Genomic DNA, 115,793 nt, shown 5'->3' with positions numbered 1-115,793 from the left:
GATCCCTGGTATTTGTCTTGGAAATAGTAGACATGAAGAGCCTTTATTTGGTTTACTATTCCATATGCTTTGTCTCATATAATGCATGTCAACTTATAGATGTCTTTTGTCGTCTGCAGTGCCTGGTTCTATTTATTTTAATGGCTCAAATTCTATCCATTTACTTGATGATTCGAATTATGCTGAATGGAAAGAAAATGTTGTGTTCACATTGGGGTATATGAATCTGGACATGGCTTTGAGGCGACCTGAGCCACCACCTCTTACACCAGAAAGTACACATAATGAAATAGTGTATTTTGACAAGTGGGATCGTTCTAACTGACTAAGCTTGTTGCTTTTGCAATCAAGGGTCGCTAAGAACATATGTGGTGCTATCCCACCTTGTAGATCGGTGAGAGAGTTCTTGGATGCAGTTGAAGCTCAGTTTGTCAGTTCTCATAAAGCTAGAGCCAGTACCCTAATGTCAAAGTTAATATTTATGAAATATCAAGGAAGGGGTAACATTCGCCAGCATATGTTAGAAATGAGGAACATTGCTTCTCAATTGAATGACATGAAGTTGACTATTTCTGAATCATTATTGGTATTCTTTACTTTGACCTCTTTACCAGCTGAATACACTCCTTTTAAGATCAGTTACAACACACATAATATTGAATAGACATTCAATGAATTGATGTCTAAGTGTGTTGAAGAGGAGGAAAGAATGAATGGTGAGAAGTTGCAAAGTGCACATATGGTTTCTCACTCTGGGGCTGGTAAAGTTGGCATAAAGAAAAGTTTAATGAAAATGAGTGCTAAGAAGAAGTTATCAAGTCAACCTGCTTCTCAAACTGCCCAGACTAACTTAGCTCCTATAAATTGTTTCTTTTGCAAGAAAAAGGGGCATAAGAAGTCAGACTGCATCAAGTATAAGAATTGGTTAGAGAAGAAAGGTAACATGTCATTTGTTTCACTTGAAAGTAATATGTTACATGTTCCTATTAATAGCTGGTGGATTGACTCTGGTGCTACTGTGCATATTGCCAATAATTTACAGGACTTTCTGAGCAAAAGGGAACCAACACTACATGAGAGGAGCATTTTCTCAGGAAACAAAATGCACTCACATGTGAAAGTTGTAGGAGAATGCCAGATTAGGCTTGATACTGGCTTTGTTTTGGATCTTCATGATGTTTTCTTTGTTCCATCATATAGTAGAAACTTAATTTCTGTATAAGACTGGACAAATTTGATTTCTATTTAAAGTTTGAAAATTCAAAAATGTTGATTTATAAAGATCTTGTTGAAATTGGTTCTGCTATTTTGTGTGATGGTTTATACAAGTTGAATGTGAAGATCCAATCTCCTGAATCGTTGGTTTCTAGTCATAATATAATTGGCAATAAGCGTAGTACCATAAAGGATGATTCATACATACTATGGCACCGCCGTTTGGGTCATATCTCTGAAAAGAGAATAAGGAGACTCTTAAATGAAGGAATCTTACGATCTCTTGATTTTACAGATAACGACATATGTGTTGATTGCATAAAAGCAAAGCAAACTAACATATATAAAGAAGGTGCCGAGCGATGTACTGAAAGATTAGGAATTGTTCACACAGATGTTTGTGGACCTTTCTGTCCTTGTTATACAGGCGAAAAGTATTTTGTCACCTTTATAGATGACTATTCTCGGTATTTGTATCTCTACTTAATCTTTGAAAAATCTGATGTGTGTCAAGTTTTCAAAGACTATAAGAAAGAAGTAGAGAAACAAACCGGTGAGGTTATCAAGATAGTCAGATCAGATAGAGGTGGTGAATATTATGGTAGGTTCACTGAGATGGGACAAAGGGAGGGACCATTAGCGCGATTTCTAAAGGAAGAAGGCATTGTGCCTCAATACACTATGCCAGGCAGCGCCTACCAAAATTGTGTTGCTGAAAGAAGAAATCGTACGCTTAAAGAAATGGTTCGAGCTATGTTAAATTACTCTACTCTCCCTCTAACCTTGTGGGGTGAAGCTCTCAAGACAGCAGTGCATATACAAAATAGAGTTCCTACTAAGGCTGTTCCCACAACTCCTTACGAGTTATGGACAGGTAGGTAACCTTCACTTTCTTATATGCACATATGGGGATGTCCTACTGAAGCCAAAATTGTATAACCCCTGCATAAAAGCCTTTGATCTTAGAACAACCAGTGGTTTCTTTATTGGTTATCCAGAAAGATCGAAAGGCTATAGGTTTTATTGTCCATCTCATACACCACATATTGTGGAAACAGATGAAGCTAAGTTTCTGGAAGATGACTCATTTGGGTTAGATGCATTACAAAACCTCAATTTTGAGAAAATACAGGATACTGAAAGTAGATCTGATAAAGAAAATATAAATGTGTATGATTATGTTGTCTCCCAGGATGACATGAATGCAAATCATACAGGCAATGCATCAGATCCAGATGATTTAAGTGTAGATCATACTGATGAACACGAACAGGATATAGACATACAAATTGAAAATGATCAATTACCTGTTCGTAGATCTACAAGGGCCAGGAGATCTGCCATATCATCAGACTATGTGGTATACCTACAAGAGCCTAGTGATTTCATAGATGTTGATGATGATCCTTTCACATTCATTGAAGCCGTTGAAAGCAAACAATATAGGCACTGGATTAATGCCATGAAAGAAGAGCTTGACTCTATGGCTAAAAACCAGAGGTGGAGCCTTGTGTCGTTGCCTGAAGGAGTAAAACTCGTAGGATGTAAATGAGTCTATAAGACTAAGAGGGACTCTAAAGGCAACATAGAGAGATACAAGGCAAGATTGGTTGCTAAAGGATTCACACAAATGAAGGACATTGACTATAATGAGACATATTCACCTGTCTCTACTAAAGAGTCAATGAGGATTGTCCTTGCACTTGTAGATCATTTTGACTTAGAGCTACATCAGATGGATGTAAAAACAACTGTCTTGAATGGTGATTTGGATAAAGAGGTATATATGGATCAACCTCAAGGGTTTTCTGAGAGTGGTAAAGATCATTTGGTTTGCAAGCTTAATAAAGCGATTTATGGACTTAAACAGGCCTCACGTCAATGGTACATTAAGTTTTCCGAAGACATTACGACTTTTGGGTTTACAGAAAACATCATTGATCGATGTGTGTATCTTAAGACATGTGGGAGTAAGTTCATAATTTTGACTTTATATGTGGATGACATTTTGCTTGCTTCAAATGATCTTCAATTGCTAACAGAAACCAAACATTTTCTCGCATCTCATTTTGAGATGAAGGACATGGGTGAGGCTTCATTTGTTCTTGGTATTAAGATTCGTCGAGACAGATCTAAATGTGTTTTAAGTCTCTCTCAATCAGCATACATCAATAAAGTTCTTAAAAGATATGGGATGGAGAATTGTTCTCATATTTCGGCAACCATAGCTAAAGGGGATAAATTGAGCCTAAATGATTGTCCAAAGGACGAATTTGAAAAGACACAAATGATCAACATTCCATATGCATCTGCGGTTGGCAGCTTGCAGTATGCGCAAATTTGTACTAGGCCTGACATTTCCTTTGCTGTTGGCATGCTTGGTAGATTTCAGTCTAATCCAGACATGGCACATTGGAAGGTCATAAAGAGAGTCATGTGATACTTGCAAGGGACAAAAGATTACATGTTGACATATCGCAAGGTGAACCATTTAGAAGTGATTGGCTATTCTGATGCCGATCTTAGAGGATGTACCGATAGTAGAAAGTCTACTACTGGTTTTGTTTTCCTTCTATCAGGAGGTGTCATCTCATGGAGGAGCAAAAAGCAGACTGTGACTGCTGCTCACACCATGGAAGCAAAATTCATTGCATTATATGAGACTACATCACAGGCAATTTGGATAAAGAACTTCATTTCACAGCTCAAGATAGTGGAATCCATTGATAGACCACTTAAGGTTCACTGTGATAATGAAGCTGCAGTGTCTTTTTCCAACAACAACAAAAGTACTACTTCTTGTAAGCATATGAAACTTAAGTATTTTGTTGTTAAGGAAATAACAGAGAATCAACTAGTGTGTATTCAACACATTGAAACTACAGATATGGTTGCTGATCCTCTTACTAAAGCGCTAGCATCTGGTATGTTCTTTGAACATGTTAAGAGGATGAGTTTGTGTAGTTCAATGTAAACACACTATTATGCAAACATTTATGAATGTGATCACATACAGTTTGTTGATTCTCATTAAGTTTGTTGTCTATTTATTTTGTATTCTCATTTGTTTGTTGAGAAGTTTTGTAAGACAACAAGGTGGGACCTTGGAATGGATTTTAAGGCTGATCCATTCATTTTGTTTACCCTTGATATCGACTTGGACTAGTGGGAGATTGTTGGGATTTCCCCATCTGGATAGTCCTGCGTCGATACGGGTCTATATCCATTTCGGACCCTTAAGTATAAATACTTGTGTCTTGTGATGGTGTGAGACACATTCAGTTTTTACCGTCTGGGTAATCGGTCCCCTTAGCCATACGTGAATTGCCTGTCCCCATCACTGGGCTGCTATGGCTGAGGAGAGAAACTCATTGCCGCAGCCGCCGCCGCCGCTACCTCCGCAGGGGAACGACTCTATGGGGACTGTAGCCGTTCTTCCTACAGCCGCCGACATTCAGTCGGCGGTCGTCTCTACAGGTTCTACTTCCGCCCTATTTGAAACACATGAATCATGAATGCTTCTTTCGAATTTCTGCATTTTCGTTTGTGCGCTATCTAGATTTCTAGCAAAGCTCCAACATATCTCTCTCGCTCTCTCTCTTAGAAGGCACTGATGGACTGGTTTGTAGGCATCGATGCAAACCGTTTCTAAAGCGTTATAGCAATGGTTTGCATAGTTTTTAGCAACGGTTTTAGCTGTCATTAAAACATGTTTTGTTGTTGTGACTGCTCTGGACTTACTACAATCAGTAAGATGAGCCCAAAAGTTACATTTGCTTCACTTTCATTGGGCAGATGGTCAAGGGCCAACACAGAGTTAAAGAAACTATCTTTCATTTGAAAGAAGTTAATACTGTTGTTGCTTGCCAACCTGGGAGTCCTCGCATGTGAAACAATTAGTGGTGAAAGAGAAGTACCGATGTTAATCAACATGCTGGTAGCTCTCCAATGTGGAGAAGAGAAATTGAATCGTGGAGTGCAGTGAGGGATATGATTGAATGGAAAGCGCTCAATGGAGAGAAAGTGAGATTCTGGTGGAACCTGTATCAACTGTGACTGTTAAGTGTGAGAAAAGACGTGTTTTTTTTCAAAAAAGAGAAAAAGCGATAAATAAAATTGGTGTTTTAAAATTAAAAAAAACATGTTTTTAATGTGCTTTTTCACATTTTTCCCTTTTTTATTTTTTGATTTTTTTAATGCCAAAGTTTTTTTTTCATTTTATATTTTTTATTTGTTCCACATCTACTTATTTTTTTGATGTTTGTGTTACTTGTTTCCCACTTATTTTATTTATCTTTTTTTTTAAATTACCATATGTTTTTTATTTTATCAAGATCGTTGTATTATATAAAAAAAAACCTTGCTGTTTGAATTTTCGAAACGTGTGACTATGATTCAAACAGGCTTGAACCCTCTCAAACACTTTATTATATTCAAAAGGAGAAGATTGGGTTGAGAAATCGACTCGGATTTGGAATGAGAAATGACACATCATATTTGATTTGGATTCAGATTTGGTATTAAATAAATATCATCCAATCAAATTCATACATTTGGTTCTTCAATTCTTAACATATCTTAATGTGATTCGGATTTCATTGTGTATTTAAAATTAGGATACAGATTCAGATGTGGATTTAAAAGTCTGATTTGGGTATGGTCATGGTATTGTTTATTTGCATCTGCATCCAAATTAGAAGCAGAATATGTGAATATAATCAATCAAATATAGGAAAAAATGCATTCAATTTGAATCTCATCCATTAACATCCCTATGTAAAACGTGTCATTATCCATTCTTTCTTTCTACAGCATGCACCCTTAGAAGTTGTTTGGCAACAATAAGATATTGTTACTGTCTAATGAATATATATCAAAAAATAGGGCAGATTCATTGAACATTGTAACAAGTGTAACATGAATCTATAATATTTTTTACAAGTGTAATATGAATCTATAATATTTTCTAGGAGACCTTCATCGGACAATTAAAAGTTAGAATAACCAAGGGTTAATTTGGAATCAAGTTCTACGTTTGTTTTTCTATTTTTTGGATGGTAGGACATTTATTTGTGTGTGCATGAGAGAGAGAGAGAAATGGAAAGTTGAATGTAGAACTTGATCACTCTTGCAAAGTTGAATCCAACACAACCATGGATACCAAATATACGGTTGCACTTTAATTTTAATTATATCATTGCTCAAATCTCTCTCTCTCTCTCCTATGGTTGCTATTGTATAGTTCTTCCTGCTTTTGTTTTTGCGGTATGTTTTTTTGCGGATTGTTTTTGTATTTAGGAAACCTATTGTCTCCAAATTTTATTATATATTCCCATTTTATCAGGTATCTCTTTTCTTTTTTTTTTTTCTCTCTCTCTCTCTATATATATATATATATATATATATATATATATATATATATTCTGACATTATTCGGTTAGAAATGAATTAAAATATAAAAGGTTGCACGGTGCACCTAGTTCCTTTACTGACATCTGCCTCCCACAATAGACAGCCATGATGCCACAGCTTCCACCGCGTTGTTCCATAAATTGGCACACAGGAAACTTCAAAGAGCGCGCATCTGGAACGGTCTCTTTAGGGCAACCTTTGAGCGTTGCAGTTTCAGATCTGCTTTTACATTTCTTTATTGGGTCTTCACTGTCTGTCTCAGACTTGAACCCATGCTGTATCACTATAGCTATATATAAATTCACAAGTTAGGGAGAGAGAGTGTGTTTGACTAAAAATGTTTTTTTCTTTTTTGGTTCTTAAATGGCATCAAAACCTTTAAAATATCACTAAAGCTGGCAATTGCTAGGGTTCATGCAAGAAAGTCTGTTTTGTATTTTATGGTTTAAGATACTTGTGGTTGGTACATATAAATTTTGAGTAATTGACGAGTCTGTGGAACGTAGTGTTCATGTTATTAATGAATCTCTAAGTTAGCTCGTGTTCTATATTCGTATACTACCAATAAATTCTCTTCAGTAGGTCCACATATTACTAAGTGAACTGACCAAGTACCTAACTTTTGATTTGACAATTAGCTGCTTTTGATCTGTCTATGGCTAGTAATATGTCATGTCAATTTATTTCCTCCTTTAAAGAAAGGAAGTACCTGTACGCTCAGTTATATGTCAATTTCGAAGGTTTGGATTCAGATTCGAGTTTTAAACTGCTCGGTTCTTTAGATTTGAAGCTCTGAATTCCATTCCTCTGAAAACTGCCAGTAAGGAAATTCAGATCCAACTACCGATAAGATTCATTTCTGGCATGTAACTTCATTATCTAAGCTGCATACGAGTCATATCTGACTGAGATCTGATATGGATCAGACCAATTTGCATGTGAACGTCAGATCTTGTGCAAGTCGAGCCCGAATTTGGTTTCCAAAACTGGGTCCAAATTCAATTCTCAATCTGAATCCAATCGTATGGTATCTCATTGAATTGAATACAAACACGGATCTGACCTGCATAATAACTTTACCTTCCAATAACTGTTACCTCGATCTACTACCCAACAAGAGAATCTAAGCCCTCACATTCGATTTCCCTCATAAAAAATTTATGACAAATCTAATACCTTTCTCGGCCTTTTGTTCAAGCAACAATAGAAGAAAAGACAAATTATCATGAGTGTGAGAAATTATTTTGAATTATCCCTCATTTTGTTCTTCTCTTGAAGTAGGCAAAATTAAAAAAAGAAAGACTCATAGATTTTGAGCAATTCTCAAATTAATGCTCAACTCTTAAAAGCGGACATAACATCACAAAAATGACTCTTTCAATTAAACAAAAGCGGAACATGGAATTAAAGTTTTTAAATTTTGATTAAGGTAGAAATATCATTTATCAAAATTTTTATATAAAAGAAGTGAAATTTTTCAAAATTTCTATGTAATTTTTTTTTAACAAATTGAGGTGGAGTCAGGGTCTAAGCGAACCCTACCTTGGCTCTACGCCTGAAACTAGACGCCCTCCCCATTTAATTGATGAAAGACACTTCTACTCTTTAAGAAAAGTTATTTTTGTAATTAGTATTTTATATCAGTAGAAAACTATTTGAAATTTTATTTCACGAGTTGAGACACCCATTTTTTAACTTTTGAAAAATAATTAGAATCGATTCATTATTTGCTTAAATGTTGAACTTAAAACAAAAAAAAAATAAATTCTCTAATACAATTTTGACCAGTGATCTACAACAACAGACGAAAGGCCATTAAACATTGAGTACAAAAGACGTTGGACTTTTTAATTGACACTGCAGGTAGAGCACGATCTACAAAGTTTTTCGAGGTCAGCACCATGACTCGGTAATGTGAATGTTTTTGTTAGCAAGGACAAAGCTAGATTTTTTTTTTTTTTTTTTGCATGAAGCATTAAGTATATACTTAATACTTAGTTCTATTCAATTGGCCCAAGGTTTTTTCAAAACTGAGGTTTCATAGTGAGCTTCATGGGCCATACTAATTTACTACTGAAACATACAAAATTTTCATGTTGAAATAATTTGAAGATCAACAAATTCAACCAATTCGCGTTGAAAGAACGTATTTACTACTGAAACATATCAAGCATTTAATGGAGGGAGCATTCGAATTCTTGTCAGGCTGAAATTCATAAAAGAAGAAGTAAAGGTGAGAAGATGAACTGAGAAGCGGGAAATGGAGGAGGAAGCGCCGAAGGCTGTAATTGATGGTGAGGGAGGAAGGCAGATAGGGACGCCAGGATCTCGACGACGGAGCTGGCAACTTCTTAAAGGAATGGCCACGATGACAGCAACGGACGGTGAGACAGTCGCCACCTTTTGAGTTGACACGTCGCTACGTGTTGCTTAACTCATCCCTGCTCCATAATTTTTCACCCTGCATCGGTTCGGACGCCATGAAAGGACGAAGGGCCCTTGTGGTCGAAGCGTTCTCTCTCTCTCTGCTCCGTCTATGGACCCCTTGGGATTTGTTATTCTTTTCTCTCTCTAATCTCTTTCAATGAATCCACGGCCCCCTCTGGCGTTTACTCTGTCCTTTTATCTCTTGAGTGTCTTCTCCCTCGTTTCTCCTCCTTTAGACCTTTTTGGCCTTTTACGCTGGTTTCTCAGTTGTCTGACTTCCCCTCACAGTCCCTTTTCTCTCCTGCTTTGGCCTTTACTTTATTGAGTAGACACTCTTGTCTTGGCCTTGCCTCTCACTCGCTGGTATCGAGAAGCGGGCAGGCCATAAACACAGTGACTGCTCCATGCACCAGTGGGGCTCTGCGCCGGCCGGATTTTATGCCGTTGATGCCTGACGGTAAGATTTAAAAGGGCTGTCATAACCCACAGTCCACAGCAAGTGGGGATCACGTGGCTCCATTCCTTTTTGGCTTCTCCTTCGGTTTCCTTCTTCTCTCTGTTTTTTAATGCTTCTTACACCGTGACCAGAATTTGGAGCCATTGGAGCTACCAAGGTAGGAAACCGTGCAGATCATTCCCTTCATTCCGGCTTCTCCATCCTTCCTCAAAAGTATATTTAGACGTTTTGATGAAGATGTTATTGCATTAGAGTTGGAGCTCGAATTTCATGAGCCAAGTTCATTGATGATACGAACTTTGCATTGTTATGAATGATCCGACTAATGATTGGTAGAAGCTTAATTCATAGTTTGATTTTTATGATTATTAACGAGATGCAGATCTCCTTAAAGGCAAAGGACCGGAATATAGAAGACATCCATGACATGTACTGAACCAGGTTCGGACATGCCCACTTCCACAAACTAAGCCAAAGAACTGTTCAGACACAACCATCCCCACTTGATGGCATTATATCCTCCGGTCATCATCATATCCTGACACCACATGGGAAGATTTCATCTCTCTCTTTCTATATATATATATATATATATATATATATATATTCCGATCTGCTTAGAGTCTAATTAATTTGCATCTGCATGCGGATGCATGTGAACTTGAGGATTGAAGAAGTTAGGTCCACTTGACTATATTGTAAATGTGAATGTCAGAGCTTAAAGTAAGTCAAACTTGAGTTTATATTCAAAAATTAAGTAAAAACCCCAACCCAGAATCAAATTCAATTATGAATCATATCCAATTAATTAAGCCAAAACTTAAGCTCGGTCTGAACAAGTCCGAACCCCACAAATTTTCTTGTACTAACGTCCTCCCTATTGTACAAGCTGGTCCGCACTCTGCACCACGTTTCTCTCCCCCTCCACAAATCACTCTGCACTCTCTCTCTATCTCATACAAATTCGTCTGCACTCTGCATCACCTCCGTCCCTCTCTCTCTCTCTCTCTCTCTCTCTTTGTCTCACAGATCAAATTGGTCTCCACTCTGCACAAGCTCTCTCTTTCTAGAAACTAGTCTGTACCCTTCTCTCTCCCTCTCTTTCTCTCTGTTCCCCCGAGAAGAAAGGGAGAAGAAAAAGGAGGAGGGGGAGAGCAGAAACAATGGTGCCCAGAACCTCAGCCGACGATGACAACTTAGAGTCGGAACCAGTGGTGGCGGAGCTGGAGGGTGTCCTCCTCAGGGACGCCGACACCTTCCCTTACTTCATGCTCATGGCCTTCGAAGCCTCAGGCCTCCTCCGCTTCACCCTCCTCCTCCTCTCCTGGCCGTTCTCCCGCGCACTCTCCGCCCTCGGCTTCCCCGGCGCCGCTCTCCGCCTGGTCGCCTTCGTGGCGCTGGCGGGGCTCCGCCGCTCCGAGGTCGAGCTCGTCTCCAGGGCCGTCCTGCCGAAGTTCTTCATGGACGACCTCGACGTGGAGGCGTGGCGGGCGTTCGCGGGAGGAGGCCGGAGGTTGGTGGTGGTGACGCGGTGTCCGGCGGTCATGGTGGAGTGGTTCGCGAGGGAGCACCTCCGGGCGTACGCCGTGGTGGGGGCGGAAATCGTGGTGAACAGCTTCGGCCGTGCCACCGGCCTCGTGCATCCCGCCGTCGCCGGCGACATCGAAGATCGAGTCAAGTGCGCCGACGTCTGGCTCGGCGGTACGCCGTCCGACCAGCTACTGGTCTCCCCATGCAAGGTAGCCTCCTTTCCTTTCCACCTCGAATGCTCTCAAACAACAACCATATCTCTCGTCTCTTCTTAGTTCTTCCATTGTTAAAGCTAAAATTTTAACTTTACCTTGTTTTTTTTTGAGATCCAATATTGATTGAATTCTTTAAACTTGAATCTATGATTTTTAATAAGCAGCATAGATTTAAAATTTATGTGTTTGAAATCATCAAAGAAACTGAGGCTTTTTATAGAGTCTCGGATCTGAAATTCAAAACTACCAAACACGATCTTAATTATATCTTAGTTAGATCTGAAGTTCTCAAAAGCAAACCTTAGTTTTACTTTAAATTCATACTTGCCTTCTCTCACAAACATTAAGCTTTCATTTCATGCAAGATGAACATGTATCTGCATATTCAAGTTCATAAACATTATATAATCGATCCGACATTTTAAAATGTACCTGCCGTGATCTTCTCGGAATTGGACCATTTGATTTTACTCGCTACAAGTTATTGAGCTGTTGAATTGAGATTTTCGATATAATTAAAGCAATTGAACTGAGCAAATTATTATGTACAATTACAATTAAACATTTGGTTCCTAACATTTCAGAATAAGAGTGTGTTACTGCTACGGCCCCGATTTGAGAACAATTTGTTCCAAGTATATTAGTTTTAGGTGTGCAATGGCGGCTTTGTTCGCCCCGTTCCTGGGACACCGGGAACTGGACGTCCAGGTCTGGTCGTTCTGCGGAACAGTTAAACAAACACACATAAATTATCTGCTCCTTTAAATAAAGTTGTGTTTGATGACTTTTAGATCCAAGACTGCATAAAAGATGTGTTTTGGATTGATAAAAACCAGATCGGAGTTTGGAATGGGATATGAATATGAGATCTTTAGATCACCGTGGATCTCATGTCCATGGTCAAAAGAAATATAACCTAAAAAATGTACCTTTGTTGTCGTAGATCCGACCCATTTACGATCTTACATTTTTCATTTTTCAGAATAAATTTTCACTTCTTTTAATCATATTTGGTGCCTCACTAGACTCATGTTCTCAGCAAATTCCGTTTTTTCGAAATGCATAAAAGCAAATTTAATTTCAATCGACAAACTTTAACTTCGAAGTCTGTTTTTTACGCAAGAATGGATTTGTGCAAGGCGATAGGAGATGAACGAATTTATAAGTTGCCGATAAGTTGGGGGTTAAATTGTTCAAAACCTCATTTTAAAGAACATCACCTTCTCTGAAAATTATCCCGTGTTTGAACCGATTACACATTGGTATCAACTTTTTTATATGTTTCTTCACTGTTTATGTTGTCCGTACTAGAAAAGACGTGAATTTTTGGAGAATATCATAGCTCTCAATGATCATAAAGAGGAACTTTTGGCTTTATTTATTTAATTGCTTTGAATGGTTGTAAGAAAGAAGTGGCATTTAAAACTTGTAAGGCACTTTAATTGTGCTCGATTCAATTTCGATCTGACCTCTAATTTATTGACGGTCTTAAAGTCGAATCGTTCGGGTGCAGCCAGCATCCTTTCCTTTTTTTTTTTCTTTTTGAATATTTAACTATTTTCTTATATCTGATTATTTCTTAAAAAATAAAATAATAATAATATAAACTGTTTCCCCACTCACCACAAATTGGGTGCGAGATCGTTTTTAACTATGCTCAAAGTTTGTACGGTTTATCCTACTGCCTTGGAAAAAATTTCCCATGCATTTTTATTTAAAATGGGAAAAATTTTCCACACAAAAAAGTGGGATATCTTTAGGTTTATTTTTTTCCCAAGAAAAATTCTCCACCATACAATGTTAATTTTACCGTGTATTTTTCTTCAGGTGCATCAAACGAGGCCTTAGTGGTTGTTCGTGGGTGTTATATGAGTCAGTCTCACAAGAGTCGGGTCACTTTCTTTTTTTTTTTTCTTTTTTTTATTTGTCAATTGAAAATTGGTTAGTTATATATTTAATGCCTCATGAAAAAAAGTTATATATAAAAGTTTCAAATTTATTAATCAATATTGAGTATTTCATGAAAAAAATTCAAAATAACATAATAAAGACTGAGGCTGAGCCATTGACACATGGGCCATGTATGGATCACCAGACCTAGCCTTGCCAGACCAGAACTGGACCCAGAGAGTGGCTGTTGTTGGGGCGGAACGTGTACCCGCTTCGGGGACGTACCCCTACTCAGTTCTGGGACATCAGGACTTGTCCCCTTCCTTGCCAAAGTCAACTGCAACGCCTTTCTTTTCTTTGTATGTGTCAGGCATGCAGACGCACACAAGTGTAACCATATTTTAAATTATATTAATCTATTTTCTTGTTTTCTAATAACTTAGTGAATATTAATGTAATTTTACTGTTCATAAACTTAATGTTGGAACAATTTGTTATTGTTTCATTGCCAAGAAGGCAGGATTTCATTAATATCCAACTTAAATTATATTAGAAATGAGTTCTTTTAGCTTGAAGGCTATAGCATATGTGATCATGCTAGAGGCCCGTAAAAACGTAGGTCTCTAGTTCAATTTTCATAACTACTATGCTCTTACATCTTAAAATAAAGTTAGAGGGCCGTAAAAACGTAGGTCTCTAGTTCAATTTAGCACTTCGGTATTTAAGTTGCGGATGCACCCTGTCGTCATTGGTGTCGATGCAGCTCTAGGGTGTGCCTTGTCATCATTGATGCTGGTGCAGCTCTAGAGTGCATCATCTCATCACTGATGTCGACGCAGCTTCATACCGTAGAGACTAGAAATGAGCGGCTTTTAAGCCTTGTTTTGGGTGGTAAGAATGAACCTTATGCTCACCCGGAATAAATTCTACAGTAGTTTATTTGTCAACACTTTTAAGCTTAGTCAGCCCACTTAAATTGAACACATTTGGTTTTCATTGACAATTTTTTTTTGGGGTGTGTAAATTAAGCTCATATAGCCAGTTTGAAACAAGAACTTTATCTAGCTATATACCTTTAAATGTTAGATCTATAAGAAATCATCTTAACCATTAATTTTTTTAAGATTGATAGATGAAAGAAAAAAAATGAGCATATATATATATATATATATATGTGTGTGTGTGTGAGAGAGAGAGAGAGAGAGAGAATGCGTACAAAATTAGATCTGGACCTGATCTTTTCTACAACTAAAACATGAACCTGCGGGGCAGGGGTTGCAATCGCTCTTGGATGTGGGAGCAAGTTTAGAGGTGTTAACCAATACAAGTCCAGATCCAACAGTAACTTAGATTCGAAATCTATATAGTATCTTAGATTTGAAATTCGTACCTGTACCGCCTGAATCCTTTAGATTTCAAGATTTTAATGGGTTTGCTCAGATGTAAGATCCAACCCACTACGGTCTCGGGCCTTAAATGCGAGCTTGACTGAGTCATATTCATATTGCAATAAAGTTCTGATCTCCATGTGAAGTAATGTGGACAAAATAATCAAATCTCAAAATTTCGCCTAAGGGCGTGTTTGCTGTCCTTGGAAAGCTGATCCAAAATCTCTTTTTATCATATAGTAAACAATCACTACTAAATTTTACCACTGTGTGAAAATAAAGATCTGGGATGCATTATGAACCTCATATTTAAGGTCGAATGTTGAGGAGGTGTGAGGAACAGACATGTTCTGGCCAAATCCGTTCCAACCAGTACACCAAGTCTTGGCCGCGACGGTACAAGGGGAGCCTTTATTGGGGCCGTAAGATGAGGGGAGGGAGGGCGGTCCGTATGACTGACTCGTGGTCGGCCATGTGGGCTTGCAGGGTAGTCCCTCTCCACAAGGTCCTCGAGAGTTCTCTCTCTCTCTAACAGCAGGTTTCATTATGTGGGTAGGGGCTGACAGACTGAGACACTGACCCACGGATGGGTTCAGTCTCTTTCCTCATTACATCAAACAGGTTCATTTAAGAAAAACATGACCTGCCATCAATTTCTAGACCCTTCTTTTGCTGGGTTCAACTAATAAGATCCTTTTAATTGTCTTAAAAACTATAAATCTGTTTTAGTCAATTTATTTGGTAAGAAATGATCTTGAATCACGTTATTCTGTCATGTTATTTGGTTCTTAAACTGCTCCAATATGTGACATCTCAACAGGTAAAGTTATTGCTTATATTCTAAAACTGTTGAGTTTCTTATTAACAATACATCAAGATAGTGTTAGCATATAATATGTAAATCACCTTAGTCTTTATATATATATATGTATATATATAGTAACCATATACAATAACTTTTACTTGAAGCAAAAGTAATTGACTGGATCTGACACTTTCTATATGGACCTGAATCTTGTGGCCAACAGGGACAGAATTGTGCACACTTGGCTCGAGCTCACTCGGACCAGCCTTTCCAGCCACCACCTGTTGTGTTCCATGATGGCCGGCTTGTGCCCCGGCCGACGCCGTCTACCGCTCTTCTCATCCTCCTCTGGTTCCCCCTCGGCGTGTTGCTCGCCCTGGTACGCATTGTGGTCGGGATCAGCCTACCAATGTCCCTAATCCCCTATGCCATACCCATCCTCGGCGGCAAGCTTACGGTCCGGGGCAACCTGCCACCACCGGTGAGCGACAATGCCGGTGGCAACGGTGTACTCTTTGTGTGCACCCACCGGACCCTGTTGGACCCACTTGCACTGGCCATAGTCCTGCAACGCAGGCTAACTGCAGTCACGTACTCTCTATCCCGTCTATCTGAGCTCCTTTCGCCCATACCAACCGTTCGATTAACCCGAGATCGTCGAGTAGACGCGAACCGAATCCGTCATGAGCTCGAGAAAGGAGACCTTGTTGTGTGTCCGGAAGGTACCACATGCCGGGAACCATACCTACTAAGGTTCAGCGCACTCTTTGCTGAGCTCACCGACCGGATCGTCCCGGTCGGCATTAACTACCGGGTCGGTTTCTTCCACGCTACCACGGCTCGGGGGTACAAGGCGATGGATCCGATATTCTTTATGATGAACCCGAGGCCGGCCTACGAGGTGGCCTTTCTTGATCAGTTGCCGGCCAAGCTCACTTGCGCCGGGGGAAAGAGCCCTTACGAAGTTGCAAACTACACCCAGAGCATACTGGGTTCGGCCATGGGGTACAAGTGCACCATGTTGACGCGCCGGGAAAAATATCAAGTTCTCGCCGGAAATGATGGATCGGTGTCATATAGTTCATATTGGGAACATATTCTTAAGATAGTCCGGCAAAAGTCCTGGTTATGGGCGCAAATCCATTGGTGTGGAACATTTTCTTTTCCAAGCGGCATAAAGGATTGGAAAAATGAAATAGTTGTTGCGGATTAAGAAAGAATTTGTATCTTAATGCATGTAATTTGATTTGTTGTTGGTTATTAGAACCCAATTTGCATTTGGGGATTGTAATAACAAGAATATTTCTAGTGAAACATCTTCACAACAACTTGAAAGATAGTTCACTAGTTCGCTTTCCAGTGTTTTTGGATTTATTAACATGCACTTTCACTTTTTTCTTTGCTCACTAAAACAATCCATTTTTGCATTGATACAAATTCGTTCTCCCCCTTATTTATTGTATGGGAATGATAATGTAAACATGATAAAGAGTGATTTCCTTGAAGACAAATTATTCGATCGCAAATCCATTTTTGTCTCATTTTACATCTCATTTGTTAATGAATTCTCATGTTGTTGGCTTTTTTTCTCTCTCTTCATTTTTTTTGCTGCAAAAAATCTATGAGAGTATATTGTGTACATTTAAATTTTATAATTAGTTATTAACGATATGTATTAATTTCAAAAGTCAACATAGATCCGTCTGTCTCTCTCTCTCTAGTACTATCAATTATATAGATCTTAATTAATAAACTTGGGTTATTGTTTGGCTGATATATTTTGCAAAATTTGGGCCCCTCTACGAAATATTTCAAAATGCTTCGTGTATTTGACTGCCAGTGCAACTATTTAATCAACACCACCACACCACCAACCCTCGTTTAAAAGCGATGCCATTGACTATACTATAGTATGCATTTAATTTAAGGTCGTATTAGCAGTGATTAATTTTTAATTTTTAGCTATTTGACAATATTAAGCAATATATATATATATATAATAAAATGGGTAGGCAAGGTACTTGCAGGGGCTCCAATCCCAATACAGCCTTCAAAAGCATATCTTTTAATGCAAATGAATCGATCCATGACATATATTTCACTTTAAAATTTCCTTGAATTAAAGCCAGTGGAAGAAGGACACAACATTGCTATCACAAGCCACATATATAACGTCTCATTATGAGCTTTTCACATATAGATAATAAGACACTACAACATCACCATACAAGTTAAGACGGTGCGTACAGTGCTTTATTTAAGTATAAGGAGTATCGGACCGAAGCCGCTTTATTCATAGCGACAAGACCGTCTTATAAAAAAGCTCAGCTGCAATACGCAGGGCCACTGCCACAGTAGCCATATTGGCTGCAGCAGAAGGTGGGGTTTATCGTGGTGCAGTTCACGCGGTCGTCACCCAGTGGACCGCAGCAGGGCCCGTTCTCGCATTGAGCCTCTGCAACAGGCATGACCATTGCCCCTACAAGCAACACCATGATCATGATCGGCACCGCCGCACTGCCGCCGCTTCTTCCCTTCCCTCCTTCCATATCTGATATCTATAATCTCACTGCTCCTGAGTAATGCTACCTTGGCTCACCTATTTATATTGGAGTTAAAAGGACAACAAGCCTTTGGTTTTCCACCCATGGAGTACGGATATGGTCCGTCATCTATATGCTATGCACTCACTCACATATAGGAGGTTGAACTTAAAATATTACAATTATTTTTTACTATTCCGACTTAGCCTCTCCGAAAATATTATTTTTTTACTTCTTAATAGAGGTTTTACTAATTTCATCAAACATCAAAGTCATTAATGTCTTTGCCTTTGAACGAGAGCGGAGCTTTCAGGGGCAGGCTAAACGGTCCAACGAACTTATTCGAGTAGGGCCAAACTAAATCAAAATCTAAAAAATGTATTAGGCAACTAAAATTTTCAAATTTTTTTAATGTAAAGTTAGCTGGGGTGGGGCCACGGCCTAGGCGCGCCGTTCTAACTGCTCCACAGGATCATATTCATTTTATTTTACAAAAGCACTCTCTCTTTCTTTCTCTTCTGTTTTCTTTGTGACTACTCGTCGCCCATCCTACTAGAGCAATCCGAGTATCGTCATATTCAATCTTTTCTACAATGCCCATAGACGAAGTGTTTCGTTCCAGATCAATTCTCTGCTCGATCCACCCCTTCGGTAAAAAATCATAATTCACAGGAGGAATTCCTCCAAGGTCCAGTACTCAAAGTGAAATGTCTAAGTGCTCTCCTGCTTTATCTCATTTGATAATGAATTCTCATGTTGTCGGCTTTTTATCTCTCTCTTCATTTCTTGCCAAAAAAAAATCTAATTTCAAAACTCAACATAGATCTCACTCTCGCTCTCTCTCTCTCTCTAGTACTATCAATTTATATAGATCTTGGCTGATATATTGCAAAACTTGGCCCCCTCTACGGAAATATTTCAAAATGCTTCGTGTATATGACGACCAGATCAACTATTCAATCAAAGGAATGCCTTTGAATGTGAGCCGCGGGCTTCAACTAACTATATATATATATATAATGATTTATTTCGAACAAGTATAAACCTTCAATTTATTAGCATTCAGATGTACAACAATATTTTAGTCATCAATGATGTCAAGACTGCCACGCTTCCGACTGATATGTAATAATGCTTTCACAATGTCAACACCACCACGCATTATTTAAAAGCCATAGCATTGACTACAGTAAGCAATATAATATAAAATGGTGTCGTGGTATGTTTAGTAATGAGGTCGTATTAGCAGTCATGATTTTCTTTTTTTTTTTTTACCCATTTGACAACATTAAGCAATATAAAACTTTTATATACTTAAGCCTTATATATCCATATACACATGTATATATAGATATAATATATATATATACATGTCAGGTAATTACTAGATCCTCATGTGTCATATTTGATATGAATTGTTTAAGTTGTTGATTTTTTAAAAAAAATCCAATTATAGAGATTAAATTAAAAAAATAGAAATCAAAGTGTATTTTTAAGAGATTGAAATGCCTCTCAATTGAAGTTTTTTTTTTCTTTTGAAGAGTATTATGAACATTTTAAAATCAATAACAAAAGAAATTCCTCCTACTAAAGTTTATATATATATATATAAATGAATGATGATTCTGACTATCTAAAGTAATTTAGCCACCTAATCAAATGTTCATATAATATGGTTGAAAGAAAAACATGAAGAAAAAAAGTAGAAACAGATACTATAGACAAAAGTAGTCATCACATTTTTTTTCTCTTAACCATCTATTGATTAACCATCTATTGAATGGTTATAATTAGGTTGTTGAGTGAATTTAGAAAGTTAAGAGTCACCATTCAATTTTTCTAATTAGATAGCTGATATATACGAGCTTTTGTTTACGTGAACCAAATTTTATGCAGATTTGAAATTCACAACGGGAGCTTTTTGGGCATATGAATTGTGAAATGCAATCAACACATATTAAAATCTTAAGCTTTTGTTCTTGTATTCTTAAAAAAATATCAATAGTACAAGACAACTTGCGGAAGTACACGTATGGGATGACATATATATATATATATATATATATATATATATATATATATATATATATATATATATATATGTTGATGACATGATCTTGTTGAAGCCACAATTATCACTGTCCACGGTCGAAGGAGCACCATGGGGGCAAGAATAAACCTAATTTTCTACCACTACGAAATTAATCCGTGAAGAACATTTTAATTAGGTTTTGTTACATTCTAGACGGCAGGAGATCACCAGGTCATATGTTTGCTTTCAAACATGCTGGGGCCTTTTCATCAAGGGCAGAGTCACAAACTTTTTGTTGCCGGGGTTGAAGTATAATTTCAAAATTTTAACAGGAGCCGAAATATATTTTTTCAAAATTTTTATATACGTTAATCTAATTTTTTGAAGTTTTTAAAATTTAAAAGGGGGCCAAAGCCTCCCCTGTGCATCTACGCTTGGGCTTTTGGGACGGGGCTAAACATACAACCTATGTTTGGGGTCAAAGAACTTAAAAAAAAAATTATTATGTGTGATGCCACTTCTAAGTACAATTATGTAGGACTCAAGCTTGATTTTTCAGATTGTTAAATTAGTGGCAGTTAAATAGAGTTTAGCTAGAAAACCCGAAAATTTAGGTTGACTGTAGGCACTAGCGGAACCACAAATTTTTTTTGGTGGGGGCATCCATTCAATAAGTTTAATTTTTTTTTAGCATTTATATGTATAACAATCAAATATATCAAAACATTAACATATATATTAAACTAATTTTGTGAAGCTGGTGTAGGCAACTGCCCACATCAGCCACCATGTAGCTACGCCACTGGCTGTAGAGCTGTTGAATGAGCCAAGTAGCCAGGGTCGCCATGCGTAACTGAGCCAAAAAGTTTGAGAGTTTTGGAACGTGTACCAGATCGCGTTCAGATTGTAATCAGCTTCAATTTGTAGGCAGAAATTGGCCGGAGAATGGCCTGATCTCACTGAACTAGCACAAGGAGCAGCGGCCAGGTTCATTTTCCGGTGTCAAGTGTCTGTCAGAGACGGAGGCAAGGGGTTAGCAGGGGCCATGGCCCCCCAAGATTATGAAAGATAAGTTTTACATGTCAGAATTTTAGTTTTGTTCTCTATTAGAATGTGAACAGTTACTGGGTTCTTCATGTCAAACATATGATAAAAGGTTGTTTGGCTAATGGAATGGTTACATATAGTTGGATTAACCTACTCCATTTTTAGAGCAGATTCAGAAATCAGTATTCCATGAATCTACCTTCAAACAATCTATACGAGTATGCGGTCATGAGAATTCGCCCTAGTCCAAGAACGTCTCGTGAACGTCAAACTTGTCCATTGTTGGTTCAAGTAAAAATGACAAAATATGTGTTTGAAATTGAATTTCCGACCAAACTGTTTTGAAAAGAAAAAAAAATGGATGTGAAAAAAAAATTAATTTCTGATTAGGAAATCAAATCGGATTTTATCAGATTGTGAAATTGGATTCCGGATTCATAAATAGTTTTTTTTTTTTTTCATTAATTTTGAGTCTGAAAAACGAATATGGTTAAGAGTACTTCCGATTCAAATCTAATCTTTTGTTTATTGTTTATGGCCAAGAAGATTGGGGTCCTTTGTTTAACAAGTGTGCATATGGATGCAGATTTCTTTCTATCATTTTTTATATTTGATGACGCAAATTTAGAGAAAACTGCTAATCTCTTGTTCTAGAAGAACATGATAAGAATAACAAAGAGGGCCCTTCAACAGGGGGACTTAAGAAATTAGGTAAGCTTTTCAATTTTATTTGAGCAGTACATAATTGGATCTGATCTTCTAGGCCTCGTAAGTCTAAGATTTGAATATTAATGCAATGTTATTAAAGTCGGTCGACCGGCAAAAAGAATTAGTTGAATGGAATCGACATTAGAATACTTTGTAGATCAGATCAAATTTATTTAGCTTATGAAAATGTGCCATGTGTCTCTATTGAATTACCAAACGTTAGTTGTTCAAATTTGGAAAGCTGGATTGATTCAAATGGTCTGATCCAGATTGATTCATAGTGACTTTTATGATGAGAGAGAAAGAGAGAGGACTTATTTTTTTAATTTTAATCGCAGTTAAAAAAATGTAGAAAATATGGCAAAAATAGATGCTAAAAATCAAGAGTAAATAATAATAATTGTACAACATTTAATTGGTTCTGTTGATAATGGCCTTTTGTCCAAAATGGTTGCTTTCATTCTTTAAATCACTCCACATTTGGCATAAGTATGGGTGGCAGAGCCAGGATTTTTTTTAGGGGCGGGCCAAACTGTCTGCAGGTCCGGCTAGGAGAAGCGACAGATAGGGCCAAACTAAAAAAAAATTATTTTTTCAATATAAATTTTTTTTCCTGCGCTCACCCGAGCCATGGCCCAAGCGACCACCCCTTTGTCCGCCCCTGGGTATGGGTACAGATACGAGTACGACAGGGTAACTTTAAAAACTATATATATATATATATATATATATATATATATATATATATATATATATATATATATATATGTTGCCTTATATTATACAGACCCAGTTAGACTAATTTTTGAGGTTGAGAGGCCTTTATCTTGTAATTTTACTTGGTTTGTAAGATGACTAACAAGAATTATAGAAACTGAAAGCATTAATCTTTGCAATAAAATGACCCTTGCCAATGAAAGTAACTTTTTTACTTGAGCATTTTTATTATGTCAACATAGGATTCTATTAGCTTGCTCATTTATTAACTTTTAAAAACGTTGAGCTGTGATTTATTATTTGTATGAAGGTTTGGGGTTCCGTTACCAAAGAAATTATAAAGTTTTTCAAAAAAACCCACGTGCAACCCTTTCGTTTACCCAGCATTGAAACTGAAAAATCAATGAAAATTATGTCTGCGGTCAAAAATAAAATATGCGGCAATATATTGCAAACGTGTGCATGTGCATAAGTTAGGAGGAAATTGCGTGGAAAGCATCTTTTCAGCGTGCTGACCCTCTTTTGTTCATCGCCACCTTTTCCTCTTCTTTCCCAATTACTTAGAAAATGACTTTTGTTTGTTTGGAGTCATTATTGAATCACATCATTCTTACCTCCACTGCCCTGAAATTAACTATAATATGAGGGATTTTAAGGATATTTCCGTTTGAAGGGCCATTTTTTGCTCAATCTCTAAGGGGGCCTCTACAAGGTTTTAAGCTAACAAATTTGATCTCAATATTCTGAAACATATCATAGATATAAAGCAGTCGAACCATGGATCCATTTTTCTTGAAAATTTTCTTCAAAACACAATTTAAAACATTTTACTGATTGGCATCGATGCCCCCAAGACGGGGCGAGGTGCAAACACCAACCAACCACAGACTCGAAGCGGTTAACCAGCACTCTTCGTGACCGCATGCATCTTTTTTTTTTACCAAAGTTATGGAAATGTTTAAAAGGTTGAGATTTGCATTTTCTAAGATAATAAAGTGCAACTTCAACTTGGCGTCGGCCCGGGCCACCGCTGGGCGAGGCCCAGGTCAACCTGGCCCGACCCCATTCGGCCCGTAAAAATTTAGAGATAAAATTATGAGAATTTAGAGAAGCTGACCGTCATTTGTTATTAATATGGAGGCTGATGCCCATCATCTTTGGAACTCTTTTTTTTTTTATAGTTCTCAATAAATTGGCATTCCTTCACCCTTTTCGCAAAGAACAAGAAACCCTTGATATGTTTTTTTTTTATTATCGATTTTTCACAAATTTCAAACCGATTGGAAATTATGAGAAAAAAAGTGGAACCTCAAGCCTTTTGCCTTTACGAAAAAGAAAAAAAAAGAAAAAGAAAACTTTTCCTTTTTTTTTTTTAATTCAGAGATTGACAATGGACGTTGTTGGTAAAGGCAGTGGAAAGCAGGGGAACGTGGGCATCTGCTTTTTGGGCGTCTCCTCATCAAGCTTTTTTATCTTTTCCTCAACTTTATTTAATTATTTTTTTTGGAAAAAAAAATTATAATGACTCATGTGGCCACGCCCTCGTTGAGATTCCCTCGGTCAGCTTTGGGAATAATTAATAAATAAAATAATAAAATAAAAATCAAAGCGGACGGACCGACCGCTCTCCTTTGAATCGGCGATTTTGTATGTCGCTCGCCGAGTTTAGTGGTTTCAGTTTTTTCTTTTAAGCTTTTTACCAAAATTACGATAATAGACCCATGAACCATTTTCAGGAGAGAAACAGAGATTGCGAAAAATTTCAACCGAGGAACAAAACTTTTGGCCTGAATGCAAAGACGTGCTTAATACTTTGATATAAATTCATTGAACTGCATGATATTTTCGTTTGGGAAAAATAGCAAGTGATTTTCCCCCCTGCCACTGAGAGTGTCTGCTGATATATAATAAAATAATAACAGAATAATTTTTCAACCATTTAATTAAGTTTAAATCGTAAGAACAATATACAAGACTGCAACCTGATTTCTAAAGCTACACTGTAACATAAGGTCTTCTACCACAATAGCTTCTATAAGGGCGTGTTTGAATCGCGAAATTGCGGATCCATGAGATATTTGGTCACGAAACATTTTGATTGGCTCTGACTTTAGCGACACCTTTTCTTGTGTTTGCCCGCAACTATGTATACCTTATGAAGTAGAGGTTAGGTTGTCAATAATTGTACCATCTTGTGTCACTAGAGAAGACACACAAAATTTGGACATGCAAGATGCACAAAATTTTTATAAATTTTAAGTCCAAAGCAATCAAACGCCTCCTGAACTGATTCCCGCTACACTGGTAATACTTTCACTCCACCTTACCGGAAGTGAAAGCTCCAAATGAGTCGATCAATGTTGTCAAAGTCGCGTGGGCGTCGGGCCTAGTCCCATAAGAATCTGGGTTGGGGTTGGCCCGACACTTGAAAACCTGACTCTGGTTCGACCTCACACTCAAAACCCAAGCCCGAGCCTAGCTCAGGCATTGCTTGATTAAATTATAAAATATATATTTTTAATATATAAATGTTAAAAATCATAACAAAATATTACACTTATATATAAAAAATATTAAAAATATATTAAACATTGTTACTGTGTTCACCGAGGATTATCAGGTGCGGTCCGACCGGATGCTCACCCTTCGGCCGATTCCATCCAAATAACAAGAAACTAAAAACTGTCGGATCCGGGTCGAGAGATACAGGACTGGAATTGGATGCCGTACCTTACAAAAGCCATTGCCAACAGGCAACAACAAGAGAACACAGGGTACAATATTTATACGCTGGATCCATTGATGCTGTCGGGTAAAGACACCATTTTTTAAAAGAGGGTCCGGATCCAAATTGTTCAGTTGCGCTTGGATCTTGTCCCATGATATGCGGCGGTGCCAATGCACAACTTGAGTGAATTATTATATTATATAACAAAAATTACTCTTTTTAATATATTCAAGAGGAATATTCGGCTTTTTCGAGCATCGTTTTCAGCGCCGGAATTCAGCCTATTTTACAAAATGGTGCTTCAATGATTGTCATCTCTCCAATAGAGGGAGGGGTACCTGAATGACAGACAGAATCCTTATAAGAAGGCCAGGGGTGCTATTTTGCAAAATGTCTATAGAAAAGTTCGTTTATGTTAAACGATAGAAAGATGGGGACCCTTCTGGAGAAAATCAGAAAAGATGAAGGGGGTAAAGAAAGATCGAAAAGCAGAACAGGGGCAGGATCGTCAGTACGAAAAGTCAAAGCTCACCTCCCGTCACGTCTCCTCGCCGAGGAGACCCAGCGAGATCGGCGTGCAGTTCGAAACTCCCAACCGGCTCGGCTAGCCGCCGTTAAGCCATTTTTCTTTTTCGGCCATGAGGGCCAACCAGATTAAGACACGTAGATTTTCCGTCATCTGTAACACACGGCTTGGTTCAGAAAGTGCGGGGGGAAAAGGGCGTCGTTCGACGCGCTAAAGTCGCGCACGCGTCTTCGCCGTTTGAAGCTTCCTCCACCCTCCCCACTCTCCTTGTAGAGAGAGAGATCGCGCCTTTTCTTCTCCTCCTCCTCCATCTCCTCCTTGCTTTTGTCTTCATAAACAGATCCCCTTTTCTCGTCCCTGTCCTAAGGCCCTTTTCTCTCTCTCTCTCTCTGGGGGAGAGCGCCGTTCGTGTTTCATCTCCGGTTCTGGTGAATTCGTGGAGATGGTGTGGTGATTGACTGAAATTTCAGGGTTTACAGGAGCACAGGGGTTTCGATTTTGGAGATTTCTGGTAATTTTAGCAATTTTGGGTTGCTTGCTTTCTGGTAAGGGTTTTGTTTGGGGGATTTTGTTCGATCGCTTGGGTTCTTGCTTCTGGGGCGGGTTTTCTTCTCCGAAAGTCCCATTTTTGGGGGTTTCTTGAGTCTGGTGGTTGTCGTTGGGAGAGATCTAGTGGTTTTTGAGACGAAAAGAGGGGCTTTAGATGTCTTCCCCGAACCCCTCGTACTGGTGCTACCGATGCAACCGATTTGTTAGGGTGGAGAACAGGGAGAACGTTATCTGCCCGGACTGTGATGGAGGGTTCGTTGAGGAAGTCGACAGTCCTGGCCGGAGGCGCCGATTGCCTCCCGCCGCGATGTACATGCTCGGCGGTCGCCCAGGCAGCGGTACCAGTAGTGCATCTGGGTCGCCTGGACGATCGTCCCCGGGGAATCCGGATCGGGGTTCGGGCTTTAGGAGGAGGAACAGAAGCGGCAGGGAGAGGTCGCCTTTTAATCCAGTGATCGTCCTCCGCGGCCCAGCTGAAGCCGCAGAGGGCGCCACGGTCCCCGCAGCAGAGAGGGGCAGTTTCGAGCTTTATTACGACGACGGCGCGGGATCCGGGCTGCGCCCTCTCCCTGCAAGCATGTCGGATTTTCTGATGGGTTCGGGGTTCGATCGCCTTCTGGACCAGCTTGCTCAGATTGAGGCGAACGGCGTCGGCCGGTGCGAGCACCCGCCTGCTTCCAAGAGCGCGGTGGAGTCGATGCCCACGATCAAGATCGTTGCTAGCCACATCACTACAGATTCTCACTGTGCTGTCTGCAAGGATCCGTTTGAGCTCGACTCAGAGGCTCGGGAGATGCCATGCAAGCATATCTACCACGCAGATTGCATCCTCCCATGGCTCTCCCTGCGCAATTCTTGTCCTGTTTGCCGTCACGAGCTGCCGACGGATGCTCAGACGCCCGTAAGGAGCGCCCTTGGGACCAGCGATGCCCCGGAGGAGGAGGACACGGTGGGATTGACGATTTGGAGGCTCCCAGGTGGTGGATTCGCTGTGGGTAGGTTTTCTGGCAGCCGGCGTGCTGGGGAGCATGAGCTTCCGATGGTATACACGGAAATGGATGGGGATTTTAATTCAGGTGCCGCCCCAAGGCGGATACCGTGGGTTACTGCACGAAGGAGCAGGACGAGGCCGAACACTGGGATTGGACGTGCCATCAGAAACTTCTTCTCCTTCTTCGGCAGGCTCCGATCTTCCCCTTCTTCTTCTTCGTCGCGATCACCAAGTTCGGAATCTGGTAGTTCAAGCCGGAGGGACCGCAATCGGTCGCAGAATTCGGTATTCTCGAGGCCCTCAAGGCAGCGAGGGGCATGGGCGTTCGAATATGGCAATGGCGCTTCAAGGTGGTAGGGTCAATAGAGAATGGAAAGACTTCCTTCATAGTCGATGGTGGTAACGATGGTGGCAATGGTGATGAACATGGTGGTTATGTGGTTGAAGGTAGTAAGTCTAGATATTTGATCTTCTTTTATTTGTTGAGAATTGTAAGAGCCATTACTAGTATATGCATAATCTTTTGTCCACGGACTGTAAATATACAAGCATGGTGCAGATGGAGTATGGGATAACCTAAATTATAACAGATGAGCAGTTATGCTAAACGCGAAATTCTTGAAGCGAAAGAGGAGAAGCAGCAAGGATGGTTCTTTCCTTTTCCTGGCAGAGAAGGAAAAGGTAATTTTGGCTGTGATTAAGCGTCTCTGTGTATGATTACAGGCCCTCTCTTGTACCATGTTCTTTTGCAAAAAATTACATGGCTAATCATTCATTAATTTTTACATGCTCTTTGAGCATGCTTTTCCAAATCTTCTCTTAAGTTCCTCTGTGTTTCGGTGCGGATGGTGGTTGTTCTCTTTTGGCCGGTAGACCCAACTTGGATCTTTCTTAGGCGATAAGCTTGAGAAAAATTGCGTTCTTTCCACGCCACACGGATCTCTCTCTCTTTTTCTCGTGTGGTTGGGAGAGAAAAACCAGAAAACCTAGAGCGGCATCTGCCTCGTGGTTTTTGGGTCCAAAGGGCCCCCATGCTAGCAGGTAGTAACGCGAGACACGGCACATGCGTTGTGTATGAAAAGGACTAGAGAAGAGGGAGCGGGCAGCATGCATGCCGCAGGCTGCGCCTTTTAGCATATGCATTGCGTTCATTGAATCTTAGCTATTGGGATCATGCCAAGGAGGGAGGCAAGGCCACGCAGCTGACCCATCCTGTATTAATTTCCGTTGTCCCTCATTAATTTCAGTTGGCGCCATGTATGAATCTATCTCCTACCCCTTTTTGGTTGCGGACCTTGCCCGAGGACCAAGTCCTCGAAAAGTAAGACGACAAACAGTTGAACACTGTTCTTACTGCGGATATTACCTGCTCAAGTTGCTAGGCTTCACTGTTCAGCTTGAACAACATTTAACTGCGGGATCTCATTTCTGCAGTTTTCCTTCATTAAGCCCATGAGAGGGACTTGAACTTGGGCCATAAAACTAGGGGACCAAGTGTTTCTTGGGTGCATTCCTTGAATAGATATTTACAATGAAGAAGCGACTCCAAGTCCTAGAGAGTAAATACCATGAACAGGCTTTGCCTGAGGTGTGCATGCTGTTGCTTTCTGATACATGCTGACAGTAGCTAACAAAATTTTAATATTTTATGACCTGCTTCTGATACATGCTGATGGTAGCCAGCAAAAGTTCTTTTGCTTGTGGCCTAAAAACCTACTTCTGATAAATGCTGATAATAGCAAACAAAATTTCGTATAGCTTGTGTCCTGAAACCTGCATCTGACAATAGGATATCAGCATTAAGCTGCATTCTATCTATCCATCATTATACTCGATGACCAACCGTAAACAGGTGGAGGTCACCCAGAAAAGAAAAACCATCGTAGGAAAATGTTGCATTGAGATGATGGCTTTGGCTTCTGCTCTCTCTCTCTCTCTCTCTCTGCCCATGGAGATCAGTCAAAGCCAACTGTTCCCTCTCTGAACTTGAACAGGAATAAGTCTTTTTTTAGCGTTTAGGCAACCCTAGCGCAGCATGTTTGTCTTTATTGCAGGGGAAAAGGAAGGAGGGGAGAGATGATGCAGGTCAGGAAAGTTCTTGCAAGCCTGCAGCAAGCCCCATGTCTTTGTCCTTCCCCCCTCCATTTCTGCTTGTCTGTTTCCGAGAAACCGGTGGCTGGACCTGCTTGGCCGTGAGCTTCATGGCTCACCAAACCACGCGTGGGGAAGGGACCAAGCGTTCCCGCCTGACTGTGTCCGGTGGGGCCTGGTGCCCGCCATGGGCCCAGACACGCCATGGCGCTGTAGCAGTCTTTGGCTCCCATCCAGGGGAGACAGGGACCTCGTTGCGTAGCCATCAGGTTTCCAGACAGAGATGTGATATAGAGAAGATCTGCGGCTGAAATTCTGGGACCGGTTGCAGTCCTTTCACTGCCCTTTTCTTGGGGAGCTTTACCATTTGGGTTGGGGAACGGGATTGGGCCCTCCCCATCCTAAAATGCATGGAGAAAAGTAAATTCTTGTTGGTGAAAAAAGTTGTTATTCTTTATTTTTATTTAGAAGCTGCCGAATAATGCATCTCTGGTTGAGGTCGGGCCCGGGTTGATTCTGACTAGATTGGCACCTAGAAAAATTAACTGCAGATCGATTTGAATTTGATTTCTTTCTTTTCTCTCAAAAAATTACTGTAGTATTATAATATTAGTTTCTCGTTATGCTGAAACTGATGAGATTCCACAAGTCATACAATCTACAGCAATATATCTTTTGTTTCTGTTTTAGAACCTTTTCTTCTGATCTTCTGTATCTTTTCAATATTCAGTTCTGTGGTAAAGCTATTCAAAGTTTAAATCAGATTCTTTTCGCTGGACTGAGGCTGATCTCGTGAATCTTTTTGGAAAACCAGAGGCAGAAGATTCTGACTACCTTGTCTGCCCCCACAGTCCTCCTATGCTGGAATGAGAGGTAGCGGCATGAGCAGCTTCATCTTACTACTGTCAGGTCTTGTTGGTTATGATATCTGATATGTCAGCTGTTGAATTGCATCCATAAAGAGTTCAACCATGGAATTGGACCGGGGGAACAACTCTTTATCTGTTCAGAAATGTGACTTGGGAGATTACATGATCTACTTACCCTGGTTGGGGGAGCTTGACTTCCTTGATTTTCTTCCGTGTCTCTGTCAAATTGGCCCATTTGGCCAAATTGACTTTGTCGTTGTTCTTTGCTGCTGAATTCTTAGCTTCTAGACTCGGGTGCAAACAGCTGTGCTTCGACATCAGTTAGGTTCAGATATGGCGCTTGACCTGAGACAATTGCTTGACAAATTGATTTTGAATTCATTTTCCTCATCTGTGTGTGTGTGTGTGTGTGTATGTGAGAGAGAGAGAGAGAGATTTGTGGTTGGTGAGTCCATGAAAGGTGCTTTCCTCTGTAGTTTCGCTTGTGTTTATACTAGAAAAGAAGTTTCTTTAAGCACGAAATCTAACTTCAAAACCAGAGGCTTAAGAGAGGGAGAGATCTGTCGCTGTCTTGTAGGTCAAACGGACACATTCACCACCTCCCGTAGTGCCTCTTCTTTTTAATAAAGCTGGATTATGACTTTTTTTTCTCTTACGGCAAACTGGTCTCATTTGTTTTCTTATTCAACAGAGGGCTTCTGCTCATCTTCCTTAACATGTAAGCTTCCGTTGGATGAATCATTTAAATTTTCTATTTCTTCATGGTTACCCACTAAAGAAAGGGCCTTCTGTTAGATGAATCTTTTAAATTTTCTATCTTCTCATGGTTACCAACTAACAGAGGAGCCTTCATCACAAGCGACCATGAGTTCGACACGTTAAATTAGTGCAACCAAGTCTCTCACTCTAAAGAGTGGTTTTCTTGTTATTGAAAAAAAAAAAGAAAGAAGAAAAAACTGATTGCATACTGCTGGTAAGTGAATAGACTTGTTTGTGTGTTGGATTTCGATATTAGACAGAACTTTTTTCAGATATGGTAAAAATCTAAGATCCAATTTAAAAATTGGATCTGATTTTGATTTAAAAAATGACATTCAGTCCGGTTCATATTCAAGTTCAATCACTTCAAATGAACATCCTGCATCCAATATTTGTGCATTTCAAAAGTCAGATTTTAAATTATAATAATGCGGTTAGCGTTCAGTTGTGTATCTACAAGTCAAATCTGGGATCGGTTGTGAATTTAAAAGTTGGGTCCTAGACAAATTTAGATTGAATTTAAAATTCAGATATGGTATAGACTTTTCTTCGTTTGCATTCAAAAGATACAACAGACGTGTGTGTTCATATATCGGATTTATAAAAAGTTCACATCACAGTCAGATCTTTAATATATAATAATGAGGTTAGTGTTCGGTTGTGTACTAACAAGTAGAATCTGAGATTGGTTGTGAATTTAAAAGTTTGGATCCCTAACAGATTTAGATTGAATTTGAAATTCAGATTCAAGTATGGTGTAGACTTTTCTTCGTTCGCATTCGAATCCAAATATATGAGCATCTGATGAACAAGATATCATAAACGGTATACTCAATCCGAATTCGATGCATCGACATTCCTAGCGATGTTCAATACGAAAGCTTGATAATGAATGTTTACATGTGCTTGACCAAAATTTCTGTTGGAAGCTTCTTAATTGGGGGACCTGAGTTTGATCCAATGTTTTCTAAAAGTATACAGCCTCATTTTGTTTGATGTTGATCAAAGTTTAGAGTGGATCTATATTCATAAAGGAAAAGAGTGGAGAGAGAAAGTGGTCCATATGACTGATTGGATCTAGAAGACTTACTGAATGCAATCAAAAGATCTCAAAGCCTTCTGTTTGATAAACAGAAGGAGGGCTCTGTTTGACCACCATTAATGGGATTCAAACCTCAGTTGAGCTAAGGCTTGACTTGGTGAAGGGTGGATGCATTAAAAGCTCAGATAACAAAACCCTCAAGCCAAATTGGACCCATCTGTCAAACCTACTACCTTGCTATTTCCCACTCATTTTATAAGGGTGTAGTTGAATATCTGTTTGAAGATATTTCTTCTTTCTTTCTTTCTTAAACGAGGGTTGGAGCTGAAACCAATGGGCTAGGGCCCCGGCGCCCTTGGTTTTTTCAAAGAAATAGAAATGAATATCTGAAGATTGCCCACATTGCCTTCCTTTTAAAAATTTTAAGAAAGCTGAAGAAATGTCATCTCGGGTTGGCCTCTGATTCAGGCCAACTCCGGCTGCATATTTAAAGAGTTTCGAAGGACATAGCGTAGTTGATCGAGCTGGTTGATGCGTACACACCATTTCATCGGCTTGAGTCCTTGGATACGGAACCACAAATAGTGGTACTGCCACTACTCATCCCCAAAAACAAGCCTTGAACCTTAATAGCATAGAGCTAAGCGGAAAGCTTCTGTTTCTCAGGTCTCACCCGCTGCATTTGGAGCTGATCATGATAAAAAAGGTCAAAGTGCCTTTGTAAAAGGTTCTTATGTAAAGTACAAAAAATGATGAGGATGACAATGCTGTAGCAGCCGCCGGCGCCGGCGGCCGACGTTGCTGGTTGGGTCAATAACTGGTCAAAGGCGGTATGCATTAAATCCTTGCGCTAAGTCAAAAGTACGCAGACGCCTTGAAGATGAAAGAGCTAAACCCGGGGATTTCATTTGATGCTGGAGTAGTGCGAATTCATTGAATCACAAAACAAAGAAGAGAATAATTAAAAAATTGATTGAGATCATCAGGGCTGCACACTAGCTGTTTCAAGCTCGAGATTGGCCAGGTCAAGCTCGACTGGATAAAAAAAAACTCGAGCTCGGCTTGAACTCAAGTCGAGCTTCTTGTGGCAAGCTTGAGCTTGGCCAGGTCAAGCTCGACTGGATAAAAAAAACTCGAGCTCGGCTTCACTATACAAAATTGAGTTCGAAATCAACTCGTTTAATCTTTTTAACTCTTTTAGGTGCTGCATCGTTTAACGTTAACTTGGGTAAGCATTAACTCGATTAACTGGTGTAAACGTTAATAAACATACTTTAAACAAAAATGGTTTTAAATGGCAAAAAATAAACATACTTTAAATAGAAATGGTTTTAAGTGGCAAAACCACATAATAAGATGCAAAAAGGAAACCCATAAACAAGAACAGCATAATTCAAATTTCAAGTACGAGAAACCAACAAGAAATTAGTCAGAAGACAAGACGCTAAAGTTATAGGTAAACCAACATAATCAAGATGCATTAATATAGGCATTCCTAGGTCTATATTGAAACATATAGTTAATATTTAGGCATTGCTCAACCCATGCTTTGGTTACTCTTGGTGAGGGCTCCAGGAACAACTGAAGCTCATACCGACAGGTCGGGTCCAATTTTCCATTTCTTTTATCCAATATTTTAAAACATAGGCATGTCTATCTTTCCAAATTAGCCATCATTTGCTGTCAAAAGTTTTCATATATAAACAAGTGTTCAGATGAAGCTTTGCCCAAAACAATCTGAAGCTCTATTCTTAAGTAAAAAACGGTGAGTTGAGTTCAAGCTTGGCTACCCCAGCTTGACTTGTGCTCCAACAGCCCTATGTAAATTGTGATTTAGATTTACATTAATAACATTCAAGAGCTAGGTAACCCGCCACTTATTTCAGCTCCCATCTAGCAGTCAAAGAAAGTAAGTTTGTCATGTTTGGAAATTGTGAATTTCTAAAACTGTTAATTGTGAAGCATTTGAGATCGTGAAGTCTAAAACGTTCTTTGAACATATAAAGTCCAATTATCCAAGTCAATCTATGAATCTAACTAGATTTGGTTGAAAAGGTATTTGGAGATGCAATCTAGATGACTCAATAGGTCGAGAAGGAAATCATGGGAAGAAAAAATATCGAGAGACAAAATCTAGTTGGCTCAACAGATTGCAAATGAAATCATTACTCAGTCGGTCATGTTGCCTAGAAAACATGAGTTAATTGAGGAAGCTGCTGGGTGCTTTCAACAAGAAAGAGGGAAGTCAATCTGATGACCTTGGAGTGCCTCATAAATCCAGCAAAAAAATCTCAAATACTAATGTTAAAAAATTTGTTGATGACCATCATGGAAATCTTGTAACCAGCTCTCCTAAAATGGAGAGGATTGAGTTGAAACTCCACTATATTACGAACAAGCTTGTCACATGGTATGGCATGGTGGAAGTACCTTTCTGTAATTATTTTTTTCTAAACTCTATGTTAGTCTAAGCTCTAGATTGTGTAGAGGAATCACTATATAAATGGGTTGTTCAAGAAAATGGGAACTTTATTACCAGAGTGTCTTATGGTCATGTGTACTGTCCTGTCATTTCGATATTTTGATAGCGGTAACTCTGATGGATGGCCATTTATTACAATGGTGGTGTCTCCTAGAAAGTTAACCTGCTAGTCTTCAAAGAAGAGAAGCTCCACTCTTTTGTTTGACTGGTGTTTTGGACTCTTAATATGCATTCTCTCATAAAATACTTAGAATTTTTTTATTTGATACAGTACTTTACCACATGTAGAAGACTTGAAGTGTATTGGATAAGTAAAAATTTAGACTGATAACTGTGTGTCTTTTCACTTGTGAAATTTGGGAAACATACCTACCAAAATGTTCCTTCCCCCCAACATTGTTTTCATTTGGACTCCTGATTTGCCATGTTGCAACATGGAATCTTCAAAGGAGAATTGCAAAAACAAGCTAACAGATCAGACAAAAACTTAATAGCTTTTCTTTATTTAGTCAAAGCACAGACAGATAAATTAAATTTTGGGTGTATGAATTTCTTTTTTCTATTTTGGTAGCCTTATTGTTGTGTGAATTTCTTATAAAATTTTATAGTTTGTCGCTTCAGTGTCAAATAAAAGAATTGGGAAAAGGAAAAACAAAAAGAAAAACTGAATATACTGCTCAACATATTCAATAAGATGCCAATGAATTTATATCGGGTATGCTTTTATTGAAAAATTGCAACAAGTTTTATCCTCACTGAACTTCTTATTCGCTTTTAGAATCTCACAATGTATGGCTGTATTCCCAAGTTCTTCAAAATATTCCTTCAATATTTAACAGCTCCTTATATATCCTCTATTTTTCCTGCTCCTTCTTGCAGCTAAGGCATTCATTTCTGAGGAAGGTGATGTCCCAAAGGATCAACATGACAAAACAGAACTTAATTGTTCAAGACAGTTCTTCTTCAATAGCAACCTCAGGCAGCACAACATCCACAGTGTCAGTAGAGATCTGCAGGTCCCATTTTCTTAGTGCATCTGATCTGAAATCTGGTGCAGTGACCACAAAAACTGCTTGCAGTCTCTGCAATGGGTTATGCTGCAAACCCTAGGAAGAACCAACTGCTGATCAAGAAGTTGGACATTGGAGAGAGAGTGAACATGTGGCTCGATTCCATGAGAGCTTTGTCACCAACAAGCACCAAACCTGTTCCTCCTCTTGTAGTTGATGACAAACAGGCAGGTTCCCTTTTATCTGATTCTCTCTCTTATAGAATGAATCGTCCAATTTGATTCCAAATCAAATTGGTAGCCAACAGGTCCAGTCTCTGATTTACCATACGATGTCATGCACTATTTATTTCTTTTCTATTATTCTTTTTCTTTTTTAATTCTACTTTGCATCTTTTTTTATGTGCACAAGTTATTTTTTGGAGAATTCGTCAACCAATGCACCGATTTAGCAACTCAATGTTTGGGTGAGTTGGAGAGACTCTTACTCTTTGTTCTTCTAGAGTCGCTACCAGCGAAAAACTATTGCCATTTCTGCATGTCAATGGAATTTAGATAGACAGGGTGCAAGTAAACGTTGGGTTGCATAATTAATATGAGAAAGGGAGCCATCTGCCTGCTTAGGCATAGTGTAACATGTCAGGTCTGGCGGCATGTTAGTCCTATGTGATCGGTTCGATCGCCGTTGGCATTATTATATCCCTGAGGGAAAGTTAGAAGAGGGGAAGCTACTATACTTGTTGATATATAGCGGAGGCTCCACCTTAAGCCTTGGATTTCTCCATGGAGAAGGGAGAGTGAGAGGAGGGAATTTCGGCGAGTACCTGGTGTGAAAGGCACAAGAGAAGCAATGTACTAGTTGACATATAGGGTAGACTCCACCTCAAACATTGACACAGCCTTCATGGAGAAGGGAGAAAGTAGTGTGTGCTAATTGCATGGTTAATTAGCTATCCTAAGCACGTAAATATGTGAATCGTATGGATTGTTCATGAGCTCTCCCCGCCCAATCAATTTCATTAATAGCTCATACGGTGTTACCCTGAAGAGTCACTTTCCAGAGTCAAGGTACTTACTATTATTTTTCTTTTTTGCATTACACACTACTGAACTTGATTACAAGTTAAATTCATCGAAGCGTTCTTAATAGCATGGCTGAAGATCCACCCTTTATATAAGGTACGGATGTTTGCTTGTAAGCTGCATGTGCTCCGTCGCACCTGCAGATAGACCGAGTATATGGTTTCTTTTCTTCTGGAACAAACATGCCACTACTTTCTGCAGGTGCGACGGAGCACATGCAGCTTACAAGCAAACATCCGTACCTTATATAAAGGGTGGATCTTCAGCCATGCTATTAAGAACGCTTCGATGAATTTAACTTGTAATCAAGTTCAGTAGTGTGTAATGCAAAAAAGAAAAATAATAGTAAGTACCTTGACTCTGGAAAGTGACTCTTCAGGGTAACACCGTATGAGCTATTAATGAAATTGATTGGGCGGGGAGAGCTCATGAACAATCCATACGATTCACATATTTACGTGCTTAGGATAGCTAATTAACCATGCAATTAGCACACACTACTTTCTCCCTTCTCCATGAAGGCTGTGTCAATGTTTGAGGTGGAGTCTACCCTATATGTCAACTAGTACATTGCTTCTCTTGTGCCTTTCACACCAGGTACTCGCCGAAATTCCCTCCTCTCACTCTCCCTTCTCCATGGAGAAATCCAAGGCTTAAGGTGGAGCCTCCGCTATATATCAACTAGTATAGTAGCTTCCCCTCTTCTAACTTTCCCTCAGGGATATAATAATGCCAACGGCGATCGAACCGATCACATAGGACTAACATGCCGCCAGACCTGACATGTTACACTATGCCTAAGCAGGCAGATGGCTCCCTTTCTCATATTAATTATGCAACCCAACGTTTACTTGCACCCTGTCTATCTAAATTCCATTGACATGCAGAAATGGCAATAGTTTTTCGCTGGTAGCGACTCTAGAAGAACAAAGAGTAAGAGTCTCTCCAACTCACCCAAACATTGAGTTGCTAAATCGGTGCATTGGTTGACGAATTCTCCAAAAAATAACTTGTGCACATAAAAAAAGATGCAAAGTAGAATTAAAAAAGAAAAAGAATAATAGAAAAGAAATAAATAGTGCATGACATCGTATGGTAAATCAGAGACTGGACCTGTTGGCTACCAATTTGATTTGGAATCAAATTGGACGATTCATTCTATAAGAGAGAGAATCAGATAAAAGGGAACCTGCCTGTTTGTCATCAACTACAAGAGGAGGAACAGGTTTGGTGCTTGTTGGTGACAAAGCTCTCATGGAATCGAGCCACATGTTCACTCTCTCTCCAATGTCCAACTTCTTGATCAGCAGTTGGTTCTTCCTAGGGTTTGCAGCATAACCCATTGCAGAGACTGCAAGCAGTTTTTGTGGTCACTGCACCAGATTTCAGATCAGATGCACTAAGAAAATGGGACCTGCAGATCTCTACTGACACTGTGGATGTTGTGCTGCCTGAGGTTGCTATTGAAGAAGAACTGTCTTGAACAATTAAGTTCTGTTTTGTCATGTTGATCCTTTGGGACATCACCTTCCTCAGAAATGAATGCCTTAGCTGCAAGAAGGAGCAGGAAAAATAGAGGATATATAAGGAGCTGTTAAATATTGAAGGAATATTTTGAAGAACTTGGGAATACAGCCATACATTGTGAGATTCTAAAAGCGAATAAGAAGTTCAGTGAGGATAAAACTTGTTGCAATTTTTCAATAAAAGCATACCCGATATAAATTCATTGGCATCTTATTGAATATGTTGAGCAGTATATTCAGTTTTTCTTTTTGTTTTTCCTTTTCCCAATTCTTTTATTTGACACTGAAGCGACAAACTATAAAATTTTATAAGAAATTCACACAACAATAAGGCTACCAAAATAGAAAAAAGAAATTCATACACCCAAAATTTAATTTATCTGTCTGTGCTTTGACTAAATAAAGAAAAGCTATTAAGTTTTTGTCTGATCTGTTAGCTTGTTTTTGCAATTCTCCTTTGAAGATTCCATGTTGCAACATGGCAAATCAGGAGTCCAAATGAAAACAATGTTGGGGGGAAGGAACATTTTGGTAGGTATGTTTCCCAAATTTCACAAGTGAAAAGACACACAGTTATCAGTCTAAATTTTTACTTATCCAATACACTTCAAGTCTTCTACATGTGGTAAAGTACTGTATCAAATAAAAAAATTCTAAGTATTTTATGAGAGAATGCATATTAAGAGTCCAAAACACCAGTCAAACAAAAGAGTGGAGCTTCTCTTCTTTGAAGACTAGCAGGTTAACTTTCTAGGAGACACCACCATTGTAATAAATGGCCATCCATCAGAGTTACCGCTATCAAAATATCGAAATGACAGGACAGTACACATGACCATAAGACACTCTGGTAATAAAGTTCCCATTTTCTTGAACAACCCATTTATATAGTGATTCCTCTACACAATCTAGAGCTTAGACTAACATAGAGTTTAGAAAAAAATAATTACAGAAAGGTACTTCCACCATGCCATACCATGTGACAAGCTTCTTCTTAATATAGTGGAGTTTCAACTCAATCCTCTCCATTTTAGGAGAGCTGGTTACAAGATTTCCATGATGGTCATCAACAATTTTTTTAACATTAGTATTTGAGATTTTTTTGCTGGATTTATGAGGCACTCCAAGGTCATCAGATTGACTTCCCTCTTTCTTGTTGAAAGCACCCAGCAGCTTCCTCAATTAACTCATGTTTTCTAGGCAACATGACCGACTGAGTAATGATTTCATTTGCAATCTGTTGAGCCAACTAGATTTTGTCTCTCGATATTTTTTCTTCCCATGATTTCCTTCTCGACCTATTGAGTCATCTAGATTGCATCTCCAAATACCTTTTCAACCAAATCTAGTTAGATTCATAGATTGACTTGGATAATTGGACTTTATATGTTCAAAGAACGTTTTAGACTTCACGATCTCAAATGCTTCACAATTAACAGTTTTAGAAATTCACAATTTCCAAACATGACAAACTTACTTTCTTTGACTGCTAGATGGGAGCTGAAATAAGTGGCGGGTTACCTAGCTCTTGAATGTTATTAATGTAAATCTAAATCACAATTTACTATTCATAACTGAGCACATTAGCTGTGTTTGAGGGAGCTAGGGCTGTTGGAGCACAAGTCAAGCTGGGGTAGCCAAGCTTGAACTCAACTCACCGTTTTTGACTTAAGAATAGAGCTTCAGATTGTTTTGGGCAAAGCTTCATCTGAACACTTGTTTATATATGAAAACTTTTGACAGCACATGATAGGCTAATTTGGAAAGATATACATGCCTATGTTTTAAAATATTGGATAAAAGAAATGTGAAATGGGACCCGACCTGTCGGTATGAGCTTCGGTTGTTCCTGGTGCCCTCACCAGGAGTAACCAAAGCATGGGTTGAGCAATGCCTAAATATTAACTATATGTTTCAATATAGACCTAGGAATGCTTATATTAATGCATCTTGATTATGTTGGTTTACCTATAACTTTAGCGTCTTGTCTTCTGACTAATTTCTTGTTGGTTTCTCATACTTGAAATTTGAATTATGCTGTTCTTGTTTATGGGTTTCCTTTTTGCATCTTATTATGTGGTTTTGCCACTTAAAACCATTTCTATTTAAAGTATGTTTATTTTTTGCCATTTAAAACCATTTTTGTTTAAAGTATGTTTATTTTTTGCCATTTAAAACCATTTTTGTTTAAAGTATGTTTATTTTTTACACGTATGTGTAAGTGTAAGTAGTGCAACTTGTAGTTGGGCCGACCCGGGACCCGGTTTTCTCGAAGCGAACCCGGTTTATCCAAATGTAAATTGTTCGCCACTTAAAACCATTTTTGTTTAAAGTATGTTTATTTTTTACCACTTAAAACCATTTTTGTCTAAGGTGGGGGGTATTGACCCAGTTGGGGTAGATAATATTAAAAATTAACATTGAGCGTTGAGGTATAAAAATAATACGTATAAAAATTTAAAAATCCCTTAAGGCATGAAAACTAAAATGGCAGCAAACACGTTTCAATTGGGTAGATAACATTGACATTAGATAATAAAAGGTACGCCTATAAAAAATAGTACCTATAAAAATTAAACTAATGGCTGAACTTTTACCACCGACTCCCCTCAAAAGTATATCAAGGCATTTCAGATGCAATAGAATTGAATTTTCACAAGAAAAAGTGAGAAGTCACACAAACAAACCTGTCTTTAAACCCTTATTAGTTATTACCACATTTACAAACAATTTGAATTCTACCAAGTCCAGTAAATCCGCTCCAGGATTGATTTCCAACAGAGCCATCTAGATCTCAAAAAAAAAAAGGAAGATCTCAAAAATGAATTTAAAAAAGTTTGTGTGTGTATATATATATATCGGGTAAAAAACAAAAGTAAATTCCAAAAATCTTTCCTTGAAGGCCACTTGTCGTGTGACGCGTGGCAGTCAGGCTCGGCAGATCCTCAACCTCAACCTGCCCAATCGACACGCACCCTTATTTCACGGGCCCCACAGTTCCTGAACCACCTTCAACACCTGGCAGTTATTCGTTTATCCCAATTACCATCCCACCCGCAACCCTCTCGCGATCTGTAGAGGTCGTTTGATAGATGTACCGTAGAGCGATCTTTACAGGACATACATGCAACGAGAAAGAGATAAGCCAAGACTGTCATGGAGTTTTTATGAGGCCCCAGACGGCGCTCTATACTGCGGCGCATAGTTTTATGTCAAGAATCTCCCGTAATTGAATTCATGAATAGGCTTGGCTCTTCACCATTAAGAGAGATTCTCAGGCTCACTTTGCGCGCGCGTATAGATGGTAATTACATAAATATATTACGTATAAACGGACGTATATGTTTGTCAAGGTGACACGTAGTGGGATCCTACGGTCCAAATTCTGTTAACTCATGCTCTGTTTTAAGTCTCTGGCCACAACACAAATCTTGAGGCCCATTGTTGTCATTTTATCGAGAAAACAAACAGCTGGCGTCGGGTGAAGCAATCTCACGGCCGAGATCAAGTGGGCCCACCCCTAACACAATTATCTTGCGACGTGGCGCGTCCCTTATCCGCAGAGCACACAGGCATCGCTGGCGTGGGCTTATCCAATATCCACTGGGGGCTTGCATAAAAACACCCCACAAGGGGAGTAACTCATCTCCGTGATCTCGACTCGAGCGCCCGCCCCAGTGGGAGACGAAAAATGGCCGCTGCAACTCAACCGACGACCCTTGTTCCGGCCAAGTCGCCGGAACTCTCGAGACATGTCACCGGACCAGCTTTTGTCTGTGCCGTCCCGCGCCGCGATGCCCACATTGGACTCCACGTGCCACAACGAGCGGCCGTGCGGGAAGGGAAGAGAACGTCGACGGTGGTCTGCGCCTTCGGAGACGTGTCGGCGGATAGCACCAACTATTTGATTGCCGGAGCCGTGGCAGTGGCGCTAATTGGAACGGCCTTTCCCATTTTCTTTGCCCGCAAGGATTTGTAAGCTCTCTCTCTCTCATATATATATATATATATATACATAACCTCCAATTGGGATCATCTAAGTTGAAATCTGCTTGTTTGTTGCTGGTCGCTAATGCTCTTGCCTGATGCAAAAACCAGGTGCCCAGAGTGTGATGGAGCAGGCTTTGTAAGAAAATCTGGCGCAACCCTCCGGGCGAATGCAGCAAGGAAGGATCAGTCGCAGATCGTTTGCCCCCGTTGCAATGGCCTCGGCAAGCTTGGGCAGATAGACAAGTAGTTGGGAGGCTCTTCTTGTCGTATTCCACCTTCTTCTTCTTCTTCTTCTTCTTCTTCTTCTGTGTGTGTGATCACCAAACATGCTGTAAGCTTACTCTTGCCGTTTATCCTTCATCAATCTGAGAAAGGTCCTTCTTAATGTTTGAGGCTCATGAACAATGAGGATGAAGAGCAATTATCTTCATTCGGGACAATTTCAGTTCTTCGAAGCTCCTTGCACCATTTCCACATTTAGGCCCTATTTTCACATTTATAAGGGATGAAATGTAGGCAAAAATGGGTATGGCGGGGTTAAACTAGCAAGAACAGATCTCACACCCGAGAGTGGTTTTGCCTGTTATGGAACAAATTAGTGCATTACTAGTCAGGAAAATTATCATTCATAAGCACAAGCAGCACCGATCCATGTTGATTAATAAGACCATGTTGCAAGAACCCGTAACAACTCATCCCTAATCAGCAGGGAACATTCCTTCATTTATTCTGGGAAAAGAAATGAAACGTTACGACAGGACCTTCAATGGTATTCCACACCCGAGAGTTATTTGTTGGAAGAGGCAACCTCTCTCCTCTCTCTCTCTCTCTCCCTCCCTCTAGCTGCTCAAAACTGGCAGAGGTGTGAGACAGAAAGCAGAATGATACCGACAAATTAGATTTATTAATATAGCAACTTTGGAAGAAAAAAGCATCATTATACATAATTGGGCAGTGTATGATATAGATAGGCTGCAACGTCCGCAAAGTGGGCATAAATTTTATACAAAACATAGAACATCTATACAGCTCAAGTCAGTCAGTTTCGCTTCCGCTGAATGTCTTTTCCAGCTACTGTTATGAGAAACCCTTTTCCAGTAGACCAGTCCTTGCATCCCTGAGCATGATGCTGCCTGCTTCAATCCGTGTCTTCTAGAGCAAAGTCAGGTTCCGGTGGCTTCTGTAGCTTCACCAGCTCCCTTGCACTGGCACCAGCATTACTCTTCATGTTCCTTAGCCTGTGAACGCCTCGAAGTGCATTTGCTGCAAAACGGGAAGCATAGATTGTTGCTCCAAGGCTCGACGACCCAGCTGTAACGGAAGCATTGTGCAGCTCACCAAACGCAGTACTTTCTTCTTCCTCTTCCAAGCGGCGGAATTCGGCATTCTTCCTCTTTGAATAGCGTCGCCATGCTGCTTGGATGAAGCAGGCAGCCCAGGTCCGCCACTGCTGCGAGTAGAAGCGGAAAGTGTGCTGGACTTGTCTACTGTGCAGGCGCCTGAATTGGCTTGCAACAAACTTTAACTCGTCGGCTATCAAAGCGAAGGCTTCGACTTCTGTTAGTGCCTTCACAGTCCTAGTAGAAGATGGAAGATTGCCGCCTGACTTGGGATCTAGAGCCCACGTCAGAAGCTCCTCACCGCAAAAATCTCCCTCTTTTAGCAGACCCCGATTGAAGAAGCCACTACGCCCTCCATCTGTTGTCACACTCTCCAGGCGACCACGTATAATGAAGAGCATTTCATCCACAGGGTCTCCTTCCCTCACAATATAAGTATCTTCTGTGTATAGGGCTGGTTTGAGTCGTTCACATATAGCATCAAGCAGGCGTTCATCCATGCTCTCAAACAATGGAACCTGAATAAATGCATCAAAATGTAGATAAGATCCCAATATGGTAGAAAAGGAAAGCTTGTTCTGCGAATGCTCACCCTTCTCACTAAAGCAAGGCAAAGATGGCGCTTGATATCCCTTCTTAGGTCTTTGGGAAGACTTTGAACCAAGTTCTCCTCATCTACTCCTCGTGTCTCTAGCCACTTGTATTGATCATACCGCCTCACACGCTCCCTCAGATCCTTGGGCAGCAAGCGGTGATGCATCCATTGCTCTGAGTCACGTCTTTTCACTCTCATTTCTTCTAGACGAATTGTTAGAGATTGCAGATATGTCTGTCAAATGGAAAAACCAAATCATGAACATTGTGAAAGTACATCCATTTGTGCATGCATATGTTTGTGTCCCTAATTGCAGACATTTGGACAGTACCTGCATGTTTCCAATGAGAAGAGCAAATAAGATGAGCCCTAGTATGGCAAGTGCAATAGAAAATATCACCTCCCAAATATAGGTGCTCGTTTGGAGACCCTGCCCTAGAGTACTGCAAGCAACAACTGAGTTAGCATAGTAGAATGTTGCAGGCCTACAAACGTTCTTACTGAAGCTGAAGACGTAACCAACAAAAATGTGTCATCAAAAGAAAGAGGGTACATTTGAGACATTACAGTTTAAATGCTACAGCAGAGCTTCCAAGGGCTAAAGATACAGTTGCTAGAGATACTAGTTCTTCAGAACTCAAAAACATCTCACAAGTCACAAGGTTTAAAAGAATCATGCTCCTTTCAAGTGTATAGAATTGCCCATTCACTCAGCTATAAATATATCCATGATAAAATTATTTATCCATGGAATCAAAGTGCTAATCACAGACCAGTAAGTGGACCCCTAAAAGGCATGTACAAGGCCAGTCGGGAGTTGGGACAACTGGACAAGACAGCCTAATCAGTGCTAGTTAAATTGTCGAAAGAAATGGAATCATCACTATATCAACAAGCAAACGGTAGAAAATGGAAGCATAACTATCCATGCACAAAGACAAAGTAGAATGACAAATAAAATCAGATCGCGTTACAAAAGATGATCAAAAGTACCATGATTTATAAAAGTCTGCTATAAACGTAGCAAAGTTTTGAATCTCACACAAATAATCCACCATGAATGCTACCAGCGCTCAAACATGAGAACTTACCTTAAGTTCTGCAGACCCCACCACAAGCAATAACAATACTTTGACAGGAACTTCCTTGATGAGACAATGCCTGAGGTCAGTGCTTGACTATAAATTCCAAAGTTGAAGTCATCATTACCATCCCCTCCAGAGCACTTTTGGTTGAAGATACCCTGACTTATTTTATTCCAGGCAGCAAAACCGTCCAAATTCTGATTGCCACAGTACAAGTAATCTATTTTGCAATTTTGTGGACTACAAGCTAAACGCCAACATGCATCTTCACGTTCAATAGCTAGAAGATACCAATAAGCACCAATCGTCTAAAAGACAATGCATAAAGACAGATTTCAGAATTCTCTCATTAACTTTAGACAGGATTTCAAAGAAAATCTGTGCACTACCACTAGCAGTAGAGAACACAAGTTATCCAAATATGCTCATACAGAACATACAATAGAAATTGACATATACAATGGAAACAAACGAGCTTGCAGACATGAAGTTATTCTCTGCATTATGAATGAAACCTTCCATGGTTAAAATATATACAATGTATAAATGTAATAACAAAGGAAATAGGAAACCATGGTCTCGGAATCACTGGCAGATGAAGAAACACTAACAAGAAAAAAGATCGGAAGTAAAACTCCCAGCATCATTAGATATTCATTAGAAGAAAAAGGAAAAGGGCTGGATCCATTGCCACCAAAAATGGGTCACATCATATGGAGACAAAATTAAACATACGTGAAGCACAATTAACTAATATTGAAGGGTCAAAACACAAGGCACGCACATAAACAGTATGCAATAGCAACAACATGCATTATTGTATGTATAACATGTTTTTAACAGTATATAAAACAGCGAACAAGTATTGTATAACCATAACTACAACACAATATATGCAGAACAACAGTATATAAACAGTAAAATAAAAGGAGGCAGTAAGAAAGGCAAGAAAGAAAGGAAGAGGGGGAAAAAATGACACAACAGAAAAATTAGAAGAATAAAATGGGAGGAAGAACAATTTTCAAAACCCACTTTTCCATTTAGCACCTAGATGCCCACCAGATAGTAGATACTCCACCCTAGTCAAAATGCAGGCCACCAGGGCCTAGGCACAATTTTGACTATTACCACTGATAAACCCTTTCATGGAGCCGTACCCATACCATACAGGTATAACAGGGTACGAGTAAGGGTACGCCCATGGGTACACCCTGGGTACGGTCAAAGCAGTACCAGGTACAGTCAAAGTACCCAGGTCCCGCATCAGTCCTTTTTTGGACTCGGTCATTGTTGACCAAGTCCATTTCTATCCAAAAATTAGCGTTTTTTTTGTTTTAAATTTTTAGTGTGTTTATTAATTTCATACTTTGTTCATTAGTTTCTTCTTCACAATCTACATTTTGAATCATGAATGTATTGGCTTGTTGTGTTAGAATTCTTATTTCTGTTATATACACACACACGCATATATATGTGTGTGTGTGTGTGTCACCTGACTGCAAGGTGCAGGTGCAGGAGCGAGTGCGGATGCAGCAATTTTTCAAAAAAAATTAGGTTTTTGGGTGCAGCGAGGGTGTCTATATATGTGTAAATACGTATATAAATCATTTGTTACATATTTAAATATTTAGTAGCCTTATTTATTTATATTTATATATATAATTTTGTGTTAAAGATAATTTAGCTATGTGCACATTTAAAATGGTCCGTTTTCACCCAGTTCGGCAGACCGAACCAGATGTGCTGCCAAAGAAGCAACAGGTGCGACAGGGGTGCAGCAGCTATTTCGAAGCACCCAGGTGATATATGTATACATATATATATAATAATTATATATATATACACACAGAGAGAGAGAGAGAGAGAGTTGTACCTCCGTACCCAATGTTTTTTGAAAATTGTCCGTACAGATACCGTACCTGTGTCTATGTGACATAGCTTCTCACTTGGCTCTCCAGTTCTGCATTTCCTATTCTGGAATTTGCACTTCAGCACCAGAAAATGGTTTGTTCCTTGAAGAAATGAAGTGTAGAAACTAGAAACTAGGAACAAACCCGTGCACGACTTGCTTTTTCAAAGACAACACCAACAAGTGAAAAAGGAAGAAAAGAAAGTGTTTGCTCATTATGAAATAGGGCATATTCCTTCATAACCATTTCTAAATTATATTATCCGTGCATGATCATGAACTATGCAAAACAAATAAAGAAGGTGATATCAGCCATTATAACACCAGGAAGAACTGTAGTAAACCACTCAAGCTGATGCTGTCTACACCATAGCCATAGAAAACTAGTTTTTTTTTCAAAAAAATAAAAAATAAAAACTAAGTCACCTGTGTGCATCATTTTGGGGCCAGCACCAACACGGCAGCAAGCCGGTCCCGTGTGGTAAACCATGCGGGATTAAAATTGTCACTTTTTCGACATGCACTCGACTCCGGTCAACAGCAAGTCGGTGCAGTCAGCGTGTGCGGAGGACATTTTTTTGTTCAATTTACTTTTCAGTTTTAAGGTGTAACCCCTAAAGCTCACACGTGAAAGGGTTTATGCATGAGGTTTTCGAGCGCTAGCCCACCTCCATCGACCTCCTCCTTTTCTCCGGCAAGAATCTGGTTTTTCCTGCTGCCCTCCCTCCTTCATCGCTTGGTAACATCAGTGTTCAACGACATACAAAAAATCCACAACAGCGACGCATGACAGTGAGCAGCGACTGGCGACGATTTTTTTCGTGTTTTTTTTTTGTTTCTTACGAATGTTTTCATGCTTAATATCTTGTTTTTTCCTACTGATTTGCACCAAATTGGTCATGCTCTTCCGAGTTTTTCACTTTTTCATTGTTGTTATTTGTCTTTCGTTAAGATATTTTATATTCTTTCGCTTCTTTATTTCGTATAATGTCAATCTATTTCAGTATTTCTGTTCGAGCCATGCTTTTTCTGTTGAGTTATGCTGTGCTTTTTCTGTTGAGTTATGCTGTCCGACCCATGCTTTTTCTGTTCAGGGATTTTGTTATTAGTTATATATTAGTTATTAACTTTTTTGTTTGTGCTTGTAGGATTTTGAACTTTTAAATCTAGCAGCTGTGCAGCTAAGAAACTCATGTGAGATGCTGTTTTTTTGTGTTATATTATATTAGTGTCCTACAAGTGCAGCTAAGATATACATTAGTGATACATATAGTTGTTACCGAATGCTGTTTTTGAGTATTATCTAGTAGCCGCACTGAAATTTTAGAGATAGATAGATATAATGCTATCATTTATTCTCGGTTGAAATTTTAGAGATAGATAGATAATATACATTCGCACCCGCACTGAAATTTTTTTGGGATTTGCCGCATCCCACACCAGCAACTGCACCCCGCACTCAAGTGACATAGATTAAACACGTCAAAAATAAGTCAGCTGAAAAAAAGAGAAAAAAAAAAGAAAAAAAACACAAAGAATGCATTTTTTAGTTTTTTTGCTTTTTTTGTGTGTTTTTTTGCTTTTTTTATTACAAGATTTTTATTTTCACATTTTTCACATTTTAGTTTTAGGATCTTTTTATATTAGTTGTTTAAAAATTTCCTGAGATTTCTCCAAGAAAAACAACTTTACTGTATCATAGCCGAGAAAAACCTCAAAATTTAAAACCCAAAAACGATGTTTGTGGCTATGGCCTACACTAAGCCATTTCTTCCTCAGAAAAAATAAAGATAAGAAAAATAACCCATGCATCAGAGATAAAATTTTCAATCAATTGATGTAATTTACCCTCCTAGAGAAAGTTGCCGTAGCGCACAACTGGATTATGCACGTAACACTGTTTCAATTTTGGACATTTTACTACTGAAACAACACCAATTTTTACTGGCAAGTGGCAAGTGCCATTCACCTATTATACAATACTGCTTAAGTCAGGAAGATTTTTAGTTTCCGTATGGCTCATCCATCACAATGGAGATTCCCAAATTGGTTTGTCAAAAAAAAATGTACATGTGCGTGTCAGAAACGCATGAAACCCAAATCTCATTTTGAGACTAGTCTGACCAGAAACACTATATTTTTAACGGTCTTTTTTTCAAACAAAAGTTGTACATCCTGTATGCTTTGAAATGTATAAATATACACTTGTCAACAGTCCAAAAATTGGGGGGGGGGGGGGGGGGAATAGGTGGCTCCCGTTAATCATCATATTTTCCTTTGCTTCCAATTAAAAAAGCAGCAAAAAATTACAGATAAATACAAACACTTACATGACTCGCCAGCATGAACCAGAGTAGGTAGTAGGCAGCACCAGCCCAGGCAGTTTCAGCAAAGACACCAGCTGTCCTTTTCAGCTCTGAGGTTAATGGAAGTATTCGGACAAACCTTGGAAGATATTGAAGCAATATGGTATAATGCAACGAAGTTTTTGTAGCCAATACAACTGAACCTTCTGAAGTATGGAGAAATCTAGCTAGTATAATCTGCAGAAGATACAAAACCCTTGCATATTATTTCCACTGTCACTATTCTCAACAACAGGAAAGCTCCTGATAGTTTCTCCAAAATGCAACATATGTGTAAAAAGAGAGATCATTCTGGTGATGAAAATAAAAAAGGCCAAGGATTCAAACTGAAAATTATGGCATCACAAGAACAAAAAATACAGGAACACATGTGATTTTGAGAACATATGGCCATAAGCAATAAATTCTTAACTTCTTGTAAAGGTTACTATGGTCATTCAGATTAGGGAATTTTCACAATATATATCTATATGAATACTTGAACAAAATGTCTTTTCTTAGCGACACAGATGAACATGAGACTTGCAAAGTTTCACCTAAGTCCACTGCTCGATGATTGATTGGATCTATTCTTTCTTGGTTTATCACTATAGTCTATATCTATATCATGGAATGCAATCGTGAACATCATATAGGAGGTAGGAGGTAAAGATAAAAGGGGGCAAGTAATGACTACAGAAGAAGGATCACAACCCACTGCGAACATGCATATGTACAAACTAGTAAGTTCCAGAAGAATTAACTGTTTTAACTTTTGAGTGCAGTCCCTTGAATTGAATTGAGTCACCAAGACCAGATTCAATCACACTGACCATCTCCGGAAGTCTCATACCTCAAGTTAGGTGATGGGGCCATCTCCATATTCCATAACCAGCTAGAGGAAACCCATTTTTATATCTAACTTGTCAAACTGTGGTTCTAATATTCAAGTCAGTTTGAACACAGGCTTCAATTGAACAGAAGAAGCCAGTTCCAGACAAAGCAGATGTTCTAAATGATGGAATGGCTTATTGGCCAGCCCATATATCATATCTTCAGAAATGAACTAACAAACACATTTGTGAATTAACATGTCAGAGACATTTTGTGCTGATGATAATATGAGTTCAGAAAATCCTTTGGGAAACAACAACTGATTCATCCATATCAGAACGACTAACAGTTAAGGCATCATCACTGAAAACCTATGTCACACGGGTGCGGATACGGCGATTTTCAAATTTTTTGGATACGCGGACACGGCTACATTAAATATTATAAAAAACAATAAGATTAAAAAAAACATTAAATTAATAGTTCACTCTTACAATCTTGTTAGAAAATGTGTTTTATCACAAAAGTACTGAATACCTGAAAGGATTGTTCATGAAAATAATTGGATGCATCATAAAAATTTGATAATGAAAAAAAAACATTAAATTAATGACTTATTTTTTGCCGTGTCCGCATCCGTATCCCCGTGTCCACGTGTCGACACGGATACATGGGCATTTTTGCCGTGTCTGTGTGACATAGCTGAAAACAAAACATAATCATAAACAATAAAGAGGCTGAACCATTGGCTAATAAAAATTGCAGATTCTCAGCTCAATAAAGCTTAAAAAGAGATTTTCCAAAGCATATACACTTGCTATGAAGAAGGTAAAACAGCTTTTAAAAATTAAAAAAAAGGGGAAAAAATTTACCTGTGGAATAGGAAGTATGGAGCAAAAATCTATGATAAATTGCTTTTTCAGGTATCTTTTAGCTATCTGCGCAGGGTCTATAACTAGTTCACCTCTACCAAAAACTCTTGATGAAGGAGCAATAAAAGCAGTACGAAATTGCAGATACATGCGAATTCCATAGAAGAGGTCAAGCACAGTGCGCAACGAAATAACGGTGCTGGCCAATTTTCTATCAACCGCAAGGCAATTTGACTTATCATCAACCACCGGAAGGTAAAAAAACAAGGGATCCACTGATATCGCCAGAATACAACACACAACAAAAAGCCTGTTCCATTTTTGGAGGGACTTATTTTGGGGGTCATATATTGTCTTATTTGCCACCTTGAGATCCTCAGGAAATACAGCTCGAGAAACACCAAACCGAAGTGATCGACCAAGCGATCTAAGTCCTTCAGACCCTTTCTGCATTCCCTTCCTAAAGGAGTTTGATTTACCCCGATTTGATGAATTCCATCCCTCCAAGTTAAATCCGCACCTCTTAATCCCACTTTGTGAACTTATGGAAGACCGAGAGTCCAAATCATCAAGTCTGTAAGCAAAATCAGCATCCATATCACCATCAACACCCCAATGATGATGTATCAAATTGGAGAATTATCTATTGTACAGGTCTGTGCATGTCTGTGTGTGTGGGTGTGTGCACACGTGTGGGAAGGGGGTGGATGGTGAAAGAGGTGTTCGGTAAATAGAAGCATATGTGGTGCAGACAATCAAATATTAGAATAAAAGCACAAATCATGTCAACCATCACTATTCAGTTATCAAGGCCTCAGCATAACCTAGCATTACATGCAGTATTCAGTGACCTACTAATAGAAGATCATTTCATGGTAACAAGTTCTTGTCCTTTAGCAATAAAAAGTGTACCAGTTTCAAGGTGACAATTACTTTAGTTCATAAAAGATGCAAAATTCAAGTGCTACAAAGTACAAACAGTATTACCAAGCTACCAAATAGTTTCAACTTTCAATTATACTCAATGCTCATCCATGATATAAGTTCGATAAGTCCCCCTTCTGTAACCCAAGGTAAGGACAATCCTACAGCCACCAATAAATCTAATTATGCTATTTATCCTAGAAAAGTTAATTTCAAAAGAGAATGATCAAGGAAGATAGGAGAAGAAGGAGAAAAAGAAAAGAGGAAAAAAAACATTGGGGATAAATCAAAACACTCTTCAAAAAGAACTCATGTCTTGCAAACAAATAGGCTATGATGATAACTAGTTCTCATCCTTTAGCTATCAAAAAATGTACACTTTCAAAAGTTACTCTATCTGACAACCATTTTAGATTCACAAAAAGTGTAAATTCAGGTGCTACAAATTGTATTACCAAGCTACCAAACAGTTTCAATTGTGGTCAATGCTCATCCACGATACAAGTTTGATTAGTCCCCATCCAACAACTCATAGTAAATCCTACTACTACCAATAAATCTAACTATGCTATTTAGCCTATAATCAATTAAAATGGAAAAGGAATAATCTAAAGGAAGAAGGTAGGAGGGGAAGAAAAAGAAAAGAGAAGAAAAAAGAAGATTGGGGGGTCAAGCAACACACCCTTCCAGCCAAGCACATGTCTTGGGGAAAAAAAGGCTATCACGAAAATGTCCTTGATAATCAAACACAAGGACCATCTGTACCCAAATCCCAACACTTTCCATTAAGTCAGGGAGGAAACATATACCATTGTCTAGTTGCCAGTTGCCACTAATTTCTAATTGCCTTAGCTTGTTCCCGTTCTAAGACAACAAAACAAACAGCTGCGGACTAGGTGCAAACATGACAAAAGACAATATCCTTGCTCTAATTTTTCTCTTACAAAGGGTAGCCCTTTTGTATATGCTTAGTTCTCAAGATAGATGGAATCCATTGCCATCTGGAAGGCACCTTCACATAGAAAAGAAACTGGAATTCCAAAGTTGATTATCAAAAAGGCTTTAGTTCTAGAAAATTCATAGGCTTCTTCAGCTACAAAGTACATTTTATTCTTTCATAAGTTTAGTTCGCCAAAATATTGAAATTCCAAGTCAAATTACAAAATCCACATCACAAAGACACACACTGTAGAAAGATAATGAAAAGTCCAATCAGCAAATCTGCAGATGGAATCAAACAATGGAAAATTTTTATTAGGTTGAAGTATCTTTAAAGCAATCATGAAATGAAGACCATGGCAGAACAAGAACAAATTTTGGGTTGCCATGCTCATTCACAATCCATGCAATGCAAGTGAAAAGATACCCGGTAAAATTGAATGCATTTGAAGAAAGAGATACCTTACAAACTTTTCTCTTTGACCTCCCATAAGCTGCGACTTATAACCACAATCAAACATTTTTTGCTATCGCTAGAATCAAAGTAGCCTAACATAAAATATGCTATTGCTATTGTCCAGCTGCCCCTTTCTTGGTTCCAGACAAAATTCAGGGAGTAAACTGCACCAAGATCAAGAAAAATTGTGAAACCAAATGCACCAAAACCCTATAATAAGATATAGAGAAGATACACATGCATGCATACAAACACATGTGTGTGTACATATAAACGATCCAAGGTGCTGTTAGGAGTCATCATTGGATATGGATCTAAAACCAATTGGATCAAATTAGTGCAGTCAATGTCTAGATTTATTGTTATGCACGTGCTTGTAATTATTTTATAAGTGAAGAATATTACTGTCCTTTGCACGGTTGTCACACATTACCCTTGTATATAGACAATGGGAACAGGCCACAGTAATATAAGTTGGGATCGTGACAATATAACATGGACAATCCATTTCAGCACCCCTCTTCTTCTTCCTCTTCTTTCTTGTGCAGGTTAAGTCTGGGGAATCACAGATAACCTACCATGGTACCAGACCAGTGTTAAATTCAGAGCTTGTGATTGATTCCAAAAGGAGAGTCTCAAGAAATCTGTCTACTTTGAATACCTTTCCCTTAAATTCTGTATTCTTATTTTCCTAAAGCATCATTAGTTCAATCTTGTTTTTGGCTTCCTTCAATTTTCTTTCTGTTGCTGATCATTCAGGTTTTTTTCTCTAAAAACCATAATGCCTTTCTCTCATATACACAACCCTTCCTTTTCAGCTCTTTCTTCTGCTTGATCAACTGCATCATTCTGGTGTGTCCTTTCCTCCGTAAGAATCACCGATCCTAGGGATAGGGAGGAAAGTTGTGAAAAGGAAATGAGAAAAGGAATGGAGAGAACAGAAAAGTAGGTGACTAGAGAAAAAGAGTGTGTGGAGATGGGACCGGTTGAATCCAATCCTGATATATAAAGACAACATGGCCAGAGAATTTAACTTAGTTTCTAATACACCATTTTCTGACCTTCAGCTTGCACGGAAGCCAGTGGAAAGCTCTGTTGCTTCTAAGTTCTAACTCTACTCAGAGACGAACAACATCAAGAACAAGCCCGCATCAAGAATATCAAATACACAAGTTTATCAACCAAACAACACAACCTCCATTAAGAGAAAAGTAACCACAGAGTTAAACAACAGCATTCTAAAATCTAAACTAACTCGAAGGTTAAAAAATGGTAGTTGGGATCTGAAAAAGTAAATCCCTTTCACTTCAAGTTAATTGCAACAATCAACAAGAAATGATCACAAAGATTAAAATTTAAAACTTCATTCAGGTGGAGGCAACAAGACTATGGGAGTTCACAATCCTAATGACCAAGAGCTACAAACAGCCTGAGATGCTCAAAATACCGAACCAAAACCAAAGTCATCATTAACATCCCATGTCTGAGCTCACATTCCAAGCACCAAATGAACAAGTGAGACTACCGTGATTTTCCATGTTATCAACAAATAGGTCAGATTAATTCAGGCTTCCAGATACCACAAAAATCAAATGATTTTCAAACAAAAATTTATACCGCCATCAAATGCTATTTGTCAAAAATCAAAAGTTGGACACAAGTCCATTAAGGCCCTCAAATGACTAATCAAAACTAGTGAAGACTAGTCAATCTGAATCAGTCCAGGTTGACTGACCAAAATGAAATTAATAAAAAATATGTGAAAAATTAATATGCCAAAGGCAATAAAAGAAACAAATTAACCTCATAAATCAAGCAAACCACATAGTTTAGACTTCTATATATATATATATATATAAATCAAGCAAACCACATAGTTTAGACTTCTATATATATATATATATATATATATATATATATATATATATATATATATATATATATATAGAGAGAGAGAGAGAGAGAAAGCGAAGCTCCCTCTTCTTCACAAAAAGGAAAAACAAACTAACCAAACATAGGACTGTCTCAAAAACCTACTAACTATTCACCACTAGTAGTGCAGTTCATGGCCCTACTGACCATGTGGCTGGGTACCGACTAAGCAAATAGTTGACTAGGCGGCTAGTCACCTGGCTTGACAAGGTAAAATCACCAAAATCGCACCCTATGTCTCAGAAAAACTTCAGAACAAAGCTATACCTAAGGGAGCCACAAGTACATGGTCCAGTCTACAAATTTCTCCAGGAATAGACAACTAAGAAAGGAAACAATCTAACTAAAGCTTCTGATTTGAGGTTCTTAAGGCAGATGATAGCTGCAACTCCATTGCATTTGTAGATTTTAATATAAAATCTATGGAAATTTTTCGTAGTCCAGAATCCCAACCAATAGAAACATGAACAGAGTGAATCTTAGTCATCTTCTGGAAGCAAATGTAGACACCCCTCACCACCCCTTCCAAAAAGAGAAATTAATTCCTATCTGAGTATCAAGGCAATACCTGAGATTAAAAAGGTAATTTCCTCTTGAAATGAGAAAACAAGTGACACAAGAGCTTATATGCCTACTTTGGAAAAAAATTTCAGATTTCTACTCCAGAATCCCAACAGATACGGAGACAAACAGGCAACTTAATCATCTTCGGGCCTCCTCACCAAAAGAAGCAAATATAAACACCCCTCCCCCAAATAGGAGAAATACAATTTTATCAAGGTAATGCCCAAGATAAAAAGGCAGTTCTTCTCTTAAAAAGAGACATGGATCTTACTCGTTGAAAGGGTACATGACATTGGTGGTCCTTCAAATTAAGGCAAAATCACATGAGCATATTCAGAAAGGACTGACTGAAACAGAATAGCCCACGCTAGGAAAAGCATCAATTTAGAACATTTTTGTTTCTGGTGATGCAGTTTCTTGGTGGATCCGAGTCGGAAACCAGTAGAAATTTGGTCAGATCATCCAAATACTTCAGTCAACAAATGTGACTAAAATGACACCAACTCATTGGATAAAAAATAAATAAAAAATAAAAAACGAAAAAAACGATCCTTCGAATTAAGGAAAAAGTGAATGAGGATATTCAAAGAGAACTGATGGAAACGAAACTGTCCAAGCTAGGAAAAACATTAGGTTAGAATATTTTGCTCTTGGTGTTCCTTGGCAGATCCAAGCTATGTTACATTTGGTGAGGAGGTGCGGGAGAAACAAATTTCAAAAAACTTGGGTGCAGGTGTGGGCATATATATATATATAGCATCAAACTGCAAATATATGCAATAAATGAAGAGAAAAAACAAGGGGAAAAATCTGCATAAACACAGTAAAAATACTAAAAGGAAATGAAAAAAAACTCTGTTACAAACTCACAACAGAAGTGATGCACATAAGTTTGCAATAAACTGGAATACAACAGAAAATGAGAAAAGTAGGCAAATGCTGCGAATAAAACAGAAAAAGAAAATCAGTCGACCATATAGCAAATACAACAGAAACACAGACATATGCTGATATGCAGCAAAGGAAAAAACGACATCACACGAAAATAATATAAACGAAAACAGTAGATAATACAAAGACACTAAACAACAAAACAGAAAAAGATCAGTCGACCATGCTCAACCCCAGAGAGCATCAAACGAGAAGGGAAACAAGCAAATGAAGCACGAAAACGAGAGAGCAAACCAGGAAGGGACGAAACGCCGGAGAGAAACGCGGGTCACGGGAAGGGGGCTGAATCTTGGCGGAGAGGAAAAATCAAAGTGGGGATGAATCTCGCCCAGACAAAACGACCTTTCGCTGCTCAAATCAGCCTGAAGGTTGCCGGAAGCTCGCCCCAGAAGCCCGCGCCGGAAACTCGCCGGGAGTTGGGAAGCTCCCACGGGGCAGGGAAAGTAAACGATCGAAATGGCGATCGATCGATCGAGCCCTAGTCCTAATTAACCATCGATTCTTCTAAAAAAAAACTTCGCAAGGAAGACGATTCTGTCCTCCATACGGTGTGACCGCACCCGTCTCACGGGTGACTCGAATCGGGTGCACAACAAAGTATCGACGAAAATAGGCAGGTGCAGCTGACTGCACTGGACGCGCATTGACTCCATGGCGTGTCCGAGCAGCACCTGCGGCTGCTGGGTGCATTTTGAAGCATCCATTTGAGAAAAAAAAAAAAAGAAGCAAAAGTGAGCCAACTGACCTCAAAAGTTCAATACCCATAAGAATCGAACTGGTGAGAAATGACATACACCTCAACTGTGCAATGCGGGTGCGCGGTGAATTTTAGACCATTGATTTGAGGAAGATAGAGAGAGAACGAGAAAGAGAGAGCCAGCCAACCCAACTCAAAAGTTCACCCATAAGAATCGCACTGATTAGAGACTACCTACACCTTCAACTTGTCAATGGCGAGTGCTGGGTGCATTTTAAAGCATCCATTTGACAAAAAGAGGAAGAAAGAATCAGGAAGACTATCATTCTGCATGAAAAGTCGGTTATAGGGGCGTTCAAGTTCGTATCCACATATGTATAAGAACTCAGAGATCATAAATGACGAAACCAAGATCAGAAAACAGTCAAATCACATAGGAGTCAGAAGTAATAGAATGAGCTTAATTTTCGTGCTTCGACCATCCTTATAAAAAAAAAAAAGCCGCACAAGATAACAACAATTCCCAATTGTACGAGATAAATACAACAGAAGAGACTAATCCGATAGATGAACATCATATATTACACCAATGATGGTAAAGGCAGATCCCTGCGGGCAAAAGGAAGCTGATCGGATGCGCTGAAACAAAATTGCATCTTATGGAGAAGAAGAAGGAATATTCGGTGTTTCTCTGCAGCAAAGAAGGAATCGGTGGGTGATGAAGGAAAAATGAGAATGAGAAGAAGGGAAGACGAACCACAGAAAAGGGCAATCGGTTGACCTGAAACCAATGAATGGCCTTCAATAAAACAACGCGGGGATCGCTGCTGAAAAAAAAGGAAAAAAGAAATTGTTGGGAAAGAAACGAAACAGACGAAGGAGAAGGAAAGAGCGCAATCGGTTCACCTGAAACCTACGCCCTTCAAATACATCCCCGGACGAATCCCTGCAACTAAAAACATGAAACTCAAATCTAATACGATAATATATAGACTATCGGAAGAAGAAGAATAAGGGTAGGAGGAAGAGGAGGATGTCTGACCGTCGCCGGCGTCATTTGACGGCCTGTCGACCTGGTTCGAAGGGATGGGGCTGCGGAGATGGAGTTGCCTTGACGGGGACAAGAAGAAGAGGATGTCTTCATTGTCTTGTCATCTGCTTTGACCGGGATGGGAGCCGCGCTGTGTCGGAACTATTTTGTTCCAACCATTTTGGCCGAAGACGATTATCGAAACGAAAAAGCTTGTGGAGAACGGCGGTTCCACCGGTTCTTCTGTCCGAATCACTGACCTACAAAGCCGGGACGTGTTTGAATTGAACCACGGCATCGACTCAAGGGCTGCGCTGACACGAGTCGATAACTGGGTCAGCTCGACTCGATGATACAACATCACAATAGTATATTGCTCATAGTTGCCAAACCCATGACTCGGACTTGGATCCATATTTGGATCACATTATCAGATCAGCGAGTTGACTCATCAAAAGTTTATTTCATTATACAACGGTGATAAGACATTTGGATCCAGATTTGTACCAATAGTTAGTAGTACTTGGTTCTTACTTCGATTTGGAATTTTTGTTGCTTGCTAATTTGATTATCTTTCATGTAAAATGTTATAATGAATAATTAAATAAGATTTTTCTATTTGTATTATGTATTTAAAACTTCATTGTAAAATTTTGTACGGTGAATATGATAAAACTCCACCACCACAGCCAAAATCCCCTTTCTTTCTCATTTGTCTTTGAGTTTAGAGTTGCTTTGGTACATACGTGAACTTATACTTATGCACATCAACTCGAGAGTCTTCATAAGATGTTGTAATAAACAATTATTTATTCACTTGTTGAGATATCATTATTTATTTTAGTAATAAAAACTGGAAATACTACAGTCTTTACAAGACCAAACGATGAGCTAGTTCGTTAAATATGTTATTCATTGGTAGATAGGCTTTTAAAATTTTCTTAAAAAATAAAAAAAGTCTTATTGTTGCAAGTCGCTAAAAAAGTGGAATAACCCACAAATAAGTACGATGACTTGAAAGTATAAATAAACATCCAACGTAATCACCTTAAATCTTACATGCAATTAAAATCAGGGTAATGGGGGCTTTATTGTAAATAAATAAATATTTCCCTTTCATTTCTTTTGTACAATTAAACAAACATTAGTTTTTGATATATTTTTTCTCACTTGTTTTCGTTTCTATCCAAAGCTTTTTTCCCTTTCCTTCTTCATCAATTTCCCTCTCTTTATTTTTTGTTTCATCTTCCTCCATTAAATTTCTTCATTAATTTTATCCCTTTCATTTTGTTTCATATTTCTTCTTTAAATTTGCATCCATCCAAACGGTGTTATTGTGGTGGGAGTTCTCTTGGCAGGTGTCCGATCGTTGAAGAGAGAAAAGGAGGGAAAAAAAAAATTGGAGGGGCAGAGGCGCTCTTGTGACTGTAGAAGGTCACTGAGAAGGAAAGAGAAGATGGATGCAGTGGTTACTGCGTGTGAAGAGTGCATGGAGAAGAGAAGAGAAGAAGAAGGATAGAAAAGATGAAGGGCAGCCTCTTGGAGTATTCCTTTTCCAGGTGTTTATGTTTCTTTGCCCCTTTATTTTTGTTCTTATCGTTCTGTCGGTCAAAATGGTGTTGGACGGAGACAGAGGTGAAATGGTCTCTGATATACTGGCTTTATCTCTTCACAAGGGAATCCTTTTGCCTGTGGTTTTTTCACCAAGATTGGGGGTTTTCCATGTTAAATTGCGTGTTCGTTTGGCTGGCTAATTTTCTCCATGATTTTATCTTGTTCCTCTACTGTAAAGACAGGCCGCAGTGTGAAAACCACAATATGCATATTATGCACTAACCTTGTAGGTAAATTCAACTAGTTGTCACATGAATGACACCAGTTGTTGTAGGTATCGCACCAGTTGTTGTTTGCGACCCACTGCCGATTTACATGGTGTGCACTAGCGACATATATGTGTGATTTGTACATTGTGCATCTCAAGGTTCATAGAGTGCACTTGTTTTTTTACACAACTAGTGGTGTTTGGAGCACACAATAAGGATAAGCTTCATCAACATATATAGGGCTGTATCGGCTGGCATAAATGGTTGACGTACAGGGAATTAAACCAAATACTGGCCGGCCTTCTACCATTCGCTGGTCCAACCGGTTACTCTAAACTCCTTAGGCAAGAGGGTGGTAGGTTGTAAGAAGATAATGTGAACAATGCATCTTAGGTTGATCAAGTCGTAACCTCGCCATTTTGTCTCTTGAACTTTCTTGAAGTGTTGTCTTTCTAAGACTTAGTGGTCGAACCCACCTTCAACTCATAGAAGTACTTGAAAGTTACTGAAACCTGAAATTGACAGCGAGGTCGCCTTCAGTTAAAATATAATTACTTAAAAGTTAATGAAACGTCAAACTACAGGTAGTTTGGTTGCTTGGAATAGGACGTGCACAACACAACATAAGATGAAATTCATGCATGGACCACCAACTAGTGGTGGATCCACATACAAGTTGTTGACGGGTTTTGTTATTCGGGTCCGGATCCGTACCCGATCCGGTTTGTCCTAATTAGGACTACTTATACTTCTGTAAACCCTAATCTTTGAGTTAATGAAGTGTTGAAGAGAGAGAGTGTCTGGAGGCTAGTGGGCACCAGACCTCCTCACCCGTGGTTTTTCTTCCCTCGAGTCGAGGGTTTTCCACGTTACATCTGTGTGCTTTCTTCTACTCTCGTGCACATTTTGTTTCTACATGGTATCAGAGCCGTCGGACTTGGAGAAAACAAAATCTGTTTTTTTTTGTTCTATGGTTGTGAAGTTCCAACCCTGACTGCCGCCGCCGCTACCACCGTCGCCGTCGCTACCACCACCGCCGCCGCTGCCCTTGCTGCGCCGCCGCTGCCCTGGCTGTGACCGTGACCACCGCCGCTGTCGCCGCACCGTGGCCGCGTGACTGCCTCCGTCGCTGCCCCGCCGTGGCTGTGACCGCTGCTGCGTCGCTGGTGTCGTGACTGCCGACGCCAACGTCTCTGCCAACGCCTCTGCCGACGCCGACGTCCGACCACCGACGCCGACGTCCGACGCCGTCGCCTCTTCTCGGCGCGCGCTGCCAAGCGCGGCCCTCTGCTTCCGCCGTGTCCTGCTGCTTCCGCAGCTCCCGCCGCTTCCGCTGTTGATCCCCGACTGCGTCATCTCACCTCTTCTCTCGGTTACTGCTGCTGTGTGTGTTCTTTGGCAGCCACTTCTACCTCGTGATCATGGCTGACTCGTCTTCTTCTTCAGTCAACACTACTCTGCCTGATGTTGTGTCTGCGCGGACTGATCATGTACCGGTTCAGGTTACCACCATTCAACTTACCAAGGAGAACTATTCCCGATGGTCTGCTGCGATTACCATGGGGATTGCTGGGCGAGGACGCATTGCCTATGTGAATGGGAGAAAGGTTGAACCTGCTGCAGATAGTCTGGCTTGGGATACATGGTTTCTTGAAGACAACCAGGTCAAAACCTGGATTGTCAATTCAGTGTCCCCGGATATCCAACCCCTCATTCTTCGTAAGAAGACTGCAAGGGATATGTGGATTATTTTGGAGCAGATGTATGGCCAAAAGAAAAGGAAAGTTCGTGTGTATCAACTTATGAAGGATGTATATTCCCTGCGACAAGGTGCTCTCTCGGTTGCAGACTTTTATGCAGCATTAAAATCTAAGTGGGAGGACCTTGACTATCACTCTGATATTCCATGGAGGTGTCCTCACGACCAGATGCAGTACATGACTGATAAATGGGAAAACAGGGTATTCCTTTTCTTATCCGGACTGAATGATGACTTTGAAAATATAAGGAGTCAGATTCTTAACTCTGACGAATCATTTAGTATTGAAGATGTCTATTCCCGTGTTGAAGCTGAAGAACAGAGAAGGCTGCTCTCTAGTGGACGAAAGGGGGAAGAACAGTCTGCCTATGTTAGCCGTGCCCCTGTGGGAACTCCTCGTTCTTCTCGAAAATGTACTCATTGCAAAAAACTTGGTCATACTAGGGATTTTTGTTGGGACCTGTATCCAGAGAAGAAGGATAGTAGGGGGAGGTCTTCGAGTGGGAAGAAGCCTGTATCGTCTGCAACAAGTCTGAGTGATGGGAAAGGTTCTATTTCTGCAGAGCAGATCCGTGAGCTACGAGCATATTTGAGCAAGATTGATGTTGGTCAGGCAGATACACCAGATGAGGTGAAGATCAATCAGGCATTGGCTGTTTCAGGGGGAGAAGGTACTTCTTCTATGGGTGAATGGATTGTTGACAGCGGTGCCACTCATCACATGACTGGCAACCCCAAGCTTTTCCATGACTACAAGCTATCCTCGGGAAAGGAACGTGTGTCCCTTGCCGATGGTTCCTTTACTTCAGTGGCAGGGAAAGGGAGTCTTTCCTTGTTAAATAATTTTTTAGTTCATGATGCCTTACATGTTCCTCATCTTCCCTTAAATTTGTTATCTGTTAGTAAGATTACCAAGGAACTGAAGTGTGAGCTTATATTTTCTGAAAAACGTTGTGTTTTGCAGGACTTGGTGACAGGGAAGAGGATTGGGATTGGTTTGGTGTCTGATGGGCTGTATCGGCTTCCTATACGCGTTGTCACAGCTCTTATGTCAGCAGTCAGCAGAACAGAGAAGAAGGAGGAAGAGTGTCGTCAGTTATTTTTGTTTTGGCATGAACGCCTTGGTCATCTCCCATTTGGGATTTTGAAACATTTGTTCCCTGAACTATGTTCTAGTTTAAACATTTCCATGTTATCATGTGATGTGTGTCAGTTTGCGAAGCATGTTAGAGCTTCTTATCCAATTTCAAATAGTCGTTCTAATAAAGCTTTCTCCTTGGTTCATTCTGATGTGTGGGGGCCTTCGGGCATTCATTCTCGTGGTGGTTTTCAATACTTTATAACCTTTATAGATGATTATTCAAGATGTACCTTTGTGTATTTGTTGAAAGATCGTAGTGAGGTGCCTCACATTATTGAAACTTTCATCCTCCTAGTGGAAAACCAATATGGAAATTCTGTCAAGACTTTTCGGTCTGATAATGCTCGTGAATATCTGTGTCTCACTGTTGAAGAATTCTTTCGAAAGAGGGGGATTGTTCATGAGACATCCTGTAGTTATACCCCCCCTCAAAATGGGGTTGCTGAGAGGAAAAATCGTCAGTTGCTCAATGTCACCCGAGCCATACTGTTCCAAAGACATCTCCCAAAATACTATTGGGGTGATGCAATCCTTACTAGTGTCTACTTGATTAATCGCATGCCCAGTCGTGTGCTAAAGGGTCGTACTCCATACTCTATGCTTCCAGGGAGTAGTCAACCTTTTCATCTTCCTCCTCGAGTCTTTGGATGTGTGTGTTTCATACATAACCACAGTCCCAATGTGAAAAAACTTGATCCCAAATCTATTAAGGGCGTCTTTCTTGGGTATTCTTCCACTCAAAAAGGTTATAAATGTCTAGATCCTACCACTGGTCGTCTTCACATTACCAAAGATGTCACATTCTTGGAACATGTCTCCTATTTTGGTGAGAATTCTCTTCAGGGGGAGAAATTAATGTCTAAGGAAGAGTATTCTCCCACACAGGAAATTCAGTTTACAGACTTTATGGATTACAGGCGTGAAGAGAATCCTGTTGCCAAGGTGCTTGGCAAAGATGAAGATGGCAAAGATGAAGAGGGGACGACTACTGATGTACATGAACAGGAGAAGGAGGGAGAGCATCCTTTGGTGACAGAACAAGAGGGTAATCGTATGTTTGGACAGGTGTATTCCAGGAGAAGAGCTTGTACTGACAAGGTGATTGATGATGAGGAGGTTACACCGAATCCCAATCCTACTTCTTCCTTGGATGATCCAAGTCGTGTACAGAAGCAAGATGTTGGAAAAGAAAAGGAGGATCTTCCTATTGCCTTGAGAAAGGGGGTCAGGTCATGTACCCAGCACCCTATTGGTAACTTCGTATCTTACTCTAGATTGAGCACTGACTATAAATGTTTTGTATCCTCCTTGGCTGTGGTTGTGATTCCCAGGAATGCTACAGAGGCTCAGGGTGACACTAAGTGGTCTCATGCAATGAAAGAAGAGATGGAAGCTTTAGACAGAAATCAGACATGGGAGGTGGTTGATATTCCTGAAGCAGCCCACTTGGTTGGGTCGAAGTGGGTCTACACTGTTAAGTACAAACCAGATGGTAGCATTGAAAGGTACAAAGCACGATTGGTGGCCAAGGGGTTCAGTCAGAAATATGGGATCGACTACTTAGAGACGTTTACTCCTGTTGCAAAGATGAAGACTGTTAGAGTTATTATTTCATTGGCGGTGCTGAAGGGTTGGGAGATGTGCCAACTTGATGTAAAAAATGCCTTTCTCAATGGAGATCTCGAAGAGGAAGTGTACATGTGCATGCCACCAGGTTTTGAGAAGCCTGGAAAATGCTGTAAATTGAAGAAAGCTTTGTATGGGCTGAAACAGTCTCCCCGAGCATGGTTTGAACGACTCAGACTTGTTATGAAGAAACATGGCTACAAACAAGGAAATGGAGATCATACCCTGTTTGTAAAGAGAAGAGAGAGTAAAGTTACTCTACTATTGGTTTATGTTGATGATATGATTGTTACAGGTGATGATAAGGAAGAGATAGCAAGATTAAAGGGTTTACTATCTACTGAATTCGATCTAAAAGATCTTGGTAAGCTGAAGTATTTTCTGGGTATTGAAATTGCTAGATCAGGTACAACTCTTGTACTTAGTCAAAGGAAGTATACCCTGGATCTACTAAAAGAGACAGGAAAACTGGGATGCAGACCAGCCTCTACTCCTATAGATGCTGGGCATAAACTTGGTAGCAAAGATGGAGAACTGTTGGGTGAAGAAGCTAAAGGGAGATATCAACGTCTAGTTGGCAAACTGATTTATCTCACTCTGACTAGACCTGATATCACATTTGCTGTAAATGTGATGAGCCAGTTCATGCATGCACCTACAGATGTGCACTTGAAGGCTGTAGATAGAATTTTGTGCTACTTGAAGAAGAATCCCGGAAAGGGACTTCTATATGTGCAACAAAGATCTATTGAAGTTGAAGGGTATTCTGATGCAGACTGGGCAGGCTGTGTTGACACCAGAAGATCTACTTCAGGATACTGCGTCTACTTAGGGGGAAATTTGGTTGTTTGGAGAAGCAAGAGACAAGATGTGTGTTCCCGCTCGAGTGCAGAGGCTGAATATAGGGCTGTGGCTACTGGGGTATCAGAATTGTTATGGCTGAAGATCTTACTGACAGATATTGGAATAGAGATTGAAGGGCCTATGAGGATGTATTGTGATAATAAGTCTGCAATTAACTTGGCTAACAACCCGGTTCTTCATGATCGAACAAAGCATGTGGAGATCGACCGTCACTTCATCAGAGAAAGAATTGATGCTAAGGAATTAACGCTACCTTACATGAAGTCTGAAGACCAAACTGCTGATGTCCTAACCAAGGCCTTAAGTGTAACTCCATTTGAGAGAAATGTATCCAAGTTGGGCATGTTTGATATGTATGCCCAACTTGAGGGGGAGTGTTGACGGGTTTTGTTATTCGGGTCCGGATCCGTACCCGATCCGGTTTGTCCTAATTAGGACTACTTATACTTCTGTAAACCCTAATCTTTGAGTTAATGAAGTGTTGAAGAGAGAGAGTGTCTGGAGGCTAGTGGGCACCAGACCTCCTCACCCGTGGTTTTTCTTCCCTCGAGTCGAGGGTTTTCCACGTTACATCTGTGTGCTTTCTTCTACTCTCGTGCACATTTTGTTTCTACACAAGTCAAGGAGGCATATGCCCTTGTTGGCTTGCCAGAATTTCCTTTATAATTATACATATAAACATATAAGTGCCTATACTGAACTTAAGTTTATATACTTCAGACCTCTATCTCTTAAATTTCTGGTTCTGCAATCGCATCAGCATTGGAGGCATAGATTCTAAAAGAAATAATGATGTTATTGACTGAACAAAGAAACCTAGATCTATGCTCCTTAATGAATCAAAGCACCACTTTGACCATCGTTTGTTTTAGACTCTCAGAAATCAGAATTTGATATCCTTTTTGATGATCACAGGGATTTTCTTTGCCTTTTATGAAGACGAGAATGTTTTGAGACTCCATGGGATCACCTATGATTGAGAATTTGGGAATGACACAAATTTAAAGTGTAGGCTTTGGTTCTATTTCCCTTAACCTAAAAAGATTGACCAACTTTGTGTTTACTTACAGAAGACTAATTCAAGGACATGCAAAAATTATCTTTCCTGCACCTTTTCAAATAAAAAACTACATGGAGGTGTCCCTCCATACTTAAAAATTTTTTGCTTCACAACTGGTTGGAGAACTGAGGTCTCCATGGAACTTGGCAAAAATTTTTTGCTTCACAACTGGTTGGAGAACTGAGGTCTCCATGGAACTTGGCCCAATGAGTAGAACATCAAGGATATTGAGACAACACTAACCCAATTTGTGTCTATTCAAAAACCTCAAACCAGTGGCAGAGCCAAAAACTTTTGACTGAGAGCCACTACTCATCGGGATGCTGAACTTCCAAGGCTGAGATCTTCATCTTCATTTCCATTGAACGTGGTAAAAGGGCATCTTGCTGGGTCTGAGACTCATATCGAGGTGCACTGACCAAAGTCCAGTGAGGGCATCTCATATGGCTGGACCTAGGCCTGAATTCCCTCTTAGTTCAAAATCCAAAGGCCCATGGAGTTAACTGGCTCTGCCCCTGCCCCGAGCTCACTTGGAGTCACTGCCTTCAAATAAAACCTAAGCGAACCAGCCTCTTAATGAAAACCTGAACATATATAGACCTGTACGACCACAAGATCCCAATTGAGCCCCACACAAAGTACACATGACTAGGGGTATTGGCCGCATTGCCTCAATGCATGACCACTAAGATAGATACAATTATGACACAGATTGCATTTGTTAGATATGATAATGGCGTGACTGGATCTACCAAGCCTTGTCAATTACATGCAAGAGATTGTTTGATCGACATTCCCAAAACACCCAGAACAGAACACCTATGTGGTGTATCCAAACTCATGCAAACAGTGGAAAGGATGCACGCTCCAGAACACATGGAATGACACAAAACAGCGTGTTCATTTTGTGCATTTGTGCCCATAAACAACTTCTAAAAGATCAAGTTCCATCACTTCAATATATAAAGCAAGGTGAGGATCAAAAGGTTGCCAATACTTGGCTAGAATCAAACCTTCAAATTTTCATGACTCCAACTATAACTATTGCAGTAACCTCTATCAACTGGGTGACCCTATTCATGCTAAGAGAAGTAGAGTTGTAGAAGTGATTCACGCATGCTTGGGGGAGACTTGACTTCAAGGTTTAGGGTAAGGGCGGAGCCACATACGTATATATATAGAATTATGATATTAGTTTTTTCTTGGCCTCAAACTTTCCAGGCATTCAATCAACATGTTCTCCAGTGTGAACCCATGCCCAACTATAGACCTCTTCTCTTATGAGAGAGTGGGGAGTTTGGGTGGCTCTTTCTGGTTGTCCAATCCACAAATCAGAATTCTAGGCCTAATAGTCATATGCACCAGCCACTAGCTGCTGCTGCTGATGACCTAAAAAGGATTTGATTCTGTTGCCAACAATCTTTCACACCCTCTTTTCATGAAGCAATGACTTCACGTCGGTGGTTCCCCAGCCTATGCTAATTGTGCGCTTTGCCAATTCTGATTTGGCCTCATTAGTACCAAAAATTGAGTCTGTGAAATCTATCCAATACATTCAAGGAGGCTCTCTCTCTCCCTGTCTCTCTCTTTCTTTCTCTCTCTCTTTATATATATATATATATATATATATATATATATATATATATATATATAAATATGTAGTATGCAAACTAATGAAGGTAATGAGCTTTTGTGTAAAACTCGCATTCTTTTTACATTTTAAAGGTTAGACCTCACTGATGTGGTGTACATTGTTTTGTTATTTATGAAAGGCTTCTTGGATCATGTGTTTGAGATGCTGAGTTTTTTTCTGCAAGAGAATTGCGAATAAAATATCTACAACATACTAAAATTCAACGACTCAAAGATCATGCTCTAACATTAGAGAAACACAAGCCAAGTTTTCATTCCTCGCAAACAATCTATTGCAAGAATACAAGTACTGTCAAGTCGAGTCACTTACCTGATTAGTACCAACTACCAAATAAAGGATAAGGGCAGATTTTCACTCTCTGTATGGTGCTTTCGCCCTTCTTTTTTTTGTTTAATAAATATGTGGGCGTCAATATTCCCTTTTGGAATCCTCTCTTACAGAATCAGGAAGGCAAGGTGGTTGGTGGGCCTTGTAGCTCTTTTTCCATTTGCAACTTTCTCATGCTACGTCAGTTAGTTGCACATACTTGCATCCCATCCTTGAAAACTCGGAAGTGAAAATATGTTAATGGATAACTGAGTTTTCCATTCCAACGAAACGTACCTCCTGTAAATGAGAGACAAGTCTCTTCAACCTCCCCTTCTTTCAGAGAAGCATCAACTATCTAGCTTGGTTTCCAAGATGTGCTTTCAGGGAAGTGGGACTCCTCTTCAGTTAGAAGTTTCGGGTAAACTATGGTCAATGCCTAGATAAAAGCCATTGATATGGATAGCATGGATCAACATGATTGATTTGCACACATTCAATTCAATGCTAGGAAGCTATCTGGTCCATTGCATACAACTACCTGTGCCGAGTTGTATGTAATTTGAGGAATATTCTTATTGTTGATGCATTTAAATTTTTTGTATACCTTGTTAGGGTTCTATGTTCTGTTCCTTCTGAACTAAATAGAAAGGTGGACTAACGCAAGCAGGTACTGCCGGCAGGTTTGCCATGTGGACTATGTGATTCCTGTAGGTGACCGTCTTGCATCATTGTTCCCAATCCTATCTGTGCTCCTAATGGTGTGACGTAGTCCTTATCATTGTCTCCTGTTTATAGGGATTCTTTCTGCAAATTACTGTTTTTTTTTTCTTATCTTAGTAAGTCCATGTGAGAGAAGCTGCTCTTGAGCTCAGCTCCATCAGTGTTGCTTCCATAAAGCTTGCAATGAGAGAGTACACAAGTATACAGAAGCTGAGCGGAACAAGGGCTGTTCAGCTTGGCTCATTTGGATCTGTCTGTATACAAAATTCTATACATTTAACATAAACTTTGTCTCAAATGTATGTAACTGTTGGCTCACCTTGGTGATTGCTTTGCTCCTACTTTGGTTGCAATCTTTTTGTGATGGGTTGGAGTGACTGAAAGAATGAGCATCAAAGAGAGGGGCATGGGTTGGGTCTTTGAAACCTTCCAGTTGCAAATGGTTTGTCTAATTTGTGCTAATAAGGTTACTCCGTGTTGCTAAATATCTATTCCTGCATTCTGTTCTTATAGCGGGATACATCTACTGCATTGTATGGCTCAATGGTATAATCATCTCATTGTCCTTAACCTTTGCATTCACTGTTTGAATTACACTCCTGATATGGAAAATCTTGGTAACTTAACTCGATAATAGCAGATGCTCCTGTGATCAAATTAATCTCAGCAAGAGGTCTCTATTTCTTATCAAAGAAACTCATCCTTGTACAGCAGAAACCTCTATGAGCAAATGGTAACCAGTTGCCAACATCCAGCTGGCTTAAATGATTACAATATTACATTTCCTTTGAGGCGGCAGTTTTTTATCAAGTGCAGTTACTTTTGAAGGTGGATCATATTGTAAATAGGCCAAGCCACTACTTTTCCTCTTGCAGTAACAAGTTATGTAATGAACTTAATCAGGGACTGATTGATTGGTCCCTGCTTGTTTGGTACAGGTCAATTGTGTCAACAGAAGGCTACCACCAAGTGAGGAGTCCATATTCCATTACTTATAAAATATCGAGCTGGCTGATTGACAATACTTGAAGAGTAGTTTTGGTAAAATTAAATGATCTTACCTGCTTTTCCTAACAAACCATGCACAGTTTCTTAATTCATATGGTTTACGTATATATTCAGAAATTGAAGTGACAAGAAAAGTCAGCTAGTGAGGGCGACTTGTAGATGAAGTTTAGCTTTGTTGGCGATGATATTGGCATTTTCACAGCTTTTTATTGTGCATTCGGCTGTCAGCTGGAGTTGCTGTTGTGGGTTTTCCTAAGCACATGCCTCCACAGTTTGTGGCTTCCAAAATTGACTAAATCATGCCGATTTCCGGGAAACCATACTTTCAGATTGTAAATCCAGTTACAAAGAGGTGCCTTCTGGTCTCTACCCTCAAAATAATGGTCGTCAGCCTATGATTATTTGGTAAGAATAGCGTCTTTTTTCTTGATTGACAAGGTTGGTTTAGGCAAACCTATACCAGATTAGGGGCTGAAGTAGTTGCTGTTCTGACTATCTGTCGTGTTTGGGTGATGACATTTTTTGGGTCCTTGCTCATAATGTTAGTATGAGTTCTTTTATAGCCAAAGTCAACAAAAAATCTCAACTTCCCTGTTTGATAAACGGGTTTATACATTATCTCCTGATTTGGACCTTATTTGTGACAGCAGAAACTAGGCCACTGTGGTTTTATTTTCACTAAGCTTATTTAGTTTCTTGCCTCTCTCCCCCTCCTCTTGTTTTTCCGTGTGCTTGTTATCTCTGTCTCGCACTTGGGTCTTATCTGCACTCCTTACTGTTGTGTGGTGAAACGTCTCTATGATCGACTGATTTCGTAAGGTGAAGTTTATAACCAACCATGACTGATGGCATTTATTTGGTAAGTTTGTTAACCAAAATCTTGTATCCTGCTACTGAAATCTATTTTTTTTTTATTTCATTGACCAAATGATTTAGATCATGGAATGTTGATACCAAGTTGAAGAAAATTATGAAAAAACCTGATATTTTAGAAAAGCCGTCCAATGCTCCTTATAACAGATTTTTTTTTTTTTCTTTTTCAGAACTTGTTCTTTGTTCGATGGTATCACGTAGGGTAGTTGAAAATTTTAACAAAAAAGTAAAAGGCACACACGAAAAGTTTCGACCGCGTGTCGGATGCCAAACATGTGTAAATTACATGAACACGAGTAATGTAAGTAAAAAGTTTACGCAACTCGGTCCGGCCCCGGGCCGGGCAGGAAATCCTAAAACTCCCAATTATGAACCAAGTCTACCCATTTGGATCATCAATCGCCGTCGGTTGTAAACAGTATTACTCCTTCGGTTGGATGTTGCAATCAACACATAAATGCTATGCATAGTTGCGATCAAGGTTTTGAAAAACACAGTGAGCACGGAGACTTTCTTAAATACATGGTTTAGGAAAAATAGTAGTTGCAAATTGTGAAACAAACTGTTCATACCACAGTTACCACAACAAGTTCTTGTTTCTTTTTTATGTATATAATATGAATAACCTTTTGTGCGGCATCTAGAATTGAATGTTATATATGAGCGTCCCTCCTGACTGTCTGTCCCTAAACTTTGTTGTACCAGCAGGGTCGAGTGATCAACACCTCAGGGGTTGACAGTTTTTCTCAGCTTTACTCGGAGAGAGATGGCAGCCCAAAGGCCTTTTTCTTTTTAAGGCTTGCATGACATTTGTTTGTACAGTGAGTACTAATGGTATTTGTTTGTACCTGAATTAGTGATCTTATTGAAAGGTCAGGTCCGAAGCAGAAGATCGGTTTTGGTCTTCTTCCCTGTGGCCAAAGAGATAAAAGAATAGCCGTAGGGAGCAGGAAAGAAGGCTGATAAGCAACCAAAAAGCCTTATGCTCAAGCAAAGAAGCTACTAGCAACGGTCGTTGTCGTTGTGCCAGCGGAATGAGTAGTATAAGCACCCGAGGCACGGGCTGGTCTTTGAATCTGGCTCCTCCATTGCTTCAAATATCTAATCAGAACTTACCCATATCTTCTTCAGGCTTTAGATTTCTAACTACTTTGGTTCTGTTTTCCTTTCTCTTGGTGCATAACAGGTAAAAGATTTGTACTTCACAACGCAATGATTGGCACCTTCCCTTATGATTGTGAATGAATAAATGCATGAAGGAGACTATTCCATTGACTATTGTAGCTGTTGTGTCTGTCTCAAGGTCTTATCAATGATTGGCACCCAACACACGAGCATTTGTTTTTCTTTTTTTCCTAGTCGCTGTCATCAGTGTCAATTTCATCTTTCATTTAGATTTTGACCCTTTCAGATCTTGTAGATACACCTAATCAATTTAACTGTAAATCCATTAAATTGGTTTTTCCCTTCTTCCGTTATTATTGTTTCTGTCATATTTTTTTTTTCTTTGCTACTGTATTGTTTAGACATGAAGAGCATATATGTTTTGCAACATGAGAAGACTCTATAGGCCATTGTTTATTTTGATCTATTTCAGGCATTTTTGTTGTTGTTGTTCGGATCTGTAAGCATCTATTTGGCCTTGTTATGAAAAAGCCTTCGCCTTCTATACCACAAAACGGGTCTTTACTGACACAAGGAAAAGATTGGTAAAGTATGCTAAACGTCAGTAAAACCTTTATGAGAAAACAAGAACTTCCACTGACGTTCTGTACCATAAATTGGAAAGCCTAGGCTTCTTGTTATCGCGTGATTCACGTCCAAACCTTTTAATTAAGCTAAATGGCTTCTAGGCCCTTCGTTTTCCCCCAGAATCAAGTCGAAGGAAGAGAAAACAAATTAGCGACATTTTTGTTCTTTCTTTTTCTTTTTTTGTTTCAAGCTTGATAAGGAAATTCAGATCTGTGAAACCCAATTTTTGATTAGAACCAAAATCGTTTTTTCTGAAACATATAAAATTCAAGGCAATTCCTTAATTCCAGCTGATTTGTCGATATTATGGAAAACCATTAGGATTCATGAAAACCAATATTCTTATCAACATTCGTGAACATGAGCATGATGGATGTTAAGGGTTCTGGTCTTTACTGGATTCAACTTAATAGGATTCAATTTAATCATATTCCAATCAAACTCTAAGCCTGCTTTTAAGACAATATTTGGATTTGATTAGCATAAGATCAGACATATATATGTAGTCGGTGTGGATCTGTATCAGATCCTAAGCGGATAACAGATTAAAATTGGAATTCAGTCATATATGGAAGCTGTACACCATATCTGGATCCAATAAGTAATCGGATTCATATTTTTTTCATCAAATTTGACTGAATAGATTCAAGACCAGATCAGCAGTTGAATATATCTGATCAATTTATATCCCTAACTAGCATAATGACTACTTTATGTGTTTATTTTGCAGCTGGTGTGGTAATGTAATGCTCTTGTATGGGACATACCTTGTTAAGAGGGTATAGCTGACAGCATGGGCTGCCCATCAAACCCAAAAGAAGTGGAACTGCTGGACTCTGCAAATTAGTTTTATGCACAACATCTGGTACCCAACTTGGCATGAACTAATTTGACTCATTTTAAGAAGGGAAAAAGCTGATGCCCAATAAAGAAAACATGACAATGGTTAAAGGAACTTACTCTCAATTATAAAAAGGCTCCAAAACAGTGGAGAATGGAGAGGAAGAACCAACTTTGAACAAAATGAAAATACTTCTTGATATTCCCACAGTGGACCCAAAGAGTTGGTATGCCTTCATCTTCTGCCTTTTCCTGGTCTTCTTTTTTCTTTACCAACTTTGATGGATTTGCCATACAGCTACACATCACCACCTTACTGCCTCTTCAATATAAGGTCCCTTTTGTCTTCCCTTTCTCTCTCTTTCTTTTGTTGTTTTTATTCTTTTGGTTGGTAAGCAAGAGTTGGTGAACAAAGCAACCCCCAGGAATTTGAGGCCTACTGCAGTTGTTCTTTGCATTTAAATGAAAGGGATCTTTCCCTTGGAGTTTTCTCTTTGGCTCTTGCACACCATCAGCTGCTCAAAGTGAATAATTGGAAGGTGGACATACAAGAAGGTGCATATACATAGCGATGCGTTTAGGCGTTTATGCTAAGGAACATGAACTCTTCTGATAAGTAGGGCTAGGCGCCGGGTCAGCGGATTCAAAGTCTGTCTGCGGCCTGCTTGGGGCCAGCCTGAGAAGCTGTTGGGCCGGCCCAAGGCCATTTTTTATGGCTCGGGTCTTGCCCAACCCAAACCGGTTCGCAAAAGGCCGTTAGGTATCCGACCCGATGCTCCCCGAGTAAAATAAATTCCTATGGAAAATCAATTACCATGATGTGGTTTTATTTTTCAAAATTAGTTGCCAATAATTGCTTTAATTGACATTAATTTCAAAAATATTACCAATTCTAAAATTAATCGAAGTATGCTGAAAGTATGGACAGGTGCCCTAATATGTCAATATCAACGGGGCTAAAAAAAGGTGTAGTCGCTGTGTGACAATAATGGAGTAATGTTTGATTGCCATATGAAATAAGATAAGACTTACTAAAATACAAAAGCCATTTCATCATGCGGACCGAAGCACTTAGGATTCACCAACTTAACTCTAATCATTCAATCTATTTCTCTATTCATTAAATGTTAGTAAGGCCCAAAAGAAAATTTTGCATTTTTATGCATAGACATGGGATGGCTACAAATCCGAAGAAAAGGATTCTTCAAGAATCAAAACCTTTCACGAGTTCCCATTCCAATGCATAGCTGTCTTATTTGATCAGTTGGGAGGACTAACCTGTTATTTTATTTGATTAAACTTTTATGATCGCCCTGTTGAGTTATATATATATAAAACTGGAAGGTAGAATCACCCAACCATTTAACAGGATTGTCCGATCTATTATAATAGATGATTGTCCGATCTATTATAATAGATGGTTAAAAGAAAAATAAAGAAAAAAAATTGATGCACATTTTCATCATCTAGTATCAGTTTTTATATTTTTTTATGTTTTTATCACAACCGTTCATCTGTAGTGGTCCAGGGAAAAATTGACTAACTAAAGTCACCATTATATATATGTATGTATATATATATATATATATATATATATATATATAGAGAGAGAGAGAGAGAGAGAGAGAGAGAGAGAGATAGAGAGAAAGAAAAAGAAAGAGAGGCCAAAATTCACCTAAAAAATGAATTGTGCTAGTCGTGATGGACCCAAATCAAATTTGAGTGTGGACTCAAATCAAATTTAAGTGTGAACCTAGCTAGAGTAGGTTCACTTGGTAGAAAGCAAAGTCAAAAAGTTCAATAGTGTAGTCATACTAGCCTTGTCGAAGGGTGTGGTACAACTGGTTGGGTATCTAATTCAAATTTCAGAGGCACCAGCCCTTTTTGAATGCCTATACATACAAGAAAGACACTCCATGCCAGCAAGAAAGTCTTCAAAGCCTGAAATAGTTTCTTTCAAATTAGAAAAAAGGTTGTCATGCTACTAATATATTAAGAGATAGAGGCAGGTGTGGTCAATATGAGGATAAGTGTCCGTACAAACACACAAAAGAATGCTTATTTTTATATTGATAGTTCATGGTAGTTTTTCTTATTTACATACTATTATTTCTTAAAAATTTAAAATTATATAATTACTGCTCCTCCTTTAGCCCAGGTATAGAGGGGGAGAGGTGGGTGGTAGTAGTGAGAGAGAGAAAGGAGCCCACAAGACATCACTTTCAGTGGAAACCTAGCGCAAACTTACTAAAGAGTAACGCTCATGAGAATCGAATCTAAGATGTAAAGTTTGACAGACTAAGCTACAAACCAAGTGGGGGAGAGAGAGAAAAAGAGAAAAGGAGAGAGAGAGAGAGGTGGGGAGGCAATTGGGGTTGGGAAATGAGCCGATGGCAGACGGGCGGTGCGGCCCAGGTGCGGCCCAGGTGCGGCCAACTCAGTCAATCATCAATGAAACGTCCGGGAAATGAGGACAAAGGAGATCCCGGCCTTTACTTCTCTCGCGTTATTTCTTTGGGATTGCGATTGGAGGGCGGGGGCATCAAAGATGAAGGGGACGCAATGAAGGCTAAATTACACACAAAAACGCGTTCTGTCTCCGTCCTGGTCAATGAAAATAATGATAGAAAGTAGCAAACACTTGGTGAAAGGAGAGGAGAGGTGGCGGGGATGAGCCGCTTCATGCATGTGATTAGTAAAGAAGCGTGGCCACATACCGACAGAGCCATGGACGGCCACCACCCTAAATTGAAAGCCCCACATCCCACCGCACCGCTGATTTAGGAGATTATATATATATATATATATATATATATATATATAGAGAGAGAGAGAGAGAGAGAGAGAGAGAGAGAGAGAGAGAGAGAGAGAGAGATAGATGGACACAAAAACCAGATCTCTTAAACTAGATTATCAATGTATTCTTTATAAACTTTAGTAAACTTAAGAGTGATTTAGTAAGATATGATCTTAAGAGTGCTTTAGTAAGGAACATATATTAAGTCAGTTGCTCTTTTAACTGTAAAAAAGTTAACGTTCAATTTTTGGTACGAGTAGAAAACTAATAACTTTTACAAAAGCAACTTGCATTGAAACACGTTTTATGTTAAATTTGTATTTTTGAAAATATTGGCGTTTTTCTAATTTGTTTAAAATTATTTTTTTTTCAAAAATTTAAATAGTATGGGTTTTGTTGGAAATTTTAGAGGCTGTTTGGCAACCGTGATAGTGATAGGATGTTATTGTTTTATGTATTTATTGTAAAATTTATGGTAGATTCATGGTATACTTTTTTTAAGTATTTTATGAAGCTGCCATAACTTTTTGAAGCAGACATAAATACATATGATGTTATTGTTTTCAATTTTAATGTAATGGTATAAGATATACCAATTGCTCGCCCCCCTTCTCTCTCTCTCCTTGAGAGTCCAAATATGTGTTTTAGCATTTTTATGTTTTTTTTTTCAAAAATTTAGATTTAAGAATGAAGAGAGAGCATTAGAAAATGTAAAAAGTAAAAAAAAATTGTGAAAATTTGATATCTAAATCATGATTTATCATTTGAGTTGACCTAAGTTACTCGGTAGGAAGCGAGACACCTGTCAATTAAAGTGTCACACATCCACCATTTGTAGTCAAAAGAAATAACGCTAACTAGAATCAAATTGATGATCACCAGGCCCACTAGTTATGCCACTCCTAGAAACTTATCACATGTGTGGAGATTTTCAACTTCTGTTTGCGGCATGGAGTTTTAAAGATTTGGCATCGATTTGTGAAATCTGTCCTAGTGGCAGAGGCAGCGGGATATTCGGGCGGTATGATTTAATCTCTAAAAGCAAAACCTAACTTTGCACAGTCCTCTCCATGTTCTAGAGATCATTTTATATTATAAAGTTCATTCGACCGTGAACCTTCATGCCTTTAATTTGGAGCCCTCTTTTTTTTCCGATAATCACGAGCATTTATTTAATCAGCACATTGGAAAAAGAATGATAGACGACCTTAGAGTACATATAACAACATATGAACTTTATATATATATATATATATATAGTAGATTGATAAAAAATACAAATAGTAGATCGTAGTATATTACTAGGAATTTTTGTATATGTCCGCCGATTTCTTGAAAACGACAAGCCGCTATAAACACGACTCAAAAAACCTTTTGGTTTGTACTCAGACTATCTGTTTCAGAATGCTCTCATTCCAGGGTTCATGTGGATCCTACTAAACGCGTTTCTAATGGTAGAAAAAAAAATCTGATAATGTTGAACCAGACTCCTCTTGCTTGACCTTAATTTGGCTAACTTTGGAAATGTGACAAAAAAAGATGATTGTCACATTAATACCACACCATGCTCAATATTGGGTGAGAGAAAGAAAATCCTACCATATGAGAGAAAGAAGGCCAAACCCTCCACTTTACTTTTCATCACAAGGTCACTTTGTGTAATACTCATTTCATATGCTTCAACTTGCATATTAGTGTCCCCTTTTGCAATACAAAAAGTTGATGTCACCAGAGATACAAGCCACCTACCAACCTTTACCTGTATGTTGTGACAACTGACTAGAGCTGCACACGAGCTGAGTCGAGCCCGAGCTTGGCCAACTTGAGCTCCAGTGAAGCTCCTTATAGCAAGCTCGAGCTCAACTCGACTACACAAAATCGAGCTTGAACTCGACTCGTTTAACCCACTTAACTCGTTTAGGCGTTAACCCCTGTAAGCATTAACTCGTTTAACACGTGTAAGCATTAACTCGTGCAATTTGTGAAATCAGTTTTGATAATATTACATAGAGTACCAATTTTCGAGTCGAGTCGAGTCTAGTATAAACAAGTCGAGTTTCTGAAACTCAAACTCGACTCGTTTACCGTTTCGAGTATCTTTATAAGCTCAAACTCGACTCGGTTATAAACGAGTCAACCACAAACTGAGTTTTTTTGAGAAAGTTCGAGCCGAGCCCGAGTTGGCTTGACGCGTTTTGCTGCCTAACCACTAACCCTTTAGGGATACTATGCTCCATATCAAAAACACTAAGCACAAAAAACTGGTGTGTTATGCTTCTAATCGGAATTTAATATGATCAGAAGCAGCGTTTCTCTTGATTAATGCAAAGATTAGTCGTTCAAAGTGAGGTGGACTGCCTCAGTTATCGAACTCTTGACATCCTCCAAGGCTCGCCAAGCTATACTGTATCGAAAAAATGCCTTAAATTGAATGAAAAAAAATAATGGCAGCTTTTGACATATACAGTCCAAGCATTAAATAATTTCATAGATAGGAAATTAAAAAAAAAAAAGTCATTTATCTCAGCCAAGTCAAAGGGCAGATCTCCTACGCCAAGAGTGGTTTCTTGCAAATCAAAGAAAAAAACTCCACGCAAGAGAGTGGGTAAGATGTTCAACTTGCTGAGATCGGCTAACAGTTAGAAACAATGGGATACTGAGGCAACGTATGGTGGCAGGTGAATAAGCTAGTTCATCTAGATCATTTCTCGGTGTTAGACTTCGTCAACAGATATATGTACTATAGATAAGAAATAATATTCTAAATGCAAATAAGTGAGCCAGTAGCTGGTAGGCGGCCAGTCTTCCGTTCAATTTCGCCGGCACCAGCCTCCTACTGACACATGCTACGATCTTAGGGGCGGGGAGATCAGTAGTTTTAGGGTTTAATTATGCCGCCGGGTGAGTGACTAAGGGAATAGTTGATTTTCCGCGAAAATAGGCATTTTATTGAACATGATCAGAAATTGAAAGTGGGTAGGACCAATATGATACTACTGAACCTGTCTCTGACCCAGCACCACTAAATGGGTCCGGGAAATGCAGGTGGCTGGCCCGCCCTTTGCAGCCCGGTCGGGTCTGAACTGCACCTGACACAGCACTAACTAGAAATTTTTTGGATCATTTGATTGAACTTATCGGGATGTACAGGATACGGTGCCAATCGCTGGTCAACCATATGGTCCGGATTGTAAGCCCACCAGTTGGTTGCAATTGAGCTGGATCCAACCTTCTTAGCTGGACCTAACTGCAGCCCTTCACCTTCAACTCTGGTCATGGCTTGGAATTTGGTCCTCAAAGCAATATGGAATTGGACTAAGATGCATTTAGCCAACCTGTATTCCTTATAGAGACTTTCAGGTTGGCAGGTGAGACACTAGTCCATATTGGCAGGCCCAAACCAGGTCCGGACACAGCAAAAGGTGTCATACTGGTAGTTTGGTAGCATAGACATTTTATGATTACCTCATGAATCTACTTTAAAAATTGGAGTAAGTTTATGAAACAGTAGTTCTAGCATATCCAATGAACTGGCCTCAATCTTTAAGATAGATTCATGCAACACTCACAAAATGTCTCTGCTGCCAAATGACCTTTTAAGGGACGATAACCTTAAGCTCCAATTTTGCGAGATCATCAGTTAGCAGAAGCTCTGGCAAGCCCATTAGGCCGGGGGATTGGCCTAATTGAACACTTTCAGTTAGAAGAAGATCAAGAGCTCGATACATGAGATGTACCATTGTTCATGTTGAGTGAGTAGGAGGAGTATTTCATCTCATCACTAAGTTGGACACCACTGTTCATGTTATATGGTGAAAGTCTGCCTAAGCATGCAAAACAATGATGAAGTGAATGGAAGGTGATACCAAATCTTGGAAAGATGTGAAAATATTGACTTTCTAGTTCATCTGACCCAACAAAAATACCTTGCAACTCAATCATTGATGATGGATCTTTTTTTTATTTAAACGATTGCTATTGGCACAGGGTGATCAAGTTAGGCCAGGATTCCTAGTAGACCGGTCAAGTTTAGGGTTTGAACCCCTAAAGCTCATAAAGCTTCCTATTTATTTATTTATTGTTTCATAAAGCAGTTACCAACATGGTTTATCATCGAATATGTCGCATCAAATGAAAATTATTCTTAGTTAATTAATTTAATAATGCAGACTGTTCTTTAAAAATTTTTTAGCAAATGGGGAATGAGAATGTTACGGTGGCTTCATTCTCGACAATAGGTCAATTTTCCATTTAACGACCTTTTTTTTTCTATGGTTCCGTAGACGACTCATTTTTTAAATTTCAGATACATGCCTGAGTTTTGCTGCAAACAAGGATTTTTTTTATGGGCTTCACCAACTTCATAACACAGAAACATACCCATTCTTGGACATGTATGTATTTATCTTTTTCTGGATATGAGTTTCTATGGATGACTTTTTGTGAAACCTTACGCCTTGTTTTTGAAATTATGAAAGAAAGTTGGGATCAGATGTGGAATTTTAAGAGATCAGAGTTGCTAGTCTCCCTAGAACAAATATGTCTCATGGTTTGTGCTTTACATCTCTGGTTTGGCTCAGGACTGTCTTAATTTAATCTCATGAGCCATGTGAATGGTGAAAAAGTAAGGCAAGAACCCACACTCTTGCTGCTTAGGGAGAATTTAATTTGAGTTGAAAGCTGGTATTTCTTTATGAACATAAAATTTCTTAATGGATCATGTCTTGGAGATTGTGGACTTTGTTTGTTTCTCAGTCAGAGAAATTTTTGAAAAAAAAAAAAAGAAAAGATGAGGTCATGTAGTTGTTGATGTTGCACCTGGCCCCCACCATATGTAAAGTGAACACCTTGGTTCAAGGTCTGAACTGACAACAGCTTTTTTTTGGACTACATACTACCTTCTTTCCATTCAATCAACTCTAAATTAGCCATTCAACCAGTAGCTGCATCAAACAGGCTGAGGTTAGGGCTGAATTTTAGTTACCCAATTCTGCTTAATTGAATCTGATGTAACTAGTTTCAGATCTGAACTTGGATTCAATCTTTTTTTTTTTTTTAGAATTATATTTGGATCTAACTAGCATAAGATTTGATGCTTGCATTTAATTCAGTTGATTTTTTACTGAATCTCATTTAGATATTAAACCTGTATTTATATTTGGTCAAAAACTGCGTATCAAACCCATTTAATTAGTAACTGGAAATGAATTTCTTTACCGTAGTCAACTAAAGAACTCAAAATCGATTAGCTAATCAGATAAATTTCATCTATTTATGTCCCTACTTAGTTCCCACTTGAGTTACCTTCTTAGAACAGAGCTTTAATCAAAGACAGCAGCTTGAATACAGATCCTTGTTTGGTTCACTTGGAAGAAACTTTACTCGTTGAAAACTTTGATTAAGCTACTTGGGCAGTTGATTACTACCCTCTAACCAGCCACCACCATGCCTAGATCTCTTAACTTTACTGCCATAAGAGTCGTGACATCTAAACAAACATCTTTGAATCTGTTGGCCTCACTGTTTTCGAGTCATGGCATCCTAACCAGGAGAAGACAGGAGTCCAAAGGAAAGTTGAACAGAAGCCAGTGGATCTAATTAAGTTCTACACACATATAACAAATGAAACTACCATCTGGTTCTAGAAAGATGAGGCTCTAAAGCTGTACATGATTAAGAAAAGATCCCAATTTTTCTGTTCTGCCTTACAGCCACATAAAAACAAGAATGTTCACTTCACTCCCTTTCCCCACCACAGTTAATTCACTTCCCAAGGAGACCAAGGTTGATGCCCCTGCTCCCCTAACTTAAAAAAATCAAACTGCAATCCCTCCTGATCTTTCCTACCACCATCATCACACACAACCCAACAACAATCCCTCTGCACATATATATATAAACATCAATTCCTCTCCCCCTTCCCTGCTCCCTTCATCAAACCCACCCATTCCAAGCCATACAAGAACTTCAACCAAATTCTCTTTCTGAAACTCCATGACTATCTTCACTCTGCACCAAATCTCACCATGGTCCTTCTTCCTCTTCCTCTGCCTCCTCTTCCCAACCTCCGAACCATCTACTCCCAAACCCATATTTCTTCCTCTACAGACCATGAAAATCCCTTCTATGAACCTCCCTAAGCCCACAAGCAAGCTCCTATTTCGCTACAATTACAGTCTGGTAGTTCCCCTCAAGGTAGGCACACCCCCACAAGAAATCGCCATGGTGGTGGACACAGGAAGCGAGCTCTCATATCTCGAATGTCTTCCCTCTCAGAGCAACCTCACCATCTTCAACCCCAACTCTTCTTCCTCCTACTACGCTGTCCCCTGCGATTCAGACACCTGCAAGAACAAATCCAGAGACCTCCCGTCCCCAACTATCTGCGACTCCAACAAGCTCTGCCACTTCGCTCAGTCTTACGCCGACGGCTCCACCTGCGAAGGCAACGTCGCCACCGATACCGTCTCCCTCGGCGGCCTCACCGTCCCGAACCTCGTATTTGGCTGCGCCACCTCGAGCTACAGCAGCACCAAGGACGATGGGAGGACCACCACGGGGATCATGGGCATGAACCGCGGCTCCCTCTCCTTCATCTCCCAGATGGGCTTCCGCCGCTTCTCCTACTGCATCTCCGATCGCTCCTCTTCCGGCGTGCTCGTCATCGGGGACTCCGACCCGGTCTTCGTCCGCGCCCTGAACTACACCCCTTTGGTCGACATTTCCCTGCCGTTGCCGTACTTCGACCGGGTGGCCTACTCGGTCCAGCTGATCGGAATCCGTGTCGCCGGGAAAGTTTTGCCGCTGCCCAAGTCGGTTTTCGTGCCGGACCACACCGGAGCCGGTCAGACCATGGTGGACTCCGGCACTCAATTCACCCTGCTGCTTGGCCCCGTCTACACCGCGTTGAAAAACGAGTATCTGCAGCAGACGAAGGGGTTGTTGAAGGTGTACGAGGACTCCAGCTACGTGTTTCAGGGGGCCTTTGACCTTTGTTACAGGTCGGAAGATGGGGCGATCCCGTCTCTGCCGCCGGTGGTGCTCATGTTCAGAGGGGCGGAGATGGTGGTTTCCGGCGAGAGGCTGCTGTACAGGGTACCGGAGTTGGCGGGGGTCTCCTGCTTCACGTTCGGGAACTCGGACCTGGTGCCGGTGGAGGCGTACATCATAGGGCACCACCACCAGCAGAACATGTGGGTCGAGTATGACTTGGAGAGGTCTAGGCTCGGGTTTGGCCCGGCCAGGTGCGACCTGGCTGGCCAGAGGTTGGCTCAAGGGCTAGGGGTTTAGATGGGCTTAACTTTTTCTCTTTCACTCTCCTTTTCTTCTTTTTTTACTTTGTTTGTTTATATGTCTTATTTTGGGGGTTTCTAACAAAATAGTTTGTATATTGATATTTTGTAATTAATATAATAGGCGATGATATATACATTGGTGCATGGTTGAAGAAAAGTGAAGTCTTTCCCTTGAATTGGTTGGTGTGACTTTGAATACTTTAACGTGTACCTCGGGGGCTTGTTAATGGCGACTGCAGCAACAACTCTCCCTTTTACGTTCGACATGGGAATGCGTTAACTTCGTATTTCTTTTACTGAATATAATATGTGTATATGTATATATGTAATTTAATTGGGCATTCTCATTTTTCAAAGACTTCAAACTTAAAAATGTGATTTATAAGGTCAGTACAGTGGATATTATGGTTGAATAATAAAAAGGTGAATGTATCTAAGCTTTTCCACTGATGCCAAAATCAATTAAGTTGCGTTGAGATCCACTTTGATATGAGATCCGCTGAAGATTTCCCCATAATGTTTAAATCTATCAAACACAATTGAAAACAGGTTTTTTTTTTTTTTAAGTTCAATTAAACTAAATATGGCTGCATTATTAGACCAAATCAGAGTAGTTTAGACAGTGATTAGCCGGGCTGATGCTGATGAAACTCTTAGTCCTCTATTCAGTTCCTTTAGGCGCTATGCTTCAATGCCTTTTAATGTGGTGGAAAAATTGGGCTACTGCATTAGACCCAAACCAATCACTAAACTTCTCTTGAGGCCACACATAGCCCTTCTCTCTCTCTTACATGCTCATGATATTTAATTGATCATATGGTTCAAACTATTCTTGGATGTGATTTAGATATCTTATTTGTGACATATAAAAGAAAAGGAGAGTGAAAGAGAAAAAGTTAAACCCATCTAAACCCCTAGCCCTTGAGCCAACCTCTGGCCAGCCAGGTCGCACCTGGCCGGGCCAAACCCGAGCCTAGACCTCTCCAAGTCATACTCGACCCACATGTTCTGCTGGTGATGGTGCCCTATGATGAACGCCTCCACCGGCACCAGGTCCGAGTTCCCGAACGTGAAGCAGGAGACCCCCGCCAACTCCGGTACCCTGTACAGCAGCCTCTCGCCGGAAATCACCATCTCCGCCCCTGTGAACATGAGCACCACCGGCGGCAGCGACGGGATCGCCCCATCTTCCGACCTGTAACAAAGGTCAAAGGCCCCCTGAAACACGTAGCTGGGGTCCTCGTACACCTTCAACAACCCCTTCGTCTGCTGCAGATACTCGTTTTTCAACGCGGTGTAGACGGGGCCAAGCAGCACGGTGAATTGAGTGCCGGAGTCCACCATGGTCTGGCCGGCTCCGGTGTGGTCCGGCACGAAAGCCGACTTGGGCAGCGGCAAAACTTTCATGGCGACACGGATTCCGATCAGCTGGACCGAGTAGGCCACCCGGTCGAAGTACGGCAACGGCAGGGAGATGCCGACCAAAGGGGTGTAGTTCAAGGCGCGGACGAAGACCGGGTCGGAGTCCCCGATGACGAGCACGCCGGAAGAGGTGCGATCGGAGATGCAGTAGGAGAAGCGACCGAAGCCCATCTGGGAGATGAAAGAGAGGGAGCCGCGGTTCATGCCCATGAGCCCCGTGGTGGTCCTGCCATCGCCCTTGGTGCTGCTGTGGCTCGTGGTGGCGCAACCAAATACGAGGTTCGGGACGGCGAGGCCGCCGAGGGAGACTGTATCGGTGGCGACGTTGCCTTCGCAGGTGGAGCCGTCGGCGTAAGTCTGAGCGAAGTGGCAGAGCTTGTTGGAGTCGCAGGTAGTTGGGGAAGGGAGGTCTCTGGATTTGTTCTTGCAGGTGTCTGAATCGCAGGGGACAGCGTAGTAGGAGGAAGAAGCGTTGGGGTTGAAGATGGTGAGCTTGCTCTGAGAGGGAAGACATTCGAGATATGAGAGCTCGCTTCCTGTGTCCACCACCATGGCGATTTCTTGTGGTGGTGTGCCTACCTTGAGGGGAACTACCAGACTGTAATTGTAGCTAAATTGGAGCTTGCTTGGGGGCTTAGGGAGGTTTATAGAAGGGATTTTCATGGTCTGTAAAGGAAGAAATATGGGTTTGGGAGTAGTAGATGGTTCGGAGGTTGGGAAGAGGAGGCAGAGTAAGAGGAAGAAGGACCATGGTGAGATTCGGTGCAGAGTGAAGATAGTCATGGAGCTGCTGTTCGACTTCCACCATGCCGTGACAAGCTTCTTCTTCTTAATATAGTGGAGTGCCAACTCAATATCTCCTTTGTTTTAGGAGAGCTGGTTACAAGATTTCTATAATAGTCGTCAACAATTTTTTTAACATTAATATTTGATATTTTTTTGCTGGACTTATCGGCACTCCAAGATCATCAGATTGACTTGCCTCTTTTCTTGTTGAAAGCATCCATGAGCTTCTTCAATAACGGATGTTTTTTAGGCAACACTACCCATACCCACTGAGTAATAATTTCATTTGCAATCTGCTGAGTCAACTAGATTTTATCTCTCAATATCTTTTCTTCATATGATTTCCTTTTCAATCTGCTGAGCCAACTAGATTTTATCTCTCAATATCTTTTCTTCATATGATTTCCTTTTCAATCTATTGAGCCATCTGGATTGCATCTTTAATACCTTTTCAAACAAATTTGGTTAGATTCATAGATTGTGACCAAATCTAAAAACAGGTTTAATATCTAAATGAGATTCAGTAAAAACTCAATTGAATTAAATGCAAGCATCAATTCTCATGCTAGTGGATCACAATTATATATATATATATATATATATATATATATATATATATAAAAGCTTGAATCCAAGTTCAGATCTGAAACTAGTTACATAGGAATCAATTGAGCAGAATTGGGTAACTAAAATCCAGCCCTAACCTCAACCTGTTTGATGCAGCTACTGGTTGAATGGCTAATTTGGAGTTGATTGAATGGAAAGAAGGTAGTATGTAGTCCAAAAAAAGCTGTTGTCAGTTCAGACCTTGAACCAAGGGGTTCACTTTACATATGGTGGGGGCCAGGTGCAACATCAACCACTACATGACCTCATCTTTTTTTTTCAAAAAATTTCTGTGACTGAGAAACAAGCAAAGTCCACAATCTCCAAGACATGATCCATTAAGAAATTTTATGTTCATGAAGATATACCAGCTTTCAACTCAAATTAAATTCTCCCTAAGCAGCAAGAGTGTGGGTTCTTGCCTTACTTTTTCACCATTCACATGGCTCATGAGATTAAATTAAGACAATCCTGGGCCAAACCAGAGATGTAAAGCACAAACCATGAGACACATTTGTTCTAGGGAGACCAGCAACTCTGATCTCTTAAAATTCCACATCTGATCCCAACTTTCTTTCATAATTGCAAAAACAAGGCGTAAGGTTTCACAAAAAGTCATCCATAGAAACTCATATCCAGAAAAGGATAGAAACATACATGTCCAAGAATGAGGTCTGTTTTTGTGTTATGAAGTTGGTGAAGCCCATAAAAAAAATCCTTGTTTGCAGCAAAACTCAGGCATGTGTCTGGAATTTAAAAAATGAGTCGTCCGGCTACGGAACCATAGAAAAGAAAAGGTCGTTAAATGGGAAATTGACCTATTGTCGAGAATGAAGCCACCGTAACATTCTCATTCCCCATTTGCTAAAAATTTTTTAAAGAACAGTCTGCATATTATAAAACTAATTAACTAAGAATAATTTTCATTTGATGCGACATATTCAATGATAAACCATGTTGGTAACTGCTTTATTAAACAATAAATAAATAAATAGGTAGCTTTATGAGCTTTAGGGGTTCAAACCCTAAACTTGACCGGTCTACTAGGAATCCCGGCCTAACTTGATCACCCTGTGCCAATAGCAATCGTTTAAATAGAAAAAAGATCCATCATCAATGATTGAGTTGCAAGGTATTTTTGTTGGGTCAGATGAACTAGAAAGTCAATATTTTCACATCTTTCCAAGATTTGGTATCACTTGCATGCAGAAAATCCATTCTACAGAATTAAACAGCTAGTAATATGGGCTTTTGACTTCGAGTTAGGGTTAGACAGACTTTCACCAGATAACATGAACAGTGGTGCCCAACTTAGTGATGAGATGAAATACTCCTCCTACTCACTCAACATGAACAATGGTACATCTCATGTATCGAGCTCTTGATCTTCTTCCAACTGAAAGTGTTCAATTAGGCCAATCCCCCGGCCTAATGGGCTTGTCAGAGCTTCTGCTAATTGATGCTCTCGCAAAATTGGAGCTTAAGGACATCGTCCCTTAAAAGGTCATTTGGCAGCAAAGACATTTTGTAAGTGTTGTATGAATCTACTCAAAGATTGAAGATTGAGGCAAGTTCATTAGATACTAAAACCATTGTTTCATAAACCTACTCCAATTTTTAAAGTAGATTCATGAGACAATCATAAAATGTTTATGCTACCAAACTATCAATAAAACACCTTTTGCTGTGTCCGGACCTCGTTTGGGCCAGCCAATATGGACTAGTGTCTCACCTGCCAACCTGAAAGTCTCTATATGGAATCCAGGTTGGCTAAATGCATCTTAGTCCAATTCCATATTGCTTTGAGGACCAAATTCCAGGCCACGACCAGAATTAAAGGTGAAGCGCTGCAGTCGGGTCCAGCTAAGAAGGTTGGATCCAGCTCAATTGCAATCAACTGGTGGGCTTACAATCCAACCATATGGTTGACCAGCGATTGGTGCCCTATCCTGTACATCCCGATAAGTTCAATCAAATGATCCAAAAAATTTTGAGTTAGTGTTGTGTCAGGTGCACTCCAGGGTCCTGACTGGGCTGCAAAGGGCGGGTCAGCCACCTGCATTTCCCGGACCCATTTAGTGGTGCGGGGTTAGAGACAGGTTCAATAAAATGCTTATTTTTGAGAAAAATCAACTACTCTCCGGGTGAAAGACTTTGTCACTCACTTGGCGGCATAATTAAATCCTAAGACTACTGATCTCCCCGCCCTTAGGATCATAGCATGTGTCATTAAGTGGCTGGTGCCGGTGAAATTGAACGAAAACTGGCCGCCTACCAGCTATTGGCTCACTTATTTACATTTAGAATATTACTTCTTATCTATAGTACATATATCCGTTGACGAAGTCATGAGTCCGGCCCATCTAAACCCATCTAATTCCGCAAAGAAAAAGCTGGCCGGACAAGTGCGCTCTAAAAGTGGCCCCCAGCTAATTTCGAGGGCGCTTTCGGTTGCCTGTTACACAGACACATGTCAAATGGTATGCCACCCTTCTCGAATCTCGCCCATTGATCAATCCCTACCACAGACATCATTTGATCGAGATGTGTGCGGAAACAGAGTTCACATGATCTTCACTGTGACTGTGATGGAATATTAAATTTAACCCAAGAACTGATCTGCTCTGCCTGTTTATTGGTGTGGGAGAGAAAGAGAGCTCTGTGATCCGCTGCTAAAATTGGGTAATTTCTATTAAAGTTAAATAAGATACCCAACAGAGAGATAGAGAGAGAGAGAGAGTCTTTTCTACGGCTGCTTACAAGGTTGAAGATTTCGACCAATTTTATAATACAGAGAAGGTTGAAAATTTCTGTAAAGTACAGAGATACCCACGAGAGACAGAGACAGAGTTCTGTTACTGCTGCTTCTGCTAAACTTGAACGATGACTATTGAAGATAACAAATGGAGAGATATAACCCGGCAAAGACACTCAAATAGAAAGAGAAAGAGAGGACTTCTTTTAGCTGTTGCTAAAGAATTACTATCAGTCTTATATGTTGCTAGTTTTTGTGGTTTTTAAATTAAATCTTGATGTCATGCATCCTCTTGATCGCTTTCTTCTTCTGTACATGTCATTTCATTGCAGTAATAGGGAGCAGCAGCATGTTTAATTGGAATTATTATCAGTCTTAAAAACCAGAGAGAGAGAGAGAGAGAGAGAGGCTTTCATCTTCCCATCAATGACTTAATGAAAAGCTTGCAAGTTGTGGCGGCAGACAACCCAATCTACGCTACCACGTGCAGAAGGAGCTAGACGAGGAACACATCAACCTCACTATCCTTTTCCACACTTCCTCCCGCTCCGACGTGATGACAAACCCATCTCTATCTCAAAGGGCACAGTGCAACCGGCCGGTAAGATGAGTCTCATTCAAAAGGTTTAATATTTGAATCTTGTGGTCATTGTCATGTTTCAGTATGCTATTTTTTTGGGCGAAAACAAACCAAAATCTTAAGGTTCTATTTTTGTGTCCAAAACAGTTTTTCCTAAATAAACATTAAAAAAATTCCACAACGCCCTCTCCCCTCTGGTGAAAAGCCTTCTACGTTACTCCGAGCGATAAAACAAAAGATTTTATTTCCCACGCAATTACTGAGCTTTGATAGCTAATGCAACTGTTCATCCCTTTTTGTGTTCTCCATAGAAGTCCTTTTCCTACTTCAAGAAGATTCAGTTTGCAAGATAAATTTGTTATATTAATGTGAATTCTTTAAAATAGTAATGAATGTATTGAAGAATCATCTAGTACTGCCTTCCTGGTTAGTAAGTTTTCTGTTTATAATTGCACAACTCATTTTTTGTGACTTGACATGAATTTCGAACGTATGTATCTTCTAGTGGTCCATGCATATCATTTGTGAAGCCTGATTAAATGGCGGAGATATTAGGTTGGATTGAGCCTGACAGTTGACACGACTGTATATATACATATATATATACACAAAATGAATGTCCTTTTCTTTAGTGGGACGTATTATTCTCGTGTTTGCGTATGGCGACGGGCGGCTAACCACAGCATCGACACGAGCACTGCTCTACCTGCTGTTGTCAGGGATAAAAGCCACACCTATTGATTTTTTTGTTAAAAAACTATTTTAAATAAAATATAAACAGGTGAATATGTTTATAAAGACTATTTTGATATAAACATGGTTTGATTCAAGTTGCTTTCGTGAACAATGTTGATTTTTTTTTAATTATCATGTCATGAGGGCTGTTCATTTTTTCTATTATAAAAACACTATTAAATTCTAAAAAATGATCAACTTAACATATATTTTGCATCAACACATTCTTAAGGTCTATCAATAAGGTTATATTGCAAACAGAAAATATTTAAAAAATCAAAATCAAAGGGTCTGTTTTTTATCCATGAAATATATATATATATATATTATATTGGGTACGGATGAAAAACTAACCTCTTAAATTTGTGTTGAAAAGAGTTTTAAACGAAATAAAAAACTTTAAATGTGTTTATAAACACTAATTTAATATAAAATCATGGTTTAATTTAAGTCATTTTTGTAAAAAAAAATTGATCTTTCTACTGTCAAAATTTTAATGTTATAAGAGCTGTGCATTTTTTTATTATTAAAAAAAATTAGTTAAGTAAGAAAACAAATAACTAATCAATATATGTTTATCACCAAGTTACTCTTAAGATCATATCTATAAGACTAGATTGTAAAAAATATATTTTCATAATTAAATTTAATTGACCTGGTTCTTGTTCCTTATCAAAATGGTCTGGCTTTTACTAAATTCTCTCTCTCTCTCTCTCTCTCTCTCTCTATATATATATATATATATATATATATATATATATATATATATATATATATATATATATAAAAGCTTCAGCAATGTGCATGAGGCACGTTCAAGAACGAGTTAATTAGCTTGAATTAGTTGTGTGAAATACGGATACAAAACTACAGTAAACTTTTAATGTTTAATAAATGAGTGCTCTATAAGTTCTCAAAGACCCCAACACAAAATATTATTTTTGACGTAAAATAACATAAATCCCCACCATGAAGAACCACAACTGAACCAACAAAAGATGTTTTATATCTTTAAGATGCGCAACATTTTTTTCCCTCATTTCTGTCAAAATGAATGTTTCCCGTCAGAGGCCCCTTTTACAAATTTTCTGAAATTGATCTCCTTCTGCTATGTTCCTATGAACACTACCACTATGATCAAAGCATTCAAAGACCCAATCTAATGAGTCGGCAGGAAGAAGGATTCATCTTTATGTAAGTTTGTACAAAGGGTTCTGATATGTAGGCCTTGGTTTGCGAATTCATTCAATAACTATTTATGACTTGGTAGTACACCCCATCTGGTCGTAGCATTTAGATTGCAAGCAAAAAATAATGTTCCTGCCTTCGTCTTCGTCCTACTAATTATTTCATGTACCAACAAACTGCAACTTTTAAATTGGAGACAGGAAATTATTTTCTTTTCTTTTTTTGATGCTGAGATTTCATCACTGTGATTTTTGTGCTATAGCTGAGAAAACAGGAAGCACAAAAGCTTCAAATTGAAAGGCTCTAAGAATTCCATGCTCAAGATGTAAGATTCTTGGTGGACAATCACAAGGAATAACACACTGGAACATGACAACAGCCGCATGAGCTTCAAACCTCTTGAATTGAACTGCTTTGCTGTTTAGTTGCACTAAGCCCCTTGAGGTAGAAGATCATGTTTACCATAGTCGATAAATTAATTACCATTTAAAACAAAAAAACGTTAAAAATGTGCTTTTCGAGTTTTTTTTCACTTTTTTCATTTTTTTAATGAGAACTAGGTTTTTTTTTCATTTCTTATTTTTTATTTGTTGCAAATTTACTTATCTTTTGATGTTTGTGTTATTAGTTTTTCACTTATTTTATTTTTCCTCATTCTTAATTTTTTTAAATTTTTAAAAATTTACCGTATTTTTTCTATTTTTTAAGCTCACCGTATTATACCGAAGAAAAACCTCACCATTTAAAACTTCGAAACATTATTTGTAACTATATGTTTACCTAGCTCTTAAATGGCCGACATATGGCTGTTAGATTTTCTTCTTACCCACTAGGCCATCCAAGTATATTTGAACCATTTGCATTTTTGATATCTACATGTGGGCAACTATCCACATGACCCTGCAGGTTCTAAATAGAAAATCGACTTGGGTCCTGGGTCCAGCCATATGACCTGTGCCCGCTAGATCCGGGTGCGCCCCGGCGTGCCCCTTAACCAGAGATTTCAAGTTTTCCAATGGACTCAACTGGAGAGGATAATGTCACAATTACCATTTGATTAAGGAGAGGTTAGAATGTTGGAACCCGGTAGTTCTAGATTTCTAGTGCTTTTGCTTTTAATAACAACATAATAACATTTTTACAATACGAAGAACACTCGAGTAATTGGTTCTAATTAATACTAGATTCTTCAGCATGAGTATCCAGATCTACATGCATGTTGGCCTGCAAGAGATTGAATGCGTGCGTTTATTGCTGTCCTCTAGCCCTAACTGGTATGCCTAATTCGGTCTGGCAAGAAGAAACATGGTCAGATCAATATAGTCTGCAGCTCTTTTATGGCAGGACCCAGGACTCAGGACTCAGGTCCACTCTTCATTGAAAACCTTCAGGCTTGTGTGGGCAACTGCCTCGCACAGGCCCGCATATGGCTTTGGCACTGTATCAGTTAAGCACCTGATAGCTTAGAGTGCGCACTATACGCCTTGGACCCATATTTTGTGTTAGAGACTTGTAAATCCTGGCCGCTCTCGCCCACTTTGAGCCCATAAAAGCTTAAATTGTGAAAGCATCAAAACTCAGCTTGTGATTGCGCTGATGAGGTAGCAGAGACCACTATTACTTACACTTTGAGTTAGGTTTGCAAACAGGTCAGGCCCAAGATGTTTAGGATTCGTTTGGTAGAAGGGACACTTTGTGAATGTCTCGTGAATTTACTACTCTAAAAACTGGAGGTAGATTCATATAATACTATAACTATTATTCCATAAATTTACCTCAATCTTTAAGATAAATTCATGAGACATTCACAAAGTATCCCTGCTACCAAACAACTTCTTAAGTGTATTCGTAGCCAGGCCGAAGATGGATTGGCTAAAGCCAACATTGCCAAAACTCTTGTACTGGATCTGACCCACTTTCAAGGACTTGCACATCCAGCAGGTTTACCCTAGTATGGGCTTGGGTCCGAATCATGGCCACCCAAGAGTGAGGGCCCAAACCAGTTTAAATCTCAGCGGTTTGTGTCAGCTAGTACCTGGCTCAGTAATAAACCACCTGAATGGGTAGGCACCAATACTGCAAACTCTTAAACGGGAGCTGATCTGGTCATCAGTACCTCTTCATTTTCCAGCCCCAGTCGGCCTCATTCAACTATTCTCAATCCAATTGGTTGTTTCGGATGGAAGAACCTAACTGCATGGCATATATTCATATTGCTGGCCGTCTATAATAAAGAATAACCGGCCGGTATTGCAGATGATCTCTTTGGAAAAGTCGGTCACATTGCATGATGTGATCATTATTAATATGTAGCTAGTTGAATTCGTGGACTGATAAAAGTTTGGTCATCTCATGGGTGCTGCTCATTTGGACTGCAAATGGCGGGTGTGCAACACTTAGTTGACAGGTGCTCTGCGCTCCATTAAAGTTCTAAAGCAGCTTTAGACCCCCAATGACATGAGGAGAGAGAGAAAGAGAGCCGATAAAATAGAAATATAAGAGAGAGAGAGGCTTGGCTTTTTTGGAGTAACTCTCCTAACATCTTGATGGTAAAAAAACTCTTTTTGAAACGTAAACCATGGGCAAGATCCAGCCACCATAGGTTACAAGGACAACTCCGTGAGGTCAGTTTTACCTAATAATTGACCGCTATGGACCACCGTTGGTCCACAATTCACGGAAAGAAACTCCATTGCAGCCACAGTTAACATAAATTTCACTACTAACTCGTGAAACCATTGCTTGCCGGCCGTTCACCATTGGCTTGTGATTGCAGTCATGGCAGCGCCGGAAACTTAGCAATGTCGTAAAGGTGGTGCCAGCCGCGCCGACGCCGGCTCCTTGCTGGCTGATTGTGGATGGATTTGTTGGGATCGGAGCTGTGGCGGAGGTACATGAGGGCTTGGTGTCAAAAGTTTCACAAGAAATACTCAAAATTACATTGCCACGACCTAAAAATTGCATGCGGTGGACTTGATTTGATGCCTCGAGTGCCCATCAGCCAAAAAAAATCTTGTCTCTACCACTGTATAGAAGTTGGGAACAAACATGAAATTTGTAGTGTGCAATGCAGATATATGAATTAGGAAACACACTTGCCAGTTTTAAAAATTTTGCTTCTTGCCATCCGATAAGATGCAGATTATATATATATATATATATATATATATAAATGTGTGTGTGTGTGGGGACACAAGCGATTATTTATATGCTATCACTAGTTGTACATATTGGACGCTTTTTCAAAAAGATTATATGAGCCTTTATATCACACATGCAATTAGGGATGCGATTGGGTTTAGATAAGATATGTGATTGAATTGCCTAAAAAATGTTGGATATGAAAGAATATTAGCATCCAATGAAGAAATCAAGTCTGATTTAGATCTAAAAGAAATGTCACTTAATTGAATTGGGATTTGGTTTTGAAAAGATATCCAATATTCCAATCAGATTCATATTCAAATTCAGTTTCAAATAAATATCCTATTTTCAACATCTATATATTTTGAAAGGCAACCCTTAACACATCATTTTGTGTTTCATATTCAGTTGTGTATTTAAAAGTTGGATTTAGATGGAGATGTGACAATGAATGTAATATGCATACAGGTTTGAATTGTGTATTTCAATCGAATTCATATGTGATATAGATTTTTCTTCATTTATATTCGAGAATTCGAATAATAAATCAGATATGAAAATGGCACATTCAATGTCCAGTGACATTCCTATGAGTAACCAGTCAATATGGCAATTACGGCCCAATGCATATCAATATTGACTCTTTGTAAAATGTCATGCATTTTTTTTATCATCTTGCAATTCAAAAGTTGATTTCCAACTAATGCTATACCCAACACCCAACAGGCTTTCAGGCCTCAGCCTGAGCCGCAAAATGAGGCCCCAGGCCAGACCTTCTCAGCCTAATAATGTAAATAATATATTATTATATTTATTATTTTTTGTATATTTTTATTTTTTCATTATGAATATCGTATTATATATTACATTTATTTATGTAATTTTTAAAATTAAAATTAGATCAGTCTGGGTTGTGTTGAATATCATATTATATATTACATTTATTTATGTAATTTTTTAAATTAAAATTAGATCAGTCTGGGTTGTGTCGGGCTCGGACCTGAAGAAACAACAAAAGAGAAAAAAAAATTTCCGTTAAATTAAATGTATAGCAGATCGAATCAACAGCGTCATTTGGTATGAATCGAAGAGAAGTCAGGGTCGTGCTCGAGCCTAGTCAATCAGGCGCGGGCGTGCGTCTTTGGACTCGGGGTGTTCTGGAGACTGAAACCTCACCGGTCAGGATGGTGTGCAGCAGGAGCGACCTCAGACGCTTTTGTGGAAACGTCAGAACGAACAGTGTCTTGACTCGATCCGTCTTCATCTTCGGACAGGATCGTCGTTCCCCAAATGTATGCGTTGGCTGATGTTCATTTTTCTTTCAAATTTCTGCAACTCCGTCGGCTGTGAGCCCTTTGGCGATGATTGATTCGGGGATCGCGTGTTCGTGACCAGCAGAAAGCTTGGCGTGTCTCACTTTTCCTTGTAATCTTTTCCACTTCTTGCATTTTTCAACTTTAGTACAAATTGGGTTTGTTCGAAGCGGATGATCTGCTACTGGCTCGAGCTTTTGTGGGAGTTACGTGTAGATAGTGCTGGTTACTGTGCTGGCCTTATTGTTGTGCTTTTGATTTCTAGAAATTCTTTGCCATTTTTTGGTGGATTTTTCGTTACCACCTTTTGAAAGATTTTTAATTAGTTTCTTGGCAATTGGAAGTTCACAAAAGGATGCTCGTTTAGGGTTTATTTGGGTTGGAATTTTTTGCCCCATTTGTTATTGGGAATACGGGCAGGGATCGGTTTACACTTGGTTTCGGATTGAAAAGATGAGATTATTTATCTTGCTCCTTTGGTCTGGTCGTTTATGAGGGTAGTGCTATTTTTAGTGAATTCTGTGTCCTAGGATGTTGGTAATCCGTATAGTCTATCGCCACTCTGTCAATGCTGGGATTCTGGTTTCTTCCTTCTTCATGGTTCGTTTGGGGGCATTTCTGCAGTCATTCAAATGGGCGGGTTGTCTGGAAACTTTCATTGTTTAATAATTTGTGATATTGTGGTTCTCTTATTGCCGTCTTGCTTAACTTTCTATCGACTGCTCTGTCTAATAGTGTGACCATTGTCATCTTGTGAATACTTTTCTGTCCCCTGAATGAGATAACAATATGTTGGCCTTTGTCCCCTTATCTAGTGGGACGATATGGTGGTGTTGGGAGTGTGCATTATTAGGTTCTGTTTAGAAGGCACTCACTCTAAGCACTCACTAAGCAAAGGTTTCTCATTGCCGCTGAAGGATTTCTTCCATGGTCTGTATGTCCGTCTGCGAATGTATCTAAAGAAATTAACTTCATCTCATATTCTGCACCTCTCTTCAGTCTGAAGTAAATCCTACTTAGGTGATGCTGCTGCTACTAGCTTGTTTTGGGAAGAAGCAAGTTACTTCTTATTAGTTTATATAGATGGTTTGTACATTAAATTTTTAAACCCTGTTTGAGTGATGTTGCTCCTACTTTATTGTATGTTGGAGGAGCAAGTACTCTCTTTAGTTTCTATCGAAGCTTCTGTACATCAATTTTTTTTCTATAAAAGTATATTCTCAACTAAAAATAACTGCTGTCAGCTTAGTTGCCAACTCAGTAGCTCATGTTGTTCAGGTTTTTTCTTATGTTCAAAGTTCAAAAATTTAGAAAAGGTTGTGAGTCTAAAGGTTTTGACCTTAAAGATGCTAGAAACTGTCAATTTTCCTGAAACTGGACAATGGAGTTATGCATAAAGTTTTGGGCCAATGGGATGGTTGCAAAATGACTCTTTTGATGAGGTTTATTTAGTCTCTTTAAGCATCTTGTGCCATATTGATTGGAAATAGTGGTACAGTCCAAAGACTCCAAACTAAAGTGTAAAGTATATGGAAGTTAGTCAACATAATGAAATGATCCAAGGCCACTAAAATTCTTACTTAGACTTCTGTAGCAGAGCATTTAATTAATATGCAATCTTGATATGGGCCTTGTTGGAATATATAAGGCATGAAATGTTTCTGAAAAATAATTAATAAGACATTATTTTTTTTTTCACTTATTGTCTATTAATTTAATTCATTTAGTTGTTTTCTATATTAGATTTCAATATTTTTGCTATTCACTCTAAATTTTATTCAACAGTGTGACAAACACATTACCAACTGTAAGATGCTAGTGTGAGTTCTTATTCTAGCCTTCCTGTCCCTGCTGAATTGACAGGATGTGAGGATTTCTGTGGAGGCATCAGACTTCACTTCTCTTGAAGACTCCAATTTCTTATGAAATGAATTTCGTTTTCCGAGGGACTCGAGCAGACATAGAAAGTGGCTTTTCTGAATTCATACCAGAAAGACGTTCTGTGGTATGGTTATCTACATTACTCCATTTCTGCATAATGAGATTATGTGAGTTTTTATGTTGAAAAGATGAACACATTTACTGATTTTGGAGATAACCAATGGAAAAATTTACAGCGTATACATGGAGGGCGGCAGGTTAATTCAAACTCAATGGCTTTCCTTATTACAGGTACTCTTTTAGCTTGGTTGACCAATCAATCTGAGTTTCACTAGTTTTCGTTTTACATGTTCTCCTAATATCGTCTCTCTATGTCATGCAGTTGTGTTGCTGTTCATGATTCTAAATTCACACCAAATGTCCCCAAACTTTCTGGTATCCTTTTTATGATATGATTTGTTCTAGGGCATTATTATGAACAATTCAAGCATGTTCTTATTAATTCATATCTGGATGTAGCTTTGGATAGGATTGGCTGTTTTCTTTTTGGCGACAAGCCTTAGGATGTATGCAACTTGCCAACAGCTTCAAGCTCATGCACAAGCTCAGGCTGCGGCCACAGCTAATGGTCTTTTTGGTCACACCGAGTTGCGATTGCATGTGCCTCCATCAATGTCTTTTGCTACAAGAGGTAGATTACAGGGTCTCAGGCTTCAGCTTGCTCTGCTTGACCGAGAATTTGATGATCTAGGTATAAAACATGCTATAGAATTTATGTGTTTCACTTTCATTTCTGATCATGGACGTGTTGTGCATTTTCCTGTTTAACATAGGATGTTAATGAGGCTTATTCATTTTTTGCAGATTATGATGCTCTGAGGGCACTGGATTCAGATAATTCTCCTGGAACTCCATCGATGACTGAGGAAGAGATTAATGCTCTTCCTGTTCACAAATATAAAGGTCAATCTCGTCGAGCTCCAGTAAATGAGTCACACAGGCATGTTTCCTGCTTCCTAATTTTGATACTTCTTTCTACTATGTACTGATTTTGTTTCATGGATGATAATTTTCGTGGTTCACAATTTCAATTTTATCAACTCATCGAAATTTCATGTGTTCATCATTTACCACTGCTGTATCTGTTGTTTAAGTTAAACTGCATAGTCACAAAAAATGCATTATTTTCGAAAACTGTGAAAAAAAAAACGCGAGAAAATGATATGCCATTTAAAACTAGAAAAAAAACATGAAAAACCAAAAAAACGCTTTTTTCGCATTTTTTCACTTTTGTTTTCATTTTTTTAATGCCAAACAGTTTTTTTTTTCATTTTCTATTTTTTATTTGTTGCAAATCTACTTATCTTTTGATGTTTGTATTATTATTTTCTCACTTATTTTATTTTTCCTCATTTTTGTATTTTATTTTTTTTTAAAAATACCTTTTTTTCCCCGTATTTTTCAAGCCCGCCGTATTATGCCCGAGAAAAAGCTCGCCATTTAAAACTCCGAGACGTTATTTGTGACTATGGACTTTAAAGAAATTGATGCAAATATGGGCTAGTTATTTGGCTTCATGGTACGATTGGGTTATAGCAGAATCATGTGAATTGTAATGTGGGTGTCACATTGTAGGACTCATCCTAGAAATTGCAATGATCACTGTTTCATAATGGGTCACCATTTGGTTGCCCCAAAGTGTTGCAGAGCTGCTCTTGGCAGAGCAGGTCTGAACTCACAATGCTTCATTCTTCTACCAATTGCAAGATGATACCAGAATATTGGGAACTATTATTCATTGTTTTTGGAACTTTCATCACAATCATGGGCTTGAAGGCTAGGAGCTGTAGATTTGTCTTGCTGGGTAATGACATTTGAGTTGTGTTCTGGTCACATCAAATTCAGAATATGTTGCAAGAATCACTGGACACCACATTATCCATTCTTAGTGTCCATGCAAATTTGAGCTGGTTTTTCATGTGATCCTTTAGCAGTTTCAATGTTCAAAAAAAGAAATTCTGAAGAAAATTTTCCTTTTTGTTGACAGTGATAGTATGTTTATGCAACATTCGTCCTCCTCCAGGAGTTCAGCAGAGGTATTCCCTTGGCATTACCATCTCATCTGGGATAAGGATGTTTTTTTGTCACTGGCAGAACTAGTATCAACTATCAAGTATTGCTTTTTAAAATTTTTCATCAAAATTCTCCCTATGGTTTTGGTATTATATATGTATGCATTTGATCAGAAAACTGCAATAATGATGGCAGTTCATACTAGTAATGGTACTAGTGCTGGTTTCATTTTTTATGGTATGTTTGTCCTGGATAGAGTTGTTTTCCTGAGATTTTCCCTGAGAAAACTGGATTCTCTGAAGCATGTGAGATTTTGCATCATCTTTACATGATTGTGTTGGTAATAACTCTGGAACTTGAATTCTTTGATAAGCTTCCACTTATCAATTGTTACTCTTTCTGTTTTATTTAAGCAGCTTTTGGTCCTGATTTCTAATAATGTAATGTGGTTCACTTTTTGATATTTTGCCATTTATGATATTTCCAAGTTTTGTCCTTTTCATTTTCATGAAACAGAAGAAACAAGAGCCTGCTAAGTCAGAAGAAAATGGGAAAGACACTCAAGATGAATTAACATGTAGCATTTGCTTGGAGCAAGTCAACATTGGAGAACTCATTCGTAGCTTGCCATGCTTGCATCAGGTTATGTTACCGATTATCTTTGCTCCAATAGAAACTCCTATGTTTTTATTATTGTGTAAATAAAACCTGCAGTCTCTTTATGCTTGTGTTGCTGAAACAGGCCTGTTGTTTAGTATTGATATTTGAGTGGACATCAATGAAGCAATTGTTCTTTTTTAGCCTTGGCATGTTTTTAAGCTGCATATTGCTTTACATTAGTGTCACCACCTATGCTGTCATATTAATTTCTTAAAGTTTCTATTGTGATCGTCTCCTTGTTCTTGAATGATGCAAGATACGTTTTGAACAAGCACTATTGTTTCTTTTTTTTTTAAAAAAAATATTAACTATGGCAAATATCACAGTGATCCTGACAAACTTCTTTTTGTGCAATTGCTTCGTTTGCATCATGCATTGAGTGTCATCCAACATTTCTTCTCTGAAGTAACCTGCATCCAAATTACTATGCTTACATGGCTTCCTAGTGAATGTGGTATTCTTGATTGGGAGTACATAGGGATGTGATGGCTATCAACACTGAAACAGACACTAATCATGACCTAGAAAACCCTTCTCCAACCTTCTTTAGCCATGCTAATGCATGTAGTATCTTCACGTAATAACATGCAGACACATGTAGAGAACTCTTCTTCTCTCTCTCAAGGCTCCTCTCCCGAATCTTTTATTTCATATATATATATGTGTGTGTGTGTGTGTGTACATATATATATATATATACATATAGTGTGTATAGCTTTATCTAGTTTTGTTAATTATGTAACTGATGCAGTTCCATGAAGGGAGATCTTTATTTGTTTATTTTCACAAAAGTTGTGCTGTATGAGCTCCAGAAATGTTGCCAAACTGCATTGTTTTACAACATGCAACACATTCTAGCATGGGATTGATGTCTGAGATATAAAAACTCTGAGCATGATAAGCCATTAGCAGCCTGCTAATATTGGATACTCGTTGCAGTTCCACACAAACTGTATTGATCCATGGTTACGACAACAAGGCACGTGTCCTGTCTGCAAATTTAGGGCAGATTCCAGATGGCAAGATAGCGGCGATGGTGGGACACCCATTGCATCCATGGTGTAAATTGTTTTAAACGATCATGTTTATGAGGAATTGGGCTGGCATTGGTGCCTTCTAACATTGTTGTGTATTTAACCTTTTAGCTAAGAAAATTTTACAGCAGCACGTACTTGGTACAGTTCCATTGGAGGATCTTGATGTCATATGGAATTATTAGTCATTTGGTCTTGGGCCGGATAAGCAACAATGTAATATGACTTGTGCATCCTGTTCTGTTTATACACTAAGGATGGAATAGCGGTCCATTATCTGTATCAACATATTCTATACAAATGATCTGCTGTAACTCTTCTCTAAGCTGCAAACCATGATAAAGAGTTATATGGAAAAATTTTGTTCAGGTTGTTGACGATCACATGTCACGTTGTCATGAAGTTGTGAGTCATCTGGAAACAGATGGTTAAACGTTTGAAAATTTAAAACCTCTCGCGTGTTGAGAATGATCACATACAGGTGAACCAATTTGTGGAACCCACATGCTTCAAGGCATGCTTTAGCTGCTAGTTAGCCTTGAAGCATCAATTATGAACCCTTTACAGAAAAAAGTTGTTGAGATTTGAATTGCCATACCATTCCCTTTGTTCCTGTATTTTTTGAAAAATACTTTTTAGAGTTTTAGACTGTTTTTCCCGTTTGAAATAAGAAAATAGATGATAAATTGATAACGGTGCTGGTCAAATACGAACCAAGTTCTTCTGATAAACATATACACATGTATACTAGAGTTTATTCACATAGTTGAAATCTGTTATTCTATAACGTGTGGCAAGATTAATGCCGCTGAAGTTAGACATGCATCAAAACCCTTTTGGGGATTCAATAATATTGGTTGTCAAGTAAATATTCTCGGTCTTCTACAATCGTTTGTAAAATGTCTGCATATAATATAACCTACGTGTTCGCAATCCCTGGAGTGCGACGTACGTCAATATTTTTAGCCGATTCAACAATAATGGCTGAGAACATTAAATATTTTAGGCATTCCATAATATTTTCTAGAGTGTTATATACACAAATGACAGTAAATTGTCGCCAATTTTGGCATTATGGTCAAACCCATGGACGGCAATAGTATTACGTTAAGCAGCTCCTTTGAAAAAATGATGTGCCTCCTTTCAAACGCAAAGTCCGAGTTGCAATCCATTGAAAACCAGATATGATGTAGCCGACTTGTTGGATTTCGATCGCGCTTGGACTTGTGGGATCCTGTTTGTGTTCTACACGTACAAGGTTCAAAATTTTCGAGACAATCCACTGTGATGGATTCAGAGCCAGTACTTATTTTACGCTGTGATTCTGGTCTATTTCTGCAAGCCGGCAAACTCTTGGATCGATCTCGAAATCAAATGGATTGAAACTACCGTTCGTCACTTGTGAGAACATGATCGTGTCTAACAACTGCTTGAACAATCAATGTCCCAACATCAACCAGATTAGGTTAGCCAGTACCCACCCTGGGCGGTATGCTCTTAAATGTTCTATAACTTAAACAACTAAAATTCAATCCCTAAACAAGTGGGCAGACCTCTTTATGAGCCTTATTAGAAAATGAATGCTACTTTAACAGAAGTTTGCTTCCAGTTGTTGAGGTCATGAGATCATCTTCTCCATACCTGCTCCCACTTTAATTCCTCTAAAGCACCATTTTTAACATTTGGTGCTTTGCGCAGCAAGTGCCTGTCAAGTTATCTGTCTCCTGAATATCATTATTTTACCTAATTCCTTGCAGAGCTATTACTTCAATTGACTAATGTAGATCTGAGATGTTACGAAACAGAAAACCAAGGACAATCTTTTCGAGTAAATTGTCGATCAAATTGAACTGGGCAGATTGTTAATCAAAATCAACAATGGTCTTTTTCTTTCTGAGCAATCTGAAGCTCAACAAACCTCTATCACAATCTGCCAAGAGGCCAATTTCAAGGATGGAACTCTAGACCTCTTTTGATTTAAGGAAGCAAATTCTTAAAGATTGAGCTCTGTCTGGAGAAACTTGAATTAAATATTCAAAGATTACAAAAACATATTATGATCGGCGCTTTTTTGAAGCAGAGGATTTAAGATCGTTTCTAAGGATCATGGATCCGAAATCTGAGGTAATCAGGAATTATTGGGCCCTGAGCAAGGGTCGTTGTTCATTCAGACGGCATGCTTCATGCCATTGCAACTAATAAACACAAGGAATTTAGGTTTCTAAGTGAGGAAGGACTGTAACGACGTTGCTAGAATGGATATGTTTAATATTAGGCTGGTTCTGCGTGAGGAAGGTTTATTACTAGTTTGGTAGAATGAAAATGCTACATTGGGCTAAAATAATCTTCAAACAATGGAAGAATGGGCGACAGATGATGCGAATGGTACATTTGACCTCAGCAGGAAGGCAATTAATTAATGAGTTTGTCAGCAAAGCCCGCTGCTTTGCAATAAAATTTGAAAATCCTTCACTTGATTGCTTGACTACTCTAATTCAAGACGCTGAATATAAAATATTCAAGCATGAGTGTTTATTTTTATTTTTTTATTTCTCAAAGGGCTTTCCTTTTTCTTTTCTATTCTGCAAAACTTATGTGGAGCCATCATATCTCCCCGCATAGAAATGCATCCTAACCTACTTGAGCTGTCAGGTTGACATTGTGCGTGTGTATGTGTATATATATATATATATATATATATGCACGAATACCACGTTAGGATAGCAGCATACGCAAAATGAACAGTGGAGATATCTGAAGTTACATTCATTTCCAAACACGTTCTTACACAGTTAAAGTAAAGAAGAAGAAACACAGGAACATTTTTGTAGGCCTTCAAAGACCAAGTCAGACAGCAAAAATTCCGGAGAAATGGCTACCCATATTGTTGAAATGAGTTGCACCTTCCCTTCAGATGCTTCTATCTTGGGTAGGTGCCAAAATCCGAATGTCAAACCTTGTGTAGTACAACCTTTTTAAACTAATCAAAGCCCACTTGTACTGCGCAAAAGTACCAAAAAAATGTCCACAAACACACACACACACATATATATATATACCTTTTAAAACATATCAACAACATGCAGCTAGTGATTTAGTCATGGCAGGAAGCGGCTCCATGACCCCTCTGAAAGCCATTGCAGCAACAGCAATTCTGATCTTAGCAGATCTCTTGGTTCCAGTGGAAGCACATGGATCAAGTTCTTCAAATGATTCAAGCACATCCACAAGCGCCACCACGGACTCTCTGCACTCCAGGAGCCTCATAGATGTCAAGATATACTGCCTAGTAATCATGCTAGTGAGCACATTCCTGGCTGGTGTTTCCCCATATTTTCTGAGATGGAATGAGAGTTTTCTTCTGCTTGGCACACAGTTTGCCGGCGGGGTTTTCTTGGGGACTGCCATAATGCACTTCTTGGGGGATTCCACCAGTACCTTCACCACCCTTACTACCAACGCCTACCCTTTCACCTTCATGCTGGCCTGTGCTGGTTTCTTGCTGACGATGCTGAGTGACTGTTTGATACAGTGGATTGTTGCCAGGGGAAGCAGGGAATCTAGAGTTGAAGTGGTAGAAGGGAAGGAGCTTGAGGCTGGGGACGGAGGTCACAGGATGGAGGTCCCTCCTACCCTTGCTAAGACAACCAATGTTGGGGATACCATCTTGCTTATTCTTGCTCTCTGCTTTCATTCCGTTTTTGAGGGAATTGCAGTGGGTCTTTCAGGTACTTAACATTCTTCGTTCCAATCTTAGACCTTCAATGGTATTCAGAAGTTTTAGCGCATTAAGAGCACCTGATTCTTGTAATTCCTGTCTGAACATCAATCTAGCTAAGAACAGAGGTTTGGCTTTCAACCGACTAGAAAAGCATGTCTGCACAGCTAGAGCTTTCAAAAGAAATAGAAAAAAATTGGTTTTGAAAGCTGAATCGTTCAAAAATATTTGTATTTTCAAATGATCTCCGAACCTGACAAGGACAGGAACCGTGATCTTTCGGTTCTTGAGACGAGTTTGCAACTTGTTTGGAAGATGATACTGGTGGTTATGGATCTTTTAATTATTTAATCGCATAAAAGTATTATATATATATATATATATATATATATATATAATTCGCGGGCAATGACGCACCCATGACATGTACCAACAATCGTTTTTTATGACTCTTTAATGCTTTTGAAGGTTTCCATCAACAACAAACAAACAGTATATAATATATATATGTGAAAATGATACTGGTGGGTATGAATCTTTTAATTATTGAGCCATTAGAAACCTTCAAATGGATTAAAGGATCATAAAAAAATATTGTAATGCTTTTGAAGGTTTCCATCAACAACAAACAAACAGTATATAATATATATATGTGAAAATGATACCGGTGGGTATGAATCTTTTAATTATTGAGCCATTAGAAACCTTCAAATGGATTAAAGGATCATAAAAAAATATTGTTGGCACATGTCATGGGTGCGTCATTTCCCACGAGGTATAAAATGAGCTCCTATATATATATATATATATATATATACTGTTTGTTGTTGAGCTATTAAAAACCTTCAAACGCATTAAAGAATCATGAAAATATTGTTGGTATATGTCATGGGTGCGTCACTGCCCACGAGGCATAAAATATTAAAATGAGCTACAAAAGTTGTGGCACTACACGTAGAACTATGCCCTTGTCTGCTAATTTATTAGGGCTTCGTGATTTTTAGCTGTTTCCACGTGTCTCTAGTTCGTTTAGCTGTCCTGGATTTCGTTTCACTGTTCCCCTTCCCACATATGGATGCTCTACTGCATTACTCACAATTCACAGGCTTTTAAGTGCGAAGGTATACCATTTAGGTTTCTTTTCATCTTTTCCCATTTTTAGCATTTTCTTTATCTCTCAACTATCTTTTAGGTACCAAGGCGGATGCATGGAGGAATTTGTGGACCATAAGCTTGCACAAGATCTTTGCAGCCATAGCCATGGGCATTGCTCTGTTGAAGATGCTACCAGACAGGCCACTGTTCATGACTGTTTCATATGCTCTAGCTTTTGCCATCTCTAGTCCGATTGGGGTTGGCATAGGCATAGCAATTGATGCAACGGCTCAAGGGGCCGTGGCAGATTGGATTTTCACCATCTCCATGGCCATTGCTGCTGGTGTCTTCATCTACGTTGCCATTAATCATCTCATATCAAAGGGCTTCAAGCCCCTTCATCCTTCCCCGTTTGATACACCGTTTTACAAATACCTGGCGGTTCTTCTTGGGGTTGCAATAATTGCCGTCGTGTTGATTTGGGACTAGTCTGGGATTTCATGTAAATCGACATAATTGTGAATGGGGTGTATATAGGCAATTTTTCTCTGTATCAGTTGGGACCTTTGTTTCAGGTTGGTTTGCTAGAATAAAACTCTGCATTTAGTTAGTTCCAAAAACCGTCACCAAGAGTTGCAGATGTGGAGATTCAACATGTCTATCGTGTGCGTTGTAATTATGTTTGTGAGTTTCACATGAACTTATCTTTGTGGCGTCTTGCATTTTTTGTATTGCAAATTGTGGAAGTATATTCTAATACCCATTTGAGTAACAATCAAATTGTTTTCAGCTTTCAAACTGCAAGAGATGAAAGTTGGTTCCCGTTCTTGAAAGGTACCAAAATTTCGGGTGGTTTCATCGCTGATCGTTTTCCCAACTGGGGTTCACTTATATGTAGCAAGTTTTGTGATCAGGCTTCATTGTAGAGCTGTTGCTGCACTAGAATATCAGGCCTATATTATTCCCACTTAGTGGTTTTGTGGAGGCAGATTCAACTCCCAAATTGTTTTCCTTTTTCTTTTTAGTGAGGGCGCAGATGTTATTGAAACTTTTGGTCATTAATTAAATGAAATTTCTAGTTTGAGAAAAGAACATTTTCAATAAAAGAAGTCCCTAGGAATCTGGCATTTCCGCACAGAATTCCAGAACTAAGAGTTGATTCTTGTCAAATCAACTATAGGGGCCACAATTTTATGGCTAAATTTGACTACAACAGCTTAAAATCTTTGACTTATCATACTGTAAATAAGGTTCCGACTGGAACCCAATGCACCAGTCGCGGGATATATACCTTCGATGTGCAGCACCGATTATTGCACAATCTTGTAGCCGAAATGAAGAAAATTAACTTCTGAAGAAAGGAACAGAGAGAACGACTGTTGGACTAAAGGAAATAGATGTATAACTACTACAATTCCATCTGTTTCAAAAGTATTGGTTTAGACCTTTAAGACAGACCCTTGGGAGATTATGATGCTAATAGAGACATCAAATGCATCCTCCCGCCGAGTCCGTGTTTGTCTTCCTGTTCCTGGAACCTTAGGAGCAGGACGTCCTGTTCTTGGCATTCTCAGAAATGGAAATCAAATGCCTTCCTGAGCTAAGCTCCTAACTTGGTCTTTATCTGGATGTAAGAAGATATATTTATATAACCCATGAAATTCATGGTAGCATATGGAATTTTGGACCTTTCAAAACCTTTTACATTTCTAAATACATCATAGATCGAAGCACAACGAATAAAAAGTACTTTCTTCTTTGGCAGTTATTTGAAACCTATGACCAACCAGAAACATGAATTTTTTAATTTCAAGAGCAAAAAAGTTAGTCTCTAAGTCGAAACTTTAAAAATATAATGAATAAACTAAGCTTCTAATGAACGTTTGAGATGTGATATATTTGGGCGTTAATTAATTTAATCCATTCTCATAAGAAAACAATTAGTTCGGAAGAGAAAATAGATTTTGTTGTTTGATTCAATATTTAAACCAACAGTAATAACTAGTTAGCTCAAAACTTACTCAAAAACATGCAAGCCACAAAAATTTCTGCCCAGCAAATGGTGTTTAGTGTGACTCTTGCATTTTAAGAAACTATGTTCTATCCAAGAAATTGACACTTTGCTTCAATCCTGTGGAAAATGGACGGTAAATCATGTCGAGCGTTACGTTGGACCTGTCCTATCTCTAGGAAATCGTTATTTTTAACATTGAATTAATGTCCACAAGCTCAACACCATAGCAAAAAGAAGTCACCATATGTTGCCGTTGATTTTTCATGTTAACCTCAATTTATTAACGTTAGCTTTCATCTTGCCAGGGACTTTATAGTTAAAAAATAAGCTTTTAGAAGCAGTTCTATGTCGATCACTTGCTATAGAAAATGGTGAAGAAAGAAGCCTTTTTTAATCTCCAGTTAATTTCTTTGCTTATGCATGCAGATAGATAACCAGTATGTGGAGGAACAAGCAGATTGATTAAGGAATAAATATGGTGAAAAATCAATTTCTGGTAGTTCTACATATGCATTAATAGCACATTCGCATCTAGAATTCTTTCAAAGGGAAGAAAAGAAAGAGAGACAGTGAAGAAATAGGCCTAACAGCTACTTTGCACTTTTAAATACTCTAGACACAGTGAAGAAACAGGCCTAAAAGCTACTCGGCAGTTTTAAATACTCTAGATGACCAATCAATTCCATAAAAATGGAGTACAGGAAAAGAGAGCATGGAAGAGTTGAGACCGAAAGATGGCCTAAAACCCAACTCATATTTTTTATGCATGCCATAAATTTCTTTGGTTTTACTCTAAAGGTCGATATGACCAACACATGGCATAAACTGGTTACCTCTTGATCAAGCAGATGGCATGTACCATATGCAAATCTCACCTAATAAGCTGCTCCCTTCCCTATATAATTAATAGCTTACAAGCCCTTCATCATTAGCACACAGCTGAAACATTCAACCACAGGCACGGAGAGAGAGAGAGAGAGAGAGAGAGAGAGAAAGAGAGAGAGAGAGAGAGCCAAGATGGCTTTCTCCCAAAGAGCAGCTTGTTTGAGGGTTCTAGTGCTTTGTGCAGTGTGCGCAATTTGGTGTCAAGTGGCAATTGCTCAGGCAACTGGGAGAACCAGACACTATACTTTCCTAGTATGCATCTGGGCATATATAGCTTCTCTCTCTTTGATATTACTTTTCTTTTTCCTTGTTTTCTCTTTCCTTTCTTATTTCTCAGTAAGATAAAGATAAATTCCTTCCTTTCTGATATATTTAAACTCAGCCAGGACTCACCCAAGCTGCAATTACGGATTTTGTTTGCTGCCCACAAGTTTCCCCTAGCTGCTCAAGTCCACTGAATGGGACTCGACCAATTGATTCTTTCATTGTGAATTGAAGATGCTCTTAGCTATATATATATGTATATATATATATATAGGCAATGCTATAAATAGGCAATGCATTGATAAATATGTTCATCTATAAATCATTCTTTTATAAGTAATTTAGAAAATTGAACTGTTTCAGCAGTAGTGAATAAATGCCTTGATCACTTCCTCACTTATATAGAGTCCCTCTCTCTCTCTCTCTCGTAGATACAATTGAGAAACATAACAAAGGGGTGCATTACAAGGCCAACAGTTACTGTCAATGGCCAGGTTCCTGGTCCCAAGATTATAACTCGTGAAGGAGACAGACTTATCATCAAGGTGATCAATCATGTGAGCAACAACATTACCATACACTGGTAAGTATGCCGGCATGAAATATGATTGCTTGTTCAGAAATCTATAATGGGTATCACAATCAGGTTAGGTGTACTCCCTTGAATGCCATCCGTCTGCTAGATAGGCAGCGCTGCTCTGCCGTCAATCTAGAGCACCAATACCATCTGAAATTTCTTAATTAAGAGCCAGTTACTGCAATCTAACAGCTTATGTTTTTTATACACTTGTTGAGCAGGCATGGGGTTAGACAACTTACTACTGGGTGGTTTGATGGCCCAGCTTACATTACTCAGTGTCCTATGCAGAAGGGGCAGACTTTTGTCTACAACTTCACAATCACAGGACAGAGAGGCACCCTCTTCTACCATGCACATGACTCCTGGCTGAGGTCCAGTGTGTATGGACCCCTCATCATTCTCCCCCAGCACAATGCCTCCTACCCATTCCCCAAGCCCCACAAAGAGGTCCCCATTATAATTGGTAACGCCACTATCTTCACTAATTTCCAACATTACAGAATCCAATAATTTTGACAGAGACCAATTAGCACAGCCATGGAACTTTACGTTATGTTTAAGTGCACCATGATCATTATAGTGTAGAATAACTAAGGAAAGTGTGATTTCAATACACAGGTGAATGGTGATATGTAGATCCTGAAACTGTCATCGCGCAGGCTCTGCAGACAGGAGGCGGCCCCAACGTCTCTGATGCCTACACCATTAATGGCCTCCCTGGACTGCTCTACAATTGTTCAAATAGAAACAGTGAGAAATTCTCTTTTCCATTGCAATCCCTTTTCAGCAATTTTCTCATTTCTATACATTTAGTTGGGAGAGCTACCAAAATCTAACACCCACTGAAAACTATATCGAGAAACTTAGCTGTGCTAATTTTTCTTTTTGCAGATACTTATAAGCTGAACGTGACACCTGGAAGGACTTACCTCCTCCGGCTAATCAACGCTGTGCTCGATGAAGATCTCTTTTTCACTATTGCCAACCACACTGTCACAGTTGTGGAAACAGATGCAGTGTATGTGAAGCCCTTCCAGACAGATATGCTCGTTGTAACACCGGGACAGACGATGAATGTGCTCCTCAAAACCAAGCCATATAGCCCCAGCACCACATTCCTCATGGCAGCCAGACCTCATGTGACCGGTCCGGCGACCTTCGACAACTCCACCACGGTGGGTCTTCTCCAATACAAAACCAAGAAGGGCCGCCATTACATCTCTCCTCCTGCTTCTTCAAATTTCTCGTTCATAATGCCCAGTCTTCCCGCTTTCAACGACACCAACCCCGTGACCAACTTTAGCATGAAGCTGAGAAGCTTAGCGAGCGAGCAGTTTCCGGCGAAGGTGCCTCTGAAAGTCGACATGCGCTTCTTCTTTACGGTTGGCCTCGGCACCCGTCCATGCGCCAGCAACCAGACATGTCAAGGACCAAATGGCTCCATGCTTTCAGCCGCCGTTAACAACATCTCCTTCGTTCTCCCCACCACCGCGCTGCTCCAAGCGCATTACTCCGGCCAGTCCGCCGGAGTTTACAAACCGGATTTTCCTAGCCAGCCTCTCATTCCGTTCAATTACACCGGAACTCCCCCCAACAACACCGTGGTGATCAAGGACACCAAAGTGGTGGTGTTGAAATGCAACACCAGCGTGGAGCTTGTGATGCAGGACACAGGCATCCTTGGTGCAGAGAGCCATCCCTTCCATCTCCATGGCTTCAATTTCTTTGTGGTGGGGCAAGGTGTTGGGAACTATGATCCAATCAATGATCCCGCCAATTTTAATTTGGTCGATCCAGTTGAACGCAATACGTACTCAGTGCCAAGTGGAGGATGGACTGCAATTCGATTTCTTGCAGATAATCCAGGTACGCCATTAATTGTCACGCATATTTAATGAACCCTTTAGCATATAATATAAATGCTTATTATGGTGGTTGATTGTAATTGAATGTAACGTTTTAATCCACATAATTTGTGGCTCCTAGAATAAGAAAAAAAAATTCTGCATCAAATACTTCTTTAAAGAAGAATATTTCGCCTTGAGTGATTTGATGCATTGGCTCCCGCCAGTGGCAGATAAGCGGCGAGCACTAGTTGACATGCAGTCGCAGCTCTTGACCTTACGGGCTACATTTTTCATAGTAAACTATATATATATATATATATATATATATATATATATATATATATATATATATATATATATATATATACGATGACTTTGAAAATATGCCAACCAAGCAAAACAATCTCCCAAAAGTCAATATCATTATTCATTTTTCGAAAAGGATATTTTGATTTACGTATACCACTTTAATTAAATTAGATGAGCAACTCATATTTTTTCAAAATATGGTCTTGGTATTTAATTAGTTCACATATTCCATGAAATCACTTTGCCTATATAAATATGTTTGTTACTTTTTATCATTAATTTTGACATCTCTGTTGGTTGCATCAGGGGCATGGCTAATGCACTGCCATTTGGATATCCACCTGAGTTGGGGCCTGGGCATGGCGTGGGTGGTGCTGGATGGAGAACTGCCGGGCCAGAAGCTGCAGCCGCCGCCGTCCGATCTTCCAAAGTGTTGGTCCTGACCCTTGAAGAAAACGAAATTTTGGACGGAGTTCTGTTCTCGTTCGATCTAGCATTACTCCCCCTCTGCCTCCTGAAGATGATAACTTCATCGGATGTTTGCTGCCAGCTTTGGATCGGATGCTGCTCTTCTTCTGTTCAGTTACGAGTTACAGTTTCCCATTTGTGGTCGTTCTTCTTCTGTTCAAGAACTTTCTGCAGAAGGAATCGCCCTTCTTCTGTTCAATTAGGAGTCACAATTTCCCATTTGTGGTCGTTCTTCCTCTGTTCAAGAACTTTCTGCAGAAGGAATCGCCCTTCTTCTGTTCAATTAGGAGTCACAATTTCCCATTTGTGGTCGTTCTTCCTTTGTTCAAGAACTTTCTAAGAAGGAATCGCTAGGGAGATTCGCCAAAGCCAGTGGAACACAAGAGAATATGTCACTGGTTTTATCTGTGTGATTCATTGCACTGGCTGTGAGAACTGAGAAATTAATAAAGTTTTCTCTTGATGAGAATTTATTTCATTGTTAACCGTCGGGCCAAGCGAACCCAAATAACGTACCATTTTGAAGTGCGCTACCGAATGTTTGAAAGATATTATGTCAGCATAGTAGATGATTTTCGAAAAAATAAAAGTAAAATGCGAAGCAACTTAAAGTTGGCAAACTTCAGGGAAGGGGAGAGAGTTTTAGGATTCTAGCTTCTTCAAGACCTTTGTAGAGCACTGTATACCCTTGAAATTGAGTGTTGTGATCATACCTTTTATGGTAAAAAAATAAGTAGTATTTATAGGAATCTAACAAATGATATGCTTTGTACAATCAGTTATGTTGCACTATTTGCTATCGATCATGTGAAAACTCTTAGACCCTACAAATATATAGTAAAATGGTTGAAAAACACTAATACATAAATAAGTAACTTATATGGGTCTATGTGAGCAACTGCCAATCTTAATACATAGAAATCATATTCTACACAATACATAGAAGTCATATTCTATACAAATACCAAAAGTCTTAGACAAGCTTGTGTGTGTGGAGAGAGAGAGTGTGTGTGTGTGTCTCTCCACACACACACATACGTATATATGGTTTACAAAATATATGTACATAAATTAATTGACATTTATGAGTTGTTAAAAACCATCAATTAAGTTGATCAGACAACTTTATCAACACATAATTCTTATATTTACTTGGTTTACATATTTCAAAAGTTATATGTATGTGTGTGTAAGAAAATAGTTTATTCCAATGTCACCAGGCTCTTTTAATTTATATGTGCGGCTTCGACTCACACCCGAGCCCAATTAGTATGTCATATTACTAAATTTCTTATATAATATATATATTGTTTTGATATTTTCCTATGCAATACAATTATTCAAATATGTTATATACATTAATAACTAAATTGTAATAATAATATATACATGTTTATTTTGTTATATATATAATAAATTAATAATAATAATAATAATAATAAAAAAATACTTTCACCACATCGCCACACATAAATTTTTTGGGATGTATCGCTCCAGCACCGGCACCGGCAACCGCACCCGCATCCGCACTCTAGTGACATAGGTTTATTCATCACACTTACACTAGGAAGAATGACACATGACCTTACCCATGCTTGAAACCTACTCTTCTATTCCAATAGTATGGAAAATGAATATAAAAAAAATCACAGTGTGCCTTTCAGTCCATTGCCTCTCTCTCTCTCTCTCTATATATATATATATATATATATATATATATAAAGAGAGAGAGAGAGAGAGAGAGAGAGAGGAAAATAACATTAACAGAAATCCAATAAAAAGTTGAACTTGAAAAAAAGATTACATCTAAAACTCAATTTTTAATTCTTGTAAGAAGTTGAAGATATTACCATTTCCCCCTAAGTTGCGAGAAATTAAACAGACATCATATAAAATGGAGGATGCCATGCGTTGAATTGAGACAATCTCATTTCTGTAAATAATATCGTTTCTGACGTTCTAAATGACCAATCAAAATGTAAACAACCAAATTCTCCAAATGATACGTCATTTCTTTTTGTTTTTTATTCTAATTGGTTCATGGATCACGTCCCAAATTGTAGATAAGTTTGTGACTTTAATGAAAAACATAGACCAAATAAATGCATAAAGATCTTGACACACTCCACAAAACTACAACAAGTAAGTTGTAGTTTATTCAATACAACAACATAAAAGGCATCTACTCACAATGTGAAAGTAAGACGGTTTGAGGTTACTTTGAGTCTTAATACAGTCTAATGAAATAAGCTATACAAGAGTTTTGAATTGTCAAATAGACCCAATCCCCCAATCCGAAGGAGATACGGAACACTAAAAGATTGAAACAAGATGTAAACATGATGGCCCTTTGCCATCTCGTGCCCATGAAGAAAGGAGAAAGGAAACTCATAATTGATCCAGTGAGGGG

At 39.2% G+C, this 115,793-nt stretch overlaps 9 protein-coding genes across 25 annotated transcripts; 7 read left to right on the top strand and 2 right to left on the bottom strand.

The window, feature by feature from the left end:
* The first annotated feature begins 10,459 nt into the window (after positions 1-10,459).
* On the top strand, positions 10,460-16,717 carry LOC116254364 (glycerol-3-phosphate acyltransferase 5-like). Its single transcript, XM_031629741.2, has 2 exons — positions 10,460-11,250; positions 15,563-16,717. The coding sequence occupies exons 1-2, from the start codon at positions 10,675-10,677 to the stop codon at positions 16,550-16,552; spliced, it is 1,566 nt and encodes a 521-aa protein (XP_031485601.1). The 5' UTR covers positions 10,460-10,674; the 3' UTR covers positions 16,553-16,717.
* Positions 16,718-25,884: 9,167 nt separating this feature from the next.
* On the top strand, positions 25,885-27,959 carry LOC116254528 (probable E3 ubiquitin-protein ligase RHC2A). The gene has a single exon (XM_031629971.2). The coding sequence runs from the start codon at positions 26,344-26,346 to the stop codon at positions 27,535-27,537; it is 1,194 nt and encodes a 397-aa protein (XP_031485831.1). The 5' UTR covers positions 25,885-26,343; the 3' UTR covers positions 27,538-27,959.
* Positions 27,960-41,664: 13,705 nt separating this feature from the next.
* On the top strand, positions 41,665-42,416 carry LOC116254333 (uncharacterized). Its single transcript, XM_031629689.2, has 2 exons — positions 41,665-42,016; positions 42,140-42,416. The coding sequence occupies exons 1-2, from the start codon at positions 41,733-41,735 to the stop codon at positions 42,276-42,278; spliced, it is 423 nt and encodes a 140-aa protein (XP_031485549.1). The 5' UTR covers positions 41,665-41,732; the 3' UTR covers positions 42,279-42,416.
* Positions 42,417-42,913: 497 nt separating this feature from the next.
* On the bottom strand, positions 42,914-58,673 carry LOC116254332 (probable cyclic nucleotide-gated ion channel 5). Of its 17 annotated transcripts, none has more exons than XM_031629675.2 (11): positions 58,518-58,673; positions 58,382-58,421; positions 58,257-58,302; positions 58,061-58,166; positions 53,337-53,495; positions 51,012-51,585; positions 49,291-49,503; positions 45,058-45,359; positions 44,298-44,409; positions 43,964-44,200; positions 42,914-43,889 (listed from the first exon to the last, which is right to left on the bottom strand). In XM_031629675.2, the coding sequence occupies exons 5-11, from the start codon at positions 53,393-53,395 to the stop codon at positions 43,170-43,172; spliced, it is 2,217 nt and encodes a 738-aa protein (XP_031485535.1). In that variant the 5' UTR covers positions 53,396-53,495; positions 58,061-58,166; positions 58,257-58,302; positions 58,382-58,421; positions 58,518-58,673; the 3' UTR covers positions 42,914-43,169. The 17 variants fall into 17 exon arrangements, with proteins under 17 accessions (XP_031485535.1, XP_031485538.1, XP_031485539.1 ...); XM_031629678.2 differs by having other exon boundaries at positions 58,257-58,299; XM_031629679.2 differs by having other exon boundaries at positions 58,382-58,427; positions 58,518-58,665.
* A 23,832-nt stretch (positions 58,674-82,505) lies between these two features.
* LOC116253926 (aspartic proteinase PCS1-like) lies at positions 82,506-84,160 on the top strand. The gene has a single exon (XM_031628922.2). The coding sequence runs from the start codon at positions 82,726-82,728 to the stop codon at positions 84,019-84,021; it is 1,296 nt and encodes a 431-aa protein (XP_031484782.1). The 5' UTR covers positions 82,506-82,725; the 3' UTR covers positions 84,022-84,160.
* A 683-nt stretch (positions 84,161-84,843) lies between these two features.
* Positions 84,844-86,267, bottom strand: LOC116254606 (aspartic proteinase PCS1-like). Its single transcript, XM_031630090.2, has one exon. The coding sequence runs from the start codon at positions 86,229-86,231 to the stop codon at positions 84,933-84,935; it is 1,299 nt and encodes a 432-aa protein (XP_031485950.1). The 5' UTR covers positions 86,232-86,267; the 3' UTR covers positions 84,844-84,932.
* Positions 86,268-96,376: 10,109 nt separating this feature from the next.
* Positions 96,377-102,485, top strand: LOC116254825 (E3 ubiquitin-protein ligase SDIR1). The gene is made up of 9 exons (XM_031630426.2): positions 96,377-96,667; positions 98,419-98,560; positions 98,673-98,727; positions 98,819-98,871; positions 98,956-99,187; positions 99,301-99,436; positions 100,484-100,532; positions 101,026-101,151; positions 102,109-102,485. The coding sequence occupies exons 2-9, from the start codon at positions 98,483-98,485 to the stop codon at positions 102,232-102,234; spliced, it is 855 nt and encodes a 284-aa protein (XP_031486286.1). The 5' UTR covers positions 96,377-96,667; positions 98,419-98,482; the 3' UTR covers positions 102,235-102,485.
* Positions 102,486-105,298: 2,813 nt separating this feature from the next.
* Positions 105,299-107,776, top strand: LOC116254824 (zinc transporter 1-like). The gene is made up of 2 exons (XM_031630425.2): positions 105,299-105,931; positions 107,114-107,776. The coding sequence occupies exons 1-2, from the start codon at positions 105,304-105,306 to the stop codon at positions 107,503-107,505; spliced, it is 1,020 nt and encodes a 339-aa protein (XP_031486285.1). The 5' UTR covers positions 105,299-105,303; the 3' UTR covers positions 107,506-107,776.
* A 2,202-nt stretch (positions 107,777-109,978) lies between these two features.
* Positions 109,979-113,861, top strand: LOC116254631 (laccase-17-like). The gene is made up of 6 exons (XM_031630145.2): positions 109,979-110,167; positions 110,611-110,762; positions 110,978-111,222; positions 111,378-111,509; positions 111,651-112,625; positions 113,222-113,861. Exons 5-6 carry the CDS (start codon positions 111,803-111,805, stop codon positions 113,356-113,358), a joined length of 960 nt encoding a protein of 319 aa, XP_031486005.1. The 5' UTR covers positions 109,979-110,167; positions 110,611-110,762; positions 110,978-111,222; positions 111,378-111,509; positions 111,651-111,802; the 3' UTR covers positions 113,359-113,861.
* The last annotated feature ends 1,932 nt before the right edge of the window (positions 113,862-115,793 follow it).

This window comes from Nymphaea colorata, chromosome 5 (assembly GCF_008831285.2).
Source record: "Nymphaea colorata isolate Beijing-Zhang1983 chromosome 5, ASM883128v2, whole genome shotgun sequence".
Classification (NCBI taxonomy): domain Eukaryota; kingdom Viridiplantae; phylum Streptophyta; class Magnoliopsida; order Nymphaeales; family Nymphaeaceae; genus Nymphaea; species Nymphaea colorata.
This window is presented reverse-complemented; position numbering and strand designations above follow the sequence as displayed.

What these genes read in the sequence shown, in the direction of transcription:
- LOC116254364 (XM_031629741.2), top strand. Translation starts at nt 10,675, where the DNA reads ATGGTGCCCAGAACCTCAGCCGACGATGACAACTTAGAGTCGGAACCA. An exon ending in TACTGGTCTCCCCATGCAAG is followed by an intron (nt 11,251 to 15,562) that starts GTAGCCTCCTTT and finishes TGTGGCCAACAG; the next exon opens with GGACAGAATTGTGCACACTT.
- LOC116254528 (XM_031629971.2), top strand. Translation starts at nt 26,344, where the DNA reads ATGTCTTCCCCGAACCCCTCGTACTGGTGCTACCGATGCAACCGATTT.
- LOC116254333 (XM_031629689.2), top strand. Translation starts at nt 41,733, where the DNA reads ATGGCCGCTGCAACTCAACCGACGACCCTTGTTCCGGCCAAGTCGCCG. An exon ending in TTCTTTGCCCGCAAGGATTT is followed by an intron (nt 42,017 to 42,139) that starts GTAAGCTCTCTC and finishes TGCAAAAACCAG; the next exon opens with GTGCCCAGAGTGTGATGGAG.
- LOC116254332 (XM_031629670.2), bottom strand. Translation starts at nt 53,395, where the DNA reads ATGTTTGATTGTGGTTATAAGTCGCAGCTTATGGGAGGTCAAAGAGAA. An exon ending in GGTTCATGCTGGCGAGTCAT is followed by an intron (nt 45,360 to 49,290) that starts GTAAGTGTTTGT and finishes ATTGTCTTTTAG; the next exon opens with ACGATTGGTGCTTATTGGTA. An exon ending in GCCTTGCTTTAGTGAGAAGG is followed by an intron (nt 43,890 to 43,963) that starts GTGAGCATTCGC and finishes GCATTTATTCAG; the next exon opens with GTTCCATTGTTTGAGAGCAT.
- LOC116253926 (XM_031628922.2), top strand. Translation starts at nt 82,726, where the DNA reads ATGACTATCTTCACTCTGCACCAAATCTCACCATGGTCCTTCTTCCTC.
- LOC116254606 (XM_031630090.2), bottom strand. Translation starts at nt 86,231, where the DNA reads ATGACTATCTTCACTCTGCACCGAATCTCACCATGGTCCTTCTTCCTC.
- LOC116254825 (XM_031630426.2), top strand. Translation starts at nt 98,483, where the DNA reads ATGAATTTCGTTTTCCGAGGGACTCGAGCAGACATAGAAAGTGGCTTT. An exon ending in TACCAGAAAGACGTTCTGTG is followed by an intron (nt 98,561 to 98,672) that starts GTATGGTTATCT and finishes AAAAATTTACAG; the next exon opens with CGTATACATGGAGGGCGGCA. An exon ending in CCTCCAGGAGTTCAGCAGAG is followed by an intron (nt 100,533 to 101,025) that starts GTATTCCCTTGG and finishes TTCATGAAACAG; the next exon opens with AAGAAACAAGAGCCTGCTAA.
- LOC116254824 (XM_031630425.2), top strand. Translation starts at nt 105,304, where the DNA reads ATGGCAGGAAGCGGCTCCATGACCCCTCTGAAAGCCATTGCAGCAACA. An exon ending in AATTGCAGTGGGTCTTTCAG is followed by an intron (nt 105,932 to 107,113) that starts GTACTTAACATT and finishes ACTATCTTTTAG; the next exon opens with GTACCAAGGCGGATGCATGG.
- LOC116254631 (XM_031630145.2), top strand. Translation starts at nt 111,803, where the DNA reads ATGCTCGTTGTAACACCGGGACAGACGATGAATGTGCTCCTCAAAACC. An exon ending in ATTTCTTGCAGATAATCCAG is followed by an intron (nt 112,626 to 113,221) that starts GTACGCCATTAA and finishes TGGTTGCATCAG; the next exon opens with GGGCATGGCTAATGCACTGC.